Raw genomic sequence first — 144,179 nt, forward strand, 5'->3', positions numbered from 1 at the left:
TGCTAGGAAGATGGGTAGCTATTTTGATCCTGCCTTGGCCACATGCCCATCCCTATAATAAGGGTGCAGAATACATTATAGAAAGGTACATCATAAGGGGAGCAGACAAAAAACAGCTACTAAAGACATTTATTTCTTTAAAAATGATTTGACACTGTTTAGTAAACAGTTTCTTCTGATTAAAGAATAATTTGGCATTCTTCTTTTCCTAATATACTATTGAGAAGTAGTTGTTTTATTGATTAGCAAAAATTAAAAATTAACTATTACAGTTTTTCCCCTCCTTTTTATTACTGAAAATGACTTTTAAAAATACAGTGAGTCCCCTGCATACTTTCAAAGTTGCGAATGTGCCCTGTATGCCAGCTGTTGTACTGTACTACTGTGCTTTTCAAGGTACTGTACCGTAAGATTAAAAATGTTTTCTTTGTTTTTTGTGTTTGTTTTTTATGTATGATTTATGTGAAAAGTATTATCAACCTATTATAGTACAGTACTATATAGCCAATTGTGTTAGTTGTGTACCTAGGCTTTATTGGACTTACGAACATGCTTCTTGGAATGGAACTCGTTCGTATGCAGGGGACTTACTGTATGTGTTTAAAAACTAAAACATTTAAGTTGTTTAAAGACTATTTGCATGCAATTCTTGTATTTATTCTCATTTCACTTTTTATTTTTGAGATAATTTAATATAAAAGCATATTGCAAAAATGCTAGAGTTCCATGAACCCTTCACCCAGATTCCCTATTGAGTTGCCATATTTCCTTAGTCTCCCCCAATCTGTGACAGTTCCTCAGTATGTTGTTTGTTTATTTTTCATACTATTGCCATATTTGGAAAGTATTGGTCAGTTATTTTGTAGAAGGTGGATTTTGCCAAAAGCAATTGTTTCTGATGTGGCATTTCAAACATTAACTTTCTATTTCCCTCATTCATTCTACATTTATTAACTGAAATCCTTTCTATAAGGAACAGTTGTCTCTTATCCTCATTTATTTATTCTGTTATTTCTTTATATCAGCATGGACTCATGAATATTTGTTTCACTGGGTCATAACCTCAAACTATGCTATTTATTTTGTTGTTCAAATTGTTCCTTCTTTGTTTCCTCTAGCATTGGAATCAACCAACTATCCAAAGAGCTCTGGTTCTTTTCATTGGAAAATGGTATTTAGAAACCAAGATATGGGTGTTAGTTGTGACTCTTGCTACTGCAGTTTCACAGCTTCTAAGCACAGCTTAGTAGATGAGCTAGGAAATATATACAGATACATAAACTGTGCAAACCCACATATCTATATGTTTGTATCTGCCTATCTGTGTATAGGTGTGTATAAAACAAAATTCAGCAAGTCTTAGTTTGTGATAGAAGTGTAGTGGCATACATATATATGTATGCATAGATATATATGTATACTATCTACATTTATGTGCATATATACTGAGTATATATGTGTATATATATAATTTGTATGTATATCCATAAAGATAGGTAGGAGATGTGTATGTGTGTATATGTGTGTGTTTATATGTATATTGTCTTTTGTATGTCACTTCACAACAAGACTTCCACATAGAAGTAAATCTGATAGCTAATCAATTATCAGAATTAAATAAAGACCCTATATCTAAAGAACTTTCAGCTACTACATTTCCATCACATCCCAAGACTTACTGAGTTTTTATGTTAATCTATTCTAATTATCAATATAGTTGTAAAAACTCATTGTTCAAAAACTTTCTTACTCATAAAACAAATGAAATTTTCACTCAATACTTGTTCATTTTGGATCTATACATAGTAAAATGTGTATCTGAAACATTTAAAATGATATATATCTATCATTGCCTTTGATTTTAGCAGTTGCTAAAGATTGTTATGATTTTGCTTCAATGACTAGCATCAACTGTGAAGAATGGAATTTTTTTTTTTTTTTTTTGGTGGTACACGGGCCTCTCACTGTTGTGGCCTCTCCTGTTGCGGACCACAGGCTCCGGACGCGCTGGCGCAGCAGCCATGGCTCACGGGCCCAGCCGCTCCGCGGCATGTGGGATCTTCCCGGACCGGGGCACGAACCCGTGTCCCCTGCATCGACAGGCAGACTCCCAACCACTGTGCCACCAGGGAAGCCCGAGATTGGATATTTTAAACTGTAAAATTACATTCATGTAATACCTCACTTGAAGTTTTACAAAAATAATTGCTACCACAGAAAGAGGACAGATATGGGAACTGGAAATAATCTCCATCTATTAAATCTGGTAGATAATGGTATGATTTTTTATAGCAGACATTTTCAGAAATAATAAAAAATGTATCTAGCATGGAAAACATGATAATCATTGCTAGGCTACAATATACAGGAACTACCTTCTCTTCAATCTTACTTGTTATTTGAATTTAAAATTTTGCTTTGAAGAAACTTAATATGGATATAAATAAGTGATTGTAAATGTGTCTGAGACTCCAGTCTATCTTTGTTTAGAAAAGCTGGCTATTTTCAACCTATATTTTATATTTGTCACTAATGTCAATTACATAACGAGCATAAGAACCAGACAAATGCACAAATATGCAATTTAATTTAGCTCCACAATATTATTATATTACTGGAAAAGAATGAAACCAATGTTCTTTTGGAAACTTAACACACACAAACACAGACACACACAAACATACACTATACACACTCCATTAAAATTTTATTACAAAGAAACACCATGTATTTTTAGCAAAACCAGGAATCCAAACACTATTTACTTCTTTTAAGACAGATTTTTACCTCACTCTTTTGAACTTCTCCATCAAACTATTTGTTTATAAAGGAAGCAGGTACTTTACAGCTGGCCTTTGGATCAGGCTAGTATCAATCCTATTAATAAAATGATAAAGAACTTATAAGATAGAAATGACAGAACAATGTATCTGAAAAACATACATGCAGAAATACTTAACAGAATATTAGAAAATTGGATCCAGTGGTTAATAAAGACAGATAATACTTTGTAAAAAAAATTAATGAACAGATTAAATAAAGTAGTACTCAATTAAATAGAGTAGGTAGACCAGAAGGGGGAGCTCTCATGCTGGGTGAAGATAGTGGAATCCAACAGGGAGATGAAAGACTCCTGTTTTCTACCTGGCCACGATTGCAGACCCCATATTGCAATTTCCTGCTGATCCCCAATAAACTTGTCTGTGCTGAAGAAATATCTGGCAGTCTATTTGTTTTAGGTCAACAGCTTCAAAATCAATTATGTTTTGATCCTCTCTATCAAGTGTTGGTTTTCTGTTTGTGTGTGCGCTCTTGTTTTTATGATTTCATTCATTCTATCTGCCTTGGGTATAATTTTCTCTCCTCTTTTTAGTTCTTTTAGATGAAATAAAGTCATTAAGTTTTACTACCTTCTTCTCTTTTTCCTCTTCTTCTTCTTCCCCTTCTTCTCACTCCTCTTTCTACTCTTCCTTCTCTTTCTCCTTCGTCTTCTTTTTCTTCATCTTCTTGATTTTCAATAACCATTTACCACTATGAAATTTCATCTAAGAATTGTTTAGCTGCAACTCTAGAATTTTGATATGTTTTGTTATATTGTAATGACAATCAAAATATATTTAATGTCCTTTATGATTTCTACTTTGATCAATTGGTTACTGAGTAGAGAATTGCTTAATTTAAATAATTTGTGATTTTCAAGATTTATTGATATTATTGATTGCTAATTTATTTTCATTTCTGTCCTTCTGTACAAATTCCAAAATTTGAATAATCTTTGATTCTTTTGTAATTTTTAAATAGTTCACAAATTCTATGCCTGACAATTTTTAATTGTGTGCCAGACATGATAGATGATATGTTGTAGGATTATAGGGAGTCTGAACTGTGTTGTTTTCACTTAAAAGATGGTGAATTTTGTTCTAATAGTCATATAAGTAACTTGCAGTTCTTCTTGAGCTTTCATACATGTTTCATTTATTTACATGAAGATTCTTTTGAGGAATGATAAATTTGATTTTTGGCCTTATTTCTAGAACATGTTTCTCCATTTAGGCTGTGTTACTAACTCTTAAGTTACGGCCTATCTGGTTTCTCAAATGAATGACTAAAGAGCCCATTGAGGTCTCTCTCCTCTGACTCTGCTAGAATTCCAACACCCTGAATCCCTTGCCCTGAATAACAAATTCCATTCAGGTCTCAGCCATGTTGCAATTAGAAACTGCTGGGTCTCACAGACTCTGCCTTGTGCATGTGCAGCTTAGCCTTCATCTGAGCAACCATAATGAACCTCCATGAGAAGTGTCTGTCACCTGCTCTGCTCAGCTCTCTTTTCTTCAGGACTTTGGTCCACAAATCTAGCTAGAGTAGCAATGAACTTTGAAACATGCTTCCTCAGCCCACTGAGAGCTATGTGTTCTGCATTGACTCTACCTCCCTGTGTGGTGGAAAGGAGACTTCCCTCAGACAGAAGCCTGGGAAATGGTTGGGCTTCCTCACGAATTTCCCTTTTTCAAGGATTACCTTCTTGCATTGTTTGCTGTGTAGTGCATAAAAACAGTTGATTCATATGTTTGTCAGATTTTATATTTGTTCACAGTAGGAAAGTCATTCTGGTACTAATTACTTGATTATGTTTGGAAGCATAAGTTAGTAATTACTTTCCGATAACATTTATTGCAAATATATCAAACTTGTAATATCATTTATGTGCTTTAGAATAAACTAAATTTCTAAAAGTGATTCAATTAAGAAAACTACTAATTAAATGAGAGCATAAGTGGACATGATAAAAAAATGAATTACTAGTAACCATAGAAACCCTAGTAACTTGACTAAGAACATTGACAGTATTTTGAGTCAGAGATCCATGAATTTGATCCCCATCTCCATAGCACACAAGGCATGGTTTTCTTTCTTTTTTTTTTTTTTTTTTTTTATAAATTACTCAATATCTCCAAGCCTCAGTTACCAAAGTCTAAATATGACTAATATGATTGATACCTAATATCTAACTCATGTTTTACTTAGGGCTAAGAGAGATACAACAGAGCGATATTATATGCCCCTATGTATTAACATGAATTCAACTATGCGTTCTGGGCTGAGAGAGAAGGAGAGAGAGAGAGAAAGAGAGAGTGTGGGGGGGTGGGGAGGGAAAGAGAGAGAGAGAGAGAGAGATTACTTTTAAATAATTTTACATTCAACCAGGTATTTGGCTCAAAAAGCGTTAAGTACCAATAAGAGGATGGGTGATTCTTACAGTGTGGAAATGGCATTTACCACACAAGGGTTAGATCTAATTCATTCCAGTTATCTACAGTACATAACAAATTACTCCAAATTGTAGAAGCTTAAAACAAGCATAATGATTTCTTTTCCTCTCATGGATTTTTATTGGTCAGGATTTGGGGAAGGACTTGGCAAGATGGTTTTGACTTGGGATTTATCAAGCAACTGAAAGCAAAGAATGGCTCAGCTAGACTGATGATATCTTGGTCTCCAATATAACACATTCTTAGTACATACACAAAGACAATATTAATTATCTGTAATTATCTGATGTCCTGACTTAGAACTTGACTGCACACAAAAAAGTTCTGTAATATATATAATTTGTTTTAATCAGTCTGTGACATATGTCAAGTATGTATTTGTAACTATCACTACCAGTGGACTTAAAATTTTTTTTTTGATTGAGATGGTAAAATTTTCAATTGTCTTTGAAGATTTTTCCACGAAAATGAAAATCAACAGTTTGGATCAAAAGAGAGGTGATAACCTGTAGTACTGACACATATTCTTTAGATAATCCCTGGATTTATTTAGTATGGATAACCCAGCATAGATGTACCTATAACCATGCAAGCTTCCAAGAAGTATATGCATTCTTAATTGAACTTATCCTTAAATATCTATTCTAAATCATTAATACTTAATTCAAAAGAGTAAAAATGCATTAAAAAAGCACATTCAGAGGGCTTCCCTGGTGGCGCAGTGGTTGAGAATCCGCCTGCCGATGCAGGGGACACGGGTTCGTGTCCCGGTCCGGGAAGATCCCACATGCCGCGGAGTGGCTGGGCCCGTGAGCCATGGCCGCTGAGCCTGAGCGTCTGGAGCCTGTGCTCTGCAACGGGAGAGGCCACAACAGTGAGAGGCCCTCGTACCACAAAACAAAAAACAAAAACAAACAAACAAAACAAAAGCACATTCAGAAATTTTATCTTAAATAATGAGCCTCCAAAGCCAGCTATGAAGTACCTACTTCCATTATAAACAAATAGTTTGGGTGATAGAGAAGTTATTATAGATATTATAGGTGATAGAGATATTATAGTAAAATATGTCCTAAATGAAGTAGGTAATGTTTGCATTTCTGAGTTTGTTGGAAACATGGTGTCCCTCTATAATAAAATCTTCACAGAATGTGTGTGTGTCTATGTATGCAAGTAAATGTGTATATGATATGTATATATAAATATATATATACATGTGTAAGTGGTATATGTGTATGTATATATGTGTGTAGAAGATGAAAAACATGAACTGCTGCATCTCAGAAAATGATACGCATTTCCAATAGTTCCAATGAATTCTCCTAGAAACTTTTAAGAGAATGTGATAATAGATTACGTATCTATATTTTTGAGCTTTATTTTAATAGATATAGTAGGTTTTATTGAAATCCTATTTTTGCTTATGGGTGCTTATAGGCTTTATACCATATACTTTATCACCTAGTTTTAAATGACTTTGACAAGGATATATAGTTCTTCAATTTAAATATGAAAATCCTTTATTGAACATCAAAATTCTATGTGAAAATGCAGTGTTGCCAAGAGTCAGTGATTAGAGAAGATGACTACTAACAGTCTTCAAGATTCCCTGACTTGCTGAGAGAAAGAGACATAGAGACAGAAAGGAAGAGTTTTGTTGTCTAAGTAGTCCCTGCTCTTATTTTATGATCATAAAATGGCCCTTCATAATTATCATTTGCCTTCCATGTAGATAATGTATCCCCCAGACCATCAAGTCCCAACAGTAGCTGTAATTTTTCACACCAATTACACCAGGACAAGTTGGTTAAGATTAGTTAATGTAAAGGAACAGTCCTCCTTGCTGGCAAATCAGGTTTTAGAGCTTGCAAGGCTAAGCAAGATAGTAAATTTACCAAAATAGTGCCATGTTTTATGGGCATTGAGCCTTTATCTGGAAAATATTATCTGAAAAAGATTAAATTTAAAAGAAAATAAAAATAATAGTTACCTGTGAATGCAGCCTCCTTTGGAAATAGGATCTCTGGAGATGCAATTAATTAAGATGAGGTCACACTGAATTCAATATGACTGGTGTCTTTTTAAGAAGACAGAGACACAGTCACACACAGAGGAGACATCTTTGTGAGGACTGAGGCAGAAATTGGCCATGCAGCTGCAAGCCAAGGAATGCCAAGGATGCAGGCAATCACCAGAAGCCAGGAAGAGGCAAGGAAGGTTGCTGCCCCAGAGCCTTCAGAGGAAGCATAGCCCAGCTGACCTTTTGATTTTGGACTTCTGGCCTCTATACTATACAAGAATACATTTCTGTTATTTTAAGTGTCCCAGTTTGTAGAATTTGTCATGGCAGCTCTGGAAAACTAATACATATGGTAAAGGTTTTTTATATTTATCCAGAAACAATTTCTTGTTTTAATCATCCTGTATTGAAACCAATCAGAACCTTCCCCTGAAAACCACTTTGTACTCAACTCAGTCACATCCTTTAGCATTTACTCTAGTTAGGATCAGTTGGTGGGAAACAGTTTAAATTAGTTTAAAAATGTCTACCTGTATTTCTGGAAAACAAATCAACAAATATTTGTTTAAGTAGTTGAGTAATGGAGTGAGTAAAATAACCAGATTTTTTACTAACTCATACTGATCTTTTTAAAGATTAGTCAGTTTTGCATTTTCCTAGCAAATGAGCTTTAAAATGCTATTAGCCCAATAACAGGCATACTTTTTATTTCCTTATCCTACTTTTTATTTTTTTTTCTTTCCCTTTTTTTTTAACTATAAGCCATATTGCAAGATTTTAGAAAGAGAAAATGTATGTGAAGCACAAATGACTGTATCAAATATTAGTCCATATTTATTTTTATTTATAAGTGATTTCAGTGATTTTATATCTATTCAGACAGGCAAGACACGTATGTTGTGCTGAACCCAATGATATGATTGCTTTTTAATAATGTTAAGAAAGAATAACTGACTTGGCCAAGTTTCTTTCATTTTCTGGGGCTACATTTCTTATTGAGTAAGTATTGATCAGCAGAGAAGACTCCTCCACCAAGACAGAACTTAACCTTTTGAAATTTGGAGACTTCCTCTTTCAGAAGTATTATCTAGAAATCCTGTCCATGTAAGCTCCAATTAAGTTGATGTGTGGAAAGAAGAGTCTGGAAGTTGTGGACGCCGAGCCGTCAGTGCAGGTGTTCTGCTCCTGTACACATTTCTGTTAGAATGTCTGCTACAGGGAGACTCCCATGGCATTACTACATCTGTCCATCATTTCACTCCACCAGCCAATAATGTGAAAACCCACATCTTGTAATTAAGACTTACAATCGGGCTTCCCTGGTGGCACAGTGGTTGAGAGTCCGCCTGCCGATGCAGGGAACACGGGTTCGTGCCCCGGTCCGGGAGGATCCCACATGCCGCAGAGCGGCTGGGCCCGTGAGCCATGGCCGCTGGGCCTGCGCGTCCGGAGCACACACACACAAAAAAAGACTTACAATCAATCGTGAAGTTTTGACACCTTTTTGAATGCCTGGGAAAAGATGAAGAATTTGATCAGCTGTGGCTGAAAAATGGTATATATGGTATATTTTAGTTTCGTCTTAGCAATAGTAATTCCAGAGTTATCAATTTTTTAAAATATAAAAGAAATTATTATCACCTTTGATAAGGCTATCAAAAACAAGCATTTTTAAAACCTTGCCAAATTATTTGGATTTAATGTACATTGCTATTACAAAATCTTTCAAAAGTATATTAAGATCAAGGAAACTCTAGCTAGATGTAATCATGTGTAATGAAAATTCTTCAAAACATCATGTGTAATGAAAATTCTTCATCCCAAAACTTTAGGGATCTGAATTTTAATAATAAAAATCAAATTAATAAAGAGCAAACAAACTCTGCTGCCATTAAATTCAAGAAGGCAAACATTACATTCTGTATAATTGGCTATATTTTATACAGTGTTTAGAGGTAAATAGGGAACTATCATATTATAACTGACAGTGTTAATTTTTGGCAAAAGTTTAATATAGGGTACCTCAAAATCCAGTTTTTTCATGACCAAAATTATGTCTAAGTTTGAATAGATACAATTTAAAAAATCACAACTCCTTATCAAATTCATATTAAATAAGATAGTTATCCAACTTTATTAAAATTATCATATATAAATGTCTGTATTTTAACAATATTTATGAGACCCTACTGTTCCTATAGAATATAAGTTTAAAAATCTTTCTTTATAAGAGACTGTAATATTGTTTCATAAAACTGAAATTTCTTATACCTTAAGTTAACATTTTTTCTCAAAAATTTAACATATTTTACTCCAAACATTTGTATGACCAAATTATTAGATATTTGGAGTCAATCCTTAAATACACATTCAGCTGTTCAGTAAACATGAACTATAAGCTGACTACATGGCATTGACCAAAAATGATAACAATTTAACTGAGTGTATATGCTAATAAATGATAAATTATGGTGTGTTATTAAAATATGTATGTTCGGGCTTCCCTGGTGGCGCAGTGGTTGAGAATCCGCCTGCCGATGCAGGGGTCACGGGTTCGTGCCCTGGTCCGGGAAGATCCCACATGCCGCGGAGCAACTAAGCCCGTGAGCCATGGCCGCTAGGCCTGCGCGTCCGGAGCCTGTGCTCCGCAACGGGAGAGGCCACAGCAGTGAGAGGCCCGCATACCACAAAAAAAAAAAAAAAAAAAAAAAAAAAAAAAAATGTATGTTCAAATTTCTTTAGAAGCATAGAAGATATAAAGTTCATTTCCTTAAGTACATAGTGAAGGCCATGGTGAAGAGAAGAAATCACAGTTGAAAAATTGATAGTGACTCTTGAAGGAGTTTGATTAAGTAATTCCATTGAGAATGATTAACATTTATTTCAGTTGTGAGACAACAGTGTAATGTGAACATGAATTTAGGCAATGTTTATGGTAGAGTAATATCCTGAGAAATTGAACTAATAACTGTAATCTGATGACTTGACTACATCTGAAAAATAATATTTTCTTCTGGATACTGTAGTTGAAGAGAGAATATACAACCTGAAACTCATTCAGTGGCAATCAGCCATAATTATGAGTGATTTGTAATCAAGGTAAATGTGGTGAGTTCCTGTTATTTTAGATTTTCATCATTATTCTGAATGACAAGTAACTAATACAGAGTTCTGTTTACTCTCATGGCGCGCACGCGCACACACACACCACTTCCTGTATCTTCCACTCATAACTATCATAGTTTTTTTTGTCTACTTTTTCATACTAGAAGTTCAAAGGCAAAGTCTTAATATTCTTAGTAGTTCTATTCATAGTATTTCTTGAGATACAAAGAAAATCTAAATCCTGATGCTTTGTGTTAATATACTGTTATAAATTCACTTACATTTTACTTAAAATGGCAAAAACTATATTGCAATTCAAGGCAATAATGAACACTTCATTTTATTATTACTATTATCATTATCAACATCGTGAGCATTCTTATATTCATAACCATAATCCTCACTGTTAGCAATGCCAATATTAAGAGGTCTGGGACAACAATATATAAATCTTATGTCAAAATTCTTACAGTTCTTTGATTATTCTATTGGTTTATCTATTTCTTCCATCTTTTGATGAGTTGATTTAAGTGCTGTCTCTCTAGCTTTTATTGCCAGATAGACATTCTGACTCCAGTCATTTTTAAATTTGTGTCCTTTGATTTACTGTCATTTAGATGCCTGATGGGACAACATTTGAAACAAATGTTATTAAACATTTATCAATATAGCATCTGACACATACAGGCACTCAATGAAAAAGTGTTAAAATTGTTGCATGTGCTACCTCAGTGAATTCTCATAAAACCCTACAAATGTAGTCCTACAATCGAATATTACTAAATACATTTTTAAATGAAGAATTTGAGGCATTAAAAGGTTATGTAACTTCCCCATAGTTACCTATCGGGTGGTGGAAACAAGATGATAACTTTACATTGATCTAATACATATCCAGAATTCTTACCCATCTGACTCCACCATCTTCATTCATGGTTCATGATGTCTGTATGTTTCTGTATGTCCCTCAAATCTTCTTCCACGACAGGTTATGAAAGGTAGATTCTCAGAATGATCTCCAAGGGAAATAGAAGGCATCCCATTTGATGATATAAATTTTGTTTACATATTATATTAGTCAAACAAAGAAAGGCTATTATAGAAAATAATTACCAAAGGTGAGGAAAAGGACAAAGAGAAAGAGAAAACAAGACAAATAAATGATAGAAGATAGAGCAAAAAGCGAATGTGAGTGCATTTGTTTGTTGCTCCCACAGTTAGAGAGGTTCTTCATTAGCAAGACAACAGGTTTCAGTCCAAGCTGCCCTTTAATTGTTATCTCCGTGAATGAGCCTAAAACAGGTGCCCTGCCAGATTTAAGAGCTTAATTATTTGGAACATATGCTAGTCATGTGCCTTCTTATGGGTAAATGTGCGATGTATTTCTTCAGAGAAAAATGCCATTTATAAAAATGTTCTCTAGTCTTTAGTAAAAAACGCCCTGTATAGAGTTTTTTGCCTATTTTACCTTTAAAAATAATCACTCAATATTTAACCTTCATTAAATCTCACCTTAAGTTTTCTTTCTAAATTTTTGTTTGCTTTAAATTATTTTTGTATTGAATCTTCACTGCAGTTCTTTTTATTAGTGTTTAGGATCTGCAAAAATATCAGTATAGAATCAAAGTGAGTATTCTACAATGTTAATTAGTTTCTACTCAAAATTAGTGTTCAAAAAAGAGCATGTTAGTGAATGTATCTCAGCGTTCAAAATATAATTCATCTATGATTTATATATAATATAATCAGTGTTCAAACATTCAATTTCACCTGTAGATTTTAATACAAATGGTAGGCATAATTCATTTACTCAATTTATTTTATTTGCCGATCAGTCATTTATATTAACATGACTAGGTAATTCAGTTTAAAGAAGAAATGTGATTTTCATTGGATTCATCAGTTGTGCCATTAATATGATTTTAGTTTATTGCATAAAGAATCACAAATTTTCTTACATATATATTGTTATATCAGAGGAGTCTAATATTTAGAATTTATGTTTAAACTTTCCTCTTCCTCTTTCTTCTTCTTCTTCTTAGTATTAGTCAATTTTATTTGCTCATGATTCTGAGCTATCCCAGATGTGGTAATAGATTTTGAAAGGCAAGTTTATGGAAATTAGAATTTTATATTTTCTTCACTGAGAATGAAGTGAAATATATATTTATATAGGTATATGAGGGTTGTTTTTCAAATAAATAGTTCTTACCTGAACACGTTGGTAGGTGGCGGCTAAACAAAAAACTCTAATTGTTTTATAATACCACTAATGCATGTTAGATAATTAGTTTTGGATTTCACATGAATAAAATGGATGTCTTTTTTGTTTCAGTTTAAATTACACTAAATAATAATTTCTCTTTAAAAACATTGTTAAACTTGTCATATGAATACGCTCTAAAGCAGAAAAATACAGAAATTAGCCAAGTAGGTATAGATTTCAAAAAGATATATCAATTATGATAACCATATTTAGAATTAGGATAATTGGGGGGGAATTAAATTAGAGAAAATAATTATTCAAAGGTGTGGGTCATGATTTTATGATTGTTGAGTGTGATGCATGAGAATAACTTTTGCTTTAAAAGGCAACAAAATTGAAGATTTTTGGGTAAGAGCAGACAAATAATCAAAGCTGTGGTTGTTTACAGACTTTATTAAAAACGACAGACATTATCTACTTCAATAGAAACTTAAAATATTTTAAAGTCTAGTGATCACCAGGCTCTAGAAATTTCATGGTGACTGATTTTGCTCATCACGATTCTGTTCAGGAGCTCTTGTTTTTCCTTTGCTGTTGAGGTTCTATAACAAATAGTGTATGCGAATCATCCAGCATTCCTCCTAAGACTGTGCATTCTACTTTATTGACTCCAGTGCTATTGTGCAAGACATTTTCCCAGTAATTGAAATTCCCATAATCAATGCACAACCTGTTTTATGGATGCTGTTCTTTTCTATTTTCCTGTGTACGCTTTGTTACCTTATTTTTCTTCACATTCTCTGAGAGATCAAAATAGCCCTCATTATTGACTCAGTCCCACATTATGTAAATGATAATGTTCTCTCAGGCCTGGAGAACTGTAGAGCTTTTATCATATTTGCTAGCTCAGGGTTTTCTTCCATTTGCTTTAGCGTTTTTGTAACTCACATTAATTTGACATATATGACATAAAATACCATTATACATGTGATAAAAATGCCCTTAGTTTTTATGCTTCATTGCTTGAGCCTTGTTAGTTTTCTTCACTTTTTAATATTTCTCATAGTTTGATGATTGTGCAAAATCATTTACCTGACAAATGTTTCTATTTCAATAGATTTTTTAAATTTTGAAAGTAATTCATCTGTTTCATTTGTGAAATGAGTCAAAAAGGAATGTTCTATAATGAAGTTGGGGAAGTTATGCAATTAAATTAATATTCTATTATTAGATTTATGTTATTCCATTCTTTACATTTTACTAAGAATTTATAATATTATGTGGCTTTTGATGTCGAATAAGAAAGCATAAAAAATATTAATAACAACACTTTTGAAATTACAAACATTGAAGATTTAGTATTACTTGCTTTGCTTTAATAAAACATATTATCTTGACATCACAAATTTAAGTGTTCTTTAGGTTAATTTTTCTGCTGAAATTCACTTTTTTCCAGACTAATAATTTTATCAAAACTGTTTTGGTTTAATTGTTATTTTAAAACTAAAATCCAAAATTGGAGAGCAAAGGGCTTTCATTATTAACCATAAAACAAGATTGCAGTCTATTTCTCAGTAAGAGCTAATGAAATCCCCAACTTATAATCAAACTTTTATAAAAAGTGAATTACATTAATTTTAGATGTAAATGATATACTTTTTTTTTTTTTTTTTTTGGTGGTACGCGGGCCTCTCACTGTTGTGGCCTCTCCCGCGGAGCACAGGCTCCGGACGCGCAGGCTCAGCGGCCATGGCTCACGGGCCCAGCCGCTCCACGGCACGTGGGATCTTCCCGGACCGGGGCACGAACCCGTGTCCCCTGCATCGGCAGGCGGATTCTCAACCACTGCGCCACCAGGGAAGCCCGATATACATTTTTTGAAAGAGAAAGTAGACCTTAACCAATGTTTCTTGTCTTGGAGATACAAAAATAGTGCCTTTACTCTAAGTTCCATTTTCCATTCCTTTAACTATTGCTATTTCTCTTCTCTGAGTCATTTTCAATTTTATTTAGTTTGCTCTTAAAATATAAAACCGGACTTTATATTGAAGAAAAAACTAGCATTTTGATAGATTTCATTTGCAGCAAGTCTACCATACAAATCAATGAGGCAAAGAACAACTTTATTAGAAGCAGCTCCCAAAACTTTGCTTATTGAGCAAACAGTCGTAGAATTTATCTAGGTGCTGTAGTAATTAAATGGGACCCCAGAGACTGAAGCAACTTATTTTTATTTGACAAATCAAGAACCAAATGGATGAACCATGGTAAAGAAGAGAGATGGGCATTTCTGTGTTTACAAATCTCAGTTATTATTCTCTTTGAATAGTGAATAAATTCCTGTTATTAATAGATTCATTAAGCTGTAAACATGTATCTAAGGTTTGGTCTGGGTCTCTTCCTGGATCCTCCTAGAAACTCAAAGCCTGAGTGGAAACCTTGACACAAATTGTTTCTTTGGAAAGTCTAGAGACCAGGAGTGGGGGACTAGGGAAAATTAGACAGAAAATAGTCAGTACAAGAGTGTGTTATCAAGCTGGTCCATCAATGTGGGCAACTGAGGCTCAGTCCATCTGGGATCTTTCAAGAAGCAATATAGACTGAAATTCAGAATAGTCCACCTAAAGTTCAGAAGAGCAGAGCATTTTTGAAAGAACCCTTTATCCAATGACTCCTTCTGACATTGATCAGGAGTGGCCTAATGGGCTGTTAAGTCTCTATAATTCTTAGTTTGTGTGAGCTCATATCCCCAGTGTTTCCTGTAGGTGACCAACTCTGGTGCCAGAGAAGCTCTAAGACAGATAACTGGTCCATCTAGATGAGGTGCCTGTATTTCAGGTGTTGGAAGCTGATGGCCAGAACAATGTTTGAGGTAAGAGTTGTTAAGAAGATGATAGAAACATTTCTTTCGGTCTTAAAGTTTCGAGGGCATCTGGAGATTCATGGTTCTCAGGTGCATCCACTCAAATGTTCTTACCTTTGTCCCAGGGTTCCACTAGGTTTTACTCACAGTCCTGAGTTAGGCATAGGCGATATGTTAGCATCGTTCATTCAGCACCTTTGTAGTCATTTGGTCTCATAATAAATCCCGGTCTTGATTTTCAGAGTCTGTTCTGCAGCTGCAGTCAATAAGGGTCTTTTTCATACTGTCATAGGGGTATTTTGATTTTTACAGAATTCTTTAGACAGTAGCCTAGCCTGAACTTATTTTTTATGGCCTCTAAAGCCATTCCCCCATACAGGTGTTCAGGTGCCACTGCTGCTGTATAAATCAGTGCTTCACTTTCCACCTAAAACTCTCTGATTCTCAGTCAGTGAAAGTCTTAATAACTGTGATGCTACTGCATATGCTCACTTTCTTTTTGCAACTCATCCCAACCCGCCACCAGGGAATATGGTAGTAATTGTGATGTTCCTGTGTATCAGAGGTGACCACGACCCTATTTACCATCAGCAATAGATAGTATTGCTAATTAACTATTGAGTGATCCAGTTCCAAAATTTCATCAGTAGCCCCTTCTGGTACCAACTGTTTTACCCAGGGGCCTCTCAGAAAGCAGCAAACGATAAAAAGTTTGAATGTAAGTAGTTTATGTAGTACTGTGTAGTTTATTTATGTAATATTTATGTCAGGGATGAAGACTGGATGACTGAATGGAAAAACAGATGATACTCAAATGGATTGAAACCTTATGTGTACAAAGAAACCTGCACATAGATGTTTATAGAAGCTTTATTCATGATGACAAAATTTGGAAGTGACCAAGTTGTTCTTCAGTAGGTGAGTGAATAAATAAATTATAGTACATCCAGGTAACAGAATATTATTCAGCACTAAAACAAAATCAGCTATCAAGCCATGAAGAGACATGGAGGAACTTAGATGCATATTACTAATTGAAAGAAGCTTATCTTTATTTTGTATTTTTTAAGTTTTATTTTATTTATTTATTTATTTATTTATTTATTTATTTATTTATTTATTTATTTATTTTATTTTTTTTGCGGTATGCGGGCCTCTCACTGTTGTGGCCTCTCCCGTTGCGGAGCACAGGCTCCGGACGCGCAGGCCCAGCGGCCATGGCTCGCGGGCTTAGTTGCTCCGCGGCATGTGGGATCTTCCCGGACCGGGGCACGAACCCGTGTCCCCTGCATCGGCAGGCGGATTCTCAACCACTGCGCCACCAGGGAAGCCCTATTTATTTATTTTTTATACAGCAGGTTCTTATTAGTTATTTATTTTATACATATTAGTGTATACATGTCAAACCCAATCTCCCAATTCATCCCACCGCCACCACTACCCCCACCACTTTCCCCCATTGGTGTCCATACGTTTGTTCTCTACATCTGTGTCTCTATTTCTGTCTTGCAAACAGGTCATCTGTGCCATTTTTCTAGATTCCATATCTATGTGTTAATATACGATATTTGTTTTTCTCTTTCTGACTTATTTCACTCTGTATGACAGTCTCTAGATCCATCCACATCTCTAGATCCATCCACGTCTCTAGATCCATCCACGTCTCTACAAATGACCCAATTTCATTCCTATTTATGGCTGAGTAATATTCCATTTTATAATGTACCACATCTTCTTTATCCATTCGTCTGTTGATGGGCATTTAGGTTGCTTCCATGACCTGGCTATTGTAAATAGTGCTGCAGTGAACACGGGTGCATGTTTCTTTTTGAATTATGGTTTTCTCTAGATATATGCCCAGTAGTGGGATTGCTGGGTCAAGGAAGCTTATCTTTAAAGGATACATACTGTATGGTTTCAATTACATGACATTCTGGAAAAGACAAAACTATGGAGTCAGTAAAAAGATCAGTGGTTGCTAGGGGTTAGTGGAGAAGGGAGAACAGAAGTGGAGCACAGAGAATTTTAGGGCAGTAAAACTATTCCCTATATTTTCTATTGTCATTGTACTTTTGTCAAAACCCATAGAATGTATGACACCAAGAGTGAACCCTAATATAAACTATCGACTTTGGGTGATGATGATATGTCAATCAATGTAGGTTCAGCGATTGTAACAAATATGCTGTACAGTGAGAGATGTTGGTAGTCGGGAAGGCTGCACCTGTGTGTGTTCAGGTAGTACTGTCTACTCAATTACTTATTTATTTATTTATTGTATTATTTTTGGCTGCTTTGGGTCTTCGTTGCTGCATGCGGGCTTTCTCTAGTCGTGGCGAGCAGGGGCTACTCTTCATTGCGGTGCACGGGCTTCTCATTGCAGTGGCTTCTCTTGCCGTGGAGCACTGGCTCTAGGTGCGTGTGCTCTAGAGCGCAGGCTCAGTAGTTGTGGCACACAGGCTTATTTGCTCCGTGGCATGTGGGATCTTCCCGGACCAGGGCTTGAACCTGTGTCCCTTGCATTGGCAGACAGATTCTTAACCACTGCACCACCAGGGAAGTCCCTTTCCGCTCAGTTTTGATGTGAATCTAAAAGTGCTGTAAAAAATAAAGTATATATTTAAAAAGACAATAATGGAAATTTAATACAAGCATGCATGATCACTTTGGTCAGCAATGTGTGGGCAACTGGGTCAATTCCACACTGAAGTGTTAGCAGAGAACTGGGTCTGAAACTGAGAAATACATGGCACAACTTGGCGGAAGAATAGTCAGATTACACCTGAGAAAAGCTGATTGTCTTTGCAATGGCTTGAGTAAATGCTGAACTCAAAAGGAATAAAGTAGAAATAAGAAGTGCCCAATTTAACTTAAATATCGTATATTTTTAGACTTATTTTTGGTAATTTAAAAATATTTATTCAAGAGGGCAATTTGCTCAATTCATTGAATGGCCAAACTCCCTAGCCTTTGACACTTTCCATATTTTGTAACTTTCTGAAGTTATTTTATGATCCCTAACCTATTAATACAGGACAGTTGGAAGATATGCTAGTCTAGTCTTTCAAGTATTTAAGTATATTATTAATGGAGTATAAATGAATCATAAACTGTTCAGTCTTGTGCACCAAGGATATTCCCCACATGATCCATGTGAAGATCTGAGTAACTTCAACTTATAGTTAAAACAAATGAAGTTTGTTTTAGCAAAAGAAAGAGAGGACTATAATCTTTTAAGCAGATAACATATATCAGGAAATCTCCTGAAAACATCTTCTTTATTCCTCATGAAAGACCTATTTGTATGGAATCATTATCCCTTTTATATATATAGCCAGCTGTGATGGGTGTGAAGGAGATTTAGCTTCCCTGTGATATCAATCAGCTCAGCCAAGCCACTTTTCCTTCAAAAGGTAGTAAGGCTATATTAGTTCCAGTTATTTCATTTTTCATTAAAATATTCAGCAGAAAAATAAATCTGGTAACTCCCTTTTTCCTTTAATAAAACTGAAAAAAAAAACCACAAAAAACCTTTTTCTTTGTATTCGTCTGGCAGGTCTCCCATTCATTGGCAGAAATTGCTTTCCATACTTAAACCTAAAATTAATCACAGGAAAGGATATGTTTTTACAGAAGAATATGACATTGGCTTTTGAACTGAGAGTTAGGACAAAGCTGAAAGGCCTTTGAGGGGATGGTTAATTGAAGCAAATATGGCATTGATCAGAGTAAATACTGAAGTTTAAATGACCTAGAGGCATTATCAGTAAGGCATTAAAGAGTCAGGAACTTATTGAAAACTGTTAGAAAGGAGACCCATGTTATAGTGCCAGGAAGTGCAGCTAAACTATGACCTGTTCTAACATGGAAAATAGAAAATATACCTAATAACTTGATGATGTTGCTCAGGACACTTCTAGGCAGAATGTTGAGGCTACCACCTAGAGGAAGTTTACAACAAAAGGAATAAGGAGAGAGATATACTAAAGAATGAGTTATTCTGCATTGGAATGACATTTGGAGAAAATGTAAAGGGCTCTGAATAATCTTTTCAGCCAGCAAGAGTTCGGAAGTAAGAACCTTAGTATAAAAATCAAAATCAGAGTGTGACTGTAAAATCTTTTGTTAAGATTTCAGAAAGATTTATACAAATGACTCACATTTTCAAATAGACCAAAATACTTCAGTGTATCTTAAAGGCATGCCTTCAAGATCCTTTCACTTAAACAATGGAGATTACAAGAAACTTAAAAACATTGTTCTGTAGCAACCTCACCCAGAGCCTAAAATAGGAAAGGATTTGTCTCAAAGAGATTGTTGGTTGTTCCTTTTTTCAAATTAAATATACTCTAATGCAGTGCAATAAAAAAGCCCACACATTTTTAAGATTTTTTTTTTTCCTGGTGGAGGTTACCTATAGCTAGAACTGTAAAGTTACACAAAATATACAAACTGAAAAGGGGCCTTTGGATCCACAAACTTTTATTGGCAGGGAGCGTGGTGAGAAGTCTACTCAGTTGCAAAGTCAGTTTTCTTATGAAGAAGAAAGGATTACTTACAAGTTGCAATCAAACGTAGAGATGACAAAGCCAATATTCACAGACAGAAATTACCAAATAGTACTGAGCCCTAATCAAGAAATTGGCAACTTGTGACCTGCTGGATTTCGTAAGTGCTATAGACATTGATGTGTGTTTTTCCCTTTCTACTTTTTGAATGGATGTTATCTATAGTGGTCATCCTGTCCTGTCATACCACTGACTGTGTGTGTGTGTGTGTGTGTGTGTGTGTGTGTGTGTGTGTGTGTGTGTGTGTGTGTGTGGTGGATGAGGGGAGATAACTTGTCTCTTTAGCTCCCAGATCTTCTAAATAAGAAGACTGATGCAGAAAGAACTGTACCAGAGGAGCTTATGACCCCCTGGACCTGATTTAGAAGTTGACTCCTGGACTTCAAGCTGATTCCTTAATAGAACGAGACTTGAAGGGACTTGGAGTGGGGGGAGGAATGAGTGTGTATTGCATGTGGGAAGGATATGAATTGTGGCTAGAGGGTGAATGATAGAAAATCATATTTTCAAAAGTTGAGTGCAACCATTATACACGGACCCACGTGGTCTTCTACAATGTGACTTTACCACTACCCTATAAAAGGGAGTCTAAATCCCTTCAACGTGTATCTAGGGTGGCCTATGACTCACTTGTAACCAACAGAAGAGAACAGAAGTGAAGGTAAATATTGTTGAGGCTATATCATAAAACGTAATTCAACTTCTGCCTGGTTTACTAGGACACTTGGTTTGGAAACCTAAGCTGGCAAAATACAAGGTCCTATGTCATTAAAGCCACTCTACTGTGAGAAAGTCTAAATTAGCTCACACAGAGAGACCACATGCAGAGGTCCTGAGGATGTACAAAGAAAGATGACCAACCAACTCTGATAACTGCAGAGTGCTAATTTCAAAAATAAATCCTTTATTCAGTATTACTCATAGTAATTCTGCTTCTTTGAGCAAACCCTAAATAATACAAACCATAATCCAACTTCTCATAGACCTCAAAAAATTCAGAAAAAATAAATTAAAATATTCTTTACAGGTTAAGGCAGTTTCCTATTAATTTATCAGGAGTATTGAACATGTACCATGTGATCACTTTTTTTTTTTTTTTTTTTTTTGGTATGCGGGCCTCTCACTGTTGTGGCCTCTCCCATCGTGGAGCACAGGCCCCGGACGCACAGGCTCAGCGGCCATGGCTCACGGGCCCAGCCGCTCCGTGGCATCTGGGACCCTCCCAGACCGGGGCACAAACCCGTGTCCCCTGCATCAGCAGGCGGATTCTCAACCACTGCGCTACCAGGGAAGCCCCATGTGCTCACTTTAACTGTGCTGGAGATAAAGTCTATGCCTTTGTGGACTTTACAATCTATTTCAGGATACTGGTAATAAACAGTAAACAAATAAATACATTTGGAATATAAGCCCAGACAGTGATAAGAGCAATGAAGAAGACAAATAAAGTAAGGTAATTTAAGAGAATGGAAAGGTTAAGGGGTGACATTTTAGATAGAGCGACTTGGAAGGCTTCTTTATGGTATTATTTGAAGAAAGGATAAGATTATTTAATAAAAGGGAGGGATCTTTCCAGAGAAAATAAAAGTGTAAATACCTGAGTTGTGAGCATGCTTAGAAAGTAAAAAAAATTAATAAGGCGATAAATATAACTTGAACATTATAAAATGAGAATAAAGATCAGCTATATAATAGCAGGACGTGTAAGTCATGACAGAGATTTTACATTTTCTTTGAGAAAGCCTATTGAGGTGTTTTGTTCAGGATATTGATATAAACTGGAATGTTTCAAGCAGTAACTATTGAAAAGGAGAAGGGGCATTGTGGCGAGCATTGCCCTCTGAGGAAGGCGCCATTAAGACCCTCATAAGCCTCAGGGCCCGATTGTACTCTCCTTGGTATGCATCCTGGACTTTATGGTATGAACGTAAAAAAGGAGATGGCCTTTGGCCAAATCGCTCCAGGGACCTGCTCAGTTACTGGGAGCCCCTGGTTGTTCCCTAAAGCTAGGAAAAGCAACCCTGGAGGGGAAATTGGTGCCTTTGAGGGAGAAGCCGAGAAGCCAATCAACCAGCTGATGCCGATAAGGCGTGACTAAGCCGAGAAGCCAATCAACCAGCTGATGCCGATAAGGCGTGACTAAGCAAATTCCCTGCTTTAGGGGGATATATACGGCTACGCTTTGTTGTTAAACTTGTCTTGCAACCATCAGTTGCTTGTGCCCTTCTGATCCCATACCTTGGTGCGTTCAGTTCCCTACCCCCTCTCGTCGATTGTTGCTGCACTTTGAGGACCCGCGGCGGCTGGCAGCAGGGCATGACAACAAATTGATTTTGTAGGATTCTTCCAAGTAAGTTTTGAGGGCTGGCTTGGACCAGAATATTAGTCACAGAATTTGTGAGAAACAGTTCAAAATCTGGATGTATTATAATATTTCTTTACAGCTTGGATATGGAGGGTTAGCCAAAATGGTAGTCTAGGTCAAAGCCAAGGTTTTTGCCTCATAAGTGACATAGAAAGCACAGGTTTGGGTGGGGAGAGGAATCACTGAATGATGAGAACTGAGATAAGAATGCTGAGAATGGAAAGGTTTTAGGGGCAAGAAATCAAGAGTTCAGTTTTGAACATGTTATGCGTGAGATGTCTGCTATACCTAACATGTAAAGATATTGGGAAAACATTTGGATATTCATTCTCAGATTTCTGGCATTTCTGGAAGAAGTTTGGGTTGAAAGTTTTTTTAAAAAATAGATTGTTCAGATTATAAATGGAATTTCAGCACACTGTCATGACCTGGTTTACTTAGGTAATGACCATAGACATAGTGAAAGGAAGAGAAGAGTTTGCAGGTCTGAGCTCTATAGTACTCAGCAACTTGGAGCAGGAAAAAGGAAGCATATCCATCAAAGAAGCCTGAAAACAGCAAGCTAGGTAGAAAAATAAGTACTGAGAAATTGTGATTTTCCAGAATCTAGATGAATAAAGTGCTTCAGGGAGGCTGGTGAGATAATTGAATCAAAAATTGCTGAGAAATCAACAAAGAAAAAGGTAAAGACCATTTGGCATGACAATATAGATATCAGTAAAGTCAGTGGGAGTATTTTCAGTAAAGACATGGGGTCACTGCTGTATAGCATAGGGAACTCTACTTTGCTGTACAGTAGAAACTAACACAACATTGTAAAACAACTATAACCCAATAATAAATAAATAAATAAATTTTTTAAAAAAGACATGGGTTCGTAAGACTTTAGAAGTAGACTGAAGAAATAACAGATAAGGTGGGACCAGTAGTATAGGTTTGACATTTCTGAGTGTTTTCCCATTCAGTAATTGAAGAAATTGACAGCAGATTTTTTTTAATAAGGAAGAGCTTTTGCAGCAGCTTTTTATTTTGATGAACATGCTCCAGTAGAGATGAACATTAATGCCATAGTAGAGGATGGGAGTAATTTCCAGAACAGTGTCTTTGAGTAGAAATTGATTGTGCCAGAGAAGAGATTGCCTTATATAGAAACTGTTGAACCAAGAGGGAAGACAGATTATGTGGTGGTAGGTGGAGACAGTTTTAGAGGGAAATTAAAATCCTCTTCTGATTGATTATATTCTCTTAGTGAAATAAAAGGTAATCTAGAGAGGGTGAAGGTGGAGAAAGGCTCAGGGAGGAAGAGCGGGTGTGAAAGACATACTTGCAAGTGAGATAATGAATTCACAAGGGAAGTATAGCAGGTCGGGCAGCAGAGATACTTCCCATTTAAGATTTGTGGTTAAAAACTTAGAGTAAATCCAGTCAGCATCACTATGTGAATTCCTTCAGCTATGAGAAAACTCTCTGGTGCAGAAATAAAGTAGGCTTAGTTGAATTTAAATACAGTTTAAGTAGGGTTTTGCTGGTAATCTGGGGAGAAAGGAAGGCAAGAGAGTTGATGATATATATACAATCAATTAATTCTGTTGCTGGATCATGGACTCAGTTGTACTAGGAAGTAATGAGAAATGCAAGGTCATGAGTTACAGAGATTAAAAAGGTGTCAGCCCCACAGGACTGGAAATCTTGGTGGGGTTGGATAATTTACTAAGAAGAATACTTAAAGAAATGAATACAATGGAACAGAATACTTGATAATAGGATTTGGTATTGAGATAATTATTAGTTAGGAAAAGATTGTGACATACAACCATAGTAGTGGATGGCTGAGGCAAAGTATAGGACACAGTTTTTGGAGGTTAATAACCTGAGACATCTATCTGAAGCCCAAGCCATTCTAATTTTTACATTTTTGAATTTATCAATTCATATTTATCAACTGGTCCAGGTTTAATCAACAGCAGAGGAAGTAAACATTATTCGAGCATCTATATTTTCTTATGTACTAAGGCAATTACTAGAGTTAAAAAGAAGTGTAAAACTCTTTTTATTCAAGAAATTTTATCTCTTTGAGATAAAAATAAAGATGCAAGAGTAATGGTGAAGAAGCAAGACAAACAGGAAATTGATGATTTGGTATTTTTATTTTCTGTTTATAATGACCATCTTTTCTGGTTGCCTAATAAATTTTATTTTGATTTCTGTTTGTAAGTTATCTCTTCCAGTAAGTTACACACAGTCACAGAGTATCTATTCTTTAAATAGCATTGCAGGTAAAAAGCAAGATACACATATTAGAAATAATAGCCATTGACAAAAAGCTGATCATATAGTGTGCATTGTTAACACATTTTTCTAGACGTTTCAATAGAACTGATAAAAAATGTCAGAGTTAATATAGTTTGTTATTTTTATGTAGTTCAGTGTCTTGATCCATTAATCTCTGATTTAAAATTTTTATTATTGTGTTGATAGTATTTATTATTGACAGTGGAAGAACATCAATGTATATAAACTTTTGAGTACAGGCTCAGAATTTTACCTTAGAGAGAAGGACTTCTGTTGCTTCTTCAAAATATTGATGTTTAAATGTTGCACAATAGAAGGTAATAATATGCAATGTGTGTATGTATAATACAGATTAACACATACTACATTAATTCAAAATCAAGGGTATATTTTGAATATACCCTTGTGAGGGTATTGAATATACCCTTGTGAAGGTATATTTTGAATATACCCAAATGTGAGAAAATTTAAATTGTATTTAACCAAAGAAAGATCATACTATGCTTTACGCATAACATGGTTCTATTTCCGGTACCAATGAACAGAAAATGACTGTTCCCATATGGAAAATAATTGGAGAAATTTTAACACTGGAATTTTTTTAGCAAATAACTATATGAAAAAGACATGGTAAATTAATTAAAGAAAAATAATTACTCAGATACTACTATAAAAAAGAAAGTTGCCTCAATTACCTGTTTTATAAATTATTTTCCACCTGAGTTATTTCACTGATATTCAGGCCTTCTTTTACTTTGCAGATGATAGCATTTTCTAAAATTTTATAACCTTTATTTTATTCCCCAAGCCTGTGTTTCCACATTTATTTCTATATTCAAGAGCTACTCATTGAGCAGTTTCTAAGGTGTATGGCATAAATTTGAAATAACCTCAAATTTAAAAGGCATTGCTCTTTCATAATGAATATTTTACAGAAAATATATGTATGTAAATTCTATAATGCTGTACTGTGAGTTCCAAACCTGCCCCCACACCCATCAAAAAAAAATCCTGGTCATCACAAATGAGGCTGTGATGATCTTTGCTTCCGATGTGGTAGGTCCCGGTTTCAGGAAGCGCTTCAGAGAGGAGGTCGTGCTAGAGTTCATTCGGCAGACAGCATTAGAGTGGAGACAGCATTAGAACTGGAGGATAAGGCTATTAAATTTTTCCTCCCAATCTCTTAATCCCATTACTATTTGGCTTTGCCTCTCACCATTGTGCCAAATTGTTTTATCGACATTTTAATCAAGCTCCAAGCCAAGGTGGATTTACTGTGAACCTTATTACGCTTAAGGTAGGGGACCGCTCACTTTCATGGGCCACTTCTATTTCTGTAATTTGGAGGGTCTTAATTAAAATATGTTTAAATAAAATTTGGAAAAATAAAATATTTTACGTCAAATTGATAAGACCAGTCCATCTTCCTCTTCCATATTTCTTCTTCATACTTCTCCTTGAGTTGGAGAACAATGGTCCTGGGCATTTTAGGAATCCAGCCAAGGGCAAGTTACTTTGGAGACATTGAATTTTGGCTTATTAGGACATAATCATATTGTCTATAGTCTCTTCTGTATGTATTTGGTTATTACTGGCCAAAGTGCAATAGGAAAACCTTCTAGGAATACTTTCTTACTTAATTTGCAAATTCACCTGCAATTGTGATGTAAAGGTGCAGGTGAATATAGCCTGTGCATCTGAAATTTGGAAGTACGTAGGTAGTATAGGAGATATAAATCTTGAAATTACAGTGCCAGATGCTAGACTGTGGAAAATATATCCAGTCATCAGATGTGTAGAATTGCAAGCAATGTTTTAGTTCTTATACATGTCTAGTCAAAATGAATGTTCTCACCTGTCAGGAATTTACTTGACAATGCAGAGCAAATAAGTATATATGCACTGTACTTTTGCCTATGTGAATTGTGAAAAACAGAATTTATCAGAAATCATATGTTTGCAGGACCATAAGCAGTAAATACATCTATGTGTGAAGTAAAATTTTAATGAATCTCCACATATTGGATTGAATCTGAGCATATCTGATACATCATATCTTGAAGAGTATGGTGATTCTACTCTTATAGGAAATATGCTTAAAGAAATAAAAATTCTGTGGATGAAACGTCAAATATTTACCAATAATTCAATGTGTATTACATAAAAATAGGTCATTTGAACATTAGGTTACTTAATAGACTATAGTTACAATTCATTTTATTTGAATTATTTTTCCCTTAATTTCAAATTAATATTCAGAATTATTGGTCCTATACAAATTCACATGTGACTAATAAAAAGAAAAAAATGTAAAGTAATAGAAAGAAGGCTGGTAGAAACTTTAATACCCAAACTCATTATATCTCCACAGAAACCTATTAATTTTATTGTCAAAATTCATGAAATTTTTCTTTTTTTTTTTTTTTTTTTTTTTTTTTTTTTGCGGTACGCGGGCCTCTCACTGTTGTGGCCTCTCCCGTTGCGGAGCACAGGCTCCGGACGCACAGGCTCAGCGGCCATGGCTCACGGGCTTAGTTGCTCCGCGGCATGTGGGATCTTCCCGGACCGGGGCACGAACCCTTGTCTCCTGCATCGGCAGGCGGATTCTCAACCACTGCGCCACCAGGGAAGCCCTCATGAAATTTTTCTAAATGATAATGAAAAATTAAAAAAAAACCAATTAGAGAAAATACTATTGTTTTTACTTTTCTTCAGAAACAATACTGCAAAATCCCTGTCATACATATAAGATGTTAACAAAGAATATGCAGACAAAAATATACAGAAAAAAATATAGATTTATGTCAGGTAGTTACTTAATTAAAACACTATTATTTTTCTCTGGATTTTATAATGTGGTATGTGCCACCTCCCTAAAAAAATCTGTAATATGATGTGAACTCTTTTGTCATTCTAAATTAACATATAATATTGTATCTAATTTTAAATGCAATGATTCATATTACTATAAAACATGAACTTCAAGCCCCATCCCTGGAAGTGACTCTGGCTCCAGGCAGCTGCAGCCACTGATGATTCTCAGTCCTCAAATTTACAGATTACTCAATACCTCGCAAAATTCAGGTCTTTATTAAAAATGCCACTTTCTCAATGAAGCTTACGGTGGCTATTAAAAATTGAAGATCCTATCCTAACAGTACTTAATCCCTTTTTGTGATTTATTTTCCTCATCTAATATATTATGTGTTATATTTATTGATTTTGTTTATATATGGTATGTCTTGTTTATATATTTGGATTTTTACATTTATCTCCTCCCATTAGAATGAAGGTCAGAGTGTTTTTTCTTTGTCTGATTGTTTTGTCAGCTACTGACATTGCAAGCAGAAGTGTATATGGCACATTAAAAGCTCAAATGTGCTCTGAAGAAGGTGGCATCTCTTCAAAAGATTTTTGTTGTTTAGCATTATGGAAAACACTGAATTGATGAGTAATCACAGCTGCTGACCTATAAGTCTCAGGCAGAGCTCTTATAATACAAACCTTAGCAGAAAAGACTAAATTTAATTCATGTTCTAAATTGAATTCATTGTTTAGTAAATTAACTCTTTTTTGGAACTTATATTTTGACATTAAATAAGAAAACATTTATTTGTGAAAAATGTTGAGAGAGTGTGAAATGTGAAAGAGGTCCAAGGAGAGATTTTTAACACTACTGATTTTTTTTTCTTTAACTTAACAAAATTTAGACAAAAGTTAAAAGGATTATATTATACTTTTCTGATATTTTTTTCTTCCTTCCTTCCTTTCTTATTTTTTTCCTTTCTTTCTTTCCTTGAGATTATATATTCTTCTATCTCTTTAGCATTGTACTTGTGAAATGGTTCTATGTAGTTTCAGTTATTATTACTGAAGCAGGACCAACTATAAAGCTGATTACCAAGTTACTTTGACAAGCTAATATTAACAGTATCTACAGTTAGGTACTAGGAGTCATGCTACACAGGAACTGTGATGGTTGGTTTTATGAGTCAACTTGACTAAGCCACAATGCCCAGATGTGTGATCAAATATTATTCTGGATATTTCTGTAATGGTGTTTTTGGATGAAATTAATGCTTAAATTGTTTGGCTTTCAGTAAAGCAGATTGCTCTACATATCTGGGTGGGCCTCATCCAATTGGTTAAAAGTCTGAATAGAGTGAACCAATTCTCACCTTCCCCTTGAGAGAATTCTGTCAGAGGACTGTCTTCAAACTTCAACTACAATATTGACTTTTCCTGGGTCTCCAACTGAATTGCCTTTGGACTCTTTCCTGAATCTCCAGCCTACCAGTCTCCCCCCATCAGATTTTCTACTCACCTAGCTTCCACAATTAGGATAGCCAATTACCTAAAATAAATCTCTTTCTATGTATATATGCATACCTTTTATTGGTTAAGTTTCTCTGAAGAACCCTAATACATGAACCAATCTATTCTCGCTCTCTCAAACATAAACACACACACACACACACACACACACACAAAAGTATATAGTAGGTTCTTTAATTATTCCTATTTTACAGATAAGAAAACTGAGGTTTATAGAACTAACTTAATTTTCCCAGTATCATACATTAAGTGGCAGAGCTGAAATCCAAAACCCAAGCTGCTTTGATGCCAATAGTTATGTACTGTACTTTACCAGTTCATAGTAAAATGAGCTAGTTAACTTGAGAAATTAAAAATCTGGCAATTGTGGCCACTGACACACTATCGTAATTCATCAATAATTTCACAATTTATGTTAAGGAAAACATGTAAATGTGGCCTAAACATATTAGAAATAAGACACTAAAGTAAGTCAGAAAAAAACAAATATCGTATATTAATGCATATATGTGGAATCTAGAAAAATGGTACAGATGAACCAGTTTGCAAGGCAGAAATAGAGACACAGATGTAGAGAACAAACGTATGGACATCAAGGGGGCAAAGCCGGTGGGCAGGGGTGGTGGTGGTGGGATGAATTGGGAGATTGGGATTGACATGTATACACTAATATGTATAAATAGATAAGTAATAAGAACCTGCTATATAAAATAAAATTCAAAAAAAAAGAACTGGCAGCAAAAAAAAAAAAAAAAGGCACTAAAAAGTAAAATGCATGACTGTTTATATGAGGTATCAACAATCATAGATTGATACTTTTAGTACCTAAACACAGCATTTTTATTTTTCTATTTACAAACAATATAGCTAGAAAAAGTGAAATGTAAACAATTTTGAATATTTTAACTGTTTAAATTATTAAATTAATGAATATTAATGAACGCTTTGAAGAGAGGAGAAATGATAGATTAAAAACAAAATAAATCCATTAATCACACAATGCTAAAAAGCCATTGTTCATCTTTTTTTATTGAAGTATAGTTGAATTACTGTGTAGTGTTAATTTCTGCTGTACAGCAAAGTGACTCAGTTTTATATATATATACATATATGCATTCTTTTTTATATTCTTTTCCATTATGGTTTATCCCAGGACATTGAAATGTTGAATATGGTTCCCTGTGCTGTACTGTAGGACCTTGTTGTTTATCCATTCTATATGTAATAGTTTGCATCTACTAACCCCAAACTCCCATTCCATCCCTGCCCATCTCCCACCCCATGGCAACCACAAGTCTGTTCTCTATGTCTGTGAGTCTATTTCTGCTTTGTAGATAGGTTCATTTGTGTCATATTTTAGATTTCACATATAAGTGATATCATATGGTACTTGTCTTTCTCTTTCTGACTTACTTCACTTAGTATGATAGTCTCTTGTTGCATTCATGTTGCTGCAAATGACATTATTTTGTTCTTTTTTATGGCTGAGTAGTATTCCATTGTATATATGTACCACATCTTCTTTATCTATTCATCTGTCGCTGGACATTTAGGTTGTTTGCATGTCTTGGCTATTGTGAATAGTGCTGCTATGAACATATGGGTGCATGTCTCTTTTTGAATTAGAGTTTTATCTGGATATATGCCCAGGAGTGGGATTGCTTGGTCAAACGGTAATTCTGTTTTTAGCTTTCTAAGGAACTGCATACTGTTTTCCACAGTGGCTGCACCAACTTACATTCCCACCAACAGTGTAGGAGGATTTTCTTTTCTTCACACTCTCTTCAGGATTTGTTATTTTTTTTTTTTTTTTTTTTTGTGGTATGCGGGCCTCTCACTGCTGTGGCCTCTCCCGTTGCGGAGCACAGGCTCCGGACGCGCAGGCCCAGCGGCCATGGCTCACGGGCTTAGTTGCTCCACGGCATGTGGGATCTTCCCGGACCAGGGCACGAACCCGTGACCCCTGCATCGGCAGGCGGATTCTCAACCACTGCGCCACCAGGGAAGCCCAGGATTTGTTATTTTTAGTCTTTTTAGTGATGGCCATTCTGACTGGTATGAGGTGATACCTCACTGTGGTTTTCATTTTTAATGTTTATTTCATTTTTAATAAATATATGAAATTTAATATTTTAAGTTAGGGGAACACTGTACACTACCTTTTAATACATAAGCATATTCTCATTTTATAAAATATTTTTTCAAAATTCAGATTGCTATTATTTCTATATTATATAAATAGCTTCTGTAACACTGTATCTTTAACATTCTGAAGTTCATTTAACTTCATTTACCTGTTTTTAGATATTTAGATTTCTACATTTTGCATGTTATACATAAGGCTTTCTTGAACAATTTTGTACATAATATTAAACATCCTTTGTGCACTGCTTTGGTTATTTTCTTAATACAAATTCCCATAACTGAAGTTACTGATCAAATATTGTCTGAGAAAAATTAGTTAACATTTTAAAGTTATTTATGATTTCCCTTTCTTACTTGTCTCTAAATCTATGTTTTAAATATTACTTACAAATATGATTTACTATTTTGATCTATGTTCAATTTAAAACATAGAATGTTTTCTGTAATCAGCTATTTCCACTTAGAAATGCAATAAAATATATTATTTTACGTTGCTTTAATGTTGAATGAAAACTGAAAATATTAATTTTAATCCTGAGTGAATTTTGTGACAAAATTACAATGCCCTGAGGAACCAACAGTAGAATAACATCTTAAATATAGCTTTGAAATTGTTGACCCATTACTACAGTTTTAATTTTTCAGAGAGAATGAAATACCCTAAAACTATCTAATTTTAAAATGCCAAAGCAGAATACTATGAAACCAAATGCGGCTTTTGTGTAATCATGGATGCTTTAAAGCTTCTTCCTTAATTTTGAAAATTTGGAACAAATTAGGGAGTCTTACGGTGAGGAATAGTCCAGTCACAGAGCTCTTGAGAGTGCTAAATCACTGAGCAAGGATATTTGCTGAGCAGGACTCTCAGGTCTGGGAGTGTTCAGTTAACAGAAGGTCAGCGTAAAATGACTGTTTTTATCTTCTTAATACTATTAGAATTGCTAGTTTTGCTTTCGTGAATGTTATAATTGAGATTTTATTTTTAAAGCACAAAACAACATATAGATGGCATTACTCTGTAATTACAGAATTAATATCATTTCTCTAGCAACTCTATTAAAATAATAGCGCTGTTTTGCATTGTTTCAGTTTACTTCCAATATAATTGTATTTAGAGTTCCCTTGATCCATACTAGTGCTCTTTATATGCTTTGTTCTAAACAGCAATAGGCATTTGACAGTAGTAACTCACTGGAGTTCAGTAAAGGGTCAAGGACTCTAGAGGGAAGTATAGCATGTGGGATTCCCTCTGCAAATGAGTCTAACATGAGGATATACCGTACAGAAAGTGCTGTCCTCACAGGCAGTGTAAGCAGTTGGCAGAGGTTTTATTAAACTGAATATCTCAAAAGAGATTTATTTTCAAGGCCTATACCCCTGTGCTCAGGGAACATATGTCATCGCTGAGTTTTTTTTTTCTTTATTCTTTGACCAGATTATTTTTTAGATAAGCTAACTATTCACTATATTCTAGGCAACTGAATGTAACTTGCTAACTAAATACATTCATAAACTTTTTGTCATTTACAAATGATAAAAATAAATAAATAGCTATCTGAAAAAAGGAACAGATCAAAAGCTCTAAAGCAGGAGGAAGAAATGGAGAACTAAGACAGAACCAAGCAAGCTAATGCAAAATGTACACACACATACACACATTTAAACTGTAGTTTGAAAGTGTCAAATCAGCTTATAATGAATCCTTCTTTTTTTTTTTTTTTTTTTTTTTTTTTTTTGCGGGCCTCTCACTGTTGTGGCCTCTCCCATTGCGGAGCACAGGCTCCGGACGCCCAGGCTCAGCGGCCATGGCTCACGGGCCCAGCCGCTCCGCGGCATGTGGGATCTTCCCGGACCAGGGTACGAACCCGTGTCCCCTGCATCGGCAGGCGGATTCTCAACCACTGCGCCACCAGGGAAGCCCATGAATCCTTCTTAAAAGACCAGTTTCCTATGGTTATCCCATGACTCAAAATGCCCTTGTTCAAAAAGGGGGTAAATTACTCCAATAAAAATTATTTTTTAAAAAATTAAAATTAAAAAAAAGGGGAGTAAAGGGCTTTGGGTTAGCAAAAAGCATTCTCCATAGTTCACATGGTAACCAAAGTCATTTTCTCTTTCTCCTTTGTGGATGGTGTGATATTTTTGTGGTCACTTATCAGTTTTGAATACATTAATTTTGAGTTATTGGTGAAGGTTTGTACAATGCTAGGTTTGCTGTTATTAGCAACAAAAGAAAGATATTTTGAAAAAATAAATCCATACTTCTTATTACATTATGAAAGAATACATTTTCAAATATATATTCTAAGAATATATCTTTTGCATTTAGAAATTTTTAGTGTTCCAGAATTTCCCGTTTAATGTCTTTGTAACTTGTCTAACTTATAATTTACATTCCTCAAAATGAACATTTAAGTTTATATTAATGATAAATTCATAGTTGATGGGTGTATATTTACTTACACTTGGTTAACTAAAGAGCCCATTCTGATAAATTTCTAAAACAAAGGAATTATCTATGATAAATTGGAATTTGCTACATATACCTTATATGTAGAGAGAAAACTTGCTTTCAAACTCAAATGTCAATTATAAGATGAATAACTTCCCGGGGTCTAAAATACAGCATGATTACTCTCATTAATAAAACTGTATTTATACTTGAAATTTGTTAAAGGTGTAGATCTTAAGTGTTCTTACCTTATACACACAAAAAATGGTAACTACATGAGGTTATAGATGTATTAATTAGCTTGACTGTGGTCATCATTTCAAAATATATAGGTAAATCAAATCATCACACTGTATACCTTAAATATATACAATTTTTATTTGTCAATTATACCTCAGTAAAGTTGGGAAAAATTAATGGCAGTCTTTTCTCACTACCTCTATTCTTAAAAAATTTTAAGTCTAAATTTTCTAGATGCAATAAAATAAATTTTCACTTCTAATAATATAAAATAAAAATTTACATATACTGTATTTGTTGATTAAAGTAGATAGACTTCAGTCTATTCTTCTGCCTCTTCTAATTGTACACTCTACATATAGGCAGACATGTTTGATTTTCTTACATCCAGTCCAATGAGGTGAAAAATAATTTGGACTGTATAGTATCACTACTTTTTATAGCAAAAACTTGCTCAGATTATATTTGAGCAAGTTAGAGACAGAAACTTATAACCTTCACTAGATAAATCCACTTTTTTTCACATAAGCCTGTAGTTGTTTCATCCTATTTAAATCCATTACACTTGGATACTTCCAGGAAGCTTCAAAGTATAGTAAGTTCTCTCTTTGTCTATTTATATAACAAGAGAATAAGTTAGCAAAATGATTTTCTTTTAATTGCTTTATAAGTTATAAAACATACATATTTATGGCATTTTAGGCTTCGCAGGAGATAGTAGTTCATTTTAATTTTTTTTGCTTTTATGAATACAAACAATATAAGAGAATAATAAAAATATTTTTAAAACTGAAGAAAATCACCCATAATCCAATACTAACAATTGTTGAAAGAATCATATTAAAATACGTATAATATTTTAATTGAGATATAAAGATTTCATATAGTTTTGTACTATTGCAGGTATACTTGTGTTAAATAACATTTCATCGGGCTTCCCTGGTGACACAGTGGTTGAGAGTCCACCTGCAGATTCAGGGGACGCGAGTTCGTGCCCCGGTCCGGGAAGATCCCACATGCCGCGGAGCGGCTGGGCCCGCGAGCCACGGCCGCTGAGCCTGCGCGACCGGAGCCTGTGCTCCGCAACGAGAGAGGCCACAACAGTGAGAGGCCCGCATAACGCAAAAAACAAATACAAAAACAAAAAATATTTCACTTACAGTGTTTTCTTTTTTCAATTGCATTCTTAGGCTAGTTCTTTAAATTGAAATCATGGAAATGAAATATATTGTAATCTTAGTAACATAAAACTAAATTCCATTATGAAGCACAGATTTCTTCTTAAAACCTGCACATATTTAGAAAATATATTGCATATTTTCCATATATATGTGTGTGTGTATATATGTAAATGTATATATATGTGCATATGTATACATATATACACTTGTATGAGGCTTTGCACACATACAGTTTATCAATCATGTTGATAACTTCCTTTTATCTTCAGTTACTTCTTTTTTATTTTATTCTTTTTTCTATTTTTTCTATTTTTTAACATCTTTATTGGAGTATAATTGCTTTACAATGGTCTGTTAGTTTCTGCTTTATAACAAAATGAATAAGCTATACACATACATATATCCCCATATCTCTTCCCTCTCATGTCTCCCTCCCACCCTCCCTATCCCACCTCTCTAGGTGGTCACAAAGCACCGAGCTGATCTCTCTGTGCTATGCGGCTGCTTCCCACTAGCTATCTATTTTACATTTGGTAGTGTATATAAGTCCATGCCACTCTCTCACTTCCCCCTTCCCAAGTCCTCAAGTTCATTCTCTACATCTGCATCTTTATTCCTCTTCTGCCCCTAGGTTCTTCAGAACCATTTTTTTTCTTAGATTCCATATATGTGTTAGCATACAGTATTTGTTTTTCTTTTTGTGACTTACTCCACTCTGTATGACAGACTCTAGGTCCATCCACCTCACTACAAATAACTCAATTTCATTTCTTTTTATGGCTGAGTAATATTCCATTATATTTATGTGTCACATCTTCCTTATCCATTCAACTGTCGATGGACACTTAGGTTGCTTCCATGTCCAAGCTATTGTAAATAGACCTGCAATGAACATTGTGGTACATGACTCTTTTCGAATTATGGTTTTCTCAGGGTATATGCCCAGTAGTGGGATTGCTGGGTCTTATGGTAGTTCTATTTTTAGTTCTTTGAGGAACCTCCATGCTGTTCTCCATAGTGGCTGTATCAATTTGCATTCCCACCAATGGTGTAAGAGGGTTCCCTTTTCTCCACACCTTTTCCAGCATTTGTCATTTGTAGATTTTTTGATGATGGCCATTCTGATTGGTGTGAGGTGATACCTCATTGTACTTTTGATTTGCATTTCTCTAATGATTAGTGATGTTGAGCATCCTTTCATGTGTTTGTTGGCAATCTATGTATCTTCTTTGGAGAAATGTCTGTTTAGGTCTTCTGCCTGTTTTTTTTATTGGGTGGCTTGGTTTTTTGATATTGAGCTGCATGAGCTGATTGTAAATTTTGGAGATTAATCCCTTGTCAGTTGCTTTGTTTGCAAATATTTTCTCTCATTCTGAGGGTTGTCCTTTTGTCTTGTTTATGATTTTTTGCTGTGCAAAAGCTTTGAAGTTTCATTAGGTCCCATTTGTTTATTTTTGTTTTTATTTCCATTACTCTAGGAGGTGGGTCAAAAAAGATCTTACTGTCATTTATGTCAAAGAGTGTTCTTCCTATGTTTTCCTCTAAGAGTTTTATAGTGTCCAGTCTTACATTTAGGTCTCTAATCCATTTTGAGTTTATTTTTGTGAATGGTGTTAGAGAGTGTTCTAATTTCATTCTTTTACATGTAGCTATCCAGTTTTCCCAGCACCACTTATTGAAGAGACTGTCTTTTCTCCATTGTATATCCTTGCCTCCTTTGTCATAGATTAGTTGACCATGGGTGTGTGGGTTTAGCTCTGGGCTTTCTATCTTGTTCCATTGATCTATGGTTCTGTTTTTGTGTCAGTACCATATTGTCTTAATTACTGTAGCTTTGTAGTATACTCTGAAGTCAGGGAATCTGATTCTTCCAGCTCCATTTCTTTCCCTCAAGACTGCTTTGGCTATTCGGGGTCTTTTATGTCTCCATACAAATTTTCAGAATTTTTGTTCTAGTTCCATAAAAAATGCCATTGGTAATTTGATAGGGATTGCATTGAATCTGTAGATTGCTCTGGGTAGTATACTCATTTTCACAATATTGATTCTTCCTATCTAAGAACATGGTATATCTCTCCATCTGTTGGTATCATATTAATTTCTTTCATCAGTTTCTTATGGTTTTCTGCATACAGGTCTTTTGTCTCCTTAGGTAGGTTTATTCCTAGGTATTTTATTCTTTTTGTTGCCATGGTAAATGGGAGTGTTTCTTTAATTTCTCTTTCAGATTTTTCATCATTAGTGTATAGGAATGCAAGAGATTTCTGTGCATTAATTTTGTATTCTGCAACTTTACCAAATTCATTGATTAGCTCTGGTAGTTTTCTGGTGGCATCTTTAGGATTCTCAATGTATATTATCATGTGATCTGCAAACAGTGACAGTTTTACATCTTCTTTTCCAATTTGTATTCCTTTTATTTCTTTTTCTTCTCTGATTGCCATGGCCAGGACTTCCAAAGCTATGTTGAATAATAGTGGTGAGAGTGGACATCCTTGTCTCACTCCTGACCTTAGAGGAAATGCTTTCAATTTTTCACCATTGAAAATGATGTTTGCTGTGGGTTTGTCCTGTATGGCCTTTACTATGTTGAGGTAAGTTCCTTCTATCCCCACTTTTGGAGAGTTTTTTCTCATAACTTGGTGTTGAATGTTGTCAAAAGCTTTTTCTGCATCTATTAAGATGATCATATTGTTTTTCTTCTTCAGTTTGTTACTATGGTGTATCACATTGATTGATTTAAGTATATTGAAGAATCCTTGCATCCCTAGGATAAATCCCACTTGATCATGGTGTATGATCCTTTTAATGTGTTGTTGGATTCTGTCTGATAGTATTTTGTTGAGGATTTTTGCATATATATTCATCAGTAATATTGGTCTGAAGTGTTCTTTTCTTGTAGTATCTTTGTCTGATTTTGGTATCAGGGTGATGGTGGCCTCACAGAATGAGGTTGGGAGTGTTCCTTCCTCTGCAATTTTTTGGAAGAGTTTGATAAGGATGGGTGTTAGCTCTTCTCTAAATGTTTGATAGAATTCACATGTGAAGCCATCTGGTCCTGGAGTTCTGTTTGTTGGAAGATTTTTAATCACAGTTTCAATTTCATTACTTGTGATTGGTCTGTTCATATATTCTATTTCTTCCTGGTTCAGTCTTGGAAGGTTATACCTTTCTAAGAATTTGTCCATTTCTTCCAGGCTGTCCATTTTATTGGTATAGACTTGCTTGTAGTAGTCTCTTAGGATGCTTTGTATTTCTGCGGTGTCTGTTGTAACTTCTCCTTTTTCATTTCTAATTTTATTGATTTGTGTCCTCTCCCTCCTTTTCTTGATGAGTCTGGCTAATGGTTTATCAATTTTGTTTATTTTCTCAAAGAGCCAGCTTTTAGTTTTATTGATATTTGCTATTGTTTTCTTTGTTTCCATTTCATTTTTTTTCTGCTCTAATCTTTATGATTTCTTTCTTTCTGCTAACTTTGGGTTTTGTTTGTTCTTCTTTCTCTAGTTCCTTTAGGTGTAAGTTTAGATTGTTTATTTGAGATTATTCTTGTTTCTTGAGGTATGCTTGTATAGCTATAAACTTCCCTCTTAGAACTGCTTTTGCTGCATCCCATAGGTTTTGGATCATCGTGTTTTCATTGTCATTTGTCTCTAAGAATTTTTTGATTTCCCCTTTGATTTCCTCAGTGATCTCTTGGTTATTTAGTAACATATTGTTTAACCTCCATGTGTTTGTGTTTTTTACGTTTTCCCCCCTGTAATTCATTTCTAATCTCATAGCGTTGTTGTCAGAAAAGATGCTTGATATGATTTCAATTTTCTTAAATTTACTGAGGCTTGATTTGTGACCCAAGATGTGATCTATCCTGGAGAATGTTCCATGTGCACTGGAGAAGAAAGTTTAATCTGCTGTTTTTGAATGGATTATCCTATAAATATCAATTAAATCTATCTGGTCAATTGTGACATTTAAAGTTCTGTTTCCTTATTTATTTTCATTTTGGATGCTCTGTCCATTGGTGTAAGTGAGGTGTTAAAGTCCCCCACTATTGTTGTGTTACTGTCGATTTCCCCTTTTACAGCTATTAGCAGTTGCCTTATTTATTGAGGTGCTTCTATGTTGGATGCATATATATTTATAATTTTTATATCTTCTTCTTTGATCCCTTGATCATTATGTAGTGTCCTTCCTTGTCTCTTATAACATTCTTTATTTTAAAGTCTATTTTATCTGATATGAGTATTGCTACTCCAGGTTTCTTTTGATTTCCATTTGCATATGTGCAGCTCCAGCATTTTTATGACTTTACACAAAGCTTTAAGATTTGCCTAGATTCTTTGTTAGAAAAAGAAATAAAATGTATATTCATTTGTTATAATAGGAGTCCATGTTTTGTATCTAGATGTACTCATCCAAAAAAAAGAAGTAGTTCTTTGAAAACAAGTAGCAAGAATTATGGAGGATATGAGATGTTAACTTAATGCAACCCAGCAATTTATTTCACCACAGTTTCATAGATGTTAGTAGAAGACTGGTGACTCCTGCATCAAAAGCAACAGCATGACAGTGTGAATTTCATGTTTGCATCTGTTTTTGTTGTCCACCAATTCCCATAGTGGAAGATGCTGAGGAGGACCCAGGTAGATACTGCACACACAGTGGGTTTGTGTCACAGGTGAGGAACCCTGAGCATAGGAAACCCCAATCTTAAAAGGGGATAACTGTCAACTCTCTCCAACCTTTGCTCTGAAGGGAGCTATTATCTTTAAAATCCTGGATAGGAAGCATCTGCTTTTTATCCCAGAAGAAACACTATCTCTAACTTCTAAGGCCCTTATATTGATATATACAAATATCCCTGAAAAAGCAGTCCAGAATATAGCTATCAGTGCTTCTTCACAAAACATACAGATACACAAGAATCTCATCAAAAATTATCTTCGGTAATCTTATACAATTATAATTGCATATAATCCAGGCATATTAGTTGCTTTCAAGACTCACAAAACCTTCAAAATTTGAATGTTAATAATTTACTATCAGTAGATAAACCAAAGGCCAGAATTTCACAAGCTAGGCCAAATGAAAGAGTCAGAATAGAGCAATCTTTACTAATTAAGGTTATAAATGTTCTCTTCCATAATAAATTCGATTTTGAAACCTTTAGGTAAAAATTGGACTTTAAGCACTTTTGTAATTCTTTAAGGTAAAACAGTATACCTGGTACTTATTAGCTGCTAGTAGTAAATGTCTCCTATTTTCAGTTTCTCACCATCAGTTACTTTGGATAAATGCCCACCTTTACACCGAGTGACTCTGGTAGACTGCCAACCACCAGACCCACAAGAGACCAAAAGGCTCAGAACAGTAACTGGCACAGAGCAAGCAGCATGTAAGTATTTGTTATGTTAATAAAATTAAATCAAAGAACTCTACATGATGTCATGCTTAATCAAATTTTGTTGAATTTTATCAAATCTTAATTTTCTCTAAATTTGTAATAGACAATTTGCAATTAATTTTCAAAATTCAAAATGTATAAAATGACAAAGGAATTCTTTTACATATACTGGTCCCTCAACCACCCAGGTTTCCTCATTATAAGCCAACAATATTATTAATGATTTTATCTTCTGGAGAAATTTTATGCATATATAATAAAAAATGCATATTCACAAATATACAAACTGCTGTTTTCTCATTTTAAAAGAAATGGTAGCAAGCCATACCCAGTACTCTGGTCTTGCTTTTTCTCTTACATATGCATGTAGGTGATCATTTTACATTCAACACATATGGAAATTTCTTATTTTGTTTTATAGCCCTGTGTTATACCATTTTATGGATTTATAGTGGCTTATTAAACCATTTTTTATTGATAGACATTAAAATAATTTCCAGTATTTTGCTATTATAAACAAAATCATAATGATAAATTTACAAGCAACTCAATTTGGATCTGTGCAAGAAGAGCTGTAATTGCAGAAATTAAAGCACAATTTACAATAAAAAAATTAGAATAAATTTTTGGAAGTGGAATTTCTTGATCAAATTACTTGGATATTTTTTGGGGGGAGACAAAAATTGCCATTGATGATACATGTAGATTTGTATTATTTAAACTTTCTTGAAGAATCCATGAGAATGCCTGTTTCCCTATACCCTTGTCAACAAAGCATGCTATAATATGTTGAGTTCTTTCAGTTCAGAAAGTAAAAAATGGGATGGTAATGCAATTCCATTTTGCATTTTTCTTACTGTGAATAAAATGGATCATATTAATTTATATAATTAAGAGATATTTGTACTTCCTCTTTGGATAATTATGTACTACTTTTGAACATATTTCTACTTTCTTTTCAATGTGGAAAAGCTCTTTGCATATTGGAGAAATTAGTCTTTTATTCTTAACTGAGTTATACATGTTTATTTTTGCCATTTACTTTCTGTGTTAGTTTTCTAGGGCTGTTATAACAGTACTATAAACAGGATGACTCAAAACAACCGAATTTTTTTTTTTTTTTTTTTTTTTTTTTTTTTTTTGCTGTTTTGGAAGCTAGAAGGCCAAAATTAAAGTTTATTCCTTATACTTGCTTTGGATAATTTTCCACAAGTTAAGGGTGGAATTCTTACAATATGGCACCATGTTTATTCTGTTTATATTATATTTTAGCAAATAAATTTAAATCAATTTTTAAAATTTACTACATATTATATATACTCCAGTATATCTGATAGAGTTAATTGGATACCATCATGCTTGACATTACTATGCCAGTTTCCATTTTCCTTCCTATTATTTTTTAAAGATTCTTTCAAAGCTTTCACTGACTTCTAAGCCTAGCTATTGAGATTTTCTATTGAAAGCATCTTTATCTTTCAGATGTAATGAAGGTATATTAACAAAGTAAAATAATATATATGTGAGCATCATGCCACTTGTGATAGGCTGAAAAAATGGGCTCCCAAAGCTATCCATGTACTAACTCCCATGTGACTGTGTTACCTTACATAATGAAAAGGACTTTACAGATGAAATTAAGTTAAAAATGTTGAGATGGGATGATTATTCCAGATTATCCAGGTGGGCTCAATATAATCACAGTGGTCATTACAAGAGGGAGGCAAAAGTATCAAAAGTAGAAGGAGATGAGACAATAGAAGCAGAGGCTCGAGATGCCCTTAGAAGATAGAGGAAGGAGCCAGGAACTGAAAAATGCAGGTGACGTCTAGAATCTGGAATAGAGAAAGAAATTCTCCCCCAAAGCCTCTAGAAGGAACATAACACTACCAACACCATGAGTAAACTTCTGGCCTCCAGAACTGTAAGAGAATAAATTTGAGTTTTTTTAATTCACTGTGTTTGTTGTAATTACAGCAGTGACAGAAAACTAATGCATCACTTAAGATATAAAATTGGAAATATAAATACACTTAAAATAACATGTGTATCCATCTCCACTCTTCTCTCCATATGTTCCGTATATATATATATATATATATATATATATATATATATATATATGTAAAATCACTTTCCTAATTTTGTAATGTATTATTTCCATAATTTCTATAAATTTACAATATACATGTGTCACAGAGTGATACTCCCTTCGTTCAGTGTAAGAGTAGTAAGTCCACGTATAGTTGTCCAGCTAGACTGTATTTTCCTAGTTCTTTTGCTCTAAATTGTTGCATGTGACTGAGTTCTCACAAACGGCCTATGTACAGAACCAGTGGGTTCCATTTCTGTGTCTGAACATTAAGATGTTAGGCAGATGATTCTTCATGGTCTGTTTTTTCCTCTTGCAGCTAGAAAATTCACATGTGGAATTATTCTGAGGGTTCCATATATTCAGTGCAAACTAAAGTCTCACCCTTCCCTGGTTTTCCATGGTAAGGAGGTATGCTGGTGGATAAGAAGTGGGACCTGATGTATGGAATAGAGATATCTGAGTAGCTACTGAGAAGCAGAGAAGTTGTGACCACAAATCTACCTGAAATTCTACAAACTAAGGGGAGAAGCTCCTTCAAATTTACCTGAGGGAAACTACAGTTGTCTGCCTAAAGTCTTTTAAGCATTACACTCAGGGCACTGGTGATGCTGATTCTCTTCAGGATTTATCATACCAACACATTTCCTCTGTGTCCATGACTTAAGTTGGATATCCAGTATTTTAGTCCATTAGGGGACTGTAACAAAGAACCATAGGCTGTGTGTCTTACAAACAACTGGAATTTATTTCACAGAGTTCTAGAGGCTGGAAGTCTGAGGTCAGGGTGCCAGCATGGTCAGGGGTCTCTGCTAAGGAGTCTCTTCTGGGTGGCAGACTACCTTTTTCTCACTGGGTCTTCACATGATGGAAGGAGCAAGAGAGCTCTCTGGGGGTCTCTTCTATAAGTGTATCCATCTCATTCATGATATTCATGAGGGCTCTGCCCTTATGACTTAATCATTACCCAAAGATTCTACTTCCTAATACCATCACATTAGTGGTTAGGGTTTTAACACATAAATTTGGGGGGACACAAATACTGAGTCTATGACATCCAACATAGTCTATTGGGAATTATAAGGAAAGCTCATGGACCTGATAACTATACATGGAAAGAATGGCATACTTTCTTAGGCTGTGTCAGCAGAGTACACATGGGATTAGATACTAAAGGTGTAATACCAAGGAGGAGTGATACAAGGCTCAATAAGATTATTGTATTAATGTGGAAGAAGTTACTGTGGATTAGAATTTTAGTACCTTGTCTGAATCCCAGGGCGGAACAGTTTTAATAATCTGATGAAGACAAATTGAACTTGGAGTCAATGATGGCCTATAGTAAATAAGCTTGAAATGTCAGCTTCTCCCTGGCACACAATAGATGGTGGCCCAGAGAAATGAGAATGCTAGAATGGATATATTATATAGGACCTGCTTAACCATCTCCTAAAAATACTGTCAAAAGAACTCACCAATTTTTAAACAAGTTAATTGGTGCAGAGAATGCAACATTCTTATACTGCTAATTCTCTGTAGCTCAGAGATGATGTTAGGAATCCTGAAATGGAAATAGATTCTTTGCTATCAATAGAAAAAGGAGGGTCACAGAAGAAGTAGAGGCCAAGTTGTAATGAAGTATGAGGGTTTATATTCTACATTATATTTGAAGTGGGAGAATATTCATTGTAGATCAGATGAATACAGCATGCATGTTTTAATCCCCTGACAACATAATAAAATATTAATAAATAAAACAAAAACATGTATCTAAAATACAAATAGAAGAGATAAAGTAGAATATGAAATATAATTGATCTAATAGCAAGATGGACAGAAGGATAAAAGGAACAAAAGACAGATGGAACAAATAAAAAACAAATAGCAGGATGGAATGATTAATCCTAATAATATTGATAATATGTTAAATTTAAATAGACTAAATATTAAATTAAAATGAGAGACAAAATTTTGCACTTGTACCTCCCATCCTGTAGAAAGAGAAACAGTACTTTGTGGATCATCTTTGATTTTGGTGACAAGATTTTCTATATGGCATCCTGGTCTAACCCTTTTACTGGAATACTTAATGACTGTCACTCTTGAATGTGACCTGGCAACAAAAAAGGAGGTCTGCAGAAAATTCTCGTTGTGACAGAAGATATTCGGCCATTTCTTTGTTACAGTGTAGCACACTCCATGGAATAGGAGTATCATTGTTTAAAAAAGATGTTGTAAAGAACAATGGCAGGCCCCAGGAATAATTATAGTGAAGGTCTGGGTTTTAGGGTAAGGTCAGAACCTCTTCTGCTGTTAATTAGTATCCACTAAAAAGTAGTTCCTGGCTTTTTCCTTCCAGCCAGAACATAAAAACTGGTACTTGACTCACCCTGCTGCCTTTCACATATATGAAACTGGACAAAATATATGGTCAATTGTTTTCAAGCATTGTGTAAAGAGCAGTAAAAATCTTTGGTCCTTGAGAAAAGAAAAACAAACAATGTAAGCCACAAAAACATCCCAGCCTTTCGTGTGAGGAAGGTGAAGAGTAATCTGGAAAGATTGGCATTGTGAGCTGCTGAAGATTTCAGCTGAAATTTGCTGATCAGGTAGATGAGAAGTGGCAGCTGTGCAGGTGGAGAGCAGGGAGAGGACAGTCTGAATGGAGATATACATAGTTTTATGGTCCAAGGTTAGAATGTCTTTGGACAAAGGTTTGGATAGAAAAACAGAAAAATCTAAATGGAATGCTATAGAAGCAACCTAAGTGTCCATCAACAGATGAATGGATAAAGAAGTTGTGGCACATATATACAATGGAATATTACTCAGCCATAAAAAGAAACGAAATTGAGTTTTGTGTAGTGAGGTGGGTGGACCTAGAGACTGTCATACAGAGTGAAGTAAGTCAGAAAGAGAAAAACAAATACTGTATGCTAACACATATACATGGAATCTAAAAGAAAAAAAAGGTTCTGAAGAACCTAGGGGCAGGACAGGAATAAAGACGCAGATGTAGAGAGTGGACTTGAGGACACAGGGAGGGGGAAGAGTAAGCTGGGATGAAGTGAGAGAGTGGCATGGACATATATACACTACCAAATGTAAAATAGCTAGCAAGTGGGAAGCAGCTGCGTAGCAGAGGGAGATCAGCTCGGTGCTTTGTGACCACCTAGAGGGGTGGGATAGGGAGGGTGGGAGGGAGAAGTGAGAGGGAGGAGATATGGGGATATATGTATATGTATAGCTGATTCACTTTGTTATAAAGCAGAAACTAACACACCATTGTAAAGCAATTATACTCCAATAAAGATGTTAAAAAATAAATAAATATAATGATAAAGGTATTACAATAATTTAAAGGAAATAATTACAAAGAAGAAAGATGGATTTAAAAACAAATAGAACAAAAAGAAAATAAAAAGCCATTATATGGAAATTACATTAAATATAAATGTATTAAGCACTCTAAAAAAAGGCAAAAGTCAAAATGAAAGAGCAAGATCCAACTTTATTCTGTCTCAGAGACAAAAAGATAGGAGAAAAGTAAAAGTATGGGGAAAACATAGATCACGGAAAGAGTCAACAGAAGAAAGGTGATGTAGCTATAAACAGTAGTACCAGAGACAGAGAAGGATATCTCCTAATGACAACGACTCAGTGCACCCGGAAAATATAACAGTCCTAAATATATGTACATAATATCAGAGCTGTAAAAATAGTAAGACAAAAACTGACAAATCTAAATTGAGAAATAGATAAATTCACAATCATAGCTGGATACTTTAACATCACTAACTTAGTAATTCATGGAACATATAGACCAAGTATAAACAACCCAGCTGAGTCCAGCCCCAAGCCTGTAGACTGATAGAATGTAGTTACATGAGTGAGTCCAAAAGTACTTCCACCTCCTTGTTCTTTCTCATTTGTAGGTTAACTGAGTTACTTAAGTGGAACAACCCTTTAAATTAAAACATTCTTTTTTTAAAAAAATTATTATTTTTTTAATTTTTAATTTAATTTTATTCATTTTTTTATACAGCAGGTTCTTATTAGTTATCCATTTTATACATATTAGTGTATATATGTCAATCCCAATCTCCCAATTCATCACACCACCCCCACCCCCTACCCCACCGCTTTCCCCCACTGGTGTCCATACGTTTGTTCTCTACATCTGTGTCTCAATTTCTGCCCTTCAAACTGGTTCATCTGTACCATTTTTCTAGGTTCCACATATATGCATTAATATACGATATTTGTTTTTCTCTTTCTGACTTACTTCACTCTGTATGACAGTCTCTAGATTCATCCACATCTCTACAAATGACCCAGTTTTGTTCCTTTTAGTGGCTGAGTAATATTCCATTGTATATATGTACCACATTTTCTTTATCCATTTGTCTGTTGATGGTCAGTTATGTTGCTTCCATGACCTAGCTATTGTAAATAGTGCTGCAGTTAATATTGTGGTGCTTGTGCCTTTTTGAATTATGGTCTTATCTGGGTATATGCCCAAGACACTGATGAAAGAAATTAATTGTACAAACAGATGGAGAGATATACCATGTTCTTGGATTGGAAGAATCAATATTGTGAAAATAACTATACTACCCAAAGCAATCTACAGATTCAATGCAATCCCTATCAAATTACCAATGACATTTTTTACAGAACTAGAACAAAAATTCTGAAAATTTTTATGGAGACACAAAAGACCCCGAATAGCCAAAGCAGTCTTGAGGGAAAAAAACGGAGCTGGAGGAATCAGATTCCCTGACTTCAGATTATACTACAAAGCTACAGTAATCAAGCCAATATGGTACTGGCACAAAAACGGATATATAGATCAATGGAACAGGATGGAAAACCCACGCGCCTATGGTCAACTACTGTATGACAAAGGAGGCAAGGATATACAATGGAGAAATGACAGTCTCTTCAATAAGTGGTGCTGGGAAAACTGGACAGCTACATGTAAAAGAATGAAATTAGAACACTCCCTAACACCATACACAAAAATAAACTCAAAATGGATTCAAGATGTAAGTGTAAGACTGGACACTATAAAACTCTTAGAGGAAAACATAGGCAGAACATTCTTTGACATAAATCACAGCAAGATCTTTTTTGATCCACCTCCTAGAGTAATGGAAATAAAAACAAAAATAAACAAATGGGACCTAATGAAACTTCAAAGCTTTCACACAGCAAAGGAAACCATAAACAAGACGAAAAGACAACCCTCAGAATGGGGGAAAATATTTGCAAACGAATCAATGGACAAAGGATTAATCTCAAAAATATATGAACAGCTCATGCAGCTCAATATTAAAAAAACAAACAACCGAATCCAGAAATGGGCAGAAGACCTAAATAGACATTTCTCCAAAGAAGACATACAGATGGTCAAGAAGCACATGAAAAGTTGCTTGACATCACTTAATATTAGTGAAATGCAAATCAAAATTACAATGAGGTATCACCTCACACAAGTTAGAATGGGCATCATCAGAAAATCTACAAACAACAAATGCTGGAGAGGGTGTGGAGAAAAGGGAACCCTCTTGCACTGTTGGTGGGAATGTAAATTGATACAGCCACTATGGAGAACAGTATGGAGGTTCCTTAAAAAACTAAAAATAGAATTACCATAAAACGTTCTTAATAAACTGCAAAACACTGCTGGATCCCATATTCTAAAATATAAACATAATAGTATATATTAAAATTTTGAATGACAAACAAACAAAAGCATATGTTTGAACACTATCTACTAATTTGATCTAAATAATTAATTTTTATAGCACAACAGGCACAACCACTACAGAATACACATTATTTTCAAGTGTATATTGATGACTCACCAAGACAGACTGCCTTATGGGAAAGATAACAAATCTTGAAAAAGTTCATAAACTTTCAATCTTACCAAGTATGTTTTCTGTTGACAGTCATATTAATTTAGACTTATCCTTCAAGAGTAAAGGTTACCTGTGGTGATTACACCCACTAAAAAACTACTTAATCCAGATGGTTTTGGTAGATGGTAAGGTGAACATAGACTGGATTTCAAAACAAAGGAGCTATAATTTAAAACTTAAGCTTCATGACTATTTGCAGAATAGGAGTATTTAAAAGTATGTTGTGGTTTTAATTTGCATTTCTATGAGTTTTAGTAAGTTTTGGCAACATTTATATAATTTTTAATAGTTTCTTTCTTTCTCATATTCATTGTCAGTTGCATCCTGCGTGTTTATTTTACTTTTAAATGTGTAGGAAAGTTTATATATTTTAGCTTATTTTGAAGTTTTTTACATTGACAATATCTTCTATTGATATTGTAGGCTGACTTTTAATGTATAGAAATATTCAGTTTTACTGTAGTTGCATATGTAATATTCTTTATGTTTGTCTATTTTGTGTCTCTTTTAAGAAATTTAAGCTACTTCAATACAATAAGCATATTATCCTATATTATGTGCTAAAAGTTTTAAAGTTTTGCTTCTTAATTGTGAATAATTGTTATCATGTGGTATATGTGTTTGTATCTGTGTGCACGTGTGTGTGTGTGTGCGTGTGCGTGCATGCTTGAGTATGATGTAAGGTAGCCCATTCTATTCTCCACCAAATTGCAATGTCAATGCTGCCAAATATGAAGCAACTGTACATGTTTGGCACAGTATTATTTTTGAACAAATATTGGGAATGTTATTTTAAATATTATTTTTGTAGTTACCTAATAATGAATAATTGCCTAAAATAAGGCTTTTATGATTTTTGTAATGATTCACGTTCATATTCTGAGTAGTCCCTGTGACTTTCATTTGAATTGCATTTGAATTTGCTAGTTCTTCCACATTTCAACTTTTCCTCTCAGATGTGCTAATAGCTGAAAAATTCTGTGATTATAGGTTCAAATGTAAGAGATCTTGGCCAAAGGAATGAGAGAAGAGAAAATGAGAGAGGAGAGTCAGTTCCTTGTCGACAAAAAGATGCATTGTTTTTACTGTCCCTGTATGTGTGTGGCATTCACAAGACCATTTGAAAGTATATTTAGAGTAGAATGTCTCTGTATGAGTTGAATATAAGTATAATCTCCAGAAAAGATCAAATTGTATAGATATTATGTTTTTTTAAAATATCTAAGACAAAATTAGACTATCTAGGTCATTTCAGGTAGATTTCAGTTAGTAACTTGGAATGATGTGTATTTATATCACTTTTTGGAAACTTTATGTGACAGATTTTAAAATTGAAAGACTTTTCTAAGAATACTGCATTGTAATAGTGTCTATAACCAGATAATGGAGAAGCAATACTAAATTCTATTATTCATGAACATTCTCTGCAAGAGTAAAATTTAGAAATAACGCATTTCAACCCTTCAGTACTGTCCTAAAATTAGACCACTACATTTTAGAGGTAGAGTAAAACCCAAGATAAACACAGTGTTGGTATCAAATGAAATCTTTAACAATGCCTGTTAACGTTGCCAGTAATCAAAGGCAAAATTACACTTCGGGTGGGGGGAGGCTGAGACAGTTGGATTGAGAAAGCTAAGTTTGGATGAAAATGAAATAGCCAGATTGTTGACCCAGAAATGAACACTAAATATATTCTTTCATTCACAATAGAGAAACATGTGGTTAAAAGAATTGCAGCTCAGTTGTCCTCCTCCATAAAAACGATTTCCAAAAGTAGAAAATGAAACTGCTTGGTTATTTATAATAAAAGATGTGAAGACAAAAAGATTAGCAAAGAAAAATGATTAGCCTTTTGGTGAAAGTGGCTAATGTCAATGGAATCCAGAAGGGGAGACTTTTAACTAATTCTCAATGTATCATACTTTCACATTATTTTTAGTGACAATTATTATTGTTGCTAACATGGATTGAGTATTTATTCAGTGCCATGTGTTAAGTATTTAAATAGGCGCTTTCAATTAATTGAAAAAATTCTGTTGATCAGGTGGTATTCATATACGCGTTATATCAATAAAGTCACTGAAGCTTAAAGAGCGTTCTTTGGCAGTATCGTATTGAGGGAGAGTGATGGATTCAGAATTCAAATCCTGGCCGAATGACTCAAGTGCCTGACTCAAGTGAGTGACTTTTAATCATGACACATTTTTGAACCTTCTTTTTCCTAACGAACCATAATGGTATATTTAATGTGTACAACTGAACAATGGAGAAAAAGTAACCAAACTTTTCAAAGATTATTAAATACTGACTCTGAGCTAACAATAGCGCCTATGAACCCTGAATTACCACTTTGAACTCTTTGAGTGAGAGTTTGTGGGTGCTAGATTATAAAAGATACTCTAACAGAATTCACCTAGTGTTGGGAGCAGTAGAATTTTAAAAACACTGTGATTGTTCCTCCAGCTCTTGGTATTATTTTGGAATTCAAGTGGCCAAATTCCATGTTAGCTTTTACCCTATGGCACAAGGACTATGCTAGTTGAATGTTCCAAATGGAAAGTTTCAGAGCTCCAACTTACTACACAAGTAAGAAATCAAAATTAAATGTTACATCCCTGGAGATACTATGAGAAATTGTAATTCCATAAAGATTTCAAAGATGTGCATGAGATTATTCTGGTCACATATTCACATAATTTTTCAGTTTGTCAGTGAAAAAGACTAAGGCATCTTGTAGAATATGGTAGGTTAATAAATATAGTATTTATGACTCATATTTCATTTGCTGCCCCAAATCAAATCAACGGCTGCCACTGGGCTTGAGTCTATTGATGTCGTTAATAAATGTCTATACTTTTGGAGAATAGGGACCTCCGGTAGTTTTTGTGTGACAAGACCATCAGTGCAAGTTTTCATACTGTTTTATTATTATGTAAGCTTCCCTACTCTGTAATTCACTAGATTTGTTGCAAAATTATTAACACTTTCCCCTTTCTACTGAACATTTATGTTCTCCAGGATATATATATAGTAATATGTATTTAGGAAAGTGTAGGTAGCTTGGATTTCTTGACAAGACATGTGTGAGAGGAGCAAGAGTTATATCCTATTTAAAAAACAGGATATTTCCTGGGGATCCTGTGGCCTGGGTCATATAGAGATACAGACTCTAAAATGAAAAAGAAATAGCTGCCATAATAAATACCCCTTATCTTTATGAAGGGAATGTACTCCTTTCCGGTTCTATTTTTGATTGTATGAAGTGCCATTTAACACATTTAGATTTTCATTAGTAACTGTTCATCAAGTGAGTCGAAAAGTTAACAACTTTGAATGGGATTCCTGAATAACTGAAGGCTAGAAATAAGTAGGTATGACAAGGTACTATTCTGGGGATGGTCTTCACTGAGACAGGGGATTCAGGAAATGGATAAAGTTTAAGATGAAAGATGAGTTGAGTTGAGAAATATACATTTTCAGTAAAATTGAGTAATTCAAGAAAATATATTGTAGATTTAGTGTCATGATCATCAAAAAGGACGATGAAGCGATGTTAAAAAACTAGGTCTCTAAGGATAAAGCATGTGAAAAAAGAATTAGTGGGGGTGAGGAACAGAGACTTCTATTGAATAGTGTAGGGGAGGAAAAATAATTTCCCTTCTACCCTTCTGAGTTCTTAGCCAAGACCTCTGCAATAAAAGACAGGTTAACAAGAGAAAAACAAAGTTTATTAACATGTATCCATTGTGTGTACATGGGAGATACCCATGGAAAATTGAGGCAGCTTAGAATTTAGATTTAAATATACTATCTTAAGAGGGACTGGGAAGGAAAGATGTAGGCCTCTTAGAGGAAAGTAAATGATTTTTAGGAAAGATGAACGGGCCCTTAGAAAAATAGATGGGAGTTAGGATAATTTATGACAACGTCTGGTTGGATGTGATGTCCATTTCTGGTCTCCTCTCCCATGAGTCAATCTTCCCTGGTTGATGAAATTCCCCAAGAGGGGATTTATGACAGTTGACTTCTTTTTGGAAGATCTGTCTTTAGGCAGATAAGGGGAGTTCAGAGAAATCCTCTCCCTGCATATGCTTTTTCCAAGTGCCTACAGCTCAAATAATCAATATACCAGAGCAGCATATTTTGGGGAAGCGTGTACTGAACTCCTGCAGCCATATTTTGGGGTGGCCATAGACTGCTATACTTCAGTAAGTAAAAGTAGACAACTAGTCATAAGGGTGAAAAAAAGGACCTTGAAGAAATAGAGGCATCACTGGAACAAGGCAGGTTTCCAGGTAGAAACATAGTATCAAATACTATAGAGAGAAAGATCAATGAAATTCCACTGGGTTGTTCTATTTAACACATTGGTAAGATTTTTGCTCCTGAGTAGAGGTAGTAGGTTATGGCAGACTGACATTTCCACTAAAGACAGCTGAAAAAGCTAGATAAAACACTAAGATCATGTAATGAAAGTCATCAGATAACTATGTATGCAAAGAGAATTAGCTTGACTAAAATTTCAGAGACAGAATGCTTCTCAGAGAAGTGAGCTGAGGACTGCAGATACTTTTCCCCAGGAGCTTTGTGATTATGGTTGCAGGCTAGAACTGAGGTTTGGCACAGGCAGGACTCCCTCCTGGCAGAAAGAGTTCCCAGAAAAATCTGTATTGGCTGTGCAGGGCTGGAGTGACAGAATTGGAAGTTTGACAATCTTCAAACACATCGTGGGTTTCCCCCTACAAGATATTTTCTTAAGTGGCTGAGAAGAGGTTAGAAGCTGAGTTGAAAAGCTTCTCTAAATTATCATGTCCACATCTCAAGGGATTTAGGAAACAATCAGCCAAGGACAAGGACAAGAATTGCCAAGGACAAGGATCTGAAAATAAAAGACATGAACTGAAAATCGGAGAAGGAAGGTCGAATTGGCAATGAGGATGTATAGTCACTTGCCACTTTTCCACCCAGAATCCCTTACAGCTAGAGGCTTAGACTTCAGAGTTGTACCTTCTACAGGACACAAGAACTCGACAGAGACTTTAGCATTTGCACAGGACTGGAATGAGGAACCTTGACCCCTGGGGCCAGCTTCTCCCTCATGGCCTGTGTAAGTTTTGAAGCTGAATGGGGCAAAAATGCTAGATGATTAATCCTAAAATCTCTGAAGAGCAGAAATGAGTCTCCTTCAGTCATTTAGGTCTAAGTGGATAAGACTTGCCAGGCCCTCAGTTAAAAGCCTTGCATAAACATACAGCAGTAAGGACAACAAATTAGAGTGAAACTAAACCTTATTAAAATTGCCGCCCAGCTCCCACCCAGGTCAGATCCTGATTAGAATTAGAAATAAATTCTCTCTATCTTTCTCCTGAAGAGAGCAGAACAAAGTCTCTTTTAAAAGACATTGTCACCTCTTTTCAGTTACTTAATGAGTATATGTTTTTTCCTGGTATTTTTGCTTTGTACCTTGGAATTTTATAGTTGGACAAATAATGTCTTAGTGGTCTGGGAATAATATAGAAGATTTGGTTTAAAAGTCTAGGGGGAAAAATCAATTGGGAGGCTACAACAATGGTGATCCCCATGATTTTGAAGGAACACCTAATCTCCTGCTTAAGTTTGTTGGTGAAATTTTGATCTATACCCCCTCTATCAAGCCTTATAAAACTCATTGTAAATTTGCTACATGATATTTGGTATCTATTGAAGTTCATGGGGTGGACAATATCCAGAACAAACAGGACAGGTAGACAGAAGGGACCTATAGAAGAGTTGAAGTAGGCCATTGTTTTTAGGACAGCCGGTATTTACCAAAAGAGGGTGGAGGAACAGTTGAAAAATGAAATTTTGTATTCTATGTTTTGTTTCCAGAGATATTATAGATTTAGGGGAGGATGGAAAAGAGTCTCTTAGTTCCTCAAGGCTGCTCTTTGGTTTGAGAGCAGTTTCATGAGAAGTGGCTTATCAGAGACGTCACATCTGATAGGAAGGAACCAAGATGCTCTGTGGACTTTAATGGTTTAAATGGGCCGTGATGGCCAATCAGGTTTATATTATTTTACTGGAAACCTCTGGAACTGTATATTAGATTAAATTCTGAGTAGAATATAACCTCTTGCCCAAGACTTCTTATGAGACACCACTGACTTAACTTTGAAGTATAGCCAGGACTTTGCAGAAAATAAGCTGCAGTACATAATGTTATAAGTGACCATGGTACTTCTTCGAAGCCTATTCCATTTACCAACTCCCTAATTCAAGGGATATATTTATAATGACCTGGAGTAACCCAGAAATTTGGGATAAGTTAGTGTTGGCGTGTGTCAATAAGAGTTCTAGACATGGCAATACATGGACTTTTCAGACTTCTCTGTTATGGTGATTAAGATGGAAGGAGCAGCTCCGATGGAAGGTACCAGCAAGTAGTAAGGCATGCTTCTGTCTCAACGTTTGGAAAGGTTTCTCTCCATCAATTTGAAAAGGCTGCAAGCGTAGGAACTTGGCCAGTTTGTCAGTCAAGGTTCCCTGAGGTCTTCCCAGAACTACAACCAGAAGACTAGGGCATTTCACTCCATCTCCAAGTCAGAGAAACTGAAGAAACTGGTGCTAATCATCACAGAGAGTTGATGCCCAAGTGATCCTTGCTGCAGCGAGACTCTAAGAATAGGTTTTCTTAGAGTCGGAGGAGGACAACTTACATTTTTCTCCTCCTCTTCTCAAAGCAAAACTGGAAAATACATCATGCACTTGCTGTGAGCCCAGAGCTGAGAGGATCCTATGCTGCTGTTGCTGCTGCTGTGGGGAAAAAAGAGGGCAGAGTGTTTGGGGCTGAAAATCCCATCTCCCCAGAACCACATCCATCAGCACTTCTAATCCAAGCCTCATCTCCCTCCCTCCTTCACAGATGTCACAGGGCTAGACGGGCTCTCTTCAATTCCCAGATTAGGCTTCTATATATGCTTAATTGTAATAAAAAATGTATGAGGTTGCAAAAAGTTACAGAAATAAAACTGTAAACATTACCCTTTCTGTCTAAAGGTGACATCTGGGTAAGGAGAAAAATTATTACGATAGTAGTATTTAAGCTTCGGTATGTTAAAATATGAAAAACTACATTGTCCAGTTTTACTGAAGAGAAGAGAAAAAATTATTCTTAGGACAAAATTGGATGAACTGAAATTGGGATAACTAGTGATTGGTGATGAAATCTATTCCACAGTTTATCACACTTCCTTACTCTGTGCTTCTTTATGTCTACATTTTATCTTGACATTGATTTGTTAAAGAACTATGATCTCATATTAATTAATTAACCACAATTAATTAGTAACTGTGCATAAATTCACAATTAATTGCCATAAATATGGATATACCCTTACTTTAATAAAGATGAGAGTGGCATTAAATTGTAAACTATATTTTTGTTTAGTAAATATAATTGCATGGGATTGTATTAGTTATCCATACTTGAGTTGTTTCCTGGGTTGGTTTCATTATTTGTATTCATAATAAATAAAAGCTGGACATCAATGTGCACATGATTCAAATACTCACATTAAGAAGCTGATTCCTTCTCTGGTGCTGCAGTGGTTGAGGGTCTACCTGCCGATGCAGGGGACACGGGTTCGAGCCCCGGTCCGGGAAGATCCCACATGCCGCAGAGCGGCTGGGCCCGTGAGCCATGGCCGCTGAGCATGCGCGTCCGGAGCCTGTGCTCCGCAGCGGGAGAGGCCACAACAGTGAGAGGCCCGCATACCGCAAAAAAAAAAAAAAAAAAAAGAACCTGATTCCTGGAAGGAAATATAATTATCTTTTTATAAATTCAAGTATTTGATGACAAATATCACACAAAGGCTTGAAAGTCATTTTATTCTTTGCCAACTTAAAATTGATGATGTTTTACTTAACGTATTTGAAGAGACATGTTTATGTGGTTATTTTTCTTAAAACAGCTAATGTGTCTATATCAAACAATAACTTATATTTTTATATAAACTACCACCTCTTTATTTATCTCTAAATATAAAATAATTAGGTAATAATATTTATAGTGCTTCTATATAAATTCTTGTTTATTATTCATAATAATGTTGAGAAAGAGGTGCTGTACCCATTTCACCTGTCAAAAAAACAGAGGTTAATTAACTTGCCTGTGGTTAAGCAGATGGTAAACAGCTGGGATTTAAGCCTAGTTCCCAATAGTCCTGATCATGTTAAGGATAGGAGGCTGCCTCTCTGGCTTAGATAATGATACTTCAAAGGATGAGAACTGTTTGTTTGTAATACCTTCAGAATATTTTTAAAACTGTAGGACATGCCTATTTTGGAATCAAATAAATAATGAACTCCAAGCCTAACTTTAAATAAAATGCTTATATAAACAATGGAGACATTTCAAAACTTCTAACCTCATAAAAAAGATCATCTCAGATCCATTCTGTTTGTTGTTCCCAATATTAATTATTATGGAACTAGCTCAGAGGAGAAGCTGAACCATGTCTATCAGCAATCTGTAACGGATTTTTTTCACACTGCACATGGGGCAGTTAGGGTGCTGGTTTGGATAATGACTTTGCTTCCTATCAAGATGTAAGGGATAATTGTCAAGAAACTAGTCCTCGAAGTTCAAAGTGAGAGTCAGATAGTGAGAAGAGTGGAAGGATCAGGGGAGCAGAGGAAATTATCGTGGTTAGTGGTGCACTAGGACATTGATGGGAGATGAAGAAAAGACGGGAGAATGAAGGAGGACAAAATTTTAAGTCTCTGGTGTCTTAATGCTGGAAGCAGTTAAATCTGAAGGCCACATAAAAATGCCTGTCACTTTCTATCACACTTACTGGGATTTTTAAATCCAAAGTAACTCGAAGCACCTTTACTCTAGAACAGTGTTCCAAATCTGGATGCCCCACAGTGCTACCTGGGAAGTGAAAGCTAAAAAAATGCTAATGCCTAGGCTCCATTCCTCCCTGTTATGATTCAGTCCAATTTGGGAGGGGGCAGAGGACCCACTTCCTGATTGTAATTAGAAGCCAATTACACAAGGTATGTATATATGTATGTACGTGTGTGTGTGTGTGTGTGTGTGTGTGTGTGTTTATTTTCTGCTGGCTTGTGAAGTTTCATCTGTGTGTTTGGGGGATTGAGAACGCAATCATTTTATCATCCCAAGATACTCTCCTGAATAGTCTGTCATCACAGGATTCTGTCCAGTCTTTATTATGGAAGCAGGGAAGATTTGAGGCACTGTTTGTAGGTCAAAATTATATCTTAACGTTTTCATATTTAATACCTAAACACTTTAGATTTAAATTAATTACATTTGCCACATGTGGCAAAATAATATTGATCAGCAACAGCCATTTTCCGCTTTTCTGCTTTGCTAACAGGAACTCTGTTTTGTTTCGTGGTGATAATGTTCTCTGGGAAATTAGGAGCAGCCATTGACTCCTGAATAAACCAATTATGTAATCAATTATGGTAATCCTTTTACCCCTTTACCAGTGATTGGTTTACAGTGTGCACCTAACTAATTTCTGACCAATAGGATATAAGGCGGGGGGTGGGACTCATCATCTGGCGTTTCTGAAAAAGGTTTTCCTCCATGATGCAAAGTTGGGATCTCTGATGGTTTCTTTTTACCGATTTTGGTTGCTGTTTTCTGAGTTTTGTGATGCTTGGAGTTTGTGATATTTGGAAGTACCGTCACCATCTGAAAATTACAGAACAGGACATGGCCAAGACAATGAAGACACAAGGAAGAAATGCGCCAAGAGCCATGGTCCTGTGGGGTGTCGCCCAGCCGAGAACCAGTCCTGATTCTGTCCATCTCTGAAGGTACCATAAGGGATCACACATGCTTTCCCTGTTCAAGTCACTTTGGGCCATGCATGGTTTTGTTGCCTCTGAAACATTGATTTACATCTTCCCCTTCCTAGCAAGATATATTTTACTTAATCTTGTTCAGATTTTGAAGCTATAGGATACTGCTCAGCTCACCCCAGTACCCCATGAGTCCCTTTGTCTTTATTTTAGCTGCAGTATCATCACGCTTACCTCACAGACATTTCCCCCAGGGGTTTCAAACACCTCCAACTGATGACTTTAGCACAGGTTACTTGCATTTTGTTCAAGATGACTAGATTTTAAAAATAAGAATCCTGGTGTTTTCCATATGTGCTGATTAAAATGAGCAGCAGACCAAAGTGAGTTTATTAAAAACAACAAGGATTGTAGCATGGAAGAGAAAGGCCAGCAGTAGGGAGCACCACAAAATTAAAATTACAACTTAACCAAGCTGTGCTGTGAAAATCTGGTGAGTTCTGTCTCTTAACTCCAGTGTGGAAATGTGAGGAGGCTGAGGTGAAAGATATTTCTGGGTCTGGAGACCAAAAGGCAAAGTAATTCCTAGCTAGAGGAAATTAGTTGAGTTCAGTGGGGCCTGCATGCAAGATGCTGGAGGTGGCAAGAGAGGAGAGAGCTGATTAAGAAGATCCATCATTCCGTGCTGTCTGAGCTGGGTCTTGGGGAGGAAGGCACAGGTGCAATCAGTAAAACTCAAAGCAGAAGTGCAGCCAACTCTTAAGTAGTTCTGGCATTGAGAAGCTGGGAGACCTCGTCAGAGATGATTCATTTCAGGGATTTAGCTACATTCCCTACTAGAGGAAATATGATCTAACAAATAGGAATATGGAGAAGCTTAAATGTAACCTGTAAACTGCTTAGCACACGTCCTAACCCATAATAAGTATGCAATAAATATTATGTATTTTAAGTAAAAAAAAAAAAAAAAAAAACAAACCAGGGCTTCCCTGGTGGCGCAGTGGTTGAGAGTCCGCCTGCCGATGCAGGGGACACGGGTTCGTGCCCCGGTCCGGGAGGATCCCACATGCCGCGGAGCGGCTGAGCCCGTGAGCCATGGCCGCTGAGCCTGCGCGTCCGGAGCCTGTGCTCCGCAACGGGAGAGGCCACAACAGTGAGAGGCCCGCGTAGCGGAAAAAAAAAAAAAAAAAAATCCATAAAAATGTGCATATTTCTCTAGAGTTATGTCTGAAGGAGGATAGCAATTTGGGAATCAAACGTGGCAGAATAATTAATACTTAGGTATTTTTAAAAGTGATAAAACAATCTATGATTTGGTCATGCTACTTAGTTCAGTAAAACAGAAAATAACCAGAAATAAAAAGGACAGTAAGGTTGTTCACAGAAAATATTTTTAAAATTTTGTGTAATTACGATACAAGGATAATGCTTAAAGTATTTTTTATCTGCATCAGAATGTGACTAATTTTTCTTCTTAGAGCAAAGTATTTTATAGAGGAGAATATTTTACAGACACTACTCTTTTTTTTTTTTTTTTTTTTTTTGCGGTAAGCGGGCCTCTCACTGTTGTGGCCTCTCCCGTTGCGGAGCACAGGCTCAGCGGCCATGGCTCACGGGCCCAGCCTCTCCACGGCATGTGGGATCTTCCCGGACCGGGACACGAACCCGTGTTCCCCACATCGGCAGGCGGACTCTCAACCACTGCGCCACCAGGGAAGCCCCAGACACTACTCTTAAATCAGGGATTGATCTTCCTCCCCAGGTGACATTTGGCAATATCTAAAATTTCTGGGGACTTCCCTGGTGGTCCAGTGGTTAAGACTCTGTGCTTCCTCTGCAGGGGCAGCGGGTTGGATCCCTAGTCAGGGAACTAAGATCCTGCATGCCACGGGGTACACCCCCCCCAAAAAAGAGATATTTTTGGTTGTCACAACTGGCCAGGGGTTGCCACTTGTATCTGGTGGGCAGAGGTCAGAGATGCCGCTCAACATCCTACACAGCCCAGGACGGCCTCCCCACTGCCCCCAGCAGAGAATTATCCAGCCCTAAATATCAATAGTGCCAAGTTTAAGAAACTCACCTTAAAGTGATTGAGTTTGTTTTTATTTATATATTTTTAAAAATTGAAGTATTGTTGATTTACAATATTAGTTTCAGGTGTACAACATAATGATTCAATTTTTATAGATTATAATCCATTTAAAGTTATTACAAAGTAATGACTATATTTCCCTGTGCTGTACAGTATATCCTTGTTGCTTATGTGTTTTATACATAGTTTTTATCTCTTAATCCCCTAACCCTATCTCCCCCTCCCTCCTTCTTTCTCCCAATTGGTAACGACTAGTTTGTTCTCTATATCTGTGTGTCTGCCTGTTTTGTTATATACATTCCTTTGTTTTATTTTTTTAGATCTCACATACAAGTTATAACAGAATATTTGTCTTTCACTGACTTATTTCACTAAGCATAATATGTGCTTAGTGAAATAGCTAGGTCCATCCATGTTGTTGCAAATGGCAGAATTTCACTTTCTTTATGGCTGAGTAATTTCCCAGTTTTTATATATTTATACACACACACATACCACAGCTTCTTTATTCATTCATCTGTTGATGGGCACTTGGGTTGCTTCCATATCCTGGCTATTGTAAATAGTGCTGCTATGAACATTGTGTGCATATATCTTTTCAGATTAGTGTTTTCATTTTCTTCAGATATATACCCAGGAGTGGAATTGGTGGATCATATGGTAGTTCTATTTTTAGTTTTTTGAGAAACTTCCACACTGTTTTCCATAGTGGCTGCACCAATTTTCAATCCCACCAACAGTGACTAGGGTTCCCTTTTCTCAGCATCCTAGCCAAATTTTGTTATTTGTAGACTTTTTGATGATAGCCATTTTCACAGGTGTGAAGTGACATCTCACTCTGTTTTGATATGCATTTCTCTGATTAGTGATGTTGAACTTTTTTCAAGTGCCTGTTGGCCATCTGTATATCTTCTTTGCAAAAATGTCTATTCAGTTCTCCTGCCCATTTTTAATTGGGCTGTTTGGGTTTTTTTTATATTGAGTTATATGAACTGTTTATATATATTGGATGGTACATATAAAGGAGCAAGTTTGTGTAACATATCTCTCTTGCCCTTTTCAGTCATCCTCATTTTGATATGGTCTTCCTAGTAGGCCATTAACATTTTTGGTTTCTTTCCCTGAAAGCTGTGTACAGGTAATTCCATGTACCATTATTGAAAAAAAAGAACAAAAAAAAATGACTTTTTAGATTGGTAGTAGTATTAGTAGCCACTTTTCTCTCTTGGCTATGCATTTTAAAATTTTTTTTGTATTTTTTTAAACTAATGCCCAAAAAGCATTATAATTTTAGACTCAATTATATGATATGTCTTGTATCTTATTAAATTAGCAGTTGGAAACATTTAGTCTTTAGGTGCAAGACTGTTATAGTACCAAGAAAAACATGTTGAATGTGTTATGAGACTGTTGTTTTTTCAAATAGAAATATGCAATGAAGAGATGAATTCATTTAAAAATATGACCCTTATTGGTCATATCATTTGCAAATATTTTCTCCCATTCAATACATTTTCTTTTCATGTTGTCTGTGGTTTCCTTTGCTGTGCAAAAGCTTTTAAGTTTGATTAGGTCACATTTGTTTATTTTTGCTTTTATTTCTTTCGCCTTAGGAGGCGATAAAAAAAATATTGCTATGCTTAATGTCAGAGTGATCTATGTTTTCCTCTAGGAGTTTTATGATTTCAGGTCTTACATTTAGGTCTTTAATCCATTTATGCTTATTTTTGTATAACGTGAGTAAATGTTCTAATTGCATTCTTTTACATGTAGCTATCCAGTTTTCCCAGCACCAATTATTGAAGAGAGTGTCTTTTCTCCATTGTATATTCTGCCTCCTTTGTTATAGATTGACCATAAATACATAGGTTTGCTTCTGGGCTCTCTATTCTGTTCCATTGGTCTGTGTGTCTGTTTTTATGCCAGTACCATGGTGTTTTGATTACTGTAGATTTGTAGTATAGTCTGAAGTCAGTAAGCATGATACCTCTAGCTTTGTTCCTTTTCCCCAGGATTGCTTTGGCAATTTGGGGTCCTTTGTAGTTCCACATAAATTTTAGGATTATTTGTTCTAGTTCTGTGAAGAAGGTCATGGGTATTTTGATAGGGATTGCATTAAACCTATAGATTGCTTTGGGTAGTATACATTTTAATAATAATTCTTCCAATCCAAGACATGGGATAAGTGTTACTGTGGTGTGTGTGTGTGTGTGTGTGTGTGTGTGTGTGTGTGTGTGTGTGTGTGTGTGTGTTCATGGGCAAGAATAAAGACATGCAACAAATAGATAGATATTCCATAGGCAAGCAATGGGAAAAAGGAGAAAAAAAGGAGCCTTGCTAATCACCAAGTAGCCTGTGTTACAAAACATATTACTTGCATTCTAGAACTCACTGGATTTAAATGGCATAATCAGGACTAAAATATAGAGTTTAGTGCTCCTAAATAAAGGCATATTCCCTGGAATCATCTTTCAAATATTGGTATCAGAATTGGCTATTTTTGTTTCATTAAGGCTATGGTAAACTCATTCAACTTTTAAGGATGTTTTCTAAAATGGTGGTGATGATATTTCTTTATGTTGTAGCACATCAAAAGCAGTTGTTTCTGTTTCATTGTACATGTTTTTATAGAATTTGGGATTCCTGATGAGATAGAAATACCTTCGTGAATATTATAGAATCTAGCTGCTGTTGGATTTGTAAGATAAATGACAGCAATATATCACAAACATAACAAAACCTCTTCATGTCCTTTCTACTAGTATAATATAATGAAAGATTGTGTGATAACTCTTTAGACCTTACATGTTGACTGTGTTTGCAATTATGATCACTCTGAAAGAAAGTATTTCCTTTGTTAACTGTAATTTCTGACTCAGAAGCAAAATTAATCACTACAATAAATACAACCTTCACCTTCTTTTAAAATCTGTATTTGTAAGGTATGTTGTTTCCCATGGTATAATAGGGTAAGAGAGTGCCTACACTTCACAGTGAGACATAGCCGTAATAATTCAAGCTGCTTGTACTTCAGGGAAAGAATGCCCGCTCCTGAACTGATCTGCAGCCTCCTCTTAAACCAGAGGAAAGATTTACGGGACTAGAGCTGGTGATCCCACAGCCTCTTAGTGACCCCATGTTTCTCACTGGCTCCTGGGGGCTGCAGTCTGCTGGGTCTGTGGGAAATTGAACACAAGCATAGAAAGCAGAAGTTCCTTTCTCCATTTGTCAGCAAAGATTGCAAACCGTGAAACCACAGAAGCCGAGCCATGAGGGCATTCTTGGATGCCCACAGGTTTGGATATCAATTAAACTCACTGATGATGAGATCTCCATCAGTGGAAGTTTTCAAATATATAATAATATGGATGTATGTCTTGGAAGGGACTCAAGCATTGCACAAGAGACAAGAAAATCTCTAGCATTTTTTCTATGCCTGACATTTTTACTCAACATTTTATGCTACATACTTTCAATATTATATAAGGAAAGCAAATATCACTAGCAAAAAATGCATAGGAATACAGAAAAAAAGTACCTAAGGCTCTTATTTATAAAATTAGCAGGTAATGTAAATTTGCATAATTACTTTTATAAGAATTTATTACAATTTTTTATGATTTTCATACATATTAGTAGTAAGGAAAACTAAATTTATATAAATCATGTTTTATATTACTTTCTATTGTTTTGAAGTTACCTGCTTGTGGTAAGCAGGATAATGATCTCCAGAAAATTTCAATGTCCTAATCCCTGGAACCTGTGACTATCTTATAGTGCATGCAAAGAGGAATTAAGGTAGCAGATGAAATTAAGGTTGATAATCAGGTAACCTTGAGATGGAGAGATTATCCTGGACTATCTGGGCCACACCGTGTAATCACAAGGGTCCTTAAGTGTGGAAGAGGAAGGCAAAAGATAGTGATGCAATGTGAGAGACTCAATCAGCCACTGGTGGCTTTGAAGATGAAATAGGGCAACAAGCCAAGGAATGTGAGCAGCTTCTAGAAGCTGGAAGGCAAGAAAACAGATTTTCCCTAGAGCATTCAGAAAGGAATGCAGCATTGCCAAGACTGTTTTTAGCCCCTGTGAGACCAGATTGCTGACTTTTGACTTGTAGAACTGAGATAATTGATTTGTGTTAAGCCACTTCTTTTGTGTTACTTTGTAATGGCAGAAATAGGAATCGAATGCAATGCTAAATAAAAACAACCTGTTGTATCTTCTGGTTGTCATTTTGGTTGCAGGTAAAATACAACTCAAACTAACACAGGTGGAACCTCAGAAAGAACAAGGGCTCTTGGGCCTGAGAAATCATGGATTCGAACACCACTATGGTGTTTTTCTCTCCATCTCTACTCTTACTGCTCTGTGTGTTGTCTTCATTTTCTCAGGTAGCTGCCTTCTCCACACCTAGAAATGTGAACACAGGCAGATGCCAGGAATAAATAGTTTCAACTCCAAATAGAATTTTCAACTGAAAAATAAAAAAATCCCAGATAAGAGCCCACCTAGTCCATATGTTCCCTTGTCCAACTCACTAGTAAGGTAATGTGAGTAATCATTTTTTAAGGCCTTCAGTAGAAGAACAAAGATAGAGTGGGGTAGTTCCCTGAATGTTTATCATAGAGAATGGACTTGAGGACACGGGGAGGGGGAAGTGTAAGCTGGGACGAAGTGAGAGAGTGACATGGACATATATGCACTACCAAATGTAAAATAGCTAGCTAGTGGGAAGCGGCAGCATAGCACAGGGAGATCAGCTTGGAGCTTTGTGACCACCTAGAAGGGTGGGAGGGAGGGAGATGCAAGAGGGAAGAGATATGGGGATATATGTATATGTATAACTGATTCACTTTGTTATAAAGCAGTAACTAACACACCATTATAAAGCAATTGTACTCCAATAAAGAGGTTAAAACAATAAGGGGAAATGGTTATAACAACGGTACATGCAGGTAAAAGTAGAAAGTACAACACAAGGTTTCATGAATCCCCTGTAAACTGAATGAAAACCAGATCAATACCATCCAAATTGTAGCAGTGGTAGAAAGAAACAAGTGATTACATAACCTGCTAGAAATAAGAGAAGAAATATATATGTTAGTTCCAGACACTCTAATTGTCTTCAAAAATTGATTTAAGTGTTGGAGGAAATAGAGGTAATTGGAAAGTCAAGTTTTAACATTTTGAGCTTTAGGCTATTATGGGGTTTGTGTTTTAAAGTGCCGCCTGTAATGAGTAGCTAGTTTTTTGGAAACATTAGGTTACCTAGTTTTAGTGCCATTTGATACAGGAATAATTGCAAAACAGCAAATGTAATTCAGAGAGACTAATGTGCTCCATTCCATTTATTTACCAAAATGAATTTCATTAGATTTGTATTTGTAACCTTCAGTTTTATCTTTATTTTTTATTCTGTGAACCGTTCCTATGATTGGGGTCTTCCGAGAATAGACTTGTACATTTGAAAGCTTTGTTTTTCAAGACCTTATTTCGAAGTGATAATCCCCCCACTTGGCAGTTGTTCTACTTTATCTGTCAAATCGCTCCTCGGGTGTTATGCCTTTTCAGCGTTTGAAGGTTTATCTTGAAGATAGGTACAGAAAGACAGTCTTTCTTAGTAGATTTTTAAGGTTTCTTTTTAAGGTTCTTTAGAAGTTCATTCTTAACTTATGTAACCTTGAACCACGAAGAGAATTATAGAAACCCCATGTACTGACAATGAGTATTTATGTAAAACTTTCTATAGAATAATTAGTTTAACACCATTGTAAAAACATGACAAACTTCAGTTTCTTCTGCAAAATTTCTGAAAATGCTTACTACTCCAGATATTAAAAAGCTCTTTAGAAATTTCAAATGCGTTTTACATAGGATTATCCTTTAGAAGCAAATATTAGGTTGGCCAAAAAGTTTATTCGGGTTTTTGGTAGGCTGTGGAGAAACCGAACGAACTTTTTGGCCAACCCAATAGCACATGTCTCAGCACAGTTTTTATGACCAATAAGTATATATTCATTCTGTTGATTTTCAGAAATAAATATCACTTTGCTATTTGTAATACTACATTTAAAGTTTGATTTATAAGTTGATATTAACCCTCCTAAATCTATGGAACATCAGTTTTTACATAATGCTTGACTTTTATGTTGTAAAATGAATAATGCACTTCATAATTTTTAAAAATGAAAGCAATATCAGCTTGAAAAAACAGTGTATTCTCTAATAGTACGAACTTAATAATATAATCACATTATGGAGAGTCTTAATATACCTTGGAGTTTTTTTAAAAGACACTATGTTTTAATCTCAGTGTACTGAATTTAAATCCCAGAGCTTTTCAATGAATTTAAGAGCAAAATTGATACCTCTATAGTAAGAAGAAGTGAAGAAAGTGTGAGAACTTTCTCTCACAAGAACGCAAATTCTTTGGGGCCTGTTACAGACTACTAGATCGAAAACTCAGGTTTGGGGCTCAGAAATCTGTCCTTATAAAGCCCTGCAGATGATCCTGTTTCATGCTACAGGTTTTTTTTTTTTTTTTTTTTTTGCGGTATGCGGGCCTCTCACTGTTGTGGCCTCTCCCGCTGCGGAGCACAGGCTCCGGACGCACAGGCCTAGCGGCCATGGCTCACGGGCTTAGTTGCTCCGCGGCATGTGGGATCCTCCCGGACCAGCGCATGAACCCGCGCCTCCTGCATCGGCAGGCGGACTCTCAACCACTGCGCCACCAGGGAAGCCCCATGCTACAGTTTGAGAACCACTGTTCTTAAGGAAAAAATTGTACAACTCTTGCATGATTTTCCCAACCTGCCCTGAAGAGAATTGTGCCCATTTATCGAGGTGACGGTGTACCAGAAAACGAATATACTCACATATTTTGGAGATTTTTAGATATTCTTTTTAAATGGTCCCCACTACTTGGGCAGCCAAAATATCAAGTTCGGGCCCAAGTTTATCTGATAGAAGCCCCAGTAAGTCTGCAGACCTTTCCTGAAGTTACCTCTTGGGTTATTAAAGGAAAAGTTAAATTAGACATGCTCATCAAATGGCATAATCTATACTTGGCTCTCTGATCCATGAAGTGAGGCCTGCTATTGCAGGAAAAAAGCAGAAACCCCTGGAACTGTCATTTGCAATAGCCTCAAAGACTTGAGAGATAAAGAGCTGATATTCTTATTATACAGCCTTTTATATCATTGGTTTGATGATCTGAGACCAAATAGATTGCAGTCAGGTAGTGACTGTAATAACAGTTGAGGCCAGTGTTACGGCACTTTTGCTGAAGTAATATCAACAGTCTCTGGCACCTGGTAGCTACTGGATCTGGCAAGTCATTCTTTTTCTTTTTTTTTTTTTTTTTTTGCGGTACGCGGGCCTCTCACTGTCGTGGCCTCTCCCGTCGCGGAGCACAGGCTCCGGACGCGCAGGCTCACGGGCCCAGCTGCTCCGCGGCATGTGGGATCCTCCCGGACCGGGGCACGAACCCGTGTCCCCTGCATCGGCAGGCGGACTCTCAACCACTGCGCCACCAGGGAAGCCCTGGCAAAGTCATTCTTTTCATGACAGTCAAAAAAAAAAAAGAGATATCACAAGCAGTAGCAGGGGACAGAACTCTAATTTAATTCTCACTCCCCAGTACTAGCTCGACTTTGCTGCTGTGTGTCTTACATAGCCTTCAAGGACCTTGGTTATTTAGACATCCCATATTAAATCACACTAGCCTATTATATTAATGACATCATGACATTCACATAGTGGGATCTGGTGAGCAGGAGGTATCAGGTACCCTAGAAGCCTAAGAAAAATGTATGTGCTAGAGCTGAAGTGCAGAGAAAAATCATGACAAATACCGAGCAACTTGTTCACTGCAATGAATGTTTTAGGTTTTTAATATGGAGACTATTGAACTAGGAAAGGTGCAATACTCGTGCTTTTTTAGATTTTGGAGGCAACATATTTAGGTATGCTGTTCTAAGCCGTTTACTACGTGACCTATATTAGGAATCTTAGTAAGTTGTAAGGCAAACCAAGTATTCCTTTTATAAGCGAATGCTCTACAGTAGTTACATTACAAGAAAATGTGCCCTTTTTGTCCTAATGACATTGCAGGTATAGCACTGCTCAAAGTGTCACTGATAAGAATCCTGTATGGGGTCTTTGGACAGCCCCAAAGGAGATTCACAGACCAGATGCCTGTGAAAAACCAGGCCTTTTCCTGCTGATAGCCATTCTTCTTTTAAGAAAGAAATGGTCTGAAAGAATGGTGGAATGACCAACAAAATCCTCAGTTATGGTGCTGTTAGGGAGAAAACACCCCATGACTGAGTTGTTCACTGGTTCATTCATATATTATAATATAAGATGCTGTTATTAGAAGAGCAGAATATGTAAGTCAAGGGGCCAAGGGGTAGAGATGTTACTGACCCCTCTTTCTACCTCACTGTTGTATCTAGTAACACATTCAACTTTGGACTGTGCTGTACAAGATTTATTAGTTCCCGAGGAAGAAATCTTTCCTACAATGGTCCTATTAAACTTGAAGTTGAAAAGTCTTTCTATCTATTTGGGGCACCTCTGTGTCACTCAAAAAATACAGAGAAGGGGATTTCTTTGCTGGCTAGGGTGATTGGTCTCTATTACAAGCATAACTAGTATTTAAGATAGCATCATGACCCATTAGAAAAATAAGACTGTGGCTTCTATGCATAACTTTGTAGTGTAGCTATACATACATACATATATTAACCAATTTTGATTATGACTTTTCCTCCTTTTACTTTCTCCTATTACTTTGGATGAGGTGTGTTGGAAGTGATTAACTTACAAGTGGTGAATTTATAAATTCGGAGATTATGAAAATAAATGGAGCCACATCTGGACTTCATGGGGAAGATTGCCTGTTACATGAGATCTTGAACTTGAGTTTGTTGTAAGGACTAATGGAGTTTTGTGGCTCTCACTGAAAGAGAGAAAAAGGGAAGGGAAAGGGAGTGAAAGAAGGAGGGCGTCTTCTTTTATGTGATAGAGAGTTGACTCACGTCAGGTGAAAGCATGTTGTTAAGTATGGGTAAAACGTGAAAATGGATGCCAAAGAGTGAAAGAGGAGTATTCTATTGTTAGATTTTCCCTGCCCCTCCCCTGATCTGCTTTGTTTCTTGGCAGGAACTTGTAAGAATAGGGGGAGTAACTATTGCTTTATTTTATTTTCCAGACTCCAATATCAACCAGATTCTTATTGGGAAGTACCAGCAAGATATTGGAAGCCAAGATATCTCCATGTTTCTTCTCTACATCAGGTAACTTCCCTGGGCAACAGTTTTCATTTATGTCCCCACTCCCACCACGCAGACAAACGTACGGGGGTTTTGCTGTTTACTATTGACCGAGACTCATGAATATAGGAAAACCATTACCTCTGTTTACCTTTTGTGAAGAGCCGAAGGCAGTAGCCTCTTGCTGTTTTTTAGTTCTGGATGATCTCATAAGCCTTTTGTAGCTTTCAGATTCTCCACTATTTAAAGCAATAATTCCTTCCCTCTGTTCAGAATTTTTAGAGGCTTCTCTTTTCCTAGCTAAATCATGACTGGTAGAGATCTTGAAAATTGCCATCCTATTGCAAAGCAGTAGCTTCAGGTGGGGTCAATACAGGATTTTCAGACCAGCAGAGGCTAACTTATGCAGAAAGAGACAAACAGTAAGAGGGACTTGGGGATCATTAAGTCTTCATGGAATAGGCTTCTTCGAGCTACTACATATGATTACTGCTTTCATTCTGGTTATGGTTATTTGAGGAGTTCATGTAATCTTTCTGGTCAGGATATGATTTGAGTGTATCATGCTTTGCCATTCAAAATTGAATTTGTATAAAATTGGAACGTCTGAACAATATATATATATATGTGTGTGTGTATATTTTGAAATATGTATATTTGATATATTTTCAAACTTTCCTTTTTTCCTTTAGCATAGGGATGTAACTGTTCTCGCTGTTATCAATAAGTATACTTATTCTGCTTATTGTCATGCGTCCTGTATGCAGTGGTGTACTAGTTTGCCAGAGTTGCCATAGCAAAGTACTACAGACTGGGTGGCGAACAACACATTTATTTTCTCACATTTATTTTCTGCTGGCTAGAAGTCTGAGATCGAGGTGTCAGCAGGGTTGGTTCCTTCTCTCCTTGGCTTGAGGTAGATGGCTGTCTTCACATCATTTTCCATGTGTGTCGATGTCTGTGTCCACATTTCCTCCTCTTATAAGGACACCAGTCATACTGGATTAAGGATTGCCCTAATGACCTCATTTTACCTCAGCTCTCTCTTTAAAGATCCTATCTCCAAATATGGGCACATTATGAGGTACTGGGAATTAAGAGTCAATGTATGAATTTTGGGGGGACAAAATTCAGTTCATAACAAATGGAGACAGTATTTGTTCCCCAGAATCATATCCTTGTCTATAGCAAAGACCCAGTCGGGGACTGTGTTATCTCGCCCAACACCCCCTTACCCCATGTATGGCATTATTACTAGTTTCTGGCAAAGGAATACAACTCGAAGTGATGAGTTACTCATTGCATTAAGAAAAATTAGTGGATCTATAACCAGTTACACAGGCATTGACATTTTCTGTATCCATGAGATAGTTTTGTAGGCTGTTATGCCTCTGTACTGTTAGCATTTAATTTCAGATAGCTTTAACCTAGTTAATTCATAAATAGGTAGTAGAAGTTGAGTGCTGCCGTTGGTATAGCAGTCATGATGCAGATGATTAGATAATAGCAACTACTGGTTTAAAAATTGAAGCTCTATATTGTGCAGTGGCCAAATATTTGAGAAAACGATTACTATCTGCAGTAATTCAGAAGGCAAACCATACCTTAAGGAAGTGGTTGGAAAAGGTGAGAGGGTTCATGTTTGTTAGCTTTTATTTGATGTTTCCGGAAGGGGTTAAAGAAGAAGAAAAGGCAGAAATTGACTAATTTCTGAGTAGAGGTGGGAAGAAATAATGATGAGAAATATGGCGCCACACCTATTTGAAAAGCACAAAGGCTTCTGTATCTTAAATAGTAAGAGATGATACTCTAAAAAGGATTTGCATGACAAGGAGTCACTCAGATTTCTTAGTTAAAGAGCCTACCAAAATTATAGTAGGGGAGTTTTCTTACCATCTAAGCTAATTATTTCTGAGGTATGATGAATGGAAAAAAAATCCAGGCTTAAAAATTATAACTAGGAAAGAGCTTTGGTGTGTTTAGTGACTAGTAGCAAATGAATTAGAAGACTACTAAGCTTTTTAAGAATATTACCAAGGTTTAAAAAAAAAAGCCTCGGGCTTCCCTGGTGGCGCAGTGGTTGAGAATCCGCCTGCCGATGCAGGAGACACGGGTTCGTGCCCTGGTCCGGGAAGATCCCACATGCCGCGGAGCAACTAAGCCCGTGAGCCATGGCCGCTAGGCCTGCGTGTCCGGAGCCTGTGCTCCGCAACGGGAGAGGCCACAACAGTGAGAGGCCCGCATACCGCAAAAATAAATAAATAAAATTTTTTTTAAAAGCCTCATTTAATTGCAGTTCTAAAACAACCCTTTGGCTTTATAACTTTGCAACAGAAGGAAGCACCCATCTCCCAAGGAGGACATACTCTTCCTAGACCTGAATAATATGTTCCAAGAGACCTGGTGAACTTTGAGATACAAACAGTACCTTATATGGACATTGGGTTTTCTCCTTTGAGTTAGGGGGAGAATATGGTACGTTGAGTTGGAATAAGGCTGCAGATGAATTCTTATTGACCAGGAGGACAGACCGTGGAAGATGTGACTAACTGTTCCTCCTAAAACCCATCTCCTCTCTCTCTTGAGTGCATAGCTAGATTACGTCTCCCAGAATCCCTTGCAGTTAGGGAATTCATATCATGGGTTTCCAGCCAATAAAATTTTGGTAGAAGTGTTATGTGTAACATCCAGGTTTTGATCAAAAAACTGCTCACACAAGATGATCCAATATCTCTCTCATTCCATAAATTGGATGTTGATTCCTAATGCTTCTTTCAGCTGGGTCCCTGAATTTTTTGTGGCAGTGTCTCCCTTCTCAACTTCCACTGACTGGAAATAGCCACATTGGACTTTGATGTGAGTGAGAATAACTTCAATTTTGTTAAGACACGAAAATGCAGAGATTCACTAGAATAGCTAGCATAGTGTCCTTATTATCCTCTGTTCATTTTGTGCAACACCCTGTATTACCAGTAGAGAAGTAGGGTTCTAGGAGCAAATTTGTTGATTTCTTCAATATTTGTTATTTTTATAATTTTTATTTTAAAAATCTTTCATTGATAAAAATCCAGTCTTTAATGTGAATTTGATTAACAATGGCTTTTGGTGCTGAAAATATAAAAAGGGCAGAAAACTTGGGAAAAAATAGGATTAGTAGTCTAGAAAAAGAATTCTGTGTTCTTTAGGGTTTGTCTGATCACTAGCTACACACTTGCACACCAAGAGAGAATTCACTCTAGGTACCTCATTTCAATTTTATGTTTACCGTAGTGTGTCTGACTGATAACATGACTAGACTGGAAGCAGCAGCCATCTACACTTTTCTTGCACGGCCACCATAAAAGGCTAAGTGGGATATGTGTGGTTCTCTGTGTAAATAGAGAATCAGATTCCAGTTGGGAATAGGACTGTTTTTCTTTTGTGTCTCTGGCTTTGCACACTTCTGGAAGGTAAATAGTCACAGTTATAATAAAAGAAAACAATTCAGTGGTTACGATGTATCAGAAATGCAGTCTCCCTCTTTTTTTCAGTTCGTTTTATTCTTCAATTAATCATGTTAGATTATCTTTAATATTCCCTTTCCCAATGTTTCCTTATATTGCTTTTGCACCTGAAGTCTCCACTGTTGGGGAATAATTTAAGTCATAGAGCCTAAGGAATAATAATAATAACAACTGCATGAGTTTTAAATGTGAAAGTTTTGCTTCTACCTGTAATGCAGGAATCTAGCCTTGTTTAATTCCCTTTGGGTATGTATGGGATGCCTCATTGTGTGTCTGACCTGTTATCGTGAAAAAGTGAGGTCTTCTTACATTTCTTTCTTTTATTTCTTTTATCATTACCTGAGCAATATACAAGTTTTCCTGGGTGCTTTTGCTCTGTAAGGCATCGGCAATTATGCTGCAGCTGATGAACTGTAATCTTTGCAGTAACACAGTAGTGCTGTGTGGTCTGGACAGAGTCTGTATACAGACACATGTTGGGATCCACAGAAAATTAGGGGAATATCACAATAATCAAGGCAAGTGTTACATTTTCCAAAGGAGAACACAGTATATATGCATGTGTTCCTAACACAGAGACTTTAAAGGAACATTTCTGTAAATGTTTATTTATTTTCATCTTTGTTTTTCCAATCAGCTGACTCATAGCTAAAGGAAAAAGAATACCTTTACTTTCTTTACCTTGGTAATATTGCAAAATATTGATCCACTCATGTGTTAAAGTGTTTATGAAGTATTGCTGTTTTGTCGTAGATCCATGTGTAGTAAACTATACCTTGTATTTCAAAGATTAAAACATTAAGGCCAGAGAATTTGTATGACTTACCTACAACTGTATGAGTTAGTGGCGGAAAGAAAATTAGAACCCAAGGCATCTGCATCCATGCTTACAGGCCTGCAGACAGAAAGCTTATAAAGTGAGCTATTTAGGCAATGGCTATAAAAAACAAATTTCAAATGTGACTTCTTTCAGTGATCTTTTTTCTTCTCAGTGTTAATGCAATTAAATGTAGTTTAATAATGGTTGCCTTTTCTCTGTAAATAGCAGAATGCTGTTAGAATGAGTATAGCATAAATCTCTATTCAAAGAGCATGTGCCAACACAAAGCCATTCACACAAGGGAAAAACTCTCTGGAGCTTAGGTTGACACATCAAAGAATAGATAGAAACAGAAATTGCTTAAATGAAAGAGCTTTAGGCTTTTATAAGATTAAATATTTTTGACTATCTTTATATTGTATATGGATGTAAATGTTTATTTAAATGTAATATTTTAGGTATTTTTATTCACTACTAGTAAATGGGGCCAAATTATAATCAGAATCTTGAAATTCATTCTTTATCTATACTTCATTTGAGGGTTTGAATTTATACTCTTGTTTATGCTGTGGAAATTTGGCTATCTGCTGTTTTATTTTGAACAAACTAAATTTAAGCAATATACTTCTGAGTAGAAAGAACTAAGACCCTGTAGCATTCTGCTTTTCCACATATAAACTTATCATCAATGATAAACTCATTTAAATTTAGAGAATCTTATAATAACACCAATAAATTCTTAGCTTCTCATAGGCACAATCAATTCACCTTGTTAACTTTTCCTAATGCCAACAGTAAAATTCAATAAAGTTCTATTTTCTTTTCTGTAAACTAAAAGATAGGTCTTCAAATTTTATTTATAGATATTGGGAGAACAATAATAAAAAAATTGTAGATTAGGTGTAGAAAATACAAAGCAGTTAATGAAATTTAAAAATAAGACTAAGCCACAGCTCTTGGGGAATTTAGACTTCATATATTCAGAGTTTCAGAGAGTAAAATAGTGAAAAACAGAAATGTTACCATGGAGATAAGATACTTATATAGTATGTGTATAAGCTGAGTGTGTGTGTGGCGTGTACGTGCACATAGGTAGATGTGCCGTATGGGTAAGCATTCTGCTCAGAAGTTATTTCGGATATATTTAAAAAACAACTTCCACTTTCAATGAGGGGGCCACAAAAATTACTGTGAAATATGGTATTTTAATTTTCAGTGAAAAAATATTGTAAAGGACATCTTCTATGTTTATAGTAATGGTAAGCTTTAGTTGGTATAGTGTACATAATGCAAAGGGAATTACAATGCAAAGTTCATTTCTAACCTCTCATAGTACTTTGTATGGCTTTTCAACAGTCATCTAAGCTTTTTAATGCATGGTCTCCCTCTCAATGCCTTCCTTCAATTCTTGCTCAATATAAAAGTGTAATAAGTACCTGAGGAATTCATAAAGTTACTGTCCCTAAATAAGTCTCTTTTCTATGTAATTAATGGCATAAGGAAAGGATTATGGAGTGCATATAGGAATTTTGGCTTGGAAGGTGTATCAGATATTATGATGTGTAATACAGGGAAGTGAAATGAATGATGAAAACATACGTAGACATTGCTGCCATTTTCCTCATCTCTAGCTGTGTCTAATAAAATTCCCCTTCTAAACCTTACATTGCTTGCTTAAAATGGTTTTCCTTCAATATTTTCTTCAAGGGATCATAAGCCAATTCATGTCTTCTTTGCATGTAAAATGTATTTACAATCTATTTGTCTGGAAAGACCTACCACCATTTAAACTTGTGCAATATAAGAATTATTACATTTGGACTGGGAGATGGGAACATGAACTAGCTGAAAAAGAGATGACTGTTTGCATTTTAATCTTTGTTCTTGTTAATGAGAAATATTCTTAAAACATAACATGGTACGTAAGGCAAATCTTCTTAATGAACTTCTGTGTAATTGGTTAAGTATGAAATCAAGTAAACAGAAAGTTCAGGCACTGGAGCAGAGAGGAGTATTAAGTACATGGACGCTGAAGCCAGAACTCTTGGGTTTAAATCTTGCATTTGCCACTTACCAGCTCTATGCCCTTGGATAATTTGCATAACCTCCTTCTGCCTCAGTTTCCTCCTATGCAGAATAGAAATAATAATACATCTAAAGTGCAAATAGTGTATGGTAAATCATAAGCACAGTTTAGTTGTAAGCTATAAATCTGGAAAGAATGACCTGTATAATATTTAAGGGTACATTATATAAGCCTTATTAGGTTGTATTTATTAAACCCAAGGTATATTTTAATCATAATTAAGACCTGCATCTATGTAGAGCTATGTGGTATAGAATGTACCAGGTGTTCTAGGACAAAGAGGAAAGATAACAATTTTTATATTATTATAAACAATAACAATTATGTGTATTGTCTGCTGTCCAACATTTAAAAATTAAATTTGTATATTATACAAGAATATTATATTTTTTTAAACTTGGGTAAATATCCTCTTAATTCAGGAAAAGCAGTTCAGATTTCTATACGGTATTCACAGGAAGTACAGACTTCTCTTGTATAGCACAATGTTTTGCTACTGTTCTTTCTTTTCTTAGGAATGCTGCTCCCCTGTCTTTGGATCACTCCCTACCTTCTTTTACACCTCAGTTTATATCTCTTCAGAAGGATCTTCCTTATGACCTCATCTAAAACAGCTACAACCTCTCGATTTTCTTTAAAGTGCATGTAAATTCATGAAGTCATCATATGCCTTTGACTGCTAGCTTATTTTCTGCCTTTTCCACTAAGAAGATATTAATTTCTGTTTTGTATCTTTATATTCCCTAGTGCCAAGTTTAATACCAGGCACATAGTAAGTACTCAACACATATTTATTAAATGAATGAGTGAATGATGTCAGCTAGTCATGCTTGTTCTTCTTATATTGCAGTGTTTGGTTTTGGCTGTTTGCTTCTCTTAGATTTCGCCCAGGAAAACCTTCATCTATATTCAGCCTGAATTATTTCTCTCTCCCCTCTTTTTCTTCCCCCAGCATTGTTTCAGTGCTACTGACCTAAGTTAATTGACTTCCCAACTTCCAAGTGACCTAGAACTCAAAATGCTTTGTATGTAGTAGAGAAGAGGGTCAGGTATTTTTATCTGGAAGAATGAAAGTTATATACAAAAACAACATGCTTATTTGATGGAGAATGTAGATAATAGACTTATTATAACCCTATCTGAATTCTTTTTAGAGCGTTCATTACTTTCACAAAAACTCGGCCAATGGCTGCCACTTTCCATTGAACTGTTGACTATCTTAACTCAGTGTTTAATTATGTACATTTTACCAAATGATGGTTAAATAATGAATATATAATTGAACATGAGTTCTGTGCCCCCCCAAAGTAACATGCTCTATTTGTTGTTGTGGTGTTCTCTAAGTCTTTCCCTAGGGAAGAATATTGTCTTTCATTGTGCTTCTGTGGCTTTCTTTCTCTTGCCTATTTCTGCTCAACAAGATGAAATGTGCACATCTAATTATCACCAAGTGCATGGTCGTCCCAAGGTTGCCTCAATTATCTTCATGTATATTTGTAAATATGCCACCTTTTCAGACATCCATACTAATGTAAGTGAGCAGTGATGTAGATATACCATATTTGTTTCCTAGGGCTGCTGTAAAAAGGTATCAAAAACTCAGTAGGTTAAAAAGCACACATTTATTGTTTCACAGTCCAGAGGCTATGAGTCCAAGATCAAGGTGTTGTCACGGTTGATTCCTTCTGAGGGAAGTAAAGGAAAATCTGTTCCACGTCTTTCTCTTGCTTCTGGTAGTTTGCTGGATATATTTGACATTACTTGGCTTGTGGATGCATCAGCCCAATCCCTGCCTTAATGTACACGTGGCATTCTCCTTCTGTACATGTCTATCTCTTCACATTTCCTATTTTTGTAAGGATACCAGTCATCTTGGATTAAGGCCCCACCCTGTTCTAGTATGACCTCAATTTACCTCTGCAGCAACGCTGTTTTCAGGTAAGTTCACATTGTGAGGTACTGAGGAATAGAACTGTATCATAAGAATTTTTAGGGGACAGAATTTGACCCATAATAGCTATACGATTCCTTCATGATATTTAAACATAAGACACCCATATTTTCTTTATCTGAAAACTGGATGTTCACTGAAGAGTGAAAGAATGTTAATCATTCATTTTAGGATTTGGCTTATTTGTTGCAAATAAATAAAAACCTGTAATTATTCAACATTGTTTACTTACTTTGTGGACACAGTTTCTCTAATTTGTAATTTGTTTATGTGCTTGCATATATCTGCATCATATATACTTCTATTTCCCACCTACTTTTCTTACTCCATAGATGTGAAGAAGGGAAGTGTCAGAAGTTTTATTACAGTGTTGGTATATTTTTATTATAAGAGTATCCTTTACGTTTCCATAATTAACATTTCTTCTACATTCCTTTAACACTACCAATTTTGCTTTAGGTTTTAACTTCTACTTCTCCAGTTTTTAACTTTGTTCTCATTTATTCTCTCCAAAGGTATGTATTGATAAGTAAACACAATTAGCAAATATACTATGAAGCTACATAATCCAAGAAGTGAGGAACTCTCAAAACCCAACCAGTAGAGATTACCCTTAGGTAAATGTAGGCAGTAGGCTACTTTTTCAGAAAATAAACTCGTAAACAATACCTTGACATACTTTACCTTAAGTGTACTCAAAACAACCAAGAGTAGGCTGGCCTTGATATGTGAAAGTCATTGATTTGTGTATGTCAGAGAAATTCTCTTTAAAATTATAGATTCCTTTTCCAAATAAAGAACTCCAGTTATCTGATTTTAATACCAAAGAAAATATATGCCTACATTGTTAAAAAATGAAAGAAAAAAAAAGCACTTGAGTGCACTTAGAAACCAGCTAGTGAATAGTTTTGAGATGTACAATATACTATCCTTTAAGAGAAATAGGCTTATATCCATCACATATATTTTGAACACCATACAATATGCAACTATGGTATTTTTTTCTATCTGTACTGCATGTGATCTGTTTAAAGTTAATGCACTGATAATGCTTTGGTGAGGCTAATTAAAATTAGAGTCTGTGCTTGTATCAACATTTCACCAATTCGTTTTTTTTTTCCTTTCTGAATATCTTCAGGAAAGTTACTGCATCAAAATCAACTTTCTTAAGGCTGGAATAATGGCAGGTTATACAGTAGTTTACTTTCAAGTCTCCAACCCTTCTTAGATTTTAAGCCTTGTTTTTATAAGTGCACCTAATGAGGTCAACAATCAAGAAATAGAGAACAGAAATGTCAGCATGGGATAAATCTGACAACTTGCTCATTACTTACTGTCAAGAATAGCTTATGAACTTTTAATGGTAATTCCTAGTGAGAAAACCCTCCAAACTGAGAACAAAATAATTAGAATAAATGAGACTGGCCTATGTGACAGACTTATATATTACACCCCTATGACTTTACCATTTTATGAAATAACATATAAATTTTAAAAATAGCTCATTTATAATAATATCTATGGCCTTTGGAATTACTATCTCTCATAATCTATGCTTATTTATGTTGCTAACTTCTATGTCAAGATTATTCATTTTTTTCCTTTCAGAACTAAAGACAGAAAGTTAAGTTTAAGTAGTAGAAACCCATATTGAAAACAGATGCTATTTATTAAATTTGCTTATTTTTCAAAATTTCTGCTGCTTTTCAACTCTGTATAACCTTTCACTCACCCCTGCTGATTCTCTGTTCCAGGGGTCACACCTGTTCTTAAGGAGATGGGTGGAGGGGATTGGAATTTGAGAGAAACACCTGGGTGACCTTTGCTATAAAGGATTTTTGTATATTGCTGAGTCTTTTCACTTGCTGCCCCAATGCCCTTTCCGTGGCCTGCAGCAACATGCCTCCTGCTGCCCCGTGGGTCAGGATTCTTCCTTACAGGCAAAATAACAGTGAACAGCTCTACTCTGAGGACAATATTGAGCGGTTTTTGCTTTCAGTGAAAAACTCAACAGGGGTTTTGTTATAAAATGACAAATAAACATTGAAACATCAAGTATGTGTGTAACTAGGAGAAGGAAGAGCTAGGATTTATTCTTAGTGTCTGAAGCATTGAAACCTTCAGCTAGTTATTTATACTATGGGGACTTATCTTTGTACATAAAATAATAAGAAATACTAGGTGATGTATAATGTCCTATCCAATTCCATAGTCTGTGTTTTTGAATGTATGACATTGCAATATGTATGGGCAGTTATTAGCTTGCAGGTGATTCTGCTGGGCTGCTTTATCCTCACTTACCCAAAATACAGCTCTATTGATTTTTCTTTAAAAATTTTTTCTTTGCTATTAAAGGCATTGGAAGAAGCATGGAATGATATGGTTACAGAATCAGGGGGTAGAGGTTGACAAAATTAAGAAGTAGTGATAAATTGATTAAACTTAAGTAAATGGATCCTAAGAAGCCAGAACACTGTATCACCTGCATGATGGTGATATTTACCTAACACCTACTTTCCTCTGTCTGAGATTTTTCATTCTTCTCTGGTCATCTGTCTAATTGGCATTATATCAATTAGACATGCATTTGAGTTACCAAAACTTCACTTAAATGTATCCTCAAAATTAGTATAACACTAAACTGGGGAGAATGTTTGATGTAATGGTTTGCTTGACCTTAGGAATGGGTGATATAATGGGTAAGAATAGTGTTTTCACCACTAGATAACATTTGCCAAGTGTGTATAACATGCCATGCATTGGGCTATCTTACTGAAAACCCACAAAAATCATATGGGGTAGAAATAATGGTCTTCGTTTCACAGATGGTTAAGCCAAGGATCAGCATGTTTATAGTTTGCAATGGTCACATGGTGCTAATAAGTAATAGAGAGAGGATTCAAATTAAAGTCTAATGTAAATACCATGCTCTTAACTGCTATGAAATCGTAGTATTTTTAAATAGCGAGAGTTTACTATACTGAAGTCAGTTTGAACAGTATCATTTTTTTCTTAAGCTGTGAATAATTTTATGCAATTTTAGCATAATATAAAACAAATATTTTCCACATCGTTAAAAATCTTAAGTACACTTTAATTGATGCCTATTTTAGTTTTATATTCCTGTTGTAACAAATTGCCACATGTTTTGTGACTTAAAACAATACAGCTTTATTATCTTCTAGTTCTGAGAGTCAGAAGTTCAACACTGGTGTTATGGGGATAAAATGAAAGTGTTGGCAGGGCTACACTTTTTTGAGGCTCCAGGAGATATTTTTTCTCCTGCCTTTTGCATCTTGCAGAGGCTGCCTGTGGTCGTTGCCTCATGGCTATACTTCATTTTCAAATCCAACAGCAGGGGGTTAAGTCCTTCTCACGTTGCATCACCCTGATCTACATTTCTGCTTCCCTCTTTTACTTTTCAGGACATTTGTATATACAATGATAATCCAGAATAGCGTTGCTGTCTTAGGGTCAGCTGATTAGCACCCTTATATCCATCTGCAGACGTAATTCTCTTTTGCCATATCACCTAACATAATTACAGGTTCTAGTTACTGGGATATAGACATCTTGGTGGTGGGGGGAAACTATGCTGCCTACCACGGTGTCTAATGTTATATTTTAGAACAATATCCTAATGCTTTATGCTGCCAGGATCCTATCTCTCAATATGTTATTAACACTGCTATTATTAACACTGATATTGAGGAAATAGCACACTTATGAATGCTGAGATTATATGTATCTAGTAGGAAATCACACGTGTTATATATTCCTTACCTACTACAGATTTCCCAATTCTTGAGTTCATAATTTTGTCTCATGGGTTAATCATTGGAATATGTTCTGTTAGTTTTATTTTTAAGATATTTTTTTCAGGATGTGTGCACATCTGTGAATATATTTATGTTGATTTTACACATAAAAGATGAATTCCTGATGTGTAATTCATGGTTATAATTATTTCCCATTGAAGATCTAGAAGAATACCATTTTTCCTGTCATGCCATTTCATAGGAGAAATAATGAGGCTAGAACAATAGAAATCTTGTGGGATTGAGTCCTTAATTTGTGGGATCTGATGCTATCTTCAGGTAGATGGTGTCAGAATTGAGTTGCAGGGCACCCAGCTGGTACTGAAGTATTGTTAGGTGGTGTGTGGAACCCCTCTCCCCGACCTGCACACACACATTGGAGTGGGGTGCAGAATGCTTTACCATGAAACAGTCTCCAGGGTGCATTTTTGAGTAAATGCATCAAGGTGCTAAAGAGTGCTATGTTACGGTCACATTTGTATAAGGGCATGTATAATATGCTATAGTGCATAGAATTTTTCTAAATCCATGTGTAAAAACTGGTCACGTTGAATATTTCTGGGAAGGGTCTCATGGTAATGGGAAGTCTCGGCTGAGAAGGTGACTGACTTTTTACTGTAATTATGTTATTTGAGTTTTCACGTGTACCTATATCACTTTTCAAAGCAGTTCTTTCCAAAGGTTTTTTTTTTTTCCCTTTCTTATAATCAAACTGTCCTCCAGAAATTCTGCAACAATTTACATTCCCGTGAGAAGTTTAATTTTTATTTTCCTGGAATAATCTTCTAGTATGTGGATATCAGATCCCACTCACTCTGTCCCCTACACCATGTGTACAAACATACTCAAGTACTTATAACACACCTGAATACATACGTGGACATTTATGTACTCCAAACTTATATTTCTAGAAAAATTCAAAGAGTATCTGATATCTGGGCAATAAGGACCTAAGATGAGGGAGGGACACAAATAGTACCTTTCGTATTGTACTTACAATTTTAATGTGTAAAGCACTAGGATGGAGGCGTTAACCGAATGTATTGAAAAGTAAAGTGGTGATGGGAGGTTTTCGTGATAGGACATTACATTCTTTCTAATATGATTTTAATTAGAGTGGAATTAAATCAAATTCAATTAAAATGATGCTATGAAATAGACCAAGTGGGCTGCGTTATGGTTCCTGGTGGTAGAATATGGGGAAAATTTAGTTTCCTTATTGATGTTTATCTCTAGTTTCTATAATCAACATGAAATTCATTGTCATCAGAGAAAAATATTTTAAACAACATATACATAATCAGAGAATGGCAGTCCCATACTCTGTATTCACCATTGTTAACCTGAGTAGAGATAATAGGTGTGAGCAAGGGCTTTCCATCTTTTAGAGATGACCGTTGATGGTGTTTTCCATTCTGGTTTCATAGTGTTACTTTTCTGGCGTTGCATTCATTTTTCATGTGTTTTTATAGAAGGCTAGTTGGAAGTTGCTGGATGCTCATGAGTTTTTGCTAACCACCACCTGCTCTGAGTCCTTCTAATTCAGAACAGGAATACTGATTTGTGTTTTTGGATCATGTGCAACATGCAGCCTATTCAAAGTAAAGTGTGTTCTGTTATAAAGGATAATCATGGGATAATGCTCACCTTACCTGAACTGCCCACTTTTGGCTCCAGAATCAAGACAGCTGTAGTAGGCAGGTGGAGTCCATCCAGCTTATTATACTTCTCTCCTGTAATAATAACTCAGATTTATTTAACTCCATATTTTGTGATGTAAAAATATTAGTTTTAAGTGCATAGACCCTAATCAGGGAACAAGAACTAAACATGTATTTACGTAAGATTTGATGGAATTTGCCATGAACATTCAATTATACTTTACCAACACTTATGAAAAGCATTTTAGCTAAGGGATGCCTTTTACATTTCCTTTTTCTCTTGTTTTGGTCCAGTTAAGTTTCTTTTCTTGCTTTGTTTCAATTTTGTTGATCTTGTATATTTGTAGAACGATAACGATCCCTGAGATGTCCCTTCCCTGTATGAGTATTCTTATTATTCTTTTATTGCAATTCTAGATATGTACATCTATGATTAATTAAAATTCACTTTGAGTTTTGTATCTTCAGGAAGTATTCTCTTAGAAGGATAAGCTTCCCTCCAATGTGTGCTGTAAAATCCCTGCCTCTAGTTATGCATTAGTGAAACAAGATTCCTTCTTTACATAGTCCTGAAGCTTCCTGAGTATCTCTGAATTTTCTCTGCTGCTAGCTCCATGTGCTACATGTATTTTGGTGCCAGGGAAGGCCTTAAACTCTTCTCCTTTTATAAGGAATAGCAACTGTGTTGAAAATAAATCCCACCCTTTTGCTGAAATATGTTCACCGTGACCCTTTGGGAAACTATCAAACTTACTGACTGTTTGCTGCAGCTTGAAATTAAAAGCTTATGTGCAATATCAGGGCTGCTATGTACAGTTAGGCCAGTTGTGCCCTATGTAATGACAGAGGAAGCTATTCATAACATAAACTTCATTGATTTGGATATTTTGGGGGACAGTTTTTGAGAGATGATGGGAAAGTGTTTTAATGCAACAAAATTAATACATTCTGACAATATTCTGATATATGAAATTGTCTTAAGGAAGAGACACCTTTTTAAAATGTGAACAAAGGTCACATGACTGAGCATTGAACCTAACTTGCAACAAGGAATCTGGAGATTCCATTCACTCAAACACCTGTAGATAGACCATACAGCAAAGTGGTTATGAGAATGTTTTTTTAGAGTCGGAAAGACCTGACTCAAATCCTGATTTCTTCATCTCCTGGCTGTGTGACCTTGGGAGAAATATGTAACATCTCAGAAATTTGGTTTCCTCATCTGGAAGAATGAGCATGGATAATAAAACTTTCATGAGTTAAAACATTAAATCACTCTTGAAAACTTAGCATATATCGATAAAAATGAACAACAAGTAGACAGATACTGGGCCAGCCAACCGGGGGACTGAGGGACAGTTTTCACATAATGAATACAAATTCTTGGAAATTCAAAACATTGGCCCAAGTGGCCAGAACTGCTAGAAGATCAGAGGGATAAGAGTCAATGATGGCAAGCCATGGGTGGGAGTCTTAGTACCAGAGGCTTTGGATGCATCATATAGAGTAAGCTGTTATAAATATGAGCAGAGTCCTCTTCTTCCTTTAGGCAGAAAATGCAGATGTTCAAGTTTTCCCCAGAGGAGTCCCTAGCAAATGATAAATTCTATGAAATCCAGGTGAAGATGCAGACTTAAGAAAAATCTAAGAAACTGCCATATGAGAAGAAATTTTGCTGAAAGAAGAAGCCCTTTAGGCTTTGTTCTCCTCTCAACCGGAGGCAGAAAATGAGTTATAAAGTTCACCTCTAGTGAATTTACCTGAAGTGAATTTTATGTCTTCTTGTGTGTGAAATAAGAGGGCATTGAAAAGATACGAGCAAGGAGTGATAGAAAGGGACAGGGATTTACCTCAGGTGGAATCATTTAAGTGGTGATGTTACATGAGGAACTCTGATCTTTTGGTGCCCAGGAGAAAATATAGAAATACATCTAGCAAACAACAGTTTAATCCCCAAATACCCACAGAAGTTCTTGAGGCAGAATAGCTGATTGAGAGCAGATGTGGAGATTTGGAAAGAGAAACTGGATGAGGCATAACTTGAATGTGACTATTGTGTATAAAACCGCATCTTTCAAGAAGCTTGTCTTAATTTTTTAGTGTTTGTAATACTGTGTACTTTTCGATTCCAATTTCTCAAAACCATTTCTTTTCGTGGACCATCAGGGAGGATGGAAGCCAGAGAGAAATATTCAGTCACAGCCCAATGTGATTCTAGGGAAACCTTTAGAATTAGACCTGTGGGAGTATTTGTGTTATGGCTTGGATTTCTAGAAGCGGATACTGAGATGGATTGGGGCGTAAAATCTTGATTAAGGAGCAGCACCTGTGAAGGAAAGGAGGCAGGAGAAGGATTGCGCAGAGGGAGAAATTGAATAGTGATGGAGCTCTGACCGAGCCTTCTCCCCATAGGGAGCCCTGCAGTGAAACCTGCTCAACAGAGTTGTGTCAAGTTGGCCTGAAGTGTCTGGGCCTTTTATAGCCCACTTTGTTCAGTCACTGGGTGGAATCTGCCTTTCTCTGCTCTTGCCCTGCACTCAAGGGCAAGGCCTCAGGCGAAGCAGCTTTCCGCAGCGGAGCTAGACCAGAAGCAACTGAAAACAGGAGGCTGTTTATTGACTGCGCTTCTCCAGCTGGGTATCGTCTTCCCTTAATGGGCAATCTGAGTGGCACAGGTCCAGGTTCATCCCTCTTAGATAAGCATTCTAAAATGGCGTTGATATGGGCTTCCCTGGTGGCACAGTGGTTGCGAATCCGCCTGCCGATGCAGGAGACACGGGTTCGTGCCCTGGTCCGGGAAGATCCCACATGCCGCGGAGCAACTAAGCCCGTGAGCCATGGCCGCTGAGCCTGCGCGTCCGGAGCCTGTGCTCCGCAACGGGAGAGGCCACAACAGTGAGAGGCCCGCATACCGCAAAAAAATAAAATAAAATGGCGTTGATAGACAAAAACTCAGCTGAATGCTGTACTTCTATGAATCTTGACTCTAGCAATTCTCCGTTCCCACGGAAACCATGTTTATTTTCTTCTGTAAGATCAGCAAAGATCCTATAGTATCTATCTGAATTACGCAGGCTTGTAAATGTCCACCAGGTATATATGAGCCATGTTTCCTACCCAATATTTAGACAGACATGGCAGCATGTTTATTTCTCTAATATCACCCTATTCATTATCTTTACAGTTTCTCACTTATTTCCTTTTATTACGTAGAGATATACATCTTGGACTCATACTTTTTCAAGTGAAACTAGGAAAGGTAATGCTCTGTGGCATTCTTTTTTTTCAAATATTTTTGAAAGATTAACAGAATTTACTATATAGAATTATGATAGATAATACTGGTCCAGAAAATTCTAAGAAGTGTTATAGACTTGAAATCTAAACCTAAAGTAAACTTCAAACAGTTCTATGTGTTATGCTTCATATTTTAATAAATTATTTCTCTAAATAATATCTGAAGGGCTAATTGCCGAAAATGAAGGCCTATTTCCCTGGGAAAAATAAAAGTTCTTTTTTAAAAAAAAATCTCTTAATAAACCAAAGTTCACACCTAACGTCCCTAATTTAATATCTCTAATTTAGCATGGTTTATTTTTTAAAAATAAAGAAATAAAGAGATCGCTGACTGCTGTGATGTTGACAGCTTTTTTCTTGGCTTCAATCACAGTTCTGTTACTCCTTGACCATTCTAAGCCTCGATGAGACCCTTCAGGCAGGAGTTTTACAGAAGTAGGCAAGCATGAAATTAATTTTCTAAAGTGAGGTAGCTTACAGATGCCAGAAGCTCATAACTCAGTAATACTGGTAAATCCCTAAATTAGTTCTTTAGCTTCTAGGTTGTTTTTGTTGTTGCCGTTATTGCTCTTATGATTTAACTGGGTGAATTCCTTCAGTTTTTGTTTTCTTGTGTAGAAAGGGTGGATTACACATTTTCAGGCAAGGAAGTTATTTTCCATTATTGTGTGTGTGTGTGAGAATATTCTGGCTATATTCTTTTGCTGTAAGGCATAGTTTTACGGGCATGCACCATATTTTTTCATGTTAATAGGAGACATTTCCTTTCACATTGCATTTTTCCTCTTATTCTAGTTCTGTAAGAGGGAGTACTATGTACAGTTGGTAGCTCCATAGCTGTACTCTCTAAGGAATATAAATTCTGATCTCAGTGTAAAATCCCCTTGAGGGATTGTAATAATTTTGTATAAATTGCTTATTTACAGATAAGCATTTAATGACTATATTAAAATGTGTAATTTTTAGTGATGTAACCATTCAGAATATAACTTCTATTTCGTGTGTATTGACCTGAATATACTATTACTTATACTACTAGTAAATATACTACTATTTCAACTCTTACAATGTAATCGTTATTGAATATTATAAATGAGTCCCAACCAATCATCTGGAATAGTGCTTGTAGTTTGTGTGTGTATGTGTGTGTGTATATGTATGTATGTATGTATACATACAGAAAATTCCCCAGTGATTTTTGACTATAATAGCTAATTTAGGGGTTATTAGTCAAGTGTCTTGCCGTGAATTCCGTCTCCTATCTTGACTTACACACAATGAGCTGTGAAGCACTGATAGATGTTTTATATAATGTACTATATTTTCATGGCCACAAATCAGACACAAACCAAGTTGGGAGTATGAATCTCTGCACTAATAATTTTCAATGAATCCCCTTCCACTCTCTTTAAAGCACTATCATCTCCTTTTGTACTGTAGAAGTATATGGAGCCTAGGAGATAAATGGCTATCCGGTGCAAGTCCATCTCTCAAAGAGACCAGTGGGCCATCAATGCTATGTTCATTTCTCTGGTACCTTAGTATGTAATTGGGACGGATAGACTTAGAGTTGTAAGAATATCCACATTCATCCCAAGACATGTTAAATAAGAACAAAACAGAAGATCCAAGTGGAAGCCCTAATACTATATTCTTCCACCTAGGTTAAGGTAAAAAACCAGAAGCAATATTATGTCTAGGCAGATAGCAGTGATTAGTGCCATCTGTATAGATTTACAGGATTCAGTGTTAATTGTCTCCATCATATCCCAGTTTCTAAAATAAAAAACAAGTCATTGCACCTTGCATCTGCTACAGAGAGCTACAGCACTTGTAGACTTCTTTGGGTTCTGAGAACTGCACGTACCACATTTGGGAAAATGGCTTTAAACTGTGTATTAGTGCTGTGAAAAGTTGTGTGTTTTGAATGGGTACAGGGGGATAAAGTGTTCTGTGACACATCTAATCTATGATATTTGTAGCCCTATCAAATAGACCATATTACCCAGGAGATCTCAAGTTGCTAGAGGTGATTACGGTAGATAGGAATGCTTTGTTGTGTGTCTTGAAACCTAGATTCCTCAAAAGAACTGGACCATAGTTAATATAAATTTGCCCATGTTTTTGAAGGAAGTCCATGCCAACAGCCGCAGAAACTGTTGCTCATGTAAAAAGTAGATCCTGGCATGTTACTGGACTCTAGTAGAGACTGAATGCCTAAGTAAGGGACAACAATTAACTCTGCAGTTGAAGCCTCCCATTATGAGCTGGGTAGGGCAGACCTGTCAAGTCATAAGGCTTGATTGACAGAGTATCAACTCTTTACACAAATGAAACAGTGCATACATATTTGGTCCTGAGAAGGTCCAGTGGACACAAATTAGTTTAAAAAATGTGGCTTTATACCCATGTCACTAGCCTCTGTCACATCTACTTTTTAGATCATACTATGGCCTAGCAGTGTTTTATGTATGATGAGATGATTGAAAAAAGTAGGGAAAAAATGTCCTGGTTCATGGATGGCATTGATCAGTCCTATAATACAAGAAGAAAATGCTGTATGGCTGCTCAGGGTATCACTTAGAGGTGACCCTGCAAATCTGTGTTGAGGAGAAAACTTCCCAGTAGACAGAGCTATGAGCCATACACCCAGACATCAACTTCGTCTGGAGGGAGAGTAGCCTGAGAGAACTCCTAAGGAGTTCTGATCATCTTGGCTTACTATTCAGGGGCCAGGAAGACTACTGTAAATTAGAGACAGTGTAACCTGGCTGGGAAGCATGTGGATGATCCTGTGGGATTGAGCACACAGATGTGTCATCTCACATCATGGAGGATCTCTCACTGAGGAGACTCTAAAAACTATCCATTAGAGCTCATGCAGCCAGTATGTTCAGCTATCCAAGTGCCTTAAAATGGATCAAAAATGTTACAGCCGTTGTGATCAGGAATGGAAATTTTGCACTCAGTGGAAAGGGCTGTCTCAACGAAGCTTGCCTAGCTTTTACTTCTGTTTGCTCTTTCATGTACTTGGTGACAAGTTAATTGTGTTAAACCCCTTCCTTACTGGAGTTGGGAATTCATTTTGACTTATATTAATACATTTTCTGGGTTTGGTTTTGCCTTTTATGACTACAGTCCTTAAGTATAGCACCAATACCCAAGGGTTCATAGAGCGCCTAATTTATCATCATACGATCCCATATACCATTGCCTTTCCACCACACCCCCCCAACACACACACACAGAAAAAGAAAAAAAGAACCTTCACTGACAAGGAGGTACAACCACTGGCAAATTAGCATGGTCGTCAGCATCATAGAATGTACCAGTTTGGGGAAGACACCCTGCAGTTTGGGCTGATGTATTTCAAGTTCACCATTTTATGGTGCTGTGTCCCATATAAGTACAGCAAAAGTCCAGGACCCAAAGCATGGATGTATGACCCCCTACCACCCTAACTCCTAGTGACCCAACTGGTCAATTTGTAGCTCCCACCTGCAACATTTGCTGGGCTACAATCCTTATTCCCAAGGCGGAGACTTCCACCATGAGATACAAGAAGATTTCAACTAGGCATAATATTCTGATTGCTGCCTGAATCAATCTTCCCCTCCCTTCCCTTCCCCTCTTTTTCCTTTTCCTTCCTTCCTTTTTAAATGGGAGAATTGTGAGTGGTTCCCGCTTTGGAAGAATCAATGCCAGGATGGACTGAATTTAACGTGAGGCACTTGTGGATCTGTGCAGTGTAGCAGGTGAAATCAATGCCCTTTACTTATCTTCTCACCCTTGCCCCGTCAGTATATGCGGGTCTAACTTCCAGCTCCCATCACGTGCATTTTATTGCTGAGGGTTTTTTCATGTCGCCAGAGATTGCTTTGATGCTCTGAGTCCACTTTGCCACCATTATGGCACATTGGGAATGCTGAGAACTTGAAGACACCTAGGAGCAGCTCTGAATCAATGACAGTCCAATGACAGAGGAAGTTGGTGGAAGTAGAATGCCCCACTTCTTTGCCATTAAGGAGGGATAATTTGGAATCAGGTGTCATCGACCCTGGCTCCTAGGTTCACCAGTGAAATTAAGCTCAAATGGCTGATTGACAATACTCACTTTGCAGGCTCCTTTTCTGGTTTCACTTCCTCACTCCTGTACTGGTATTCCCTTTACCTTCAGAGTAAACTGCTAAGACCCAGGTGTTTGTCTCTAGTTGTTATTCTTAAAGAATTCCATTTAGATATTGCCCTCTCTGGCACCCAGCTTTGATGAAGCTTTCTATTTCTCCCAGGTTTTGTCACTGTTTATGGTAGGTTCTGCTGACGTCTGCATTTGTTCCTAGCTGCTGTTGCACAATCCAACATATCCCCCAAAGGCTCTTTCCTTCCCAGCCAGAAGACCCCCCCCCCCCAGTTATACTGACTCTTGTGCCCATCCACATCACTCTCAACCATATGGGAAAACATTTTAACAAGCTGGGGCTCACAGGGTGCCTGTGGGGTGACGCCGTTCTTGTTATTTACGCACCATTCTCTGTCTCTATTATCTGGAACTAGCTGCTTATCAAAAAACTTGTGGCCTGAAAATATGCACAGCTTGCCCCCTAATTTCATATCCTTTGACTGAATCTCTCTCCTCATCCTCCTCTTCACACAGAACTTGACTTTAAATGTTTCCAATAATTTTCCTTTTACTCTGGTCTAGAGAGAGTGTTTATTTTCTAACCTCTGTAGTAAAAATAATAGTTTGGCAAGTATATTTCAAACGTAAGCCTTTTTAGCTTTAATCATTCAAAGAGACTAATACAGTCATCTCTGGGTACCAGCAGGGGTTTGATTCCAGGACCCCCCCCTCGAATATCAAAATCTGCAGATGCTCGTCTGTTATATAAAATGGCATAGCATTTACATTAAACCTACACACCCTCTTGTATACCTTAAATCATCTCTAGATTACTTATAATACCTAATACAATGTAAATGCTATGTAAATAGTTGCTAGTGCACAGAAAATTTGTTTTGCTTTTGGAACTTTCTGGAATTTTTTTCTAATATTTTTAATGTGTGGTTGGATTCATGGATGCGGAACCTTGAATACAGAGGGCCTGCTGTAATTCAGTTCTTTAATTTCTTGTTGTAATTATGCTGTGGCTTCTTTAACAAGGATATCACGATCCAGCCTCAGGAGAGGGAAGTAAATAGAGTGAAGCATGCACACACATGCAGTAGTTTACACTTCTGTTACCCACCACCACCTCATGTGCAACTAAAGCAGTCTCAGCAAGACAGTGGTCCTAATGATGCGTGCTGTGGGTAGGAAATCATGAGAGAGCAAATGTTTACTTTCAGGTTAGCCAGGGTACAGTATTTTTTAAAACTATAGAGCAAAGAAAGTATCCGATAAATCTTTGTCATGTGACATGAAAGGGGCATGTATCTGTATGTATGTGGTGGGAGAAGTGTCACTGAGCTGTGGAGTGATGCATAAAAAAAACTTCCATACAGTTACAGAAGTTTAATCGGATGCTAATGGTTAACTGTGTTTCCAAATGACTTTATGCTAAGATTTCTTAAAATATACTTTTTATATGATGACCTTTGGGAAATAGATCCCTAATCATTTATATCCATGCCTCTTCACATGTTAGTTTCATCATTTCCTTCAGGATATTTACCCCCCAGTATTTCTATTTATGAATATGGTATTATATCATTATTATATATTATTATATGTGAGAATATAGGATATACAATAATGGATAATTATAACATGTATAAACTATAAATAGGTATATATCACATGTAACATAAGTAATTATATACACAGGTATTTATCATTATGCCTAATATATAATGTTTAACCAACAGTATCTAATATCTGACTCTATATATTATGGATTCCTAATTTATTAAGGGAGAACAAATTATATATATGTTGCTAATTTAATTATTTTGAATATTTTTATATGTCCTTAATTTTTTGAGAACTGAAAAATTCTTGAGCTTTCTTAAGAATGTCTTTTAATATATTCCTAAGTATGTAAAACCCCTATTCCTATGATGTATTTTCCCAATATCATTATTTAATAAGGGAGAACAAGAATTTTTTTGTTGTCTGTAGTTTTCTGAACAACATCCCAGCAGGTTTACTGCACATGACAGTTAATAAACCTTAGTTAACTAACTGAAGTCTAATCTGCAAATGTGCTATTGTCTTCATCCCTGTCAGTCTCCTGAATTTATTGCAGCAGCTGTCCAAGCAGCCAGGTTAATCATTGTTGCTGAAATAAACCAGATTCTGTGACAGCGGAATGCCTCAGCTAGTTTAGGTGAAGAGGAATATAGGATGTCAGATTATGATACAGTCAAAGGAGTTGAGAACCTATTGTATTGCATAAACCTTGCTTTCCAACATTTATGTGTCTTTGTTTTCTTCTCATATAAGATAGACCTGAAATACAAATGTGATTTCTCTAGAAATATGTTTCCTAGTGTTGCAGGTGGAAAGTGTGTGTCAGTGCCTTTTTGATTTTAGACAGTGACTTAATTTAGTGATAATCAGTAATTCAAGCATAAAATGATTTTCAACCGATGCTTTTCTTCCATAATTCTTGATTTGAAAATTAATTTACCAATTTTCTTGGTAAAGCAAAACATAAAAAAAAGAATAGCTGCCTCTCTTTTTAAAGAAAGAGAATTGCTGTTAAAAAAAAATGAAAAAGGCAATAGGAAAAAGAACTCTATGTATGTAAAGTTACATAGACTAGTAAAAGTCATGAATGCAAATGGTCTAGACTCTTCCAAAGAATATGTAAGTGCATATAGGGAGACATTACTAGCTAGCAACTATTGAGAGGTTTTCACATGTCAGGTCTGTTGTGGAGCACAACGATTAGGTAATTTTTGGTTTCCTTAAAAATGAACAAAACAACAAAACAAAGGAGTTACATACTGCTCGCATTTTACGGACTGGATCATGCAAGATCACATAGAAAGGGAGTGGGACCACTGTTATTTAAACCCAGGTATTTCTAATCCAGAATCTGGACTCTAAATCACCAATCACCGTATTTATTATGTCACTGTGAAGAGGTACATGAAAATACAGATCTTCTGATGTGTTGTACTCCTTTATGCAAAGTGCAGTAGAATCTACCTGTCTGTGATAGAAGAAAATATACACTCAGTAGCCTTGTAGACTTGGGTACTAGCAAAATTAGGCTATAGATCCTGCTTAAAGCCAGCCATAATGCATTCACAGAGCTTGTCTGCCAGACTCTGCTTCCTGATACATTTGCAGATGTGTCTGAGCTCCAGAAAGCTCTGTTTCGCCTGGATGCAATGTTAAATGGAAGACAGGGTGTTTGTACCATAGAGGGTACGTAAAACTCTGTAATGGCTCCTTGTACCCCCTCTGGTGAATGCACCTCTCTTTGAAGCCCACTGCTATTAAATTCAATGTGCATAGTGTTCCTGAAACTATGAAGCTAATTAATGTCAACCAATGCCATGTATGTGGCTGCCCTGAGGAATCTCCTTCACTTACAAAAAAGAACTAAAATCGGGTTTTTTGATCATTATGCATTCATTATGTAACAAGTACAAATTAACAACTTCTACATACATTCTGCCAGGCATTGTTTTGGGAACTGGGGATGAAGCAACAAAATAATGTCCTTTCCCTGATGGGGTTTATATTTGAGTGGAAAAAGAGAAGACTGGTAGGGAATGAGACTGAAGAAATAGCAAAGAGCCATGGTACAAATTTGGATTTTACTGGAACTGTGATGGAAAGCCATTGGAAGTTTTTTGAGCAGGGATGTGGTCAAATGTGGCATGTACTTTGAAGGGATCCTTCTGGCTGTCATGTGGTAAATAGATACCTACCCCTCCATGTTCCTGTGGCTGAGTTGACTCTGTTGGCCCCAGATAAGCAGCCCCTTAATTGCTCTCAAGAACCCTCTGGGGCTTCCCTGGTGGCGCAGTGGTTGAGAGTCCGCCTGCCGATGCAGGGGACGAGGGTTCGTGCCCTGGTCCGGGAGGATCCCACATGCCGCGGAGCAACTAAGCCCGTGAGCCATGGCCGCTGGGCCTGCGCGTCCGGAGCCTGTGCTCCGCAACGGGAGAGGCCACGGCAGTGAGAGGCCCGCATACCGCAAAAAAAAAAAAAAAAAAAAAAGAACCCTCTATACTGCCATTCTATTGCTGCGTGCTATGTGAACAAAGCGTCAACATTATTACCCTTATACTGCAGTCCCTAAGAACCCTGGCATATACCAGCATCAAACAGGCACTGATATTTGGGGACTCTATTCTCAAGAAAGATAGGTGTAATTTAGTCCAGAGCCTATCTGCCATTCTAATGAGATAGGTTATCTATTTTGTGATATTGCAGATTTCAAATAGCAGTTTGGCAGGGATGTGTCATTGAAGCATGCATGATAAATCTGAATTGAAAGATAAGGAATTTGGGGTTTTAAATTTTTGCATAACTTAAAGGGCTTCTTCACTTCCTGTATTATATGCCACCATATTTCCTGTTCTTAGAATAATGACCGGTAAATATTTTTTAAACATCTTTATTGGAGTATAATTGCTTTACAGTGGAGTGTTAGTTTCTGCTTTATAACAAAGGGAATCAGCTGTACATATACATATATCCTCATATCTCCTCCCTCTTGCTTCTCCCTCCCACCCTCCCTATCCCACCTCACTAGGTGGACACAAAACACTGAGCTGATCTCCCTGTGCTATGCGGCTGCTTCCTACTAGCTATTTTATATTTGGTAGCGTATGTATGTCCATGCCACTCTCTTACTTCATCCCAGCTTACCCTTCCCCGTCCCCATGTACTCAAGTCCATTCTCTACATCTGTGTCTTTATTCCTGTCCTGCCCCTAGGTTCTTCAGAACCATTAAAAAAAATTTTTTTTTAGATTCCATTTATATGTGTTAGCATACGGTATTTGTTTTTCTCTTTCTGACTTACTTCACTCTGTATGACAGTCTTTATGTGCATCCACCTCACTACAAATAACTCAATTTCGTTTCTTTTTATGGCTGAGTAATATATTCCATTGTGTATATGTGCCACATCTTCCTTATCCATTCAACTGTTGATGGACACTTAGGTTGCTTCCATGTCCTGGCTATTGTAAATAGAGCTGCAATGAACATTGTGGTACATGACTCTTTTTGAATTATGGTTTTCTCAGGGTATATGCCCAGTAGTGGGATTGCTGGGTCGTATGGTAGTTCTATTTGTAGTTTTTCAAGGAACCTCCGTACTGTTCTCCATAGTGGCTGTATCAATTCACATTCCCACCAACAGTGCAAGAGGGTTCCCTTTTGTCCACACCCTCTCCAGCATATTTAAAACAAAATAATGTTGACCACGTATGATTCTACAATTATATACTGAATGCTGTCTATATGTTAGACAGTCTACTAAGTCTTAAGAGTGATATATATTGAGAGAAGACATACTCCTGTCTTCAAGGAGTTTGTGGTCTAATTTAGTTTAAGAGATTAAGCACATGCCTGTTAACATAACTTAAATAAGAATTGACATTTACAACGTTGCTCTGTACCAGGCACTGTGCTGTACACTGTTCATGTATTTTTCTCTTTTACTTCTTGCTGCAGACATAAGAAGATTGTAATGTTATCTCCATGGTGCAAAAAAAGAAAGAAAAAGAAACTGAATCTTAGAGTTTATATAATTTGACTAAGATCCCCAGACTGAGAAATAAACCCAGACAGTCTGACTTATCTTCTTTTTTTTTTTTTTTTGACTTGTCTTCTTAACCATTAGGTGCTAATTGTCTCTGAGCTCTGAGGAGTCAGTGGTGTCAGGCACTAACTGTGATTAGCCTTTAGAAAATGGAAAGACATCTTATTGTTGGGTCCTAAGGAGAAAGTTCACGGAGGAGATGGACCGATGAAGCAATATATAAAAGAGAGAGAAAGCCATCCCAGAGGCACAGTAGCAGTGCCAAACTCAAAGCAGTCCCACATGCAGAGCATGTGGGAAAGAATATAAAAAGGCAGTTACAGCTTTAAAATTTCTGTTAAGTTTTTGGTATATGTGATGCGTGTCCTTTCATGTATATAATTAGCCTTTTATTCTTTAATTCATTCTTTAATGTTGACTTTCAAAAGCAGAGAGGTGGTCTATCTGACTTTCAAAATTTACCTGTGTAAGTTATTTAAGCTGATAAAATTTTACGGACTCATTTCTTTTCAAGATGTCAATTTTTGTAAAAGGACATTGAATGCCGGGAAACTGGAGAATTTTCAAAAGTATGCTAACCCACCAGGAGGCGTGGGGAGGGATAGTGGGGAGGGGAGGAAGGGGAGAAGAAGAACGGACAGGGGAGAGAAGAGGGAGAAAGAGATGAAGCAGCAGGAGATGGAGAGTGGGGAGGGGAGGAGAGCTAGTTCTCACATTCCAACGTCAGAAAATAGATCTCAAGCAAAGGCTTCACATTATCTGCTTAAAGGGAAGCAGGTTCTGTCTCAGTTTTATTTCTACAGCATAGTGTATTGGCATACATATATATCTACCCCTTTTAAAAAATGTGTACGCCTGTGCCCCGTCACTCTTCCTGTTGTACGCCTCCAGAGAGGGCTTGTCTCCCTGCTGCCTCTCTCTCTTTTTCCTCCTCTCTCTCCAGGCCTTTCACCATCTTCCAATCTCCTATAGAGCAAGAAGAATAAACCCAATATATTGCATGCTGTGAAGATGTTAAATGACAAGATAAATGCCAAGGAAGTTTACCAGTACTGGCAGGGTATTTCCAGATCTTAGGGTTTAAATGCTTTAACCTTTAGATGCAAGTAGCTCTTTATCTCTTGATTGATGTGTGTTCTTTAGTCTTGTTGGCTTCTAACAGTATTTTAGTAAGCATTTTATATTTGTCCCTAAAAGTGTATATGATATTATCTTACTGCATGTCCCCTTTTTAATGCAAATTCCTTTTTCAAGTTGGAGCTAGACTTACATAGAGGAAAACACTGAGGAGAGCAGGCATGCCAATAGCTATTCGTAACTGAAATTGGTCCTTATTCCTTTCTGATTTTTGACATCTTTATTTATACTAACCTTAACTTGTTATTTCCTAAAAATTACTTTGTCGGTTATAAATTACATTTTGCTGCTATAATAGACACCACACTACAAAGATTAGACAGAACATAGTTTCTTCTTTCACATAAAAGTACCCCAAAGGTAAGCAGCTGATGGTTAGCTTGGTAGCTCTGAGCAGTCATCTAAGTCCAAGGCTCCTTCTCTTTCTGCGCCATCATCGATAGTGAGTCATTTCCACCTGCAAGATTATAAGACAGCTGCTGCAGCTTCATCTATAGTTTAGAATTTCCAAAGAGGAGAGGAGAGGAAGGGGAGAAAAGCTAACGGAGGTGCATTACAGAATTCCTGTCCCACATTTTATTGAGGGATATTCTCAGTGGAACCACTCAACACTTTTACATAGGTTTCTTTGGCCAGAATTAGATGTATGGCCATACCAACCTGCCAGGGGAACTTGAAAAGTGTAATCATTTTCATGGACGTACTGCCACCCTGACTAAAACTAGGAATCTTTGATTAAGAAGGAAAAGGAGAATGAAAATAGTGTTGGCAGCGCCTAGTCCCCGACATAATCATGTAACCTTTAATCCTTAACTTAGAGTAATGATTGTCCAAGCTGAAAATGACTTTAGAGATAACTCCAGCTAATTCCCTAATATTAGAAATGAGGTCATTTACTTGTTAACATTTAATAAGTACTAACTTATGTGACAGGCAATGTGCTGAGGGCTTTATATGCAGTATCTTATTTTGTGTCTTTACTATGTCTATGAAGATAGCGTAACTACTTAATAGCTGTGATTTTGGTTAGGGCACTTAACACCAGTCTTCGTCTCCACGTAAGGTTCTGGGGATAGTAAATACGAAATATTCATCAGCCTTTAAGCTCCATGTGAGTAAGGATCATGTACTCCTAATATATACCATGTCAAGGATGGTGTTTGATGCATGGGAGGTAGGTACGCAGTTAAATGTTTAGATTAATGAATGGAAGGTCACACTGATGTTAGGGTTTGAAGCAGTCATATCTGACTTCAGAGGCTGGGATTTGAATCATACTGCATTGCCTCATTTTTTTTTCTTTTGGTCAAAATGTTTTGCTTTGCTTTTCATTTATTCATTACATAGCAGTTTTCCATGGTGCCTTTTTTCTCCCAAATAAAAGTTTGTTCTGAAACCTCATGAAATTAGAATATTTTTTTATTGCAAGTGACAGAAACCCAATGCAAGTGAGCTTAACGAAAGAGAAATGTATCACAGGGATAGTGGAATTTGTCAAGGAATCCAACGATATGAATGTGCTTGGTCCTCGGGACCAAACAGAAACTGCTCCAGCGGAGTCAGCACTTTCTGCTTATCTATACATCTGTTCCTCTCTTTGCATCTTTATTTTCCTCTATCACTCTCAATGATTCTTTTTGTCACTTTATGCTTTGCTGTTCCCAAAGCAGGGACTATCACATTTGCAACACGCGAACTTCATGTTGTATCTTCAGTGATGAGAAAGAAACAGTCTCACAGTTACGTTTACAAAGTTCTCAGGGGGAGCGCACTCTGAGTGGCTGAGATTGGGTGAGGTGCCTACCTTTGGCGAATACACAGAGAGAGAGGGGATGGCGATGACCAGGTTTATGTGTGTCAACTTGGCGAGACTATAATTCCCAGTTACTCACTCAAACACTGATTTAGGTCTGTTATGAAGTGATTTTGTAGATATGATTCAAGTTTGTAATCAATTGACTTTAAGTAAGGGAGATTATGCTAGCGAACCTGAGTGGTCCTGAGCTAGTTGACTTGCAAGCCACTGACGAGTCGCCTTGAGACCAACACCCACAACCCGTCTTTGCTTCTAGACCTACAACTAGACTCAAGTCTTAGGGGGCCCTGAAGGGTGAGGTACAGGCTATAATCCATAAAGCTGTGCGCTACACGCCAAAAGGATTGTATAATTTTTCCAATGTATACTGACAGAAATCTGGAATATTTGTGTGGGAATGGATCATAAGAATTTGAGATCATGGTGGAAGGACATTCGTTGGATCAGGTTAAATTTTTTGATATGGGCTCACTATGCAGGCATTCTGGATTCAGTGCTTTAGCTTGAAGGATTAGAAATAACTCTGACAGTTGGCTAGTTTTAGCACTGGAATTCTAAGGTATTCTACACCAGAATAGCCTTGTCATACTATAAAGGGAGGTGTCTGCAGGCTTAGGGAGCTTGAAATGTTAGAGTGAATTTATCGTGTGAGAACTGCTCACGCATCCTGGATGGTCCAGAGGAGACACATTTCACTAAAACTGAGAAAAAAATTGTAAGGAAAGCCTCAAAATCGTTGAAAAGCTTGAGGCTGCTGTTCTCTGTAGATCATAACTTACAGTGAGAACTGCTACCATCTAACCGGGTTTCCTGCATGCAGCGGGGATAATGTGATCCTAGAATAGCGCAAGCCATATGGTGGCATTTAAGTGGCAATGATAAGGTAGATATGTTTAACTTAACAGACAGTGGAGTCAAAGCAGACAGAATAATCTGACTCACAGAGAGGTATGGTGATGTTTAGTAGGATGTGGTGACCCTAAACAAGAAATAAAAGGGAAGGCTACTAAATTCTTATTTGATCTGTATAAGGAGAAGAGCTCTAGGTCAACTGCATAGAAGTCTAAATTAAACACTGAAAACCTGAGTCATGGCCCCTCAGTCAACTCCCAGACTTGAGCCAGTTTACAGACATAGAACTCCTCTTGAGAAAGGACCCTGCTATACTGCCCAAGGTAGGTACTGTTCACCTTTCTCCCAGCTGTCCCCAAAGGACTTATGGCCACTTTTTTGGGAAAAGAGAAATATTACTTTTGGGGGATTACTGGACACTGTCTTTGAACTGAAATTAATTCCTGGAGACAAAAAAACATCATTGCGTCCACCATTCAGAGCAGGAGCCTGTGGAGGTCAGATGATCAATGGAGTTTTAGCTCAGATAAATCTTACAGTTAGTCCAGTTTTTTAATAAACATACTCTGTGGTGATTTCCCCAGTTCCAGAAGGCATAATTGCAATAGACCTACTCAGCAACTGACAGAATTTCCACACTGATTCCCCAGATTATAGAGTGAGGTCTATTATGGTGGGAAATACCATGTGGAAACCACTAGAACTGTCTTTACCTAGGAAAAAAGTAAACCAGAAGCAATATGCATCCCTGGAGGGACTTCAGAGATTGCCATCATCAAGGACTCGGATGCACTGCGGTGATTCCCACCATACCCTTTCAACTTACCTATTTGGCCTGTGCAGAAAGCAGATCTTAGAGAATGATAGGAGATTATCATAAGCTTACCCAGGTGGTAGATTCCAGTGGTAGTTGTTCTTCTACATGTGGTTTCATTGCTTGAACAAATCAGCATATCCGCTAAAAGTGGTATGCAGCTATTGATGTGGCAAATGTTCTTTTCTGAATACGTATTAGTAAATGCTGCTTCCAGCTGGCAAGACCAGCAATACTTTTAGCTTTACTGGTCTATCTGAGAGGCACGTCAACTCTCCAGCCCTGAATCATAATTTCCTCCACGAGTACCTTGATTGCCTTTTCCTTCCATGAGATATCAAACTGGTTTCTTATATTGATATTATGCTGATTGGAACCTGGTGAGCAGGAAGTAGCAATTATACTTGATTTATTAGTGAGACATCTGTGTGTCAGACAGTGGGAAATATATACAAAAAAACCTTCGGAGCCTGTTATCTTAGTTATATTTCTAGTGGTCCACTGGTGTGGGGCATATTAAAATATCCCTCCCAAGGTGAATTTGCAAGTAGCTGCCTCTGGCCTCTCCTACAACAAAAGAAGGACAATACATAATGGGCCTCCATAAAATACGGAGACAATATAATTACAATTTTTTTAATGCTACTGTGACTCATTTACCAAGTGACCAAAAAAGCTGTTTTGAATGGGACACAAGAATAAGAAGACTTTGTTACAGGTCTGGCCTGCCATGCAAGCTGCTCTAACTCTTGGACCATATGATCCAGTAAATCCAATAATGCCGAAAGTTTGATGCTTTTGGCAGGCTTCTTTAAGTTAATCACAGCATGATATTAGGTGTTTGGAACAAAGCCCTGATACCCTCTACACATGACTACTCTCAATTTGAGAACAGCTTTTGGTTTACTAATGGACTTTTTAAGACACACTGGTTGCTTACCCATGGCTCAACAGTTACCAGGCAATCTGAGGTACCCACTGTGAATGCTCACAAAATGGTGACTTCAGCAGAAGATTTTACTAATCAAATATATTGGATTACTCATTCTGTGGATACCAGTCAGCCTTTTTCTATTCTTCTCCATGCCCCATGGGCTCATGAACAGAGTGATCATGGTGGCAGGTATGGAGATTTTGCATGGATGTAGCATTCATGAATCAAGTGTTGTCTGACCCTTCAAGCCATATATATGGGCATGCCAAGTCCTAGTCTGTCATCCAATGGAAGTAGAAGTCCATCATCCAATGGGAGTAGTATAACGAGATTAGGCTTGAGCAGGGCCTGAAGGCACAAGTTAGTTGCATGAAGTAGCCCAAATGCCCTTGGTCCCCACTCCTGCTGCATTACCTTTACTTTTGAAGCCCATACCAATGATCTTATAGAGATGTTTCTATGAACAGTTGACTGAAGAAGAGAAGTGTTTCTCTTTTGGATGGTTCTGTAAGATATCCAGGCACCACCTGAAAGTGGACTGTTACAGTGCTGTAGCCCCTTTCTGGGACATCCCGAAGGACAATAGTGAAGGGAAATCCTTCCTGATGGCAGAACTTTGGGTGGTGCATCTGGTTGTTCATTTTGCCTGAAGGAGAAATGATCAGAGACACAAGTCTATAGCAACTCATTGGCTGTGGTTAATAATTTGGCTGGATGGTCAGGGTTTGGAGGGAACCTGACTGATAAAACTGGGGACAAGAAGGTCTGAGGAAGAGACATGTGGATATACCACTATTCATGGGCAAAGAATGTGAAGACTTTTGTGTCCTACATGACTGCCATGAAATGGTGACCTCAACAGAGGCAGATTTGAAAAATCAAGTGGATAAGAGTACCCATCCTTTGAATACAAGTCAGTCTCTTCCCCTAGCCACTCCTGTCATTGTCCAGTGGGCTCATGACCAGATTGACCATGGTGGCAAGGAATGGAGATTATACATAAGCTTAGCAATATAGGCATTTACTCATCAAGGACAACCTGACTACAGCTTCTGGTGATTGTCCACTCTGCCAGATGCAGAGAATAAAAAGAAGTCCCATAGAATAAAGCTGGATCCCCAAGTTGATCAGCTACATTAGATAGCTTCCATTGTAGAAAAAGCAGAACTTTACTGCTGCTTAAATAGACACTTACTCTGGATAGTGAGTACAGGAAACGTAAATCCATATCTCTGCAAAAGCTACCACCCGTGGACCTACAGAATGCCTTGTCCTCTGTCAAGGTATTCCACATAGCACTGCTTCTGATCAAGGAATTTACCTGACAGCAAATAAAGTATGACAATGGACCCATGCTCATTAAATTCACCCATCTTACCAGGTTTGCATCATCCTGAAATGAACGGTAAAAGAGCCTTCTTAAGACACAGTTATAGTGCCAGATAGATGGCAATACCTTAGAGGACCTAGGCAGTATCCTCCAGGAGGCTGTATAAGATCTAAATTAGCATTTATTCTATGAGGCAGTTTCTTCCACAACTAGCATTCATTGATCCAGGAATCAAGGATTATAAATGGGAGTCGTCTCATTCACTGTTACCCCAACTAATCTACTAGCAAAATTTTTATGTCCCATCCCCATGACCTTAGGCTTCATTGGCTTTAGAGGCCTTAGTTCCAAAGGGAAGAATGTGCCCACAAGGAGATGTAACAATAATTCCACTGCAGAGGAAGCTGAGAATGCCACTTGGCCACATTAGGCTCTACATGCCTCTGAATTACCAGGCAAAGATGAGAGTTACTATGCTGTCTGGGTTGCTGATCCTGATTACCAAAGGGGAATTGTGTCATTACTACACAATGGGAGTGAGGAAGAGTATGCCTGGAATACAGAATATATTCCCTAGGGTGCCTCTTAATATAATCATGTCCTAGACTAAAGTCAGTGGAAAATTATAATCACTCAATTCAGACAGGACTGTCATTGGCCCAGACACTTGAGGAATGAAATTTTGGGTAATTCCACTAGGCAAATAACCACTACCTGCTGAAGTGTTTCTTGAAGGTAAAGGGCATTTGGAATTGGTAGGGAAGAAAGTGGTTTTAAATACATCTGTAACCATGAGACCAGTTGTAGAAATGAGGATTGTAATAGCTATGTGTATTACTTTTTATTTTATTATTATTTTTTAAATGTGGGTTTATTGCATGGAAATAGACAAAGCTTCATGCCACCAAATGCTGTTTTCAGAGTGAATTTTTTTTTAAGCTGAGATTTTTTTTCTTTAATTATTTTTTAAAATTTACTTATTTTTGTCTACACTAACCACTGCACCACCAGGGAAGCCCTACTAATTTTATTATAAATGTATATATATGTGTGTGTATATAGACACACACACATATATATATTATACACACACACTAGATATTTGTTTTCTTCCATATTTTATCCCCTTGTTATCTAAGGTAAGAGATACTAATAATAGTTAAGTATCACAGTATTTAATTTAATATTTAATTTAAAGCATATTAAAGGAGAAGTGTGAGAATCACCTCAAGGCTTTGCATCCTCTTCTCGGGAAAGGATTAGTCTATTTTTGGACTAATGCAGGATAGTTTTATCGTGTTTTGTGGAAGTATGACTTTGTTATTGTCTTTTATTTAAGAAAGAAATTTGGTTTAAAGAGATGTGTATGCGTGCCCAAGCTGACAAGGGGTGGACTGTGACTGTTTTATGTTTTAACTTGTTAGGCTGTTGCCCTCAGTTAATCAATCAAACATTAAGTGTTGCAGTGAAGGCATTTTATAGGTGTGATTAAATTCCACAGTCCGTTGACTTTAAGTGAGATTATCCGAATTAACCTGGGTGAGCCTGGTTGGAAGGCCGTAAGAGCAGAACCAAGGTTTTCTTGAAGAAGAAGAAACTGGCTATAGACATCGGCTTTGGTTATACCTGAGCGGGCCATCCTCCATTTCCTGTTGCCTGTGGATTTGGGGACTTCCCTTGCCAGTTCCCACAAGCATATAAGAAAATTTCTTGCAATAAATCTCTTAAGATATATTTCCTATTGCTCTGTTTCATTGGTTGTACTTTGAACAGAGTTACATTTCACATAATAGACGCTGTAATGCGAACAAGGGATAGAAAGGAGCAGGGAGCAATTTAAGGTAAGTGAGTCCAGGTGGAGGGGGTTGGGGGTGGGGTTAGCATGGAGGGAGGTTGGAAAGATAAACCAGTGAATGGTCTATAGGTTTTATTATGACCTCTGTGCTAAGCCTGGGATCAATATTTTTGCTGCTTTATGCTGTGTAGAAAATTCTGCATAGGAGATCTGATCATTTCACTATATTTGCATGTATGTATCCATGTTTTTCTACAAGATTTCCAAACTGTCCACATAGCTGTTTAACAGTGGGGATAATGCTCAAATTTTTAAATTATTTTTGGTTTACCCTTTCACTGATGTTCATAAACTCAGAATTTTTAGTTTTCCAACTGATCGTTGAAAATGTAACTGTAGTTTCTATAGACATCTAGGGACATATTCTAGAGAATTATGTTATTTAACATATAAACATTTAAATTGGGACTATATGTTCTTTAAATCTTTATCATCTATATTTTTGAGTCAGGGCATTCCAATACATATTATAACCATTCACCCTTTATTTCCTAAGCTTTTTACTTTTCATGTATTCCTTTTTTCTTTACTTTCGCTATAGCAAAATTGCTGCTGAATTATCCATTAACTTTTTTCAGCAATTGCACTTCCTTAAAAAAAATCCCATGCTAGCTCAAGGCAAAATGAGCAGAGATTGCCAGTGTTTTCAGAAGCTCCATTACAAAATGAACAGAGAAACAAAATTAGGCTTAAAGAAAATTAAAGCACTAGCAAAACAAGGTCTTTGGCAGGAATATTTCTGCTGAAACTTAATGTGTTCTTCTGAAATGCAAAGTGAGTTTGCCATTCTGATGAGGCTCTTCCTTAAAATTAAACATCAACAAAACAATTAGAATATATTATTTTTGTTTTAAGTACATATTTTTAGGAAGGTGACTGAGGAAAAAAAGAGAATGAGGTAAGAGAAGAAAGAAGACTAGTGGGAAGGAAGGGGTGAAATAAGAAAGAGGAAACCTTAAATTCTTTCTATATATCAGTGCTTATTTTTAAAAGGACTGGAGGAAAAAAAAAAAGTTCTTGAAATAGTATTATTTAATCCTTGGCAACTCAATGCATAATTCACTCTGTCTCACAGTAGACTATCTGATTCACAGAAATCGTTTTGGATGTTATCTTCTCAAACAGCAATTTTGCCTTTTGGAAAGCTAATTTCAAATAGATTAGGATGCCTTTGCAGTCTGTCAACAATAATAGCAGATAACAAAAGAAAGAAAGACAGAGTGAGAAATGGGGGTAGGGAGGAGGGAAGATGAAAGAAGGAAGTTAATTTACAGAGCCTAGGTATTTAGGCCAAATACTCAATTCTACGTTAATTATTTTCTCTCCTTGCATATGTGTCATCAAGTTTGACACACTTTCGTGCCATCTATCTTCTATGTTTATTCCTAATTTAAACAATGGCTTTTGAAAGATTCATATAAAGCATTTTGAAGTTTATATTTAGATTCATGATAATGTTCATACCTTTAGATTCCTTAATATCTCTCTTAGAAGATGAACTTAAAGGAATATTAAAGCCTGAAAAATATATACCCATTAAACCAGCTATTACTGTAGAATTATTTTTAATAGGGAAAACTTGGAAGACAAATGGCTAGGAATCAGGGAACAGTAAATTGTACAACATTGATTCAAGGGGATAGTATGCCCTTACTAAAATGGTTATTATAATCACAAGGTAGGAAAACATTTATGCCAGGCTCAGTGAAAAAGTCAGAAGACAAACCTCTACCTCAGTTATAATTATTTAAAAAGCCATATACATTTAGGAATGAACATAGGGGCAATGAAGACTTTAAAGCAACTGTTGTGTTTGAGTAGTGGAATAGTGAGTAATATTTCAAAATGTATCTTTTAGGCAATATCGACTGAAAAAAAAAAACAAAACACAACATGAGAGTTGTGAGTTAAGTTTTATTTGGGGCCAAATGAGGACTGTAGCCCAGGAGACAGCATCTCAGATAACTCTGAGGAACTGCTCCAAAGAGGTAGGGGGGAGGTGGGTATAGATGTGATTTTGATGAAGGGGGATACATGCAATTCAGCGCACAGTTTGGTAGAAGATTGCTGCAAGTCCCGCGGAGCAGATGTCTCTGTTAATGATTTTTAGTACTTTTCTAGATATGAGAAGATGCAAGACATTGAGCTCATAAAATCTTCTCCTGAAAATATCTAACTATCTGAAGGCCTGTTCTGCCAGTTCTTCCCAGAGCGCAGAGTGCCCGATTCTTGCTCTCCACCCTGCACTCCTTTCAGTGTGTACGGAAGGTCAGCAGTTGCAGCAGCTTTTGTGACTTCATTCTTGCAGAGGCAGATGGCAATTTTTAGTTGGCGACAATAGATGAAAATGAAAAGAAAGTTTTAACCCATGTGGATTTTTCAAATTTTTAATTTCTGAAAAGATTATACGTTTTTTGATAGTTTACCAGATCTCTCTCTTCTCTGCTTCTACTTCTCTTACAATTTAGTAACGTATTTTCATCTTTTGGCTCACTTGTCAGTTTATTACCGTTTTGATTTTTGATGATATTTATTATCAAATTCTGTGATTCCTTATGTTCCTCAACTGTCATTTTATAACATGTATTTCTTTAGGTCCAAATAATATGTTAAGGAGGAAAGAAAAATCGCTGGAAGAAAGGAAAGAAAAAGAGAAGAGACTGCTATCATGCAGGCTCTTCATGGCACAAAATTAAGATGGACACAGTTCCTTTCCAAAATAAAATTTTGATCAAGCAGTATAAGATAGACAAAAAATAATTACACTCATACTTACTTATAGTAGATAAACACCATGATAAATTAGGATACAGGGAGTACACAAACACACCCACATACACACACATCCATACACACACAGACACTAGGGAAACATAATTTGAGTTTGGGTTCAGAGAAGGCACCCACAAATATCTGATATTTAAGGTCATTTATAAAAGATATATAGAAATGATCCAAGGTGAAAGAAAGGAAGTGATTGTTAAAGGCTAAAAGAAACTTCTTGTGTGGCAGAGATATAAAAAAAAATGTGATGAAATTATTCCCTAGTAACTTAGGAAGTATGAGAAACTCAAAAACTGAGACTGATTAAGGCAAAGGAGTAAGGGAGAGAGTAATGTTCTTAGATGATCGTATATGCCATAGTAAGAATTTAGGATATTTAATAAGGAAAAGCACTGGAATATTTTATGCAAGAAAACAAGAAGAGAGAAAACTGATGTATTCAAAAGCTGTCTGGAAGGTTTGTGGAGAATCACCTGGAAGGAGGCAAGAGTGAGTGGACAGATCCACTAGAAAGATATTGCATGACACCAAGGAATCATAGTGGCTTCGACCAGGTGCTGGCACTGAGGTAGAGAAATTTTGTACTGAAGAAATATGCCTCACTCCCTTCCTGAAAGCCCAAGATCTCTCTTGTACATTAATCTCCCCTTTCCTTCAGGCTTCAAATAGGGGATGGGCTCCAATCCATAAGAGAAATCAAGCAAGACTCCCTTTCTAGCTTGTTCTCCTGACTGTCAAGAAGTCTTGGCCTGTCATTTCTCTTGCTACCACTCCTACTCAGAAGCAGGACCCTAAAGATCAGGAATACCCCCTTAGAGGAAATGTATGCTGCATCCATTCTCAAGAAAGAATGGTTTCTTAATCAACACTCCCTGGCCTCTCCCCTTTTAAATTCATTTGCTGTTGTTTAGAGCTGAAGAGAAAGGTTATCTCCACAAGCAAATAATTGAAAACATTTAGTGACTGCTTTTTGCTGCATTGGTATCCCATTACTTTCTATAGAAATATTTTGTTTAATGTAAAGACTTCCTTTATCAGAAATAGAGAAGACTAACAAATATTTACTCAGCTGAGTTCTTGACAATCTTGGATAGTTTATCCAGTACTGTGAAGAATAAAAAGTTTTCATTAGATGGAAATTCCTGCTAAACCGACCAGGAGTTCTCTGGCTGTGTGGTGGGGTAGGTGGTAGATGGGAGTGAGTTGGGAGTTAAGGAGAGACGACGGGAAGGTAGAAATAGAGATTGTAGTCAGCACAGATCACATATGGCCATGACAAGGAGGAAAGCGAACTGTTGTCAGATGGTGAAATCTCAATTCTGGGAGGATTTAAAAATTTTAATAGAAGTCACTAGATTAAATATAAATGAATAGAAGAATAAAATTCATAGGGACAGATGATGACATACAAAGAGGGGATAATAAGTAGACCAGAGAAACCGGAAATCAAGAGGGTAAGGAAAGAGACCAGGATTCAGGGCAAAAGTGAAAGGTTTCCTGGATAGGAAGAGGGCCACAATCTTGATGAAAGTGTGTGTAATTAAAGATGGCAGGTGCTGCAGAGGTAGGTTTGGATAATGTGTGCCAGGAGTTGGAAGTTTTCTTTGTTTTATGTATTGTATTTATTTTAGTGAAATATGAAATGGCAAGTGCTCAGAATGGATAAAATTAGAAAATGTTGTTGTAGATGTTATTCAAGAAAGCCAATTAGAAAACTGATAAAATACTATAATGGACTGAGCGTTTATGCCCTGCACACCTCACTCCCACCCCGCCCATTCATGTGTTGAAACCTAATGCCTAATGTGATGGTGTTAGGAGGGGAGCCTTTGGGTGGTGACTAGGTCATGAAGGCAGAGTTCTCATGAATGGAATTAGTGTTCTTATAAAAGAGACCCTAGAGAGAAACCTTGTCCCTTCCGACTTGTGAGGTTTGAGTGAAAAGGTAGCCATCAACGTGCAAACGGGCCCTCACTGGACTCTGAACCTGCTGGTGCCATGATCTTGAACTTCAAATCCAGCTTCTGGAACTTTGAGAAATAAATGTTTATAGTTTATAAGCCATTCAGTTTATGGTAATTTTGGTATAGCAGCCTGAACAGACTAAAATAGATACTAAAGGGTTACTAAAGGCCAAATTGAGATTGGTGACCATTAAATTTCAGGTTTTAACAGAATATCTGTCTGTTCGTGTGAGATTCTACAGCAGCCTGCAGCCTATGCAATGCAGAGAGGATAAAAATGTATTACCTGTTAATGCTAGTGCAGGAGTGAATTTGCCTTGTGCCAATGACTAAATATACTCCCTACCTTAACACATTTTTCTATAATCTAACATATTTATATTATACAATGTAATACATGACCTTTTAAAAAATTTTACTTTAACATCTTTATTGGAGTATAATTGCTTTACATTGTTGTGTTAGATTCTGCTGTATAGCAAAGTGAATCACCTGTATGTATACATATATCCCCATATTGCCTCCCTCTTGCGTCTCCCTCCCACCCCACTAGGTGGTCACAAAGCACCGAGCTGATCTCCCTGTGCTATGCAGCTGCTTCCCCCTAGATATCTGTTTTACGTTTGGTAGTATATATATGTCCATGCTACTGTCTCACTTCATCCCAGCTTACCCTTCCCTGTCCCTATGTCCTCAAGTCCATTTTTACATGTGTCTTTATTCCTGTCCTGCCCTTATGTTCTTCAGAACCTTTTTTTTTTTTTTTTAGATTACATATATATGTGTTAGCATATGGTATTTGTTTTTCTCTTTCTGATTTACTTCACTCTGTATGACAGACTCTAGGTCCATCTACACACTTCAAATAACTCAATTTCATTTCTGTTTATGGCTGAGAAATATTCCATTGTATATATGGGCCACATCTTTATCCATTCATCTGTTGATGGACACTTAGTTTGCTTCCATGTCCTGGCTGTTGTAAATAGTGTTGCAATGAACTTTGTGGTACATGACTCTTTTTGAATTATGATTTTCTCAGGGTATATGCCCAGTAGTGGGATTGCTGGGTCGTATGGTAGTTCTATTTGTAGTTTTTTAAGGAACCTCCATGTTGTTCTCCATAGTGGCTGTATCAATTTCCATTCCCACCAACAGTGCAAGAGGGTTCCCTTTTCTCCACACCCTCTCCAGCATTTATTGTTTGTAGATTTATTGACGATGGCCATTCTGACCGATGTGAGATGATACCTCATTGTAGTTTTGATTTGCATTTCTCTAATGATTAGTGATGCTGAGCATCCTTTCATGTGTTTGTTGGCAATCTGTGTATCTTCTTTGGAGAAATGTCTGTTTAGGTCTTCTGCCCATTTTTTGGATTGGGTTGTTTGTTTTTTTGATATTGAGCACCATGTATATTTTGGAGATTAATCTTTTGTCAGCTGCTTAGTTTACAAATATTTTCACCCATTCTGACGGTTGTCTTGACCTTTTAAAAAATGGTAAAATATGTCTGCTTTATCACACATCTCTGAGACTTAACACTGACAGCATTCTCTTTGCCACCTGTTTATGACTAAGTGCCTACCTTTGTGGTTTCTGAGCATATACTTTGCATACATTTATTATAGGACTTATCATAACACATTAAAATGATCTCTTTTATTTGCTTCATTTTCTATTAGATAGTTCATTTCTTAAAGTCAGGAAACTCTTCTTCCAATTTTGTATTCTTAGTACAGAGCACTGGGCCTAAGCTTTTAAGAAGTGCTTGTTCAACAGAAGTGAATGAGTCTGTGCTCTAAAACTGAAGTATCTAAATCAGAAACTCTTAAAAGATTTTACCCAAGCTTCTATATTTAAAACTTACTTATTGCCAATTATTTGACCAAAAATAACATTAAGTAGTGTTTTTATTGTGTTATTGCAATGCATATGAGCATATATTCTGGCAAATAAAACATTTATTCTCTGCTATCATAATTTTTATTCCTGAACATAAGTATAAACTATTATGTATAATGTAGCAATTGCTACCATAGTATCAGCCCCATTGACAATGTAAAACTATTGTAAGTCTGAAGCAGTGTTTGCAGATATATATGAATTTATTTTAACCTAGTTGTGAAAATGCAAACTATCTTGTCCTAATTCTGACAAGAAGTCTATGTTTCTATTTGGGGTGGAAATTGTGTATATTCCCAACAAAGCAAGTAAGATACTGTCTGCTGAATGCAACTACATGTAAATAATACTGATTGACTCACATTCTCTAAAATTAGTACAGAAACTCTCTGTATTTTTTTCATGATATTTTACTGTTCTTTTTAAAAAATATATGCATGGCAGCAATGACTGGGGGATACTGATAAACAGATTCATTTGTTGAAAAGCAGAGGAAATAATGAAGTGAAACAGTTCTTATATTCAGGTGAATTTTCATAAAAGTTATATATACCTCTGGCACTGAGCCCCAATGTGGTTTTTTCTCTTGTTGTTTCTGTTTTTCACAGGTTCCTATCTAAAAATATTGCTTTAAAGGCAGCATATTTATTTTATATTTTGAGGAGAATAATTATTTTTATATATTCCACCTGCTGTGGGATCTTCTTAAACAGAGAAATTTTGACTGTGGATGACCTATTAGGATCATTTCTCAGGAAAAAAATAATTTTAGGTAGTCAGAAATGGAAGTTATTCATCCCTTCCCTGGAGCAGACTTCATAGCTTCTCCATTAACAGGAGGAAGGAAACTGCAGCTGCATCCTCAGGCTAACTGTCACTGTTTTTTAATGTCATGATCTGGAAGTTCAGAAGGGTCATCTGAGAATGGTTCTTGGGCTAATCCTAAGAAATGGCTAGACGATGTATAAAAATTGATGCTGTGGCTGATGTGATATAGCCTCTCTGTCACAGGATTTTGGAGCTGCTTGGAGAAGTTAGAAGAGAATGTTTCTGAATGTTCATTACAAGTAATTTCAGTATTTAAGAATGGAAAGGTGTTTGTGGTAGACCCTTTCATTATCTGCTCTGGTAAACACATATGTTAATCCAAAGAAGAGTAGGATTATACATTTAGATGTTTTAAAAAATATATTATAGTCTGAATATTTTTATTTCTTCATACATTTTCCTAATGAGATTGATTTGTACTGTTATATCTTGTGGCTTCTTATTTTTTCCTTAATTCATACGACTTTACTAACCAATAATATTCCAGGATAAACTATTTGAGGGAAAACTCATTTCAATTTATTTTCAGGTAAGGCAAGTTTTTAAAATTAAAAAAAATTTCCAGAATATTTGAGAATACCTCAAACTCTTGAGTATATTAAAAACTCATTTGTGAGAAAGCTTGAAAAATTCAATTTTTTATACTTGAAACTACAAGATGTCATAGTTGATTTGTTATAAAATGGTAGAGTAAGAACAGTGACACTTAGCAAAATTTTAAATATAATGTGTACATGTTTTTTCAAAATGCTCACTATACTTGACAATAGGCTAGGAGATTGGGGGGAAAGTATGATTTGGGCTTGTTGTTACTGTTTTCTTTGGTGATTTCGCTCAGAGATTTTAACCTGGTTTGGAGATAAAAGTTGTTAGGGGAAAATAAAAGTTCTATAAATATTTTCTAAAAGATTTCTTCTCAAGGAGTTAGATGCTAAAACATGCACTGTGAACCATATTTTAACAAACCAGAAGACTTCTTATAAAAAAATGGAAGAATGTTTTTTCCAATATCTTTGTTTAAAGTTGGATATTTGTAGAAAAAAATAGTTGCTTAAGAGACAAAAGCATAATTTAAAATAAATGTCAAGTGTAAATCTTCTAAAAGAATAAGAGGGCTTCCCTGGTGGTGCAGTGGTTGAGAGTCCACCTGCCGATGCAGGGGACACGGGTTCGTGCCCCGGTCCGGAAGATCCCACATGCCGCGGAGCGGCTGGGCCCGTGAGCCATGGCCGCTGAGCCTGCACGTCCGGAGCCTGTGCTCCACAACGGGAGAGGCCACAACAGTGAGAGGCCCGCGTACCGCAAAAAAAAAAAAAAAAAAAAAAAAAAAAAAAAAAAGAGTAAGGAAAGTGAGTTATTTGAAGCCCTTAAATATTAGAATTTTACATAAGTTATTTTAAATTCTTATTAGAATGCTTTCAATATAATTTATTGTTTTCCAAAAGAATAAGCAAAAAAAATTGTTAAATTATTTGCGCATTTTCACATAGGTGGAGGATGTATGAGAGCTGAGATTTCAACCCCCAAATGTTGAGCTTCCAAGTCAATTCCACTGCAAATATATTTTTTCTTGACTCCAAATGGAAACTTTTCTGACTGAGCCATTTATAAATAGCAGATTCCAAACAAATAATTTGTTATATAATTTTGGTAGAAAACCTAAAAATATAGTAAGATAATGATGTCACCTGTAATCATAAAATCCCTGTTTCAGTGTCTTTCCTTATCTGCATTCTGTGCCCCATGGTTTATGTTGCATGTGTGAGTGTGTTTCTGGGCATATGTGACTGTGTAACATCATCTTTATGTATATAGTTGAAATGTGTTATCTGTTCCTTCCCTTGTGATACCACTGAATTGTGTTCAATTGTAAGAGAAGAAATTTTCATTTATAGAAGTTCATTCTTAATTCTTCCATAAAGAAAGCAATTATTCTTAAGTTTGGATTTTTATCAGTTGAGTTTTGTGAGAATGAAGGACAAGAGTACATCCATTATCAAAACTAGGAAATCAATTCTCTACTTGCAATTATTTTTTCTTCTTGTTCTTCAGTAGACTGGTTATTTAATGATTCCCTTTTACTCGTTGTGCCTGTTATATAATAAATCATTTATCAGGTTTTCATAAAAAGAATCTTTCCCAAACTTTACTAATCCTTTTTTTTTTTTTTTAATAACAACATGGATTCCTCTTCTGGGCAAAGTTGGTCATTGCCTTAATCAGGATTCTACCTTATATAACAGCTGCTCAATTGGTCAAAAAATAAGTTAATATCTATCTCATTTTCCTTCACATGCCAAAACTGAGTATAGAAATATTGCAAGATAAAAGTATCATTGCTTAGAAAGAACAGTAATATGAAGGAAAATATTCTATATTAAGTACTTATGCTTTAAAGTAAAATTTAAACATTGCTTGTGAATTTATTCTGTGTGCTCTGTGCCTTTAAAAATTATTTTGCATATACATATCAAGATCATGTAAATTATACCTTACAACCAAACTCTGTAATCTCCATACAGTAAAACTGGAAAGGTCAGAATATTATTTAATGTTTTACAGTTTATGTAAAAATAAACTGAATTTTCCCATTTGGCCTTGACAGGTAATATGGTGATGACAAAAGCTTCTAGACTCCTTCTCCTTAACTCACACTGTAATCTGACATCACCTTCAGTTCCTAATTTGCCTTTTAGGTTAGTAACACTTTCAGAACTAGCTCTTATTCACACCCGGCTTCTATTATTACCAAAACTGTTCGGCCTCTCTACTCACTTACCAAAGAAAATCTGTCCTACATATAATAGCAATGCAGTTAATGAAATAATTGGTTTAAAATGTTGTACTCTGATGGTGTACATTATAAAGACTTTTGCAGGCACTATAGCTTTTAGGAATATCATTTTGGATGTCATTTGTGAAGTGCACTGTTATTTAGAATGAATTGCATGACAAATTTAATGCATTTGGTATTTCTCCTTGACACTAGCACTATACATACCTTTTCCCTCATAATTTTTGGTATGGAAAAATCTTCTTCCTTTCTTCTTCTTCTTCTTCTTTTTTTAACCTGTAGAACCTAAATTATTATTTTTTTCACACACACACTGTATTTTATTTTTACAAGAGATAAACTGACACCAAGCATTGTAAATGGATGACCACAACGAAAGCAACAATGATTGCAATTACCAAATGCGAAACACACTCATACTATGTCATAATATTGACATTCAGTCCAGTAATCCTCCACTGTAACAACTCCTTTACTTTGTAGTGAAAAATGATTTTTGTATTTTTTGCCTCTGAGTCCTTGTGGGTTATTTTTTTTATTCAAACAGAAAGTCACAAAAATTATAATCATCCTCATCAGTTCACTCAGTCCCATGTAATTAATTTTTTTTCACCTTGATCTTTTGTTAGCACTTTTATGAATCCATCAGTTTTCCATTAGAGTTCTGAAAATGCTTATTCATTCAGTTCAGCAGTATAGTCAGTTACCAGAAACCTGTACTTGTCAGTCTTTTCCATGAATTTCTTGAAGATGAAACCTTTTTATAGGAACATTTTTGTGAAAGCATCAGAATACACCCAGAACTGTCTGTAAATGACAAAAGACTTAAATATGAACACGGTTAAAGATTTGATGAAAGTTCATAATAATGCAATTGACAAGGCAATTTAGTTATTTCTGAGATATACATTTTAAAGTAATAACTAGAATTATGACTTATAACATTATACCAGAACATATAAGATTTTTAGAAATTTCACATAATGTCTGAAACATTTATATTAACATATTTCCATACAAATAACCCAAAGAAAGTTTAATATTAGTTGTTTTTTGTTTGTTTGGTTTTTTTATACTGCAGGTTCTTATTAGTCGCCAGTTTTATACACATCGTTGTATACATGTCAATTTCAATTGCCCAGTTGAGCACACCACCATCCCCAACCCACTGCGGTTTCCCCCCCTTTGTGTCCGTATGTTTGTTCTCTACATCTGTGTCTCAACTTCTGCCCTGCAAACCCGTTCATCTGTACCATTTTTCTAGGTTCCACATACATGCGTTAATATACAATATTTGTTTTTCTCTGACTTACTTCACTCTGTATGACAGTCTCTAGATCTATCCATGTCTCAACAAATGACTCAATTTCGTTCCTTTCTGTGGCTGAGTAATATTCCCTTGTATATATGTACCACAGCTTCTTTATCCATTCATCTGTCAGTGGGCATTTAGGTTGCTTCCATGACCTGGCTATTGTAAATAGTGCTGCAATGAACATTGGGGTGTATGTGTCTTTTTGAATTATGGTTTTCTCTGGGTATATGCCCAGTAGTGGGATTGCTGGATCATATGGTGATTCTATTTTTAGTGTTTTAGGGAGCCTCCATACTGTTCTCCACAGTGGCTGTATCAATTTACATTCCTACCAGCAGTGCAAGAGGGTTCCCTTTTCTCCACACCCTTTCCAGCATTTGTCGTTTGTGGATTTTCTGATGATGCCCATTGTAACTTGAGTGAGGTGATACCTCATTGTAGTTTTGATTTGCATTTCTCTAATTATTAGTGATGTTGAGCAGCTTTTCATGTGCTTCTTGGCCATCTGTATGTCTTCTTTGGTGAAATGTCTATTTAGGTCTTCTGCCCATTTTTGGATTGGGTTGTTTGTTTCTTTAATATTGAGGTGCATGAACTGTTTATATATTTTGGAGATTGATCCTTTGTCCACTGATTCATTTGCAAATATTTTCTCCCGTTCTGAGGGTTGTCCTTTGGTCTTGTTTATGGTTTCCTTTGCTGTGCAAAAGCTTTGAAGTTTCATTAGGTCCCATTTGTTTATTTTTGTTTTTATTTCCATTACTCTAGGAGGTGGATCAAAAAAGATCTTGCTGTGATTTATGTCAAAGAGTGTTCTGCCTATGTTTTCCTCTAAGAGTTTTATAGTGTCTGGTCTTACACTTATATCTCAAATCCATTTTGAGTTTATTTTTGTATATGGTGTTAGGGAGTGTTCTAATTTCATTCTTTTACATGTAGCTTCCAGTTTTCCCAGCACCACTTATTGAAGAGACTGTCTTTTCTCCATTGTATATCCTTGCCTCCTTTGTCATAGATTAGTTGACCATAGGTGCATGGGTTTATCTCTGGGCTTTCTATCTTGTTCCATTCTTCCTCCTTTCTTCTTATGTAGAACAGCCATATGACACTGTGAAAAGAGCCTAAGCATTGGATGAAGAGCAAGTGGCCTGGTAAGCCTCAGTTCTTTCACTTCCGGAAAGAGTTTGTATCACCAGCTACCAGTAGTGCTCACTGGAGCATCAGATGCATTCATGGAAATTTGTTCCATGCAGCATGATTTGTTTAATTTGATCTTACTATATGTAATATTCTATTTCTTTTCATATTTGTTCTATACGGGGGAAAAAGGCAATTTACGTTATGCTTATGCATCATGTTGGCAGCTTGAACATTTTGCAATTAGGAAATCTTTGGTATAAAATGTTAAGAATTACTACAGGAGAAATAAAACAGACTTTGGAGTCAAGTCTTAATTCTACCAGTTAGTGGTTGTTTGCCCTCTAACAGGTCACTTAACCTTCTGAATTTCAGTTTAATCCATGCATAAAATAGGCATTATTATAATACTTAATTCATTTAGGTGGAGTAAAGTTTGTAGAGTTGAAATATGTAAAGTTTCCAGAGCGTTAACCAGGCACAGGGTACAATAAAAGAATTATTATGTCCCCTTCCTCTTAATTATCAGGACACCCGAAGTGGGTCAATGTCATAATTAATGTCATCTTAGTATATATGTGTGTGACTGCATGCAGCTAGAGTGATGCCAGAAACATAGTGGATGCTTAAAAATGTCTTTCATTTATTGGTTAGCAGCTGATAATTAGTTGATACATACCTGGACAGTGGCTAAATGTGGGATCTGAACCAGTCCATTAAGGAAGGAAAGAATATTTAATCATAGATATTTAGAATTGTTGGCACATGGTATACCCACTTTTATTCTATTTCATCATGGTTTATAAATTCTGTACGGAGGATATAATCACCACCACCCCCTTATTGAATTCCCTTCTTGATACATTGTTGACTGAACTGGTTGGTTGTTTTTTGCTGTTGTCCAATCAGACTTGGTTACTTCCCATGTCTTCCTGGTTAGTGCCTATTACTGATAGTTGATGCCAATTTGCTGCCCTGGGGTCAAATATTATTAATATAATTCCTGGGTATTAATAAACTAGATATTAAATGAATTGTAAGGTTATTGAGGAATCTAGTTAATTCCTACACATCTTCCCAAATCTTTTAAGATGCTATATTTCTGATTCAATTGAATATATATTTAATGTAACTAGATTTATAACTGTAAGCAAGAATCACAGGATTAAAAGAGTCTTATCAAAGACCTTGATTTTTCAAAAACAGACTAATCCTTACCATGCTTCAACTTTTACCAACATCCAGACTATTAAAAATACTTTAAGGTGGATCTTTAGACAGAAGATAAAAATGACTTTGATATGCTAGCACAGACCTTTCTTTCTTTCAGCTACTTCAAAGCTGCTATTTTCCATTTCTTCAAGATTTTCAAAGAAAAGGCCTTGACTCTCTTTGTCCACTTCTGCACCTCCTATTCACTATTCAACCCGCTGCAGTCTGGCTTCAGTCTGGCTTCCGTTCTCAGCACTCAGTTAAGAGTGCTATTATGATGAAGGTCACCGAGGAGTTCCCAATTCCCAAACCTAATGAATATACTTCATTTGACGCTATTGAATCACTATTCCATTCATTTCTATGTTTCCTTATTCTTATTCTCACCTTGTTTTATGAGCATATTTCCCTCTTCTCACATTCTTTATGTTTGTTGTTTTACAGAATTCCCTAGACCCACTGCTCTTCTCACTTCAAAAATTCACTTATTCTTATGGCATCAATGACCTTGTACATGTTGATTCTTAAACTTGTTATTTTAAGATCAGACCTTGAGGACAACACTTGAGGTTGAGATTTGTGTATATAACCATGAGTTAGCTTTTCTTCACCTTTCCACCTAGATATCCTACAGGTATCTCAAATTGAACAAACTTCAAAACTGAATCAATTGTGTCTATGTTTAAACAATTCTGTATTTTCTGAGTTTGTACTCCTACTATCCATCTATTTTCCCATCCTAAGAAAATGGTTGATGTTTTAAATCATCTTTCACTTACATGCAATGAATAATCTATTCCTAAATTTCCTTAATTTTCATTTCTATTTTAGCTGTTCAAGGTCAAGTCTTCCCTCTCTATAATTAGATATAACTATTACAGAAATTTCTAGGTGGTTTTCCTGTTTTTGGTCTTATCCCATTACATCCATTCTCCAGAGTCAACATAAAGTACTATAAGCCAAATATGAATATGTGATTTCATGTAAATGTTCAGGCACATTTTTATAGCCTGCCTAAAAATACAGTCACAGTATTATATTTCTAATCTCCCATTTTGCCTACCTATAGAGAATATTCTTCTTGTATGGTGTCTACTCCATTGACAAATTAAAAAACAAATGCAAAAACAAAACCCTGGTACTTACTGAGTCCAAGGAGTCAGTGGTTTTATTAGGTCCAGTTGATAAAGCTTGAAGATATGACCATTCAGCAATCAGGCTTCATTCTCTGCTTCCATTGTTGCTTTTACTACCACACAACATTGCTATTGCAAACAGGCAATTTCTCTTTGATGTTCTTCTTTATATGTTGATATGACCAATGGACATTGCTGCTAAAGTTTAAACTTTGGTTTCTTGGACCGAAAAAGATTTCTCTCTCCCCAGTGGTAATCTAAACCATATTTGATACAATGTCTGTGTATACCCATGTATAAATATGACATCCTTATTAACAAATTTTCTTATATGGGGTATTTATTGTAAAATGTTTTTGTTTTTAAAACTTTCATAAATACCTTTGGGAATATAATATCTTTGTTCTGTGAATATTCCCTTGGAATAAATTTTCTCCACTGAAGTTACTGCAAGAATATTTCCAAGATTTTTATAAAATGGTCAATTTTGTATGTGATTATAAAAGTTTATATTCATTTCAACAGTGCATGGGAGTGCCAATTTCTCATATGTTTAACAAGGTTGCATTAGCAGTTTTACTGGCAAAATAATATCTCACATTTTAATTTTATGATTCCTTATCATCAGTACCTCATGCTTCTTTCCCCACATGTGATATTTAGAAGGTCTCACTGGATGTCTCAAATGAACTGACAAAGCATTTTTTTCCACTGTTTACCAAATTCCATCTTCCCTAACCTGGTCCCTCTGGTAGTTTATTATTGAGATTTCTGATGTTCAAATGACACCACAGCTATTGTTATATGCCCAAGGAGTGATTTCTGTTTGCTCATCTTAAAGATGCTGATATCCACTAAGAATTCTTGTTTGTTTTCTCCCACATTTAAAGCTTCATGTTGTGTTATACACAAATAAGGAAATCAGTTCTATTTCTTTCTAAACTTAATTTTATTATTATATACTATTGTAATTCTGTCCACCTCTGAGATATTTTCCTCATAATAGTCCCTTGTGTTCTGACTCTCCTGTCTCTGAGCAACAGCACTTTACTTGTTCAAAATAACCCACAAGCAACCTCCCTCTAAGGCCACTTAGAAACGTTCAAACTATCTAAATTCTAGACCACGTCAGCCTGTAAGCACTCTATGAAGCAGTGGACTTCCCCCCCCCGCCAACCCCTGGACAATTGTGGCTGTTATAACATATTATGAGGCCAGTTATCTAAATATACCAGAAATCAGGTGCACTGTGGAATCCTTCAACCTGATACATTGATGTCATCAACTCCATATATTTAAGCCGGAGAATAAGAGAACCAAAAGTAAAGAAAAAGAAAAAAAAATCCTTTCATTCCATGGGAAACTCTTTTGATTCAGGGGTTTTTACATAGGTCAATGATGTCCATAGTCCACCTGCATTTATATGGAACATTTTGTTTGAATTGCATATTTTTCCCTAGCTTTTACAAAAGCCATGAGAATTCTGTGACTCAGAATTATGTTTAATAATAAAACCACACAGACGCAGCCTTCAGTAGGGCTTCTACCTTTCTGGTTACAAGATGACAGAAGCCATGTGAGAAGAGAGAGATTACCTACGCCAAAGGGTTTATAGCAAAATCTTAGCTCTGTGTTTGTTTGTTTTGTTTTGTGGCTATTTTTTGTCCTTGTATGCAGTGATGAATTAAGATAAAATGATTGGGGTTTTTTCAGTTAAAAAAATGCTGAGGGTAAAGTCTTCTCTCTTTAATACTATGTAGCAATTTTTAATTGAAAGTTTTACCTTTTCAAAAACAGTAGGGAATCAACTTTGATTGACCTTTCTGATGAGGACATTATTGAAAATTCCTATCATCTGATCTTTTTTTCCCCTATCTACTTCTCACTGACCTTTATTGAATAATTCTGAATTAGATTTAAATTTCCTTTGATCTTTGTGATATTTACTATTGAAATACCATTTGCTTTGTGGATCATTTTTAAGAGGTTCCTTTATGCAAATAGCATTACTATAAATGAAGCAGAGATACATGAAGTCTTCTCTGCTTCTCTTCTCTTTGTATCCTGTTAGCCAACATTTCTTTTCCACGTATATACTCTAAGTTTGAAATACACTAACTTTTATTATTAACAATGAATATCTTAATGTTTTTACTATAACAAGTAATGATCTATTTTAATAGGTGACTTTAAGTTAATGCTGACAAGATAAAAATCAATTTAATAAACAAAAGCTTACATTGTTTTTCCAAGGAAAATAATATTTCAGTGTAATGCAACTTAACAAAGGTATTTTGAACACCTAGTGTCTATGAGGCCCTGTGCTAGGTACAGGAGAGATAGAGAAAAAGGCAGCCAATAGACAATTTCTACACCAAGTTTTAGAGAAAATTATATTAGTGTATTAATTAGGACATAGAGTCTAGGTTGCTGTAGAATCATTTTTGTGTTTCTCAGTCATAACGATGAGATAGACTGGTGGTCCAGGATAGGCAGGCCGATTTGTTCCACAAGATCATCCAGGGTTCGGGGCTCTTGTCTCTTGCCTCTCTTCTCCCTCAACTGTTGACCTTATCTGCATAGTCAAAGCTGGTTGGCCAGCACCAAGTCCAAGTCCTAGACCACAGGAAGGAGAACCAAAGCCTAACTTTATAAGGGAAAAGCCTATCCTTAAAACAATTGGCAAGGACTTTATTACACACCCAAATCTAGATTCAAAAGGGATAGACAGTGATCCTGTCTGTGTAGGCATGTGCTAGAGTAAAACTTAGTACTAATGATTAAAGAAGGTAAGATTGGACACTGTAGGATTATTATATTACATATATGCTTTTATACAAATAAAAAATACAACACATGAATATGTTATAAGAGAGAAATGCAAATATAGGAACATGAGCCATTACTTTTGGATGTGGGTAGATGGGAGTATTTCATGCATGCTTTTTAAACTGGGTCTTAATATTTGATTTGAACTTCAGTATATATAGATAAATGGAAGGGGCTTTCAAATAGGGATCAGTATGGTCAAAGGTTTGAGGCTGTGTGGGAAATACTAGGTAAAAGCATAATCTAGTTTGTTAAGTAGCATGAAATTTTGAGATTTGAACAGAGAATGTTTGCATAGAATATAAGGATTACTCTCTAGAGAATAAAAAGCTAGGTTCTATGCATAAATATATTTATTTACTTTAGAGGTATACTTCTGGAGTAATATGTCTAGAAAAGGAAGATAATAGCAGAATCACTTAGAATGCCAAAACACTATTGACAGATAATCAGTACTTGAAACAGTGATGTTAGAAAGCAGATTTAATATTTTGATTTGTGATTTTATTTTTTTAACTAGTACCAGATTATTAAATAATTTAATGTAATCTTGAAATGCCTACAATTATTAACACTCTAAGTTATTAACAATATGATTCTCTCTTGATTGTTTTGCTTTATACAATCCCCAAAGAAATTATATTTTTAGATATACTAATAAGGAAGATATCCTACATTGCCTTATGGTTAATTTTTTATGCTACTATAATTTACTTAGTTATTCATATATTCAGTTTCTTGCCAATGCTTCCAATATTATTATTCTTGGTATTTGCAGTAGTCAGCATATAACAAACAAAATAGATATCAGTGTTAAACACATAACAATGACCAATGACTTCCAAATATTATTCTTATTACATAGAATAAGCATACAATCAGAAAAGGAAGCCAATTATTATATACTCCTAACACATCAACTCAGAATGCCAACAGTGATTTCACATTAGTGACTTTGAAAGAATCTGTCAAATACTATTGGAAAAACAATAGTTTAATCACTAGTTTTTGTTTGTTTTCCTCTACATTCTTCAAGATATGATATATATTTCCTTCAGTTTGCACTACTATGATGGGGGAATTAAAGTAAGGAGTGGCATGATATTTGGCTACTTTCAAGTTGTGTCTTTGTATTTGCAGTTATCTATTGTTTTATTATGAGCCACCCCAAAATATAGTGGCTTAAAATCAAAGCACTGATTTGTCTTTCTCACAGATCTGCAATTTGGGCTGGGCTTATGGGAGCAGCTCATCTCTGTTCTTTGTGTTGTCAGCTGGGATGGATTGACTACAGCTGAAGGATCCAGCTTAAGGTAGCTGGCAAGTTAATGCAAGCTATCAAGTGGTAGCCTCAGTTCTTGTTCATGTGGGCCTCTTCACTAACTGCCTGGGCATTTTCCAAGACCAAATGTTCTAAGAGGCAGAAAGTGAAGGCCAATCTCTGAAGAACTAGTTCGGGAAACTGGCATAGCATCACTTATGCCAAAATCTATCAGTAAAAGCAGTCTCAGAGCCCACCTTGATTCAAAAGAGGGCACCCCCAGTGGTCTGCTCGTAAACTGCCTCTCAAAAAAAGTGTCCTGATTTGTAGTGTTTATCAATTTCTATGGTGTAAATATCCTCACTCCAGCCGAATTAGAGCTGCCAAATTGCACCACTGAACACAGAGTTGGAAAGGGATGAGCAAAAGCTAGTTTTGTGAGCTAGTGCAAGCAGATCCAGCACCCCACTTTATACACCCAACCTTGTAATGGCAGTTAGTGTGTGGCCACATTCAACCAGCCACACGCCGGGAATATCAATAACTTGTGAATTCCTTCATTTGCAAGATAGGAACGATGGCTGCATTGCCTCACAGATTTGTGTTAGGCACAAGATAAGTTGTAAATGAAGCACTTTGAAATTTAATGGGTAACAACTTCATTCTTAGAAGCTGTCCTGAAATTATGTCCTTAATAATGATGGTGATGTTTCTCTAGAAGATAACATGATGTGTTACTTCACTATCTGATTTTTCATACTAAAATGATATAATGAACATTGTACAACTGTTTTATTTGCTATATAGCTCACATACTGGTGAAAATAGTGTATTTTACTTACAGACAGTTCTAAAAACCATATATTGTTTCGAATATAGGAACTCTATTTGTATCTGAATAAACCTCCAGATTTTAGTCCCCTCTTTAAATATTGGGAAGAGGCCCAGAATCTAGGTCTCCTAATTTGCAAAGCAGAGTTTTTCCACTTAAATACACTGATAAAACTGGCCTTTTGATTTAAAAGAATAACTAGGGGCAACGAGAAAACATTTTATTTCAGTGTGGTATAAAAAAAAAGGAAGATCTTTTTTCTGCAGACTGATACTATTTTGTGGGATCTTCCCGGACCGGGGCATGAACCTGTATCCCCTGCATCGGCAGGCGGACTCTCAACCACTGCACCACCAGGGAAGCCTCAGACTGACACTATTACAAATCACATTTCATGTGTTGAAAATTCAGGTTGGCTATTAATATTAACCTTGCTTCACACAGAGCACTTTGTTCTGAAGTTAAGCAAGTATTTAAAAAGCAGCATATTTCAGTATATTTTGTATGTCCTGTTAAACCCACCATCACATAGGAACTTTTGAAACAGGGATTTCTCATAAATATTTATTAAAATATAGCATCCTCATTGAACTCTGAGCTTTCAAGAAAAATCCATTTTGTAAATTACATTTCATAAATATATTTCTAACATTGCTTACAGAGTCATTGATTTCAGTAGAGACTTTTGTTATTAATTTCATTTACATTTCTTCATCTCAAAGAGTATTTTATCGACTCTTTCAAAATTAAAGACTAACCTAGAATGCTGGTACTTGAAATTAGACTACCTTGCCTAGATTTTAAAGAATGAATTATTATGCTATGAGATATTTTTGTCGGTCACCTGTCTATGTGGCAAGTGTTCTGCGATTTAATCATTCTGCTTAAAGTGTAAAACTCTTTGTTATTTATAGGATATGACCTAATGTGTCATTCATAGAACAAACATCAGAATTTAATTTAGAGGTAAAGGTCTAAAAGTTAAAAAAAACTATAGAAATGCTGACTGAGATAGTGACTGAGATATTTTCTCTCATTGAATTGAATTATATATTAATATTTTTGCTGCTAGATCATTGATTTAACCATACAGACTTCCTGTTCTGTAAGTTAAAAATTTAGGAAACTGTAGCATCTATTTAAACATTGACTAGAAATATATTTTTCTCCACTACATTTTAAAGCTACTCTGAATAACAATATGCCATAAAACAATTACATATGAATGAACCTTGTGTATATGTATCACCATGGGTTGATCTCAAAAACACAATGTGTATGACAAAAACATGCTTCACAATGATATACAGAGTACGATATGTTTTCTGTACAAGTCCATCAACACAAACATTTACATATTATTATTATTGAATGCCTATTTATTCAATTCATCCCGAAACTAGCTGTCTTGCCATATTAGCAGGCCAGGGACTGTTCAAGGATCTAAAGATTCAGAGAAAATTCCTGACTTCAGTGATAGGAGACAGTAAATAAGCAAGTGTTATCCATAAAATATGTTGTACTTTTTAGGTTGATAACTACAGTAGAGAAAATGGAAGAAAGAGAGACTGTGTGTGTTGGGGGTGGGGAATATTATTACATGGTAAGATGGAGCCTCCCTGGGAGCTATAATTTGGGAAAAGACATAATAGGAGTGAAACACTGAGACATACAAATATCTGAAGGAAGTGTATTCCAGGCAAGGGGCCTAAGGAGGCAACATATCTACTATGATGGAAGAACAGCAAAAGGGTAAAGAATCTGGAGCTGAGAAAATGAGTGGTAACGTAGCAGGAGATGCGACCAAAGAGGTAACTGGAATATATCCAAGAGGGTTGTCTTGGGCTTGGGTCAAACTCTGAGACTAGAAATACCCATGTGTTATTTATTATGGAAATGCTCTCAGAAGAACCTGATACAAGAATGGTATAATCAAGCAAGGAAGGGGAAGGGGCAAAGCAAGACTATGATTTCAGTCTGAGTCCTAGACTCAGTTTGATCCTTCAGGGGAGCTCTAGAGTACAAATTCCCCTCACCCTCAGACCCGATCCCAACTGCAGGCAACATAGCTGGTGTTCAGATCCCAGCTCAAGTTAGCCCTTAAACCAAAAGCTGCTTGAGAGAATGTCAATTCCCAGGGACTCTGAGCTCTCTGCGGGCAAAGTGGCTGCAGCTGGTCAGGAAGTCCTCAGAAGAGACTTGAAATCCTGTTCCATTAGAAGTAGAGAGTGGAAGGCGAGCAAAACTTCCAGAATGTACCTACAGGGTTAAAGGTTGTGTAGAATTTTGTCAACCTTGTAAAGGATTCAAGACTTTCACTGTAAGCAAGATGAGAAGCCACTGGAGGATTCTGAGCTGAGGTGCCGTGATCTGGACATTGTTCTAAAAAGAATGGACTAAATAGAGAGTCAAGGGCAGGAGCAGAGAGAATAGTTGGGAAGTTATAGCTGTATTTCCTTTGATTTATTTTGGTGTCTTGGACCAGAGTGGTAACAGCAGAAGTATTGAGAAATGTTTGGATTCCGGTTAATTGTAGTTATCTTTACATTCAAAAAGAGTTACGGAATGTGAGAGAAAAAGAAAAAAGTCAAGGAGAGAACTCTTAAGAGGTTTGTCCTAACCTACTAGAAAGACAGAATTTGTAAACTAGTATGGTGTAAAAAAAAAAAAAAAAGAATATTTTCTTTTTATGGTGGGAGAACATATCAAGTGCTCAGTTTCTGATGAATGTCTAATAGCTATTTCTAAATTAAATCAAGTGGAGATAATCAAATAAGGCCTTTAGAGAAGCAAGACAAATTTGGAGCAGAGACTCTGGCTGCAGATGTAAATTTGTAACTCTTCAGGGTATGGAAATAAGAACATGAAATTCCTGAGAATGTGGTTTTATATAGTAAGTATAGATCTAATAGCAAGAAAGAAAAAAAAGAAAAAAAGATACTGGAAACCAAGGGAGAAATGTTGGAGCAATGACTTGAGGCAGCACTGAGGACATGGAATTGAATGCATATGTGCAAATGGTGAATCTAGATAAGTGTCTGGCAACTCATTAACGGTGATTTGAGAGAACATAAGGTATAATGCATGGACACGTTTGGGGGTAGGTACAATTAGGGAATTTGCAGATATTCTCTTCTCTATTCTTCTAGTCTGTCAGCAAAATATAAAGCCAGGGGCAGTAGTTGAGTGTAAATACAGGCAGGAAATATTGAACATTTGAAGTCAGAAAAACATTTAAATGTCATATTTCACAGTGGGAGAATGGATGGATTAGAGAAATGGAACGTGATTGTGGAATAACAGTGAGCATTCAGTTGAAATCTTTGATCATGAATTTAAATTGGAAGATGCAAAAAGATTAGTTATCCTTTAACTAAGCAACATATTCAGCATGTTGGTAGGTTTGTTCCGGCCAGGGTTGTAGTTTAGCCAATTGAGCATGAAAAAGTAAGAGTTGAAAGGGAATGAGGGTGTTTTCGAGCGATTACAATGATTAAATATGGAATTTAATCAGGTTATGGGGGAAAAACAAGACTTAAGGGTCTTTTGAGACAGGAAAAAGATGAAAGTATCGATTGTAGATTATGGTGGGTTAGGAAGATTGATGTAATTGGAGTACCACACACACACTTAGTGAGCCAGCAAACAGAAGGTGTTAATCAGATAGTGACATACTTGAAAGTTAGATTAATTTAAGGAGGAGGTAGCTGTTACTGACCATGAAAAGATCTTGAGAATAGACGTATGATTGAGTGTCTGAAGTAGAGTGGAATATAAGATTGACTCTTGAACGGATCAAGAAAATTAGAGGCAATAAACATGTAAGTGCCAAGACAGCAAAAACTGTTTTATAGACTGCTGGATGTGCATACATGTCTAAATCATTGTCAGGCATATATTAGACACTAGAAAAATATTTATTGGGTAAATTAATGTAATGAATGATAAAAGTGTTAACATACCAACTTTACGTTCAACTGCTTCAGATTTGATTCTATAATGATGTCTTAGTTCATGTGAGCAGACTGGGTGGCTTATAAACAACAGAAATTTCTCACAGTCCCGGAGGCTGGAAGGCTGAAATCAGGGTGCCAGCAGCATTGCTGAGTGGGGGACTTCTTCAAGGTCTTGGTACGAGGTGCAGAGGAACTCTCTGGAGCCTCTTTTTAAGGCCGTTAATCTCATACATGAGGGCTCCACCCTCTACACTTAATCACCTCCCAAAGGCCCAACCTCCTAATACCACCACACTGGGCATAGATTTCAACATACACATTTTGGGGGGATACAAACATTAAGACCCTAGCAAATGAGAAGCAAAGGAATAAAAAGCTGGCATGTTAACTTTATCAGTGATGTTTCCTTACTCATATTTTAGAAAAAAGCAAATATACTATTTTGTCGTAATTCTTGTGTGATACATATGATATTATTTTCTGAACATTTTTATACATTTTGCATTACAATAAAATGAATGCAATTTAAAAAACACAAAGGAAATGGAATGCAACACATAAAACAGTGATCATTTAATTTTGTACATACAAGTGGTAGAGAACTATATTTCTCTAACAAGACAAATTTTGGTTTTTATAAAATAAAGCATAATGACTAATGTTGAAATGTAGCAATGAAAATTTAGAACCTAAAGACTGAAAGAATTCACATCCCAAATGAGGACTTTTCCCAGAGAAACTGCCGAATAATATCAAAAACTGAGGGAACAGGCACTGGAAGAACTGAATTAATTAGCCAGTCAGTCAAGTATTTAATGAAGTTTCATTCTCAAAATGTAGCAGAAAAATCTGAAGAGATATTTTAGAAAGATAAATTGAAAAGGAATTTAATGACCAACTAAAGGGTAAAGTCAAATACATTCTGGAAAGAACTTTGCTAAACCGCCAAACAATAAGTAATTTACAGATTATCTTAAAACTGTCAAGGTGGGTTGGAGGGAAGGGTTAATGAAAAACTTTAACTCATTCGATATAGTACTACAATGAGAATTATACTCAATCCAGACAAGTATAACAAAAAGAAAGGAAAAACTTTAAACAAATGTTGCTTTTGTACATGAAAACATGCATTTTTATATCACAAATTCAATACCATTAAATAAAACCCAGCTTTCACCAGAGGAAACAGCAGTAATTTCAAATAATTGAAAATTGAGTCTACCACGTGACCCCTCTAGCTACTCATGCCAACAAAGAAATAAGCAAGAAAGGGGTCCATGTATTAGCTGAGGTGACTTGTTCTCAGTATAAAAGAAAAAATGTGATGCTACTAGAAAAGAAGATATAAGGAGGAGAATGGCTTTCTGGGGCTCCCGTGGATACTCCAATGTCCTGTGCTTAATGTCCATAGGAAATCACATCAACCCGATATAGTCAGGATGTCTAAGGACCCAAACACTTTCAAAATAAAGGTTTTTCTCATTCAACCACTCAAGAAACTACAACCAGCTGAGGCAATCGCTGAGGGCAAAGGGAAGACAGAATGGTAGTGGGAAAAGGTAGTAAAAAATACCAATGGTGACCTCATGACTAATTGCTGAATTGAGGTCTTAATAGTTATGATTGTTTGATCCTTATTTCAATAAGGGATGCATTGTGTATAGTTTAAGCATTTTCCTCCCCCTTTCCCGTTCTCTTATCAACAAATATAAAATATGTCAGTAATACCTAACCTTATGTCTCAATATTTAGGTTATAGAACATTAAAGAGAAAGTGATTCACCCCAAATAGGAATGAGTATCAAACAAAGACAAATGTGAGGACTTTATCAATTTTCTTAGGAAGATGGTTAGTGTGTTTTCAGTTGTACAAGGGACAGTTGAATCACATTAGGAAGAAGCATGATTTTAGAACTTATCTGTGGTTAATAGGGATGCATGTGGATTCCAAGTTATCAAGAGATGAACCTTGATAACCTTCTACTGTGTCAAATTAGTATCTCAGAATTTCTTTCCCTCTATGTTCTGGGCTAAGGTTGGCCATAAGAGAAAATTATGTGTAAAATTTAGAAAGTGGGAGTGAACAACAGCTAGATGGAGGCTCAGGGGGTCAGCGTAGGATAAGACAAATTAGTGCTCATACATGGTGTCTTGAATCTGCTGACTCAACCTTGTTGATGTGAAGCAGTAACTGGGCTTCCACATCCTCCACTGTTTGCTAGGTCTCCTCCTCCTGCTCTTTTGGGCCAGGTATGTGTTCATTCCCTCGAAAAATAACACTAGCCTCTTCTGCAAATCATCCATATCATTGAAGTTGGATAACTGGAGATGTGAAAGGTTAACATGGCTTCCGGCTCATCCTCATAGGTTCCAGTTCATTCTTACAAGTTCTAGTGTGCCCTCACTCTCCCTCACACTATGTCCATATTTCTTATGTACACTTGCTCTATTCACTTCCAATCCAGCACCAGACACAGAATAGCAGCTGTAGATGAACTGTTTAACCACTCCCACAATTGCACAAATTTTTATAATAATTTGTTATAAACCATTATTAGTGGCCACTCTCTAATTCATCTCTGACACAAATACCTACAAAATTGAGCACACTTCCTCAAACTTCTCTTTTCTAGAGAATCTGGTTTAAATATGTAATTTAAAGAATCTCTCTAGGAATGTTCCATATTGTTTACTCATTTTGACATATTATATAATAAGAAAATATTTTTAGCAAAGCATTTTATTTTAAATATTTTGCCTGTTTAACCAAAGGTTATGATATTTAATCTACTCTATATTATATAAGAAGAAAAGTGATCCACAAATTTAAAAATGTATCTTGGTAGGTTCAGAGACAAAATATACCCTGCTTGGTATTTACCAAGAGTTTAAGATAACTAAAACTTGATAAACTTTGATTATGAAAACAATTGGCAATTCTATTTTCACAAATTTATTCTAAATGATTAATTCTTAAAGCCTTCACTTATACTCTTTTAAATTAAACCTTTATTAATAACAAATGTTGCTTGAAAGGGTATGCATTTTCAAGCCCTTTGTGTTTTGTGGTAGTTTGAGTTGTATCACTTCAAAACTGCAAACTCCGTGTTTTTTTAAATTAGTAGATAGTTACTTGAAGTACTATTTTTGCAGGCTTTGCACAGGCCCCTGTCTACTACTTTGATATAGTCTGTACACATCCTGTATTCTGAGCTGGTAAAATACACTGGAACTAACATATTAAATATTTTATGTGCTTTTACAAGTGCAAAGTGCAAAACCACATACATTAGTCTCATTGATGACTCTAAAGTGGATTGACATTTTGTGATAATGCCTAAACCTTTTGACTCTTGTATAAAGAACATAGCCCCCCTTCACTTTTGCCTTAACTTGGAGGTGGCATGTTTAAATTTTCACATATACTTAAAGAGTTTATCTGATCTTGTATCCTACTGTGTAGTTTTATTTAAATCTTAATTTTTATGCTATAGCCTTTAATAATGTTTGTGACTAAGAGTAAAGCCAAATTAAAATTGAAAACCCTTCAAAATACTTAAAAATGAAATGGGTTGAGGTCTAGGATTTGCTTCAAAATAATGTGAGGTAGGAGAAAGTAGTGTAGATGAAGAAGAAAGGAGTGTAGATGAAACAATATCAGTCAAGTTTTGATAAATGTAGAAACCTCTTTATGAGGTCACGTGTGGTAGGCCCTTATATAGCTTCAGGGTGGGGGCTGGTTATCAGAAAGAGCAACCACATGATGAGTGGGTTGGAACTTTGAGCTAGCATAAATTCCAGGGAGAGGAGGGTGGCTAAAGTTTGAGTTCAAATACATGGCCAGTGATTTAATCAGTCATGCCTACATGATGAAATCCCAAATAATTCTCTGTACACCTGAGCCAATAGAATTTCCTAACTGGTAAGCAACATTGATGTGCCAGGAGGGTAACACTTCCTGATTCCTGAGGAGAAGGCACAGAAGCTCTGTGTTCCCTCCCTGAATCCATCCTATGTGTATCCTGTGTAATAAAACTATAAGAATAGCACTTTCCTGTATGCTGTGAATCATCCTAAGAAGATTCACAAATAATCAGACCTGAGGAGATCTATCATGGGAACCCCCATTTTTGTAGCTAAGTTTTCAGGAGAGGGATAGCCTGAGGATACCCCCCAAGACTTGCAGCTGACATCTGAAGTGAGAGCAGTCTTACGGAAAACTTTACCCTTGACCTGTGAGGTCTAACCCAGGTGGTTAGTGTCAGAATTTAACTATAGTTTACCCAGTTGGTCAGACCAGTTGGAGTAAACATAATTGTCTTTTGAATAAAGTTTACATTTATTTTGACATAAATTTTCCTTTTATATAGCTTTTTATTTTCCCATCTGTCCCTATTCTTGAATTCAAATTGGTGTCATAGAAACACCAAAATGATTATATTTCCTAATCATACATAGCACTTATCTTCATGTGAATGCTCATGGCACTCCCTTTGTCTAGAATGTCTTTCTTATAGCACATAAATATCATCCAGCATGATCGAGTGATTCTTTTATACTCAGTTTAGTAATCATTTCTCCAGGGTGTTTTCCCAACTACCATCCACCAACCTCTTCCCACTCCAGTACCCATACCCACTGCTAAAAAAACTTGAAGTACCTCTTTTTAGTATTTTTATTAAACCTTGTGTATATCTCTGTTATTGTACTTGTACATCATTTCATAATGCTCATGTATCTGTTTTCCACTGGATACTGTTAGTGCCTCAAGAATATGATTCTATTTAGCTGGGGTTTTTTTTGTTTGTTTGTTTGTTTTTGTTTTTATCCCCAGGACCTAGCTCAATGGTTGCAACAAAGTATGGGCAATAAATATTTGTTGTGGGAATTATTTGAATGAAGTGAATACATTTGTGTATGTATGTGCTTTTGTTGTTCTCTAGATCTAGGCTTATTATGGGATTCTATGGAAGTTACTTTGTAATTAATTTTAAGCTTTTCTGTTGGACGGGGAGCACTGTTTACCTTGTAACTTTTTCTATAAATTTCCTTCATGTTCAAATTAATCTATTCCATTTGCTTTGCGCACTTTTTCCTCTCTCAATTTGAAATGTCCTTGTACGTTTTCATAGAAATATTTTGTAATTACATTTGATTCAGACATCTGAAATCTAAATAACAACTATTAATTTTGAAAACATGTAATACTGACATAACGTTAGATCTTAAGCTTGAGGATTATACAGCTATTTAGCACTCAAGGTTATCAACTGTTGAGTAGTGAAATCCTTGATTATTCTATTAGACTGCATCTTCATTACGCTGATTTGATTTTTTTTTTTTTTTTCTATCGTGCATGTAGAGCAGACTTCCTTTGGTCCAACAAACATTAAGGCTGTGCCTCTATAACGTCACTTATTTAGATGATGAGTGAAATTTCAATTACTCTAAATGCATGAGCTGTGTGTAATTAAAAGACTGAAAGAAATTTGCTTTTCTTCCCTTAAAATTACAGCTGAAATTATGTAGGCCCCTGGACTCCCACTGCAAGATAGTTGAGAATGATTATCGGAATCTTCCAGGAGAAAAATTTCTGTAAGTACTCTTGTCATCAAAAAATTTTCAAATCTTATATACAGAGAATGGAAAATAATACATTTATATCTATATATACCATTTTATTTTCTCCTAAGCTATTTCTTTGTAATTATGTAGAGGTGGATTAATTTTGTTTATGTTTGAGATTCTCCCTTGCATCCAGGTTACTATGTCCATTTGTAGGCATTATTACGGTTGGAAAGTTAAAATAATATATATAATTTCTGTCTTAAGAGTTTGACATTACCATTAGAAAAGGAAGTAAAAGTCAAATCTTTCAGCAGCTGCAAAAAACATGCCCTGCTCAGGACCCTGAACAAATGCTATCACTCAACAATATTTCTGAATGAATAAACGTATACATGGGGTGAGAATCACTCCATATTACTGAAAATTGCTTGGAAATTAGCACCAGATCCATTCCATTTATCTATTTCCATATACGTCATTCTAGATTAAAACATTTTCATATAATTATCTATTTTCTACTATATTCTAGAAAACATCATCCTGTTTTTCTGATTTTAAAGTCCCAACCACCTTAAATATTGAGCTCAAGTCACATCTCCTTATTGATGGCTCTGGCTTAAAATTAATTTCCCTTTTCTTTGGTACTAGTGCACAGTGTATCACAAATTAGTACTTTCTTGCCCTCTAACTTTAATCTGTGTAAACTGTGCCCATCTAGTTAGATAAAAAGCTCTTTCAGATCACCAAGAAGGTCTTAGTTTTCTGTGCTATTTCCCTATTTCAACAAACAACCCAGCAAATATAGTACCAAACACTGAGTGGATGTACTATACGTAATGACTGATTGATTAGAAGAATGACTAAGCTTTCTACTCAATGTGACCTTTGCTAAGAAGCCTTCCAAAATGAAAAGAAAGCCTTAGGCTAACATATTTAAACAATTTGCATAATAATGTATTTTCCCTTGTGGGTTTAGCTTTATTCATTTATATGTAAATGATTGCATATATGTGACCATATCAATTTAATAAGGAAGGAGACAGAAGGCACAGACAGAGAGACAAACAATATGAATATCACTGCAGTAGTGTTAGCTCTGGAATAAATACACCTGGATTCCTAGCTCTGTCAGATGTCACCTCTTTTATCTTGAGCAAATTACCTAACTCAGGTGTCTTATGATTTCATCCAAAAAATGGTGATAATTCATAACCACTTCACACTTTTTTTGGAAAATAAATGGGGGATAAATGAGAAATAGACAAAACTTAAGTGTGTGTGTATATATACATATATATCATAATATAGGTTGTTATGAACTGTAGTATAAACATATACATATATACACATACAGTTCAGAACTTACTCTATACTGTGATCACCATAATATATCATTCTTAGACAGTCTTTCAAGACTAGTTGTTTTGGGGATCTAGTTAAAGAAGATACCAAGTCAACCTCTGGGTAAGAACTCACTCTTAATAGAGATGTAGTTGTAGTACTTAGTATGACCTAGTAAAAATCCTCAAGGTCAGGAAAAGGATAATTTGAGTAACAAAGAGCATGTGTCATTTAGATCACCTTCTGACTCAGCCTGAAGGGACCGATGCCTGAATCCTAGGAGAAAATGTCACTAAAATATATGTCTGACATTTAGAGGAAAAGGTGACATGGTCCTGTAGCTTAAGTCAGAGAGCATAATGAGGATTATTGTTGGCAAATGATGACACAGATACAACCACTTAAGAGACATCCACAATGACTAGCAGCCGGTAAGGCTTATTCGTTTTTGAGGCACTAGTTCAAGAGGCAAATGAGAAATACACTTTTGCTGTGGTTTAGAGCTGTTTGTGGTTTGGGGGTGTTTTTCTCGCATTTTGGTAGTATTAGCAGCATCCTGCCATGAGTTGCAAGAGCTATGCATGCTGGGAAACAAATCATTAAATGCTACGACTTGCCTAAACATTTTAAATAGCAGAATAGAAAGAAAACCGACTTTTCTTCTGATTCAGTGCTCTTTGTCCTACTTGGCTGCCATCTTTACCTAGAGTTTCCTATCTTGCTCATCTTCAAAGTCACTTGGCAGATATTTTTTAAATCCATAATATTGAGTCATTGAAAATTTGATTCAGCATGTTGATGGCAGGTCCAGGAAGCATAGCTCTTCAGGTGTCCTTTCTTAATCTGAGACAGTTTGGTTTTGGAAGCCACTGACCTAGACTATGAATAATCCTTTTGTTTTAAAAGTTGTATTATTCATTCAGCTTTGGAATCAGCTAGCCTCGGTAAGTATTCTATTTCAACCATGTAATTAGTGGCCTGGGACAACTTTTCAGAACCTCATACTACTCTTCCTTGATTAGACCTATTCAACAACAGTGTTGTGAAGATTACAAATGATGTGATATGGCATGTTATAGGCACTCAACACATGACATCTCTTATAAGGTAAATAATGATGACCTAAATAAAATTGCCCAGCATGTTATATTAATTTATACCCCTTTTAAAATCATTACATTAATGATTTGTAAATATACCATATACAATGACTTATTTTCTAATAACATTTTTAATATTATTAGGTAAATATCATTGCAACCCACAACAAATTCTAAAAAATTAACATTGAAATTAATGAAATTTTACAGAACTGAAATTCTTTCTAGTCTATGTGAGTAATAAAAATAAATTATTAAACATAAAATACTTTTCATAGCAAACTACTTAGTTTGTTGAATTACATACCAAGGAAGTGTTACTATTTTAATTCTAAGAACAGCCTATTTAGCGATTTTTTTATAATAACTTGATTGTTTTGGGTGGTTGTTAGTTAGTTGTGCTTGTTTTTATTGCTACTTAGAAAAGTAAATCCAAATATTTTCAGAAATAGATAAGTTTGAGTTATCCAATTGATTTTCCCACTCTTTAGGATTTTGATAAGTAATAAAATCTAAATGACTTGGCTTCCCAGCAAAAAAAAAATATTTGTTTTATTTTTTTCTATGTGGTATAAAATTCACAATTTTACCACTCACCTTTTAAAATATTCTAATAAGAGAAATATAGTATGTTTATGAAGTTCAGTGATTAATTATATGAAAAAGTTTATAATATATACTTAGTCCAGTTTTATATCTTCCTGTAAATCAATGTAAAGATGAAAGTAGTAGATACTGGAGTTTTATTGGATACTTCTGATATTGGAGTTTTCTGTTCTTTTTGAATGTATTTATAGAAACCTATGCAATGCTTTGAATACTTTTTACCATACACACATGTGACAAAATATTCTTTACTGATGGTATAAATAGATTCTTTACTGATGGTATAAATAGATTCATCATTGCAATCAAGTAGACCCATTCATAGAGAATATTAATAGAGAATATTACAAACTGGCATTTTTATTTTATAAATATATATCATATATAAGCACATATTTTAATATAGAAACTACTATAGAAATAATGAGATGTTTTAGTGCTGTTTTTGAAGACACAAATGAACATTTTTATGTCTTCTAAAACTTAGATAATAGTTTAAAGAAAAAATTTTTTACTAAAGAGAATTTAGATACTTTCAATTCTTCATGTTCCTAATTTATAATGTGCCTGGTCAAGATTTAAAATGTAACCAGGTTAGTATTCAGCAGGATTCTGACAATCAGCAGATATTGTCCTAATATTATATCAAATTTTAGAAATCCGTTCTTTCTAATACAAAGATTCCAAAATACAATAATCTATTAGAGAGCTGTCATTAAATTTCTATTGTATAAAATAACCATAAAAAGTAATTACAACACATATACTGAATTTGCTTGACATTCAAATTAGGTATGGATGCTGTTTCTGATCATGACTGGAAACATGGAAGGAGAAAGAAGACAAGACATAATCCCTGTAGTCAAGGTGCCTTCAGTCAGATACAGAAGCTAGTTCCTAATAGAAAGCAGACTAAATTATCACTGTACTACATGTACAAATAATTCAAATTGATTATAGGCAATGGAAATATTCATTCCGGTAAGGAACTAGAAGCAATGATAAAAAGATTTGAATTCAAACTTAGAAGATAATAGGGTTTGAATAGGTAGTGAAGGAGGGAAAAGAGGGGAAGAGTTTTAGAAAAGGCACAGTTTTGGAAAGTACCATATGCACATCTCTTCAGAGAATGGCAAATTGGTCTAAATTGGTCTCTGGCTGAAGTATAAGACATTTCTGGGGATAAAAGAAAGAGGGAAAGATACAGTGACATATTCTAGAAGGTCCTGTATGTAAATTTAAGCAACTTGGTTTTTAATGCTCACTAAACAATTATGGAAAATAATGGTTTAAACTGTGTATTAGGATAACAAGTAAACACAGTATGAAGAATATATAAAGTAAAAGGTTGGATTTTGAGTGAACAATTAGACCACTGCTAGGCAAGGGCTTACGAAATCTTGAATGGGCTAGGGAGTAGGGTGGGGATAAGGGAATAAGGAAATGTTACAAAATAATTTAGTGCATTCTTTAAGATGAGGGTTAAAGGAAAGAGAGGTGACTGACATTTAGTCTTAGTGGTTGAGAGGATATTACAACTCACAATACTAATTAACAGCAATGAAAATTTAAGAATTGTACTAAAATAAGATGTGATTTTCTAAAAGTCTACCAACAAGTGCTATTCTGAAAGTATTTGATTTTACATGAGTTTTCTTTAGAAAATCAAAACCTGTATAAATTTTAACATATTAGAGGTCTAAGCACAATCAGAATGATTGTAATTAATGAAAGGAGCTTTACCTGTAACAATGCACAAAATACCACCTTCACTGTTAAATCTCTTAAATATGGTTGTGACATTTCCCCATGATAAAAGTTATTAATTCTCAGGGGTAATGTTAGATGATATGATTCACTTTGTTATGATCAGAAATGTTCTCATACTAATATTTATTTTTCCCTAACAGAAAATAATGGAGTTATGTATATAATATGTGTTGTATGTATAAATATTTCAAAATTAGGAAATTATTCATTCTATATTTGCAGACAAGTAGAATGGCACTTCTTATGTCTGGACAAATTTAATCAAGTAACAATATAAGCTAAATTTTCTCTGCTTCAGTATGGTATCTGACATGGATACCATGAAGATATCAAATGGACAAACTCTTGCAAGATTTTAAAAAAAGATGTAGGAGCTGCTCTGTTGAAACTAATTTATAAACTCAAGGATGATAAGTTTATGGCTTCATTGAGCTATTTACCAATTCCTAACATAATGGTCATTTCAGTCATATGAAGTTCATGCATGCATGCATAAATACTGGCTTTTATGGCTCTATTAATTTTTATGACTTTGTGTAGGTCATTGACCTATTTCTCTATATGCCTACAGGCTTTATGTCATAAAGATATGAACTTGAAAGCAATGAGTAAAACGTGAGTTTACATGCCTATGTTGGCCTTGAAAATTATTAATGAGAATATTGGAAAGGAGTAACAAAAATGGTGAATCTTAGTCTCCTAAAAATTGCTATCATCCTTAATTAACTTAAAAGCCCTCTGAAGACGCATTTTTTAAGCTTTCATCATTGTATAGTTGATTTACAGTATTGTGTTAGATTCAGATATACAGCAGTGATTCAGTTTTATATACACACAAACATACATATATATAATTTTTTCAGGTTATTTTCTATATAGTTAATTATGAGGTATTGAATATTGTTTCCTGTGTTATACAGTAAATTCTTGTTGCTTATCTGTTCTATACATAGCAGTGTGTATCTGTTAATCCCATACCCTTCCTCCCCACTCCCTCTCCCCTTTGGTAATTTTAAGTTTGTTTTCTATGGAAGACATGAACTTTTGAAACATCCTCTAAAAGTTTCTAATGATAGAGTAAGAATCCAGTGCATATGCAGTTTTCTGATTTTAGCTAATCTGTTCTCCATTTTACTAGGCTTAGCTTTAAAAGCTAGAGTATAAAAAAATTAATAGGCTAAATTAATTGGATTAAAAAAACATCAGGTGGGAAAAATTCACAAAAGGATGGTATTATAATAATAGTTACTATTTGCTAAGAGCCAATCATATGCCCAGTGATGGACCAGGCCCTTAACTCATAATTTACAATACTTTCCAATAAATGCTATTAACCATTTCTTTTTATAGATGCAGAATTTGAGACCCAGCAAGTATCGTTAGTTAATTTAAAAAGTTACCTAGTTAGGACATGGAAAGTCAGGGTTCTAATGTAGAAATGTCTTACTTGTAGAATATTGGTTTTATGTGCATTTAAGTCAGTTTTGATCTGTAATTTCAAGATTCTTTTTCTAACAGGTGGGATGTCTGTTGACTGTGCCCAGCATTTCCTTCTATTTTTGAATCTCAGCTAATTAATTATTCAGTAAGTGTAATAATATCACTTTCATATGACATATTAAATTTAGAATCAGTGCCTGTGCATTCAGATTAATCAATTGGTAAAGTAACATCTTTCTCTGTTGCCTTTCTAGTTAATCCTGAAAAAGAATCAAAGTGAATAGCTCAATTCCTACACTATTAACAATAACTTGAACCTTTAAGATTTTACATTTCACGGTCTTCATCGTTTTATCTTCTCAGCCATTAGCAACACATTTTTAAAAGGTGGATATGAACTAGGTCACCTATACAACTGTACAAGCTATATTTCAGTATGTGTTCTTTTCTGGGTATCCATTCTTGCCTGTTGTCATTATTGGTTTGCATGATTTAAAAACAAACATTAACATTAATTAATTAATTAATTTAACATTAATTAGAGCCCTAAAAATGGCCCGTGCATGCTAAAATATGATACTTGTAACTTCAAGTACCTACTTGAAGAGATTTTCAAGTCCCTACTCTTCTCTTATCTGGCTCTTTGATTTATCTTTGATGCATTCCACCATTTATATAAAATTTGGAGATTGATTTATATATTAAAATTCTGAAGGAGGTGAAAGTAGCTCATCATTTTTCTTCTGCTCAAAGTGTTAGATCTACATTAAGATCATTTTCCATTTCTCTCGGGCCTTTTAAAATTGTGTTCTAAGGTGAGAATAATGAATTACCTGACAGAAAAAGGTTTTACCTGCACTGTCAACCTTCCAGCTCATGATAAAATCATTTTAGGTAGTTTTTATGCAACCTGTAATGGCTGCTGGCATGCAACTGTGACAGACAAGGGCCAGACATCACCTGAGTTGAGAACTTCAACTCACTTCATTTTGAAGAGACATGGCTTACATCTGTCTGTCTTCTACCTTTGGGGAAAACAAAAATGGCAGGGTTGCAATAAACCAAACTTTCCAAAAGGTGAAATTGTTCAAAAGATTACTCGAACCAGTAAGAACTGTATTGCAAAACTAAGAATATTACCGTATAAAATGGGTCTAGGATGAACCTTGAAAACATGAAACTAAATGAAAGAAGCCAAATAAAAGGCCACATATTATATAATTCCATATTTATAGAATGTCCAGAATAGGCAAATCCATAAAGATAGAAAGTAGATAAATGGTTGCCAGAAAGGCACGGGGTTGGGGGCACAGTAAGGAGGGGCTGCCAATGAGTACAGGTTTCTTTTGGGGTGATGAAATTTTTCTAGAAATAAATAGTGGTGGAGATTGTGCAACTTTAGTAAAAGCAGAATAACTGGATATTTTTAAAGACTGATTGTTATAATACATGAATTACTTTTTTTTTAAAAAGTGGCTTAAGCCACAACATTCTGAAGATATTAACTTCCTGGATGAAAAATATATATATATATGTATATATTTGACTAAATACTAGGTAGTCTAATTTTTTAATAAGCATACATATTCTGAAGTTATTTTCAGACACTTGAAATACCCTTTTAGTAGAGTATAAAATATATCTGACCCTTGAACAACGTGGGGGGTTAAGCTATATATAATTTATAGTTGGTCTTCACTATATGTGTTTCCTCCACATCTGAGGATTCAGCCAACCATGGATCATGTAGTACTGTAGTGTTTACTATTGAAAGACATCCAGGTATATGTGGGCCAGCTCAGTTTATACCCATGTTGTTCAAGGGTCAACTATATTTCAGAAAATGGGAAAGGCAAGAAGTCCTAAAGTTTTCAAAAATATTTTTTATAGCAAGCATTATCCTAGAAGTACTGAAGAATTTGTCTTCACAACACAGATAGATAGTAAAAAATAGAAAAGCAAAGTGGACCCACGTCAATGTTAGTATTTCTATTATTTATTCAAATTTTACTTTCTAGTATGGATATATACTTCAATGTCTTAATGCTGATTCTGAAGGAGAAAATTCTACGATTAAAAGAATCTAGCTTGCTGTTTTCTCTATGTCTCTTTTAGAGATGTGTAGTCTAAGCTTTGTTTTAATAAAAATGGCACATTAAAATTGATTTTTTTCTGAATAAAACCATTAACTTTATATGCTAATATTATAGCAACTTAGATGTGCTGTAGTTAAGTGTAATGCTTATTGAAAAGCAATTGTGTTTATGGCTTACTCAAAACTTAATTTTTTTCCTCAAACACATTCAAAGCATCTGAAAGCACAATACAATTTTGGCAATGTAGAACTCCGGCCCAAAATATATATTATTTATACAAATCCCTGCTTTATATAATTCTCAGTAGAAAAGCTAAATTCAAACAAAACATCTTATTTTCTGCACCTGCATGGTACACAAGTTGAATTGCATATGAAAATAAATGTTTCATCTTTTGATTTGCAGTTTTTATTTGCTAAACTATCTCTTTAACAACTTAAAGTGGAAATGGGATTCAGTATGATGCAGTTAACGTTTTAAAACTAATACTGAAAACACTAAAAGGAGAAACATTAAAGTAGAGTAACAGAAAGAATAAGACTTTTTACCTTAGAAATATGGAAATGGTTTTAGGTACCATTTACTGAGCATGTTTTAAAAACCATCACACCATACACAAAAATAAACTCAAAATGACTTAAAGACTTAAATCTAAGACATGACACTGTAAGACTCCTAGAAGAGAACAGAGGAGAGGCAAAACATTCTCTGACATAAATTGTACCAACATTTTCTTAGGTCAGTCTCCCAAGGCAATAGAAATAAAAGCAAAAATAAACAAATGGGATCTAATCAAACTTACAAGCTTTCACACAGCAAAGGAAAGCAAAACAAACTGAAAAGACTACTTACAGAATGGAAGAAGATATTTACAAACAAGTGACCAACAAAGGCATAACTTCCAAAATATACAAACAGCTCATACAACTCAATAACAACAACAAAAAAAAACCCATTCAAAAAATGGGCAGAAGACCTAAGTAGACATCTCTCCAAAGCAGACATACTGATGGCCAAGAAGCATGTGAAAAGTTGCTCAACATCACT

The sequence above is a fragment of the Kogia breviceps genome, chromosome 16 (assembly GCF_026419965.1).
Source record: "Kogia breviceps isolate mKogBre1 chromosome 16, mKogBre1 haplotype 1, whole genome shotgun sequence".
In the NCBI taxonomy this organism is placed as follows: Eukaryota; Metazoa; Chordata; class Mammalia; order Artiodactyla; family Physeteridae; genus Kogia; species Kogia breviceps.